Source organism: Andrographis paniculata, unplaced genomic scaffold (assembly GCF_009805555.1).
Source record: "Andrographis paniculata isolate CXL003 unplaced genomic scaffold, ASM980555v1 Contig76END, whole genome shotgun sequence".
Lineage (NCBI taxonomy): Eukaryota > Viridiplantae > Streptophyta > Magnoliopsida > Lamiales > Acanthaceae > Andrographis > Andrographis paniculata.
Window position 1 is genome coordinate 161,061 of NW_026137613.1, and position 141,647 is coordinate 302,707.

At 33.2% G+C, this 141,647-nt stretch overlaps 16 protein-coding genes across 29 annotated transcripts in view; 9 read left to right on the top strand and 7 right to left on the bottom strand.

Annotated features, from left to right (window-relative positions):
• Positions 1-10,306: 10,306 nt before the first annotated feature.
• On the top strand, positions 10,307-35,928 carry LOC127266442 (guanine nucleotide exchange factor SPIKE 1). Of its 2 annotated transcripts, XM_051296693.1 has the most exons (31): positions 10,307-10,420; positions 10,531-10,952; positions 11,191-11,353; positions 11,458-11,591; positions 11,667-11,779; positions 11,915-11,970; positions 12,080-12,177; positions 12,346-12,483; positions 12,848-13,159; positions 14,001-14,288; positions 14,414-14,581; positions 14,669-14,851; positions 15,004-15,047; positions 17,768-17,837; positions 19,002-19,163; positions 19,579-19,686; positions 19,827-19,864; positions 20,052-20,196; positions 23,283-23,409; positions 25,468-25,661; positions 26,615-26,745; positions 27,703-27,778; positions 27,930-28,040; positions 29,789-29,971; positions 30,824-30,967; positions 31,045-31,218; positions 31,310-31,657; positions 31,740-32,072; positions 32,151-32,336; positions 34,434-35,405; positions 35,518-35,928. In XM_051296693.1, the coding sequence occupies exons 2-31, from the start codon at positions 10,872-10,874 to the stop codon at positions 35,770-35,772; spliced, it is 5,535 nt and encodes a 1,844-aa protein (XP_051152650.1). In that variant the 5' UTR covers positions 10,307-10,420; positions 10,531-10,871; the 3' UTR covers positions 35,773-35,928. The 2 variants fall into 2 exon arrangements, with proteins under 2 accessions (XP_051152650.1, XP_051152651.1); XM_051296694.1 differs by lacking the exons at positions 10,307-10,420; positions 10,531-10,952; positions 11,191-11,353; positions 11,458-11,591 and having other exon boundaries at positions 11,690-11,779; positions 12,381-12,483.
• A 428-nt stretch (positions 35,929-36,356) lies between these two features.
• LOC127266434 (uncharacterized) lies at positions 36,357-37,464 on the top strand. The gene is made up of 3 exons (XM_051296680.1): positions 36,357-36,743; positions 36,997-37,160; positions 37,238-37,464. The coding sequence occupies exons 1-2, from the start codon at positions 36,653-36,655 to the stop codon at positions 37,119-37,121; spliced, it is 216 nt and encodes a 71-aa protein (XP_051152637.1). The 5' UTR covers positions 36,357-36,652; the 3' UTR covers positions 37,122-37,160; positions 37,238-37,464.
• A 774-nt stretch (positions 37,465-38,238) lies between these two features.
• Positions 38,239-47,222, top strand: LOC127266451 (pumilio homolog 24). Of its 2 annotated transcripts, none has more exons than XM_051296707.1 (17): positions 38,239-38,583; positions 39,116-39,169; positions 40,008-40,069; positions 40,199-40,280; positions 40,398-40,521; positions 40,659-40,742; positions 41,013-41,127; positions 41,469-41,619; positions 41,726-41,839; positions 41,987-42,067; positions 42,256-42,306; positions 42,410-42,460; positions 43,091-43,198; positions 43,307-43,453; positions 43,610-43,684; positions 46,568-46,815; positions 46,903-47,222. In XM_051296707.1, the coding sequence occupies exons 1-17, from the start codon at positions 38,323-38,325 to the stop codon at positions 47,030-47,032; spliced, it is 1,938 nt and encodes a 645-aa protein (XP_051152664.1). In that variant the 5' UTR covers positions 38,239-38,322; the 3' UTR covers positions 47,033-47,222. The 2 variants fall into 2 exon arrangements, with proteins under 2 accessions (XP_051152664.1, XP_051152665.1); XM_051296708.1 differs by having other exon boundaries at positions 38,240-38,583; positions 41,987-42,058.
• Positions 47,223-47,382: 160 nt separating this feature from the next.
• Positions 47,383-48,588, bottom strand: LOC127266453 (uncharacterized). 2 transcript variants are annotated; one of them, XM_051296713.1, is made up of 4 exons: positions 48,422-48,588; positions 48,255-48,306; positions 48,091-48,158; positions 47,383-47,888 (listed from the first exon to the last, which is right to left on the bottom strand). In XM_051296713.1, the coding sequence occupies exons 1-4, from the start codon at positions 48,581-48,583 to the stop codon at positions 47,436-47,438; spliced, it is 735 nt and encodes a 244-aa protein (XP_051152670.1). In that variant the 5' UTR covers positions 48,584-48,588; the 3' UTR covers positions 47,383-47,435. The 2 variants fall into 2 exon arrangements, with proteins under 2 accessions (XP_051152670.1, XP_051152671.1); XM_051296714.1 differs by having other exon boundaries at positions 47,724-47,869.
• Positions 48,553-52,701, bottom strand: LOC127266452 (uncharacterized). 4 transcript variants are annotated; one of them, XM_051296711.1, is made up of 9 exons: positions 52,321-52,701; positions 52,096-52,226; positions 51,469-51,546; positions 51,329-51,373; positions 51,157-51,191; positions 51,017-51,068; positions 50,561-50,657; positions 50,109-50,287; positions 48,553-49,437 (listed from the first exon to the last, which is right to left on the bottom strand). In XM_051296711.1, the coding sequence occupies exons 1-8, from the start codon at positions 52,634-52,636 to the stop codon at positions 50,133-50,135; spliced, it is 909 nt and encodes a 302-aa protein (XP_051152668.1). In that variant the 5' UTR covers positions 52,637-52,701; the 3' UTR covers positions 48,553-49,437; positions 50,109-50,132. The 4 variants fall into 4 exon arrangements, with proteins under 4 accessions (XP_051152668.1, XP_051152666.1, XP_051152667.1 ...); XM_051296709.1 differs by having other exon boundaries at positions 50,109-50,298; positions 52,321-52,694; XM_051296710.1 differs by having other exon boundaries at positions 50,109-50,298; positions 51,157-51,201; positions 52,321-52,688.
• A 611-nt stretch (positions 52,702-53,312) lies between these two features.
• LOC127266525 (phospholipase D zeta 1) lies at positions 53,313-65,983 on the bottom strand. Its single transcript, XM_051296786.1, has 20 exons — positions 65,564-65,983; positions 64,781-64,882; positions 64,452-64,567; positions 64,208-64,349; positions 63,538-63,705; positions 62,522-62,695; positions 61,413-61,655; positions 61,207-61,323; positions 59,849-59,988; positions 59,600-59,749; positions 58,912-59,068; positions 58,304-58,825; positions 57,005-57,115; positions 56,458-56,604; positions 56,182-56,379; positions 55,124-55,225; positions 54,259-54,390; positions 54,103-54,168; positions 53,899-53,960; positions 53,313-53,802 (listed from the first exon to the last, which is right to left on the bottom strand). Exons 1-20 carry the CDS (start codon positions 65,819-65,821, stop codon positions 53,553-53,555), a joined length of 3,357 nt encoding a protein of 1,118 aa, XP_051152743.1. The 5' UTR covers positions 65,822-65,983; the 3' UTR covers positions 53,313-53,552.
• Positions 65,984-68,775: 2,792 nt separating this feature from the next.
• On the top strand, positions 68,776-74,549 carry LOC127266611 (pentatricopeptide repeat-containing protein At4g21190). Its single transcript, XM_051296913.1, has 6 exons — positions 68,776-69,026; positions 70,930-71,017; positions 72,194-72,292; positions 72,431-72,574; positions 72,693-72,905; positions 73,967-74,549. The coding sequence occupies exons 2-6, from the start codon at positions 70,931-70,933 to the stop codon at positions 74,369-74,371; spliced, it is 948 nt and encodes a 315-aa protein (XP_051152870.1). The 5' UTR covers positions 68,776-69,026; position 70,930; the 3' UTR covers positions 74,372-74,549.
• Positions 74,550-75,013: 464 nt separating this feature from the next.
• Positions 75,014-77,561, top strand: LOC127266624 (multiple organellar RNA editing factor 3, mitochondrial). Its single transcript, XM_051296942.1, has 4 exons — positions 75,014-75,462; positions 76,879-76,976; positions 77,074-77,139; positions 77,254-77,561. Exons 1-4 carry the CDS (start codon positions 75,125-75,127, stop codon positions 77,457-77,459), a joined length of 708 nt encoding a protein of 235 aa, XP_051152899.1. The 5' UTR covers positions 75,014-75,124; the 3' UTR covers positions 77,460-77,561.
• Positions 77,562-78,340: 779 nt separating this feature from the next.
• On the top strand, positions 78,341-81,221 carry LOC127266557 (uncharacterized). 2 transcript variants are annotated; one of them, XM_051296832.1, is made up of 3 exons: positions 78,341-78,516; positions 78,749-80,160; positions 80,796-81,221. In XM_051296832.1, exons 2-3 carry the CDS (start codon positions 78,781-78,783, stop codon positions 80,967-80,969), a joined length of 1,554 nt encoding a protein of 517 aa, XP_051152789.1. In that variant the 5' UTR covers positions 78,341-78,516; positions 78,749-78,780; the 3' UTR covers positions 80,970-81,221. The 2 variants fall into 2 exon arrangements, with proteins under 2 accessions (XP_051152789.1, XP_051152788.1); XM_051296831.1 differs by having other exon boundaries at positions 78,342-78,516; positions 78,742-80,160.
• Positions 81,222-82,482: 1,261 nt separating this feature from the next.
• LOC127266572 (sucrose nonfermenting 4-like protein) lies at positions 82,483-90,778 on the bottom strand. Its single transcript, XM_051296854.1, has 13 exons — positions 90,280-90,778; positions 90,059-90,143; positions 88,572-88,760; positions 87,695-87,829; positions 87,542-87,601; positions 86,371-86,460; positions 84,928-85,062; positions 84,326-84,470; positions 84,029-84,202; positions 83,653-83,716; positions 83,491-83,560; positions 83,060-83,174; positions 82,483-82,962 (listed from the first exon to the last, which is right to left on the bottom strand). The coding sequence occupies exons 1-13, from the start codon at positions 90,381-90,383 to the stop codon at positions 82,868-82,870; spliced, it is 1,461 nt and encodes a 486-aa protein (XP_051152811.1). The 5' UTR covers positions 90,384-90,778; the 3' UTR covers positions 82,483-82,867.
• Positions 90,779-92,162: 1,384 nt separating this feature from the next.
• Positions 92,163-95,090, bottom strand: LOC127266615 (acyltransferase GLAUCE-like). The gene is made up of 3 exons (XM_051296925.1): positions 95,079-95,090; positions 93,972-94,400; positions 92,163-93,050 (listed from the first exon to the last, which is right to left on the bottom strand). The coding sequence occupies exons 1-3, from the start codon at positions 95,088-95,090 to the stop codon at positions 92,163-92,165; spliced, it is 1,329 nt and encodes a 442-aa protein (XP_051152882.1).
• Positions 95,091-103,749: 8,659 nt separating this feature from the next.
• Positions 103,750-107,577, top strand: LOC127266426 (uncharacterized). Its single transcript, XM_051296671.1, has 3 exons — positions 103,750-104,188; positions 105,703-105,827; positions 107,079-107,577. The coding sequence occupies exons 1-3, from the start codon at positions 104,032-104,034 to the stop codon at positions 107,364-107,366; spliced, it is 570 nt and encodes a 189-aa protein (XP_051152628.1). The 5' UTR covers positions 103,750-104,031; the 3' UTR covers positions 107,367-107,577.
• A 4,767-nt stretch (positions 107,578-112,344) lies between these two features.
• Positions 112,345-113,350, top strand: LOC127266539 (protein SRC2-like). The gene has a single exon (XM_051296807.1). It carries the CDS (start codon positions 112,436-112,438, stop codon positions 113,318-113,320), a length of 885 nt encoding a protein of 294 aa, XP_051152764.1. The 5' UTR covers positions 112,345-112,435; the 3' UTR covers positions 113,321-113,350.
• Positions 113,351-113,918: 568 nt separating this feature from the next.
• Positions 113,919-116,708, bottom strand: LOC127266609 (vesicle-associated membrane protein 724). The gene is made up of 5 exons (XM_051296910.1): positions 116,250-116,708; positions 114,815-114,956; positions 114,614-114,734; positions 114,453-114,515; positions 113,919-114,354 (listed from the first exon to the last, which is right to left on the bottom strand). The coding sequence occupies exons 1-5, from the start codon at positions 116,443-116,445 to the stop codon at positions 114,205-114,207; spliced, it is 672 nt and encodes a 223-aa protein (XP_051152867.1). The 5' UTR covers positions 116,446-116,708; the 3' UTR covers positions 113,919-114,204.
• A 179-nt stretch (positions 116,709-116,887) lies between these two features.
• LOC127266610 (vacuolar protein sorting-associated protein 52 A-like) lies at positions 116,888-122,172 on the top strand. 4 transcript variants are annotated; one of them, XR_007842170.1, is made up of 10 exons: positions 116,888-117,200; positions 117,287-117,357; positions 117,603-117,704; positions 117,968-118,049; positions 119,049-119,129; positions 119,470-119,586; positions 119,943-120,129; positions 120,349-120,415; positions 120,675-121,042; positions 122,109-122,172. XR_007842170.1 is itself a non-coding variant. In XM_051296911.1 (9 exons), the coding sequence occupies exons 3-7, from the start codon at positions 117,640-117,642 to the stop codon at positions 120,066-120,068; spliced, it is 471 nt and encodes a 156-aa protein (XP_051152868.1). In that variant the 5' UTR covers positions 116,891-117,200; positions 117,287-117,357; positions 117,603-117,639; the 3' UTR covers positions 120,069-120,129; positions 120,349-120,415; positions 120,675-121,276. The 4 variants fall into 4 exon arrangements, 1 of the variants encoding a protein (XP_051152868.1); XR_007842168.1 differs by lacking the exon at positions 122,109-122,172 and adding an exon at positions 121,715-121,919 and having other exon boundaries at positions 116,889-117,200; XR_007842169.1 differs by lacking the exon at positions 122,109-122,172 and having other exon boundaries at positions 116,896-117,200; positions 120,675-120,797; positions 120,901-121,275.
• Positions 122,173-132,615: 10,443 nt separating this feature from the next.
• The window catches only part of LOC127266567 (heat shock factor-binding protein-like), a 15,395-nt gene continuing 6,363 nt past the window's right edge, over positions 132,616-141,647 (bottom strand). Inside the window, exons 11-15 of one of the 4 annotated variants that reach the window (XR_007842163.1) lie at positions 141,344-141,446; positions 141,165-141,239; positions 140,527-140,622; positions 140,006-140,148; positions 132,616-133,047 (exon numbers count right to left, since the gene is read on the bottom strand). Coding sequence is in view for 2 of the 4 variants with exons in the window: in XM_051296846.1 (XP_051152803.1) it covers positions 140,092-140,148; positions 140,527-140,622; positions 141,165-141,239; positions 141,344-141,446 (331 nt within the window). In the remaining 2 variants the exon portion in view is untranslated. Of the gene's footprint in view, positions 133,048-139,739; positions 140,149-140,526; positions 140,623-141,164; positions 141,240-141,343; positions 141,447-141,647 lie in introns of those variants that run through there. The other 3 variants (XM_051296846.1, XM_051296845.1, XR_007842164.1) reach the window with 3 other exon arrangements.

Consider the following 141,647-nt stretch of genomic DNA (forward strand, 5'->3'; position numbering starts at 1 on the left):
TTGGCTGCAAGTGGGTATTCAGAATCAAAACTAACTCTGATGGATCTATCGAGCGCTACAAGGCACGTTTGGTAGCCAAAGGCTACACCCAGCAGTATGGTATCGACTATGAGGAGACATTTGCCCCGGTTGCTCGTCTCACCTCTGTCCGCTGTCTTATCGCCATCGCTGCCGCTCGTCGGTGGCCCCTACATCAGCTTGATGTCAAGAATGCGTTCTTGCATGGTGATTTATCCGAGGATATCTACATGTCTCCTCCTCCTGGTTTTCCTACCTCTTCCAAGGTATGCAAACTTCGCCGTGCCCTATATGGTTTGAAACAGGCACCTCGAGCTTGGTTTTCGAAATTTAGCTCTGCTCTACTCCAGCTTGGCTTTACTTCTAGTGATCATGATTCGGCTCTCTTCCTTCGACGTGGGTCAGCTGGAATTACTATTTTATTGCTTTATGTGGATGACATGATTATTACGGGAGATGATGCTTCAGGTATCTCCGAGTTGCAAGCTCATCTAAACCGCCACTTCGAGATGAAGAGTTTAGGGCCTCTTCGGTACTTCCTAGGACTTGAGATCTCCGACACCTCCGACGGATATTATCTCTCTCAAGCCAAGTATGCCTCCGACCTCCTATCTATTGCCGGTCTCACTGACTCCAAGACTGCTCCTACACCTCTTGATTCTGACTGTCGTCTTACTCCGATGGACGGCGTTCCCCTTGATGATCCGACTTTGTATCGTCAGCTAGTGGGAAGTCTCATCTACCTGACTGTCACTCGACCGGATATTGCTTATGCCGTCCATATCGTCAGTCAGTTTATGTTTGCTCCTCGGACGACTCATCATTCTGCTGTCCTACGGATTCTCCGGTACGTCAAAGGTACCCTGCTTCATGGACTTCATTATTCCGCTCGATCCTCCTTAGTTTTGACCGGGTATTCTGACGCTGATTGGGCGGGAGATCCCTCTGATCGCCGCTCGACCACCGGATTTTGCTTCTTCCTTGGCGAATCGCTTATTTCATGGCGCAGCAAGAAACAGACGGTTGTCTCCCGGTCCAGTGCAGAGTCTAAATATAGAGCCCTTGCCGATACCGCTGCTGAGCTTCTATGGCTTCGCTGGCTTTTGGCTGATCTTGGAGTGCCTCAGCCCTCTGCCACTATTATCCATTGCGACAGTCAGAGCGCCATGAAGATTTCGACAAATGATGTCTTCCACGAGCGTATGAAGCATATTGAGATCGACTGTCACCTTGTACGTCATCACGTTGCTCATGGAAGCATCTCCTTGTCTCCTATTTCCTCTGCTGATCAGACGGCCGACGGATTCACCAAACCTCACCTTCCCGGCCGTTTTCAGTCATTTTTGAACAAACTCAAGTTGGGCTCCACCGTTCCACCTTGAGTTTGAGGGGGGATGTTGATATATATATAGTATATATATATTTTATATATTGATATATATTCTACCTAATATATCTCTTGTATAAATATAATATTGCATCATAATTGTGTTTAATGAAAATAGAGTTTATTCCATAAATCGTAACAGATATGAATGAATAGTGTTGGTGTTGATGTTGGTGTTGGGTCTCGATTTTCTATTACAATTGGGTCTCTATCAAGAACTAGTTAGAAAATAAAGACATATTAAAGCATGCGCATGGGCCACCTAACCAGCTAATGAAATAATAATAATATTATTAATTGTTAAAATATATTGCGGAAACTAAGCAGCGTAAAACATACTCGATACACTAAATTTAAATATCGTAGTCTAATGAATATGGTCAAATACAAATCTAAATCTAACAAATTTAAAATTAAATATTGAAAAAACAATAATAATAATAATTGGAGATGTTGCTCTTTTGCTGTGTATCTTAATTTAATTGGGATACATAACTCATATATGTGATATATATTATCTATGTATCATATATTTATAAATTATTTTTTGTAATTTATATTAAATTTGTTTATCAATTTTGAAATATTTTTATAGTTCATAAAATTTTATATTCTATAAAATGATACTAATATTGAATATATTTTATTAATTTAAATTTTTAAAAATATAAATATATATTATTTGATTTTATTACATAAATCAATACTTCAAAAATTAATTTAATTTATTAGATAAAACATAATTATAAATTTTAACACAGTTATTAATGGGTGTGTATGTTCGGGGGTTTAGATTTTGAGTTGGGATTTGAATAGTAAAAATTTTGAATTTAAATAGTTGTATGATGTGATATAAATAGGTGTTGATATGATGTTTTGAATGTAAAATTGATTTTTAGTATAATATAAAAAATAAAAAATAGATGTTTGATTTGATGTTTTTTAGGGGAAAAAATGAGATGAATAGTGGAAATTAAATCCAATCCCCCAAACAAACACACCTTATAATTAGTATAAAAAATATATGTATACATTTAAGGGGGTGTATTCAATTGATATTTTAATGGATTTTTTTAGATTTTAAAAAGTTTATAAATTTATATGGATTTAGAAAATCCACAGAGTCCACATTGAGTTTGATAAATTTTAATAATTGATTTAGATGAATTTCTACGGATTTGATTGAATTCTTTATGGATTTATATGGATTCTGTAGGATTTTAAAATATTTTTTTTGTGAATATATATTAATTATATAAATTTATATCAACCAACAAATTTTATAAATATAATAAATAATTATTAATAAGATAATATTTAATATTAATAAATAATATATATGTATTTACTTTTTATGTAAAATGGTTATATTAAAATAAATAAATAAATAATTTATGAGTTTTGAAAAAAATATTAAAATAAATAAATAAATATAAATTAACGGTTCAACAAAAAATATATATTTAAATATTTATTTTATTGTTATTGTAATGATAATATAGTGTATTCGATAATTGAAAAGAAAAGATGACAATAATATAATAATATTTTTTAAAATTATATTTATAATATAAAAATATATTTTTTTAAAAAAAATCATAATAATTTGCTAATATATTTTAGTTTTAAATTGTTATTTCTATTAAAAATTATAATGATAGTAATAAATATTATCTTATTATTGATCATATATACAACAACAACAACAATAATAATAATAATAATAATAATAATAATAATAATAATAATTTTAAGAATCCATCAAAATCTGTGATGGTAAGGAGAGATTCTTTTCTATACAAAATTTTCACAAAAATCCATTAAAATCCATGGACTTTCAAAGTTTACGAATTGTTGAATATCTCAATATTTTAAAAGACTTTTAAAAATCTATATTGAATACATCGGGATTTTAAAAGACTTTTAAAAGTTTGGATTGAATACCTCTAGATTTTAAACGATTTTTAAAAGTCTTGATTGAATACACCCAAATTTTCAAAGTCCAACAAAATCTATATTAAATACACCCCCTAAATGTAGAAATAAAAATTCATTAAAAAAAAACGGAATGAGTTTTTTTTGTGGATATAAAAGAGAGATGAATATCTCCGCTCAAGTCGCAGAGAAATAATACGACGTGGAAGATAAAAAATAGTAAAAATACTAAATGAGAGTATCTCTATTGAGAATGCTCTTAAGTGTGTTTGTTTGCAAGATTTGAGTTGAGTTTTAGTATTTTAATTTTTTTTAAACGAATATTAGATTAAACATCTATTTTTTTATATTATATTAAAAATTAATTTTAGTGTCAAAAGATCATATTAAACAATTATTTTAATTTAAAATTTAAATTCAAATTCAAATTCAAAATTAAAATCTTACAAGCAAACACAACATAAGAATATATGATAAGAATAATATTTTATAACTCCCTATTTGTTATTGTGCAACGATAAATTTATTTTGAAATAAATAAATAGCAAACATCAATTATAGGCCAAAGAATATCAATCATCAATTATATTGTTAACATTTTCCCTGTTTCCTCTATCAACAAAGATATTGCCCAATGACGATCTTGAGGACAAAATATTGTAAATGTGATCATTTTACATTAGTATATTGATATTTTAACTATTTTGGGCCAAATATGATTTTTTTTTTTTTTTAATTTTCTTAAAAGACTATATATATATATAATATATATATATATATAGAGTTGGATGTCATCTTAAAATTAATAATTCTTTTTTTGATATGGACTTTTGTTTGTTCATTTTTATGTTTTTTTTCCTAAAAATCACTTCTCAAACCAAGAAACAACGGTTTATCCACCGATGATATTCTATTTGATATGCTTTTATTTTTTTGGATATAGAATTTGAGTTTGTTTATGTTCTTTCCAAATATAAGGCTTAATACTTACCAAAACAGGGACAAAAAGCACCAAGCACTCCATGGGAGTCCACAAGAAAACTCGAACCAAGTTAAAATCACCTATAGAAAGAAGATTTGGACTTATGTCACTTATGCCTTAACAAACAAATCAGGACAAAATATGAAAGAGATGGATAAATCCTATCTTACTAAGAATAATAGATTTATCATAACATAACCGAGTCTTTTTACCATAGTTTCTTATTACTTCTTACGAGTTTCATAAAATGAGAAAAATACTATTTTACATATTCATTTCGCTTGTGTCATATGTAATTATTTTGTTATTTTTGTCCGTCCAACTTAAATATATAAGTTTTATTTTATTTTTTTAAAGTAAAAGTATTTTTTGCTTTAATAAAAATAACTCTTATACTTTACATAATATTACAAATTATGTCATTAAAAAAGTAAATACGCTTAAAGGCAAAAGTATTATTTTTTTTTTATCTTTCTATTGTATTATTACTTATAAATACTAATTTACTAAAATCCAAGCTTAAAAAATAATGAATTTATATGACTCAATGAAAGAAGTACATATAATGTTGTCTTGTATATAACACTTTGGCTCTGTCTAAACAAAAAATATTTATAGAACTTTTGAAAAGAAAAATAAAAAATTAGAATATAACAAGGAATAGCTTCAAAAGTGTCAAAGCATTTGCATAAATAAAGCCTCTATCTCAGGGATTATTATTTTTGTGCTTCTTAATTATTATCCTATACAGCAGATAACAATTCAAAAAATTCTTTAGATATGGAATTTTTTTAGACTCATACTCTTTATAAAAAAATTTCGTCCAAAACATTAGATTAAACATATTTTTATTTAGTAAAATATTATATCAAACAACTATTCAAATTATAATATTTTATATTCAAAAAAAAATTTAAAAGTTTAATATTAAACAAAAAATATTATTTGTTTCTCGTAGAAATGAAGATTGTTTATGCGAGCTCGCAAAAATTATTTTGTATGAGTAACAAAACCTTTTGGTAGTTGTCATTATTTTGACGGGAAGCCATCTCTATATTTTTATTTTTGTCAAAATAGAATTATTTCTCAAACTTTCAATGATTGAATTTAAATTTATGCTTTGTTCAGACAATATTTTTAGTTGTCCGGCACTATTTTGATTTTTTAAAAAAATATTGTATCAAATATATTTTATTTACAAAAAATATTACAATAACTATTAGTATTTTTTTTTACTATTTTTTAAAATTTAAAAACTTTATTATTTTTTCAAATGTAAAATAACAAAATTTATCTAGCTACTCGTTTGAGCAAAGAAGATCAATAATCCAACATTCTATAAAAACATATGCAAAATAAAAAAATAAAAAAAAACCCAAAAATCCAAAATAACATACATTATGAGGGTTTGTTTGGTTGTAATTTGAAATTGATTTGAAATAGAATATTAATTTTATTTTTTGTTAAAATAATATTTTAACGTGATATTTTGTGGAAAAAAATAATATATTTCAATTAAAAATTATGTCAAATAAATAGTGTTGACTTTGGTTTAAAATGATAAAAGAACAAACTTTATATTATTATTATTATTATTCACATCATAATATATGAAAGTGAACTATTTCATTAACATATCCTGTTAGGGTTAATAAAAGGTAGAATATGAATGTAAAAAATAATGGTGTATTTATTTATTATTTTAATTTCAGATATATTTAAGTTTTGGTTTAAATAACATATATGTTATTTTATAAAATATATATATATTTTTATCAAAAAATTCAAAGACTAAATAATATTAATTTGTGTGAAATAATAATAATAAAACAAACAAAACCTATAGTAATCATACAATAAACAAATAACATGGATAAAATGGCTGGTGAGATTCATAGTCTATCAACCAAATTTGCAAATAATGCTACAAAATCTGATATTGATGAGCTTCTTAGTAAAAAAATAAACAATTTAAGACAACATATTAATATTTTTTGGGAAAATATATGTATGTATTTTTTTTTTTTGTTAAAAAAACACAATTTTTTATTATTATTCCTTAAATTTATACATTAATTAATTTACTTACAATTTCATTATTCCTATTTTAACAAATAATAAGAAAATTATTATTATTTTTCTATTTACCCTACTCATTTATTATTAACTTTTTAATAAAGCTTTTATAATTTTTTACTTTACTTTTTATCTACTTATTTTCACATTAAAATCTTATTTATCTATTTATTTTTAAAAAAAATTGTATCGGTGACATAATTAGTCGGATAGAAAGAATAGTAAAATATAGTAGTTTTGGGAATAAGACGTAGAATGTACTCAATGCAGAATAATTGTAGAATAAATAATATAATATGGGATTGAAGTGGAGGCCGTCCAACATCCCTCTAACAACACTAATCACATACAACCATAATCATAATGACAAGGGAAGTTAACAACAGATTTTTTTGGCGTACTTTGAGTTGTATTTATTTATTTATTTATTGTTTTATATTTTCTTCGCCTTCGTCCCATAATTACGTATTCGTTTACTTTTTGTACGTAGTTTTAAAAATATTAGTATTATATTGGGATACAATAGGAATAAAATAAAAATAATTAAAATAATCTTATTGGTATTATGTGATATAAATGTAATGACATTTGTGTAATATATTATAATTTGGAAGAGTATTTGTAATATTAAGTAGATAGTACAAAGACTACTAAATAAACATTTAATTTGATATCTTGAGTGACTTTTTTTTTTTTTATGCATTATATTAAATTAAAAAAAAATTGTTTATTTAATGTTTTAGTTTGTGATGTTATTTTTTTTATTAGGTATAATGATCGTTTTTATTATATAAAAAATAATATTATATTTTAAATTATTAATTTTTGTGAGAGTATAGTATATATATATAATTTAATTGAGCGAACAACGAATAATGTAATTTTTATGAAGAAAAAAATTGAATATATTTGTTGGATTTAAAATGACCATTTCAACTAAAAGTTCGAATTGAGAAACACAACCATTAATTATTTATTCGCAAACAATAATTTTCAACAATATTATTGTAGGGCAGCAGCTACGGTGCTGCTGAACAACAGAGTGTGTGCTAATAGATACCACAAAATATTACTACAAATAACACACCGTATATATTAATATAATACAAATACAATATATGAACAAATCGCACATCTTATAGTCTCACACATGCACAACAGTTTATTTTAGCACATGTCATATTCATATACAATACACTCGTAATTATGAGTAAATAATACATTCATTTATTACATACAAAATATGCTATGTATAATAAATACGTGTGCTATTTGTATATTTTATGTGTGTTGATTCAACATGATACTGATTTATCAAAATTAACACCGTAATTATTCTCATTATTGTAGATGAGAATTAAAATAGAAATAAACAAATACAATCTAAATATGATACTTCCTCTTCCATTAGTAAAATTCTCACCATTTTAATATGTTAGAAATCAAAACTTTCTATTTCATCTTTTAAGAAAAGTAATTTTCAACTAAATAACAAAATACATCTACTTTGTACTTTTCACATTACTTTTACTTTAATGTCAAAGATAAAATATACATTACATTACTTTATTTAGGGACGTCAATTTGTTTTTTTTTTTTTGTTGTGTTCATGTGGGATTGAGCTTTTAGTGTAACATAGACTGTCAACCCAGACCCGAAACCTTTGATCTGAACATGATACGAATTTTTTCTGGTCATATTTAGGTCAACCTAATTTAGTTTTAGGTCACCAGAAATTCGAACAAATCATATATGAAATAGACCTGAAAACTTGAAAAATGATAAATTTATCTAAAAGAATCATCTATAATTTAATCGTTGTATTATTTTATATTTAATATAATACTCTCTCCGTCCGCCAAATTAACTATATTTTTTTTTAGTCTATCCGCTAAATTTATCACATTACTAATTTTGACAAAGTTAACAAATTAACATTTTACTATTATCTTTCATTCCATATTTATTTACACTAATGCTACTATCTTTTATTATATTCTCTCATCATTTTTAAAAATATTTTTTACATTTCCAAAATAACCCCGACAACCTTTTTATTTTTCTCAATTTTTTCACTAAAATATTTATTTTTTTAATCTCCATATCGAAACCAAATGTTCTAAATTTACCGGAGAGGGAGTATAAAGATTATAAATTAAAATAATAATAAAAAATAATGTTAAGTCAACCCAAAATTCGAAACCCGACCTGATTTTTATATTTCGGGTTATCATGTCAACCCGAAATTCAACCTGACACAATTTTTTTTTTTCGAGTTTGCATTGACCCGATTTTCTGCAAATCCAAAACACTCAAATTCGAACCTGAAAAATTTCACTTTTTAATTTATATTACTTCCTTCGTCCCATATACCATGTTCACGTTGTCCTTGTACGTCCCACATTCCATATCACTTTTCTTTTTTGGAAAATGATTACACACTTTAATCTCATTTTAAACTTTTTAATTTTTTTATTTTAATTAAACTAATTAGTTATGTTAATCTTAATTTATAATTATTTATATTACATGATACTTATTTTCACTAATACATTCTTAATTATCTACTAATTACACATCTCCTAAAATACCGTGTCTACAGTGTAGCAAACACGATATATGGGACAGAGGGAGTATTCAATACTTAGTCGGCCTTTTGAGGTTTTGTAGTAAATTAAAAAAAATAACATTTTATTGGTCAGTGAAAATGTAATGAATTTTGACATTTTTGCCCTTTTTTTGTATAAAATAATTGTTTGTAATAATATATTTGTAATTTAAATTAAAGTTAAAGATATTTTGGTATTATTAAATAATTACTTTTACTAAAAAAAATGAGTATTTTTTAGTGAAACATCAAAAAATAGTAAAAATAATATTTTAGATAAAGACGAATAGAGTATTATATTAAATTAGAAGTTTGTTTATTTAATATTTTGATTTGAATTTTATTTTTAGTAAGATATAAAAATAATTCCATAGATAATATATAAAAAAAGATTCTTTTATAATAAGTATTAACTTTTGTAAAAAAAATAAAATATATACGCCAGGTTAGCATGATCTTTTTGTGTATTAGATTTTGAATATTAATTATTATATCAACAGTAGAAATCAAGAGATCAAGTCAAATACGTTTATTGGCAACGTTCGCGTGAGGGAAGGAATATTAAAAATCATGTAAAAAAAATTTAGACAAACAATCCTCTATTTAACTCAAAGGAGCATATTAGATCATCTCCAACCCACATGCAGTGGATTGTACCAAAAATGGGGAGGAGGGGCTCCAACACACCTCCAAATCCCCCCAAGTTTTTACTGTGTTTTTTATATTTTTGGTATTTTTTTTGGTGTATTGTGTAATTTTAATTTTTTTTAGTAGATATATAATTTTATATTTTAAAAAGTTGTATGTAATTTTATTTTTTTTTTGAAAAATAATATATAATTTTATTTTTTAAAAGTGATATAATTTTAGTTTTTGGAAAGTAATATATAATTTTATTTTTTAAATGTTAATTTTTATATATGTAATTTTTAAATAATTTATAAATTATATGTGTATGAATCTAATGTAAAAATAAATTAAAGTTGGGGTGTAATTTGTAAATATGAAAAATTATATAAAATAATATAAAAAAGAAATATATAAAAAATATACTTTTTAAATTGAAGTTTATGATTGAAGTAAAATTATTGAAGATCAACTGATAACTGCAAAAATGGAGTGGAGGTTGGAGATGGCCATACTACAAATCTAAACCTAGCACACCACTGCTGTCTGTTGGGTGGGGAAGTCTACTCTAGTCTAGTCTATAGTCTAGCCCATACACAACACAACGTAGGAAATTTACCTAAAATTTTTGTTCCGTACGGTGGCGTTTACAGAATTACTACTCGCAGCATACTTTACTCGCTAGTCGGCGATACTCATACTCATACTCATACAGTGATTGATACTGCTCTGCCACCACCCAACCCAACCCAACCCAACCCAACCGCACCCCACCAAACCCACCCAGGTTTTGCTCCTCCCTCTGCCGTCGTTCCGTCGTTACACCAGCTCAACACCTCTCCGCTTCAATCTCAAACTCATCATCCCTCATTCTTTCTTCTATATGTTGTTTTGCAGGTAAATCCCGCCCCCGCGAGCTCCACTCTACTTTCTCGTGGGAGCGCCGCGCCTCAATTTCGGGCAAGGAGCCAAGTGTTAATTGAAGAGATTTCGAGCCGGCATCCCCTGAAATTGCGGTTAAAGGGTGCCCCAGTCTCATTTAATGCCCGTTCCAGTGGACCCCCTTCCGATCTATTCTTGACGCAGCTTCACTTGCTATCAGGAATGCGGTCGTCTTTTCTCGTACCTGTTCGCCATTCCAGGCCTGCATCGAGGCGATCTGGAGAATGATAATGTCGGCGTCTCGTGATATCGTCTTCTCCACTTCATGTTTGTTTTGGTAGCTGACATTTGACTGTATGGAGACTGGGTTGGACAGCGGGCTTCGTTTCAAAAGGGTTCCACGGCAGTACTTGCCCAGCATTCATATGGATCCACTGGTGAGTTTGATATATGGTTTTCTTCGTGTATCCGCAATTCCCTGTGCAGATCTTGTAGTACGCCCGGAACATATTTCCGGCATTCATTAGTGTAAATCATTCCCATTGGATAATAAATATCCATCCGTAGTCGAATTCACATTCTTGTTCTACCGCGTTTATTATTAGTAGTTTCAACTCTACCCCTGGTTTCTTAACGTGCTTATTAAAATGGAGTCTGCATTTTCATCTCCACCAGCTTGACGAAAACTTGGAGCAGTGGCCACATCTAAGTGAACTTGTTCAGAGCTATGGGGCTGATTGGGTTAAATATGAATACAAGTATGGACACTACGAAAGCATTGGCCCGAGTACATTCCACAACCAGATATTTGAGGGGCCGGATACTGATTTGGAAACTGGTTAGTTGTCATGCAAGAGCGGTGCTTGCTATGGTTTATTAAGTAAAACATTATAATGTAGGTGTATGTTGATGCTCAATGATGCTTCTCTATTTCTTTTGCAGAAATTGAGTTGGCTAATGCCAAAAGAAATAAGGTGCAAGATACAGCTGGGACTGAAATGGAAAGTTCATCGAGCAATTATATTTCTGGAACAAATGATTATGGTTCATCAAATGTTGAGATTTCAAAGCATGGTGTACGGATTTATTTGTCGTGATCTCTTCTACTAATGTTTCTTAAACTACATTGACGTGCTGTAAATTCTTTGCAGCATTTTGGCGAATCACCCCTACTAGCATATGAACCTGTTTTTGATTGGGAAAATGAAAGATCAACTATATTTGGTCAAAGAATACCTGCCACCAACATATTTCAGTATAGCAGGTGTGTGTGTCCGTGTGTGCACATACCTTTTTGGTGCATCAGCATATGTTTTATCCTAGTCTTACCTCCTAACTTGTTTCTTTCATCTCCCCTTTTCTTTTTTTTTTTTTTTGGATATGTTGGTTGTTGCTGTAGTGGGCTAAAGATTGCTGTAAAAGTGTTATCATTGTCATTTCAAGCTGGACTTGTTGGTGAGATGACCTGTGCTTTCTAGAGTATCTTTTTAATTTTCTTTTATTACCTGTGGTTCTACCAGATACAATCTAACAGTGGAGCTGATGTACAAATTTTTTCTTGTAGAGCCATTTTATGGCACGATTTGTTTATATAATAGAGAGAGAAGGGAAAAACTTTCGGAAGATTTCAATTTCCACATTTTACCAGTTGAAATGCAAGATGTAAGCCTTTTGCATTCACCTTTTTTGTTTGGCAGAAATTTTTTTATGAATTGAATCTGTTGTCTCTGTGTCTTATCTTATGGCAGCAAGAAATGGATAACTTTAAACTGTACACTGACCTTTCCCAATAAATATAAGAATTTTCTTGTTTAATTTGTTTATTACCAGGGAAGTTCTTCTGTTGACGCTCGTGGTATTTTCAGTGTGGAAGTACCATCAGCTTCAATCTGTTTGCTAATCCAATTAGAAAAGCCTGCTACCGAAGAGGGTGGAGTAACTTCATCTGTTTATTCACGCAAAGAACCAGTAAGTAGAGTCTAATCTATTAGGTCATATTATTGATTTCACTTCTCTGTAAGTTGATTTATTACTTGATTCCAAAAGAGATTTGGATTAAACTTTCTAAGAACTTAGAAGATTAATTTAGTTTTTATTTGATTGTATGTGGCGGGGGAAATTGATTATCTGTCTTTTAATCTTTAAGATAATGATATTATTTGAGCTTCCTTTTAGTGCTTGATTGCTGTAGAGTTTCCTTGTAATTTGTGAGCAATATTGCTGGGACATAACACCTAAAATGTTTTACCATGAAATTAATTAGTTACTGAGCAATGTTTGTGGTTCACTTTTACCTTCTTTCCTCATTCCTTTTCCCTGATGGTAAATGCAGATTCATCTTACTGAGAGAGAGAAGCAGAAACTTCAAGTCTGGTCCCGGATCATGCCCTACAGGGAGTCATTTGCCTGGGCAATTGTCCCACTTTTTGATAGCGGTGTTGCTTCTTCTTCTGGGGGTTCTGCTTCTCCAAGCAGTCCACTTATTACGAGCATTTCGGCTGCAACCTCTCAAGAAGGGTCTGTTGAAACTGTTTCAAAGATCACATTGGATGGAAAGCCTGGCAGTTCCTTTGGCAACTCTGTTGTCGTTGAAGTATCTAATCTGAGCAAAATTAAAGAAGGCTATACTGAGGAGTCACTCCTGGTTATGTCTTATTCAAACCTTTTACTTTGATTTTAGCGATGGAAACACTTTACCTCTTTTTTTCTACTAATTATATGATGAATGCGGAGAATAAATCTTTATATCATGGAAGGGGCAATGAGTATATATAAACTTTAGTTTGTGGGAAAATGTTCTTATATTAATTGAGAAAGCTTGGCTTCTTTTTTGGGATGAAGCTAAAGGCTCAAAAGGCCTACTCATTCTCGTCACCTTGCAATTCATTGTTATTTCCGTAATACGGTTTTCATTTGCTTCGCTTTCCTCTAATTTGTCATATTTACATTCCTTTGAATTCCCTTTATCTGATGTTAAAACGGAACAACAGTTCGGCCGCTAATCGAACAAACTGTACTGTATCGAATTCTTTTGGTCATTCTTGGTTGTATCCTAAAATTTATATTTACTAATCAAACCAATATTGTATAACATATTAGTCTGAAGTCATCTTAATGGGTTTGATGATGGTGATAGAAATAACCTAGAAAGGGACTAATGTTGTTAGGCCTAAAAATATCAAAGTTTACTTATTCGCTATATTTCATCAAGAAGAACACTTTCAGATTTTTTACTTCCCCTTGAAAACTTTTGATTAACTTTACAATATCATGTTATATTTTCACAAGTAAAAGCTTCATTCATCTAGTCTTCTTGCTTCTGTTCCCTCATTTTGAATACGTGAAATTCTCTTGTCTGGGTGGTGGGGGAGGGTGGGTTTGACTGTTTGCATGTTCATCTCCGGTTGTCTAACATGCTTAATTTTTATGATCAAATATATTCACCATAGTTTGAGTCTCATGTACATGATTTTTCCTGTTGTTAGGATCCAAAACGAAAAATTCACAAACCAGTGAAGGGTACCTTGAGATTGGAGATTGAGAAGCTCCAAGTTGGCCCAGTTGATTCTGAAAAATCAGTGGAGAACAGAAGCATAAATGGTGATTTTTCAAGACATCCTGGCTATGGACCTCAAGCCACGTCAACTTATTCTGTCAATTATGGAACTGGTGGACAAAAAAATGCTTATTTGGATTCAAATTCCTCTGATAACAGAGAGCTTGATCGAAATGGATCAATATCTTATGGATTTACTGATAGTGCTTCGAATGATGTAAGTTGTAGCACACAGCTTTATTAGAGAACAGTTTGGATTTATTGAGTTGTTCATCACCATAGTTGAAGCTCGATGACTGATTGCTTCATTTTACTTTGTCCTTGATTTACTGGTATTTACAGTTCCAGGCTTTTGACTTTCGGATAACATCGAGGAATGAGCCGTTTTTGCAGCTATTCCACTCCCTTTATGTCTATCCTTTGAGTGTTAGCATGAGTAGAAAAAGAAACCTTTTCATACGAGTAGAATTGAGGAAGGATGATGGTGATGTTCGAAAACCCCCATTAGAGGTATATTTATACCTGATGCTGTTGTAGCAGTATTATTTATTGCAACAGTAGACCACTAGACCTTATATATGGCTGTTTTTCTATCAGGCAATGCATGCATCTGCACTTAAGAAGATGTATGCTCATACTCAAGTCGCTGTTGGAGCTAGGATTGCTTGTTACCATGATGAAATTAAAGTGTCATTGCCTTCTGTTTGGACTCCAACACACCATCTGTTGTTCACTTTCTTTCATATAGATCTTCAGACAAAAATTGAGGCCCCAAAGCCAGTAAGTGTTATTATTCAAGCATAATATACGATTTAATTATCTGTTTGTATGTTACTCATCTCTCTTTTGATATATTTTTCTGTTGAATATTCTTCCTATATAGTACTATTATTATATCTCTTTGTGGAAGTCATTTTGTTAGTTGATTGCAGGTTGTTATTGGATATGCTTCACTTCCTTTGTCCACTTATGCGCAGTATGTTTCTAACCATCATTTAGTTTCTTCATTCCTTTAATTTTAAGAATCTTTGTTCTCGTTGATTCTTTATCAGTATGTTCTCAGATTTGTTATATAATATTATGTATATATATTTTTTTGGTAGGGTGATTTGGGGGGGGGGGGGGGGGTTTGGTTGGAAGGGTGCATATATTGCAAGCTAAGAATGAGGAGCCACTTAGGGCTGCACAAATCTTAGAAAAACATGATAAATGTAGCTCATAGGATGAATCGCTAAAGCTAAGACAGCTCCTTGCCCCCTCGAGCACTGCATTTAGCAAAAAGGTCCGCAAGATTGTTCACTTCTAGGAGCATATTAGAAGGAGGTGAGGGGGCATATATAACTTATTTTACATCAGTTTCATTGTTAATTACCACATGTTGAACTTCAGCTTTAGGCTTTTTTTTTTTTTTTTTTTTTTTTTTATAGATTTGATTCAAAATCTGTTTGTCTTAACTTGCTAAGGGTAAATTCCATGTGGCCCAGGTCTTAATGTTCTTAATTAGTAAGAAGTGTACTAAATAATTTCTTGGAAAATCTTGAATAAAATTAAAAAAAGTAGTTGTGCATATTTTTTTGAACCTTAAAATGTATTAAAAAAACTCTAATTTATATCAAAAGGAAACTTAACTGCTGAATTTTTCCTAATTATAAGGAAACGTACTTGTAAATTTCTTAGAAGAGCTTCAATATAAAAAAAAATGTAGTTTTGCATATTTGGTTTTGAATCCTCAAAATATATTAAAAAAAAAACTCTTAATTCATACCAAATGGAAACCTAAATGCAAAATTGAAGATAGGAAATGTAGTTGCGGGAGCATTTAAGACCTTGATGCAGATATGCATAATTGCTTGGTTAGTAGCATTATGCTTCCGGAAACATGTGGCTGAAGACTAGTTCTTAAGTGGCCTTAGAATTTCTGATGACATCATCGAAGCGGTACTTTTGATGGATGTCCTACTCAACAAGTTCCATTTAAGCTTCCTCATTCTATCTTTTTGTTTCCGACCACCTGTCTGTCTTTACCTCTCGTCTTTACAATGGCATTTGATACTTAAAAGGGCTGACGGCAACTTTTTTGTCAAAGATCCTTGGATTAGGTTGTATCACAACCCTAGCTCCTTATCACTGACAAATGGGATCAATTTCGGAGAGCAGAAACAGATCAAAGAATTGTTTTAGTTTGTATCTGAATTAGTTTGTGCTCAAGAGGAAGGATTTTCCACATGACTATTAAATATTAATTGGGAATACGTGCACATGCTTTAGTTTTGGTATCTATGCCTAGATTGAATTCCTTGAGAAGATCATGTGCTTCAACACTAAAGTGTTCCCATCGAGTTGGTAGGGCCTTCAAGCGTTCCAGTGTGTTGGACATATCTTCCATTATTGGCATCCCTGGATTACCATGGAACTATATTATCAACACAGTAAGAAAGTTGGTCTTAGTGATCCGATTATGCCGAGTGGAAGGGCCGTCGCTCAACGGAAGTTAGATTAGAACTCAAATGGCGTTCTAGATCATCAATCAAACTGCATAATTATAAACATTGTAGGGTTTTGGATTAGCCTTGGGCAGGTACTTGACAGTAAAGTCTGATGTATGGAGAGTGCGCTTAGTTTACAAATACAAATAGCTGAAACAATAGCTACCAATATATAATTTTTTTAAGAGTAAATATGTGAATGATCCCATGGTACAAGGGAATGTGCATAGCTGTAATGCAAAGAACATGGCTGCGATTATTTGTACCAGTGCACTGACCCCAGGTTAGGAGATGCATGAAATATTAGAGACTGCAAGTTTGAAGGGTGAATTCCATAATTTTAAGCCCAGATAAGGGGTTTGGGTGACTTAGGAGAACATGGTAGAATCTTGTTAAAGATTTTTTCTAGATTGAGAGGTCAGCTTCATCTGGTATATTGAATTGAACTCAAAGAAATAAGTATTCCCTCCATGGGATCTGGTGCTGATTGGAGGCTCTATTCTTGAGTTGATGTTCATTGTGGAGGGAGTTTCCCAACTGCATGTCTTGGAGCCAAGTACGTATTTGCTTGTCGGGCTCCAAAACTAGGGTGATTGTAGTGTCTCTCCTTAAATCATGGGACTCTTTGTTGGAATAACCATCAACAATTGGAACTGAAGGTTCCAGAGTATTTATAACCCCAGTGCTCTTGATGTAGCTACATTGAACTGTGTTCGTGTACTATTTAAACTTCCAGATGGAGCTAAATCTTTCATAGAAACTAGAGTTGTTAACCAGCTGAGCTGAACTTTTCATGTTGGAGGTTGGCTTACTAAGGACTTGAGCCCCACTGGCGTCATTCGGCAGGAGACACATTTTTAATATTTTTTCAATATACCCACTATATTATGAATATTTAATTCAACATGTTTTGTTATTTTTATTGGTTTCGAAGTATGAATTTTTCAAGGTGTATATGTGAGACACAATACTACGAATTAATTTCGTTATTAATTTATTTATGTATATTTTTTCAATATATACACTATATCATGCCTGCGTTTTTACTTGCAATTCTATTAGCTATTAGCACCTTATCCTTCAAAATTCTACATTTATTTTAAGTGAAACCAAGATGAGTTTGAAATTTTCTTGTTTGTTTAATTGAAGTCAAATATGACAAGCTATGAACACTATGGATGATTGGTTTAATCTCCTCTTTGTTTTATAGGTTGAAATCAGAAATTTCATTGCCCCTTATGAAGGAGTTGGTTCCACACTATTTACAAGACAGTAGCAGGGTACGCTATTATCAAACTGGAATATTTTTACTAATGTCATTGGATTGAGTTTATATTTATTATATTCCTAGGCAATGGCACAGTTGGGGAATCTGTATAATTATGGGTTTCCTGAGTATGAGTTTTCTTGTTTGTTTTTTGTTGGTTTCAGTAAAAGTATATATGAACTGCAAAATGAATCGTGAGTGTCAGTCATGGACATATAGTGATTTTTTATTTTTTATTTTAATATAAAAGGATTAGAGTTACTTTTATTAAGAAAATAGTGATGCATATAACCTTGGGGTTATGGGAAATGGTAGAATGTATTATAGCCAAACAAATAACTATTCACTACCCTAGCGCCGTATTGCAAATAGCCCACTGCCTTGTTTGCACTATGAGGGATATGCTATAATGTAACGAAGGAGAACTTTTCAATAGCAGAGCTTGTTTATGTTGAAGTTTTAGTTTCCAAGGAGGCGAAGGACCTAGAATTCGAGCGCATTTGTCGAATCGCCTTCAACAATTATTCTGGGAAGTGAGCTTCTTAGAATTAAACATAAAACTAGATCCAGTTAAAACTTTCACCTCGGACAAACTGTATCAAGCAGAAAGCCAGAAATCACATGTAATGATAGAAAAGAATAAAATAAAAATAAATGTAGATCATGATTGCCATATAATCCTTTGATTTTGACAACATTTTGCACTCTTATGTTTATAGATCTTCTACTTGTGATTTGTAGAGTTATGATCATTACAACAATAGTATCACACAACCCTAATAAGCTAGAATTTTGTGTCACTTATGAGTAAGGTGTCCTCAAATGGCTGAGGACTAACTTGCTCGGAATAATATGACCTGCACTAGAGAAGCAATGAGTAGTTTTAGTTATCTGAATTTAATGCAGCATCAGACTGTTCGTAGGAGTTGGGCCCTTTAATGTGTTGTGCGGATGGTATCTTCATTCAAGGAATGTAACTGTGTGATTCTTGCTACAATGATGAAACATTAGTTGCACTTCTCGTTATTGCTAATTAGTTTGTTAATGACTTTGTCGCTTTGATGAATTACAATTTTGTGTCATCTTTTATGTCACTTTTGCTCTATGGTGAGCTATAGTGAATTTATTCATGTTAGTTTACTATCTCACTCCCCAGAGCTTGTTCCATAATTTGTAGGAGAGGGTGGATTACTTAGAGGATGGAAAAAATATATTCAGACTCCGGCTGCGTCTGTGCTCTTCTTTATACCCAATAAGTGAGAGGATCAGAGACTTTTTCCTTGAATATGATAGGCACATTCTCCGAACAAGTCCACCGTGGGGATCTGAGCTTCTTGAGGTTTTAATTTCTTTTTACTATTATGCATAACTTTATCTTGTTAAAAATTGATACCAGGGCAGCAAACAGCTACCTATCTTTGAAGTTTCCGTATTTTATTTTATCTTTTATATGCTGTGTTAAGGTGTTTATGTTCATCACTGCACCAAAAAGTGAGAAGACTAGAGATTTTCCTTGGGTGTTATAGCAACATTGGACAAAAACTCCACCTTTGGCATGTTTTTTCTTGTTTGTTGAGAAATTAATACTAATTAACCTCTAGCTACCTTTGAGATCTATCCTTGTGAAATTGAAAGATCTCTAGTACTATATGCTTCATGTTGCTTGCAGCTCTTCCTTCCTCTACTATTACTCTGTTGAGTTATCTCCCTCTCATGCAATTGTGTAACTGGAATTCTTCTGTTTTGTCTTCCAGGCCATCAACAGTCTGAAGAGTGTTGATTCAATAGCTTTGCTCCAGTTTCTTCATCCAGTTTTGAACATGCTTCTCCATCTCATAGGCAATGGTGGAGAGACTCTACAGGTCTGTAGGGTGGAACTAAACTTACTCACCCCACAATGTCACTATACTTCTTTTATTGATGCCTGTTTTGATTGGACTTCAAATTTTAAATTATATTTGGGTAGCATTATGTTTACTTGACATGTATTTACCTCATTCAGGTTGCAGCTTTCAGAGCTATGGTTAATATATTAACACGGTATGATTTGTAGATATTTTCTTAAGATGTTAATAATGTTTGTTTGACATTGGTCTTTGGTTTTAGTTCTTTGCTTTCTTGTATTCCTTTGTTTGGCAGAGATATAGTTCTTGTTCCATCAGTCTCGTAAATGTATAAGCTTGCATCCAGCAACAACCTTTTGTTAGCATAGTGTTCTGTTCCACAGGGTGCAGCAGGAATCAGTGGATGATGGTGAAAGAAATCTATTCCTGGTGAACTATGTAGATTTTTCTTTCGATGATTTTGGGGGTCGCCAACCACCTGTATACCCTGGTTTATTGACAGTCTGGGGAAGTTTGGCACGTAGCAAGGTAATGTTATTGCTGAGATGCTATATGTGTTTGTTCGAAGAAGTATGCATCAAAGTCATAATCCAAAATAATGTTGTTCATTCAAAACATCTCATCTAACAACTACTATTTCACCTCAGAATCATCAAAACAATGAAGCATAAACATGCGCACACACACACACAATCATAAGTAAACATGCCCTTAGATATTCAAATTTGAATGTCCTAGGCATGCAGAGTGAGGCCATAGCTCCAAAGCTGAATGCATTTTGGTGGGGATTGTATTGAGAGAGGTCACAAAAGGAAAGGTTTCTTTCAATTTGAGCTATAAGTTTCCAAGGTAGACTAATTCTAATTTTGAGAGATACAAACTCGAAGGAAAAGGTTTTTATTGCCTGAGGCTGTATTGAAAAGAAGGCGATTCTTTATATATGAATATGATCCAAGACCAACGAAGGAAAGTGTTTTTCCAATGGTGATTTTTCGGAGCGGATTGAAGCAATAATTTGTGTCCATAAGAATGAACAAGGCAACTTCACACTAAGTGAAATTGCAATCCTTTGGGTTTGAGGTCAAGGGGTTAGATTAGATTCTCTATAAGATGAGGCTTTGGCTGTTGGGGATGATGGGGGAAATCTTGGCACCAAGAGTAAGGGTGTCCAAAGTGGATTGTATTTGCATTCACTTTGATTTTCTTAGATTCCTGGCTGGAGGTGGGGCTTGCTGAGGTACCATTCCCAGTTGTTCCCATTTGATAGTTATTGGTGGAAAGAAACAAGTTTGACCTTGAGAAAGGAACTGGACCATAACATTCCTGAGAGGGATCTAACTACTCCAGCATTTTTAAAAGGTTTGAAGCATACCTGCTGCAAGTTGAGAGGTCATTGATTGAAAACTATCATATATATACGAGCTGAGTTGTTAATAAAGTTACATTATTCCTTGTCATTGCTTAAGAGTTGATTGTTCCCATTACACACTAAATATGAGTTATACAGTAATTTAGTTTTTGTAGAAAATATTTGAAATATATACCTTATGAAAAGCATAAAGCGATATTGGTAAAAGCTATATGAAGTGTAAAAATGTAAGGCTGTGTTCTTTTATGTTTATGTTTTTAGTTTTGATGTTTTTGAGGAGACAATAGTTGTTGGAATTTGGATGCGATGTTTTACTTAAAGAATAGGTGTGATGTTTTGATTGAATAGCTAAAAAACCGGAGATAAACACAAACGAACACGTTTTAAATCTGACCAATATGTTTTGTAATAAATTTTGTAATATCTTATTGTTAGAAATTTTGGGAGAAAATAATGAGATTGTTTTATTGATCATCAAGAAGCAATATAAATCTACTAAATCTGAATATTTAAAATATCTCAACATTCCCTTGTTCAAGTGGTATAACATAAACCAACTTGAGTTTAAGGAGAAATTTGAATATAAACGCAAAAAGAAAATATAAATAAAATTAGCAGTTGATTCTCCACCTACCGGAGCAAAAAACGAGATGACTCACCATCGGAGTCGAAAATGAGATATTCTCCACCGGAGCAAAAAATAAGATGACTCCACCGGAGCCGAAAACGAGAGGACTTCACCGGAGCCGAAAACGATAGGACTCCACTGGAGCCGAAAATGACATGACTCCACCGGAGCCGTCGAAAACGAGATGACTCCACCGGAGCCGAAAACGAGATGACTTTACTTGAGCCGAAAACCACATGACTCCACCGAAGCAAAAAATCACCTAACTTCACCAGAGGCGAAAACGAGATGACTCCACCAGAGCCGAAAACGAGATGACTCCACCAGAGCCGAAAACGAGATGACTCCACCGGAGCCTAAAACTTTAGACATGACTCAACTGAAGCTGAAAACGACATGACTCCACCGGAGCCGAAAACAGACAAATCGCAAATATCGGACAACAGCGGACAGATGGCAGATCATAGACAGATTTTCGGCAACAAATAAGCAACGAAAGATGGCAGATCGCATGCAGGCAACAGACAGACAACGACAGATGGCAGATCGCACGCAGCAATAGACAGACAATGGACATATGGCAGATTGTTTCAGATCGCTCGCAGGCAACTGACAAGCAGCGAAGATTTCAGATTGCACACAGACAACAGACAAACAGCAGGCAGATCGGAGATGAGACGAGACAGATTTGCAAAAAGACTTGCAAAGGCATGATCTCAAAATCACAAAACCTTCTCAAAATCACAAGACTTCCGGGTACAATTCAGGTTGAATGTACCCGGAGAAACACGGGTTGGTAGGCTATATCTACGACATGAAAAAGATAGGCTCTGGTGCCATGTTAGAAATTTTGGGGGAAAATAACGAGATTGTTTTATTGATCATCAAAATAAGGAACCTATATATAGGCAATACAAAACAGAATCCATATACTCAAATTTAAGTAAGCTAATCTATAATCAAATTTAGATATAAATCTACTAAATCTAAAACTGAATATCTCAAATATCTGAACACTTATAATTCTATGTGTGAATGCTGGTTTGTATTATGATTTTATATGATTTTATTATAAACTTATGTAATGATTGAAGATATATGATATAGATATCCAGAGAAGATGAGTGAAATTTATTTTTACAATTTGTAGATTTGTGAATTTCTTTGGTGCAAGTTCGATCTATGTTTTGGAAATATTTCCTATTACCATATTTTTTCTTTATAATTTGTGTTTGTTTGTATTTCTGCAACATGAATTTTCAGCAGAAATATAGGGTGGGGTGGGGTGGGGTTGGGTGGAGGAAATCACTAAACCACATATACGGGGATGGTTATCTCTACCCAATTATATCCATATGAAGGCGGGGATGATTATTTCGTTTCCACATCATTTCTATATGCTTGACATGGCTTTATATTCAAAGTGCGAGTGTGCATCTTTTCTTAGAGAATATTGCTGCCCTGGATACATCATACATACTAAACACCATATATATATTCTCTTATTTTGATTGTTTCATTGCGTATATTGTGGTACTTGTTATTGTATTCCGTTTTTAAAATTGAAACTGATGGTTGTTGCTTGTAATACTTGTACCACGTGATCTTGAAATACAGGCCAAAGGTTATCGTGTTGGCCCGGTTTATGATGATGTGTTGGCCATGGCATGGTTTTTCCTTGAACTTATTGTCAAATCAATGGCTTTGGAGCAGACACGGTTCTTCTATCACAATCTTCCTTCAGGTATCTCTTAATCTTATTTTTTTCTGCTTTTATTGATGGTTGATAAGTTGTTTTGAGTTTTTAGTTTGAATATTGTTAAGGTGTGGCTTTCTTTCTTGCTGACTTGTCCCATGCGTGTGTGTGCATATATAAAAATTATATTCAATAAGATAATGGTATAGGCCATATGGGTATTGGTTGTTGATTAACGGGCAAAAGTTTTAGGGGCTAATTTTTTTCATAATCAAAGATTGGTTTACTGTTTGGGGGTTAATTTTCTCACAATCAAAGATTAGAACAAACGTATCTATATCATGCTATAATATATTACTATTTTTAAGACCAGGTCTCATAGAAATCTCACTGGATACAGTTTTCAATGATTTTATTATTTTAAGAAGTCAATCAAAATGTTGAAGTGTTGAACTATGTAGCAAAACCACACCTTAGAAATACATCTTAAATCTTCTAGTCCAACGAGAAGGTCCCTAATGATAGGCTCTGCATCAGTTGGGCCTGGGTTTTCAGATGCAGAACTATTGTTATTTATTTTCTACTTTCCGAACTTTGAAGCGATCAAAGCCATGAGATCTTTCCAAAACCATGGGGTAAATGAGAAATTTCTTGAAGGTTGTTTACTTGAAAGGCGAGTGGGATGCCCGAAGTTGAAATTTACACCCTATACATATCTCCAACAACAAGATGCTCAATAGATAACCCGAACTGCTAAGAAGTCTTATGTTTAAATAGCCTGTTTCAGGCTCTCTGTATTTCCTTGAGAATGGCCTTGCAGAGGTCCTAGGTATCAGGATTCTTGCAGGTATTTGCAAGGTCCAACATTGAAGGCCCTTGGGATGACAATGCATCCTTCAATGGAAGATCACCTCAAACGCATTTCGAAATAAAACTATTTACTTGATGATGAACATTTATATTCTAGATACATGGTGTAGTATTATTCCAGAGTGGGTAATGTCAGGAGTTTGGTTGCCAACAAAAAGACTAGCATGTTAAAATTCCATTCAGGCTATGTTTCTAGACTAGTGCTGTGTATCATTTTCCCAGACAAAAAGCTGCCAATAAAGCATTATCTACCACATTCTAGAACCATTAATCCAAGAGCGAAAATCCTGAATAAAGCCTTCTTTCAAGCTTCCATTGCATATATTTGGCTACAAAGTTCAAAGGTTGGGAGATGGATGGCCAAGGGTCCTCCCGAAATCTTATCCTACTGCATTCACGATCCTAGAACCATGTTTTTGTTGTAGATCACTAGATTGGTCGAAGTATTTTGAGTACTTTCCCAAATTCCATTTGTATCATGTTTAAGGTTCTATAAAGGCCAGATGGTCCCTAGATCCATGCCATATTTACCAGAAAGTAACTTTTTCCTCGATGCCTTGACTTGAAAGCGCTATGCCCATTTCACGAAAAAGGCTTCCTTTGAATCCATAATTTTGATAAGGCCAATCCAAGCCAACTTTTATCTTGAGGCTAGTCCTAGCTTGTCAGACATACCTTCCTACCCAAATTTAATCTCGCCAAATGGAACTCCAGAATTGTCTTTTAAATGATGGCAGACTGTGCTCAGAATTTTTGATAGTGACGAAAAATGTAGAGAGTTTCTCTATTGACTACACAACTACACAAGGGTTTCCTGGCCACAAAATGGAAAAGTTGAGCTTCCCATCCACTTAGCCTGATATCCACACTATACAAAATCAATTGCCAGACTAGTCTTTGATTACTACTGGTGCAAAATCAATAGGGACCTTGCCCCCTCCTCATTCCTGAGCTCTTGGTTCTGTTCCTTATCAATTTTCCATTTCACTATTTCATTTTTTTATTTTTTTATTTAACAAAAAAGGTTGTATGAAGTTGACAAGCAATAAAAAAACCACTGAAGCTGATATCAGAGCTTTTACGGTGTGATGTGCCTTCACAGTTATTACTGGGTTGGATTATTGAACTCATTGGCATATTGTGGTATCCTGAGAACATTTGCATTATACACGTTTGAAGTCAGTTTGGCATCCATGATCTCCTGCACTGATGCTCTACATTTCAACTCTGTTGTAGGAGAAGATGTTCCTCCAATGCAGTTGAAAGAAGGTGTCTTCAGGTGTATAATGCAGTTATATGATTGCCTGCTAACAGAAGTTCATGATCGTTGCAAAAAAGGTTTGGGATTGGCCAAATATCTGAACAGTAGCTTGGCTTTCTTTTGTTATGATCTGCTGTCTATCATAGAACCTCGTCAAGTTTTTGAACTGGTATGCTTTCTACTTTACTTGAATTCCTCGATCTGTCTTTAAGTCTGCATGCCTGAGCTTTTATCCTTATGTTGCTAAGTGCATGCATATATATATATATATATATATATATTTTCAGTCAATACTTGAATTTAACTTGGTTAAGTAGTTTATACTTTCTAAAATTCTCAGTGGAAGGTCAGTAACTCTAAACCATGTTCCAAAGTATGATTGTGCTTGTTAAGAATATGATTTCTCTTAAACAAGGTTTAGTTGGTGTTTGCTGGATATTACTTTACTAACATAGCTGTTATATCTCTCATGACATTATTGTCCTAATGCTTGAGTTTCATTGTGTGGTCTGTTGAATATAGCATTGAAAAGTAATCTTGCGAATCAGTCCGTTGACTTTTGAAATTTTAGACTTCTAGTACTTTTGCACATACCTTAATATACATTTAAGTCAGACAAGGCAAACACATAGATTTATGTGGAACTTAAACTGATTTCCAGGCCGTAATTACTATCAGCAGGCATTCTCCATATCGTAATGTTGTTGAACTGCTCACTAATATTTACTGTGCTGTCTGATGACTTTTTAAATCCATATATACCGAAGGGTTTCTTCTAAGGGTGTGTTTGTTTGGGGGTTTGGATTTTGAGTTGGGATTTGAATAGTAAAAATTTTGAATTTGAGTAGTTGTATGATTTGATATAAATAGGTGTTGATGTGATGTTTTGAATGTAAAATTGATTTTTAGTATAATATAAAAAATAAAAAATAGGTATTTGATTTGATGTTTTTTGGGGGAAAAAATGGGATGAATAGTGAATTGAAAATCTAATCCCCCAAACAAACACACCCTAAATTTCTATTTCTCCATATCTGTGTGGTTCAGTTCCTAGTTTTAATAAAGTTCTCTCATTTCTATAGGGTTGTTATGAACTTAATTCAACTATTTGTTGATTTATAGGTGTCGTTGTACCTCGACAAATTCTCGGGGGTGTGTCAATCAGTGCTCCATGACTGCAAGCTTACATTTTTGCAAATATTATGTGATCATGATTTATTTGTGGAAATGCCTGGCAGAGATCCATCAGATAGGTAATTTTTGAAATTTTTAATGAAGTTACTTTGTTGTCTAGTTATTTTGAGGTCATGGCTATTATTTGTGTCATACGGAGATTGCCAACTTGATATAGGTTATATTCTATGGACAAAGGTCTCAATCATGGTTGGATCTCCTTGGAAACTTCTTTAAATCCCCTTCCAAATGTTTTCTAGCATCAATGAACCTGCAGTGTGTTTGATTACTTTTTACCCTGAAACTTTTATGGTACTCTGGTGGGCTCAAGGTGGAATATTACACGCCAACGTGAAATTGAGGCTAATTCATAACCATCTTTCAAAATATTTAACTAGAAAGTACATACTTTGCATTATTGAAAAGGCTCAAGGTGGAATATTACACGCCAACGTGAAATTGAGGCTAATTCATAACCATCTTTCAAAATATTTAACTAGAAAGTACATACATTGCATTATTGAAAATTCGAATTTAAAATAATTAAAGAATATGAATACATGCAGTCCACAAATAATGATCCAAATTACAACGAGTAATTCCATTTGGTTCCAGATTTCCCCTTAATAAAATTTCCATGCTTTGTTCTTGAATCATGCATTGGTATACTCTTCTTTCACAAAATCCTTTCATCGGTACCTATATTGATAGTAGAGAGTTTTGAACCAAAAAAAAACTTCATATCTTCTTGGGATGAATACAGTTTGTTGGGTTTTATAATTCCTCTCCATTCTCAGCTTTATTAGTTGCCAAAGTTTTTATTAGAAACATGGTTAGAATAATTTTATAGAAGATTTTAATTTAATTTATCTTTGTTACCAACAACACCCCTTTTTTTGTGCATATAGGATCATTTGTTTTTCATTATCGTACTTTATGTTTGACATGATAGTCGTCACCCCAGTGCGTATCTTTGAACTAATAATATTCAGCTGTTTGATAGGGCTTTTTTTTTTTTTTTTTTTTTGTAATCACAGAAATTACCTCTCTTCTGTTTTAATACAAGAGATTTTCCTCACTTGGGACCATGAAGATTTATCCATGCGGGGCAAGGTGAGATCTGAATTACTTATCTTCTGCAAATTGAAAAGTTAATGTTTCAGAATCTTTTTTTTTCCCTTGATATTATTGGTTGAAGCAATTCCTTATCTATTTTTTTTAGTAGTTTCTCAAATTTTTGTGACATCTAAATTTGACTATGTAGGCAGCTAGAATTTTGGTGGTTCTACTGTGCAAGCATGAATTTGATGTTCGATACCAAAAGTTGGAAGATAAGCTCTATATTGCCCAGCTATACTTTCCTCTTGTTGGCCAGGTGTGTAGCTAATTTCTATTATCCATGTTTCATACAAACTCTTTAACATTCTTTTACTATTGATATTCTGCTTACAACATCTAGTTACCAAGATAGATATTCTGTGTTGGTATGCATGACTATGTGCAGTAATAGTATGGCTTGTGATAATCCGCCCTCCGTCCACAAACTAATGTCCTACTTTCTTATTTGGGACGTTCAACAACTATTGTCCTATTTTATTTTTTAAACACAAATTTTACATTTTTACCCTCCATTCATTTATTACTTTTAATCTCTACCATACAATTAAGGGCAAATTTGTCAATTCATGACAAAAAGACAATCACTTAAAAAACTGTGCAAATATACTTTAGGACAATAGAAATTGGACGGAGGGAGTATAATTGTTATGCAACAAATCTTTCTGAAATAAAACTCATCACCTAGGCAAATATCATCAATGACCATACAATCCAACCATTGATAGAAGCTTTGTTTCCGAACATTTTCTTGGTTGACTTGCTTTTTGTGATTACTATTATTTAGAAAATTAGATGCTTCTGCAATGCGTTAAAGTTTGATTCATGAAAATGACTAGCTTCTTTTCAATAATTTTCTTAGCACAAGTTGCATAGCATCTATTTTGCATGAGTCTTGTGATATCAAACCTTTTTGATTGGTAGATGATGTTATAACAGCCAAGAACACAAATTCTTGACATCCTCTTTAAAGGAGGGAGAGGGTAATGCCAATATATGTTGGTGAGAGTAGAAATCTTTCCTTTTGCAATCTTTCTTGTGTTGTAGTTGTGTAAATTCAATTATTATGGTTGCCTATTTATAAAAACATATGGCTATCTTTTGTAAACCCCAATTAAAATGTTTTAGCAATTCTACGGACAGTGCAAGGTGGACATTTTAGAGAAACTATCCAAGCCCATGTTCAATAAAAAGGTGTGTGTGGCACTCACATTCATTGATGGAAATAAAGCTCCTAGTCCAGATGGCTAACATTTTTATGTTTTTTGGAATTCTCTAAAGATAAGCATCATGCAATTTGTTTAGGTATTCCTTCCAGAAATTTATCTTTTGTCAAGTTTTGGAAAAGTATCCAGCCATTCGAAAGAATCTCCCTATAGTTGTAAAAGGCACAAATTGGCTCAAGCCAAGCACTACCATTGCGCCATAACCTAGCAAGGTGTGCACCTCTGCACAATTTCTCAGGCATTGATACGAGGGCCTCTATTTTGTTGTTGCTGTTGAGGTTTTTCATTTTTAATGTATGTATAAATTATCATTCCAAAACGTACGATTGCGAGGACTTGAGGCTAATCCAGCAGGAGCATATGATGCTGAAATCAAGAATAGATGATTTTTGGATGTACAAGGGAAGTGTTTTTCTGCCTAAACTTGTATCAATCTAATTTAATCTAATCCAAACTAATCTTGACTAATCTGGGATGTGGTAGACGTGATCTTGATTTGTATCTTGGACCGGATCTTGGAAGAGTTGGTCATATCAGGTTGTTAGCAAAAAATATATGCATAGAATGAACATCATAAAGAAAAAGTGTAAAGAACTGTCATTTTATGCACTTGCTAGGTAGATTCTAATCATCCTATATATCTGTTCTTCTTACTTTTTTGGAGAAGTTATAATTTGCAATATTGTTGTTAGGTGCAAATCATACTAACCTTTGTATCATGTCACTTGGATTTTGCTTATATTGCTTCCACAATTGTTTATTCATTTCCGCACTTCTGTAGGTACTAGACGAAATGCCTGTCTTTTACAATTTGAGTTCAGCTGAGAAGCGTGAAGTCCTTATTGCTGTTTTGCAAATAATACGCAATTTGGATGATGCCACTCTTATCAAAGCTTGGCAGCAAAGCATTGCTCGTACCAGACTCTTTTTTAAACTTTTGGAAGAATGCTTAATTCATTTTGAGGTAATGTAGTTTTGTGCTCCTTTCTTCACAATAAGATTTGTTTCTTTGTCATACACATTGAACAGATAATGCCTGGACGAGGACTACTATTGTGTGAACTGTGAACAATAGCATTTCTTTCCCCTTGTTGTAGGAGAGACACCTTAATTCCTTGCCCCCTTCCCCTGCTGTGCATGCAGCAGAATCCTTGTGTTTGCTTCTAGCCACTTCTAGTGGCGCTTATGAGTTAACTTCCAGTCAAACACTTTATATAGAATGATAATAGTGCTTTGTAAAGTTTTGTCCAAAGAGATATAATCATTTATAGGGGTATCCCATCATATGTCAATAACTGCTCCTTTTGCAACAATACCTCCTGCAGAAGTATTCTGTTATTGAATACATATTAGTATCTGCACGTGAGTGCTGTGAACTTTTCTTGGTTGTAAATTTATTCTTGTATCTGACAACATTACATCTATTGTTGATTTTAAGCACTCAATGATGAGGGTTATATGTTTTATTTAGTCCTGCAAAAGCCACATCTAGAACATGGGATAGTTTGGGATTACAACAATTTGTGTAATGCATCTGACTTAATTTCCAGATATTTAAGTTTTCATTTAATGGGATATAGGATATTTTTCAAGGTAATTCCTGAAAAATCTCATTCTCTATTTAATGTTGAGAAACTACATTGAGGATTTACACAGTGGCTTTTATGTAGTGTGGGTTGTAAAATGCAAATGGGAACGTGCATAGAATGCTCCTGTTCTTGGCTTATTTTTTATATAGCTTCTGATGTTCTGAGAATCATATAATCTTGCTTTAGTATATCTAATTTTACCCCGTGTCTGTATGCATGCTTAACAGAACAAAAGGCCTGAGGATAGCATGCTTATGGGCAGTAGTTCTCGCAGTCCTTTGGGAGATAAAGCCTTTTCATCGAAGTACTCTGATATACTTTCACCTGCAATTAATCACTATCTCCTTGAGGCTGCACACCAAGAAGTTGGAGTATGTCTTTCCATCCAAATGTTTGTGTTATATCATGTTTTATGAAGGTTAAATTTGTAAACGAGTGATTATTGCAGCCTCAAGGGACTCCTGAAAATGGATACTTGTGGCAGAGAGTCAACTCCCAACTAAGTTCTCCTAGTCAGCCATATTCCTTGAGGGAAGCTCTTGCCCAAGCCCAATCTTCTAGGATTGGGTCCTCAATCCAAGCCTTGAGGGAATCTTTGCACCCAATATTGAGGCAGAAATTGGTAGGCGGTTGTTGCTGGAATGCATAGTTTGTTGTTACTTTTAAGAACATTGTTATATGTTGTGATATCTAATGCACCTGTGCTGTTTCAGGAACTTTGGGAGGAAAATCTGAGTGCTGCTGTCAGTCTTCAGATCTTAGAAATACTCGAGAAATTTTCTGGGGCTGTAGCATCCCATACCATTGCTACTGATTATGGCAAGCTTGATTGCATCACATCTATTTTTATGATTATATTCTCGCGCAACCAACCATTGGCTCTCTGGAAAGCTCTCTTCCCAGTGTTCAATAGCGTCTGTCTGCTACATGGAGCAACACTAGTAGCTAGGGAAAATGATCGCTTCCTAAAGCAAGTTGCCTTCCATCTTCTCCGACTTACAGTTTACCGCAATGAAAATATTAGGAAAAGGGCTGTTCTTGGACTTCAGATACTTGTTCGGGTGGGCTTGTAGTTTATCATTAGTTTTGGTAATCTTTAATCTTGTTTTACAGCCAAAGTGAACTGGTTTTCTGTTTTCGCAGAGTTCTTTTTCGTACTTCATGCAGACAGCTAGACTGCGGGTTGTCCTTATTATTACATTATCCGAGTTGATGTCTGATATACAAGTGACACACATGAAAGCTGATGGAACCCTTGAAGAAAGTGGTGAAGCTCATCGTCTTCGTAATTCGTTGGAGGAAATGGCTAATGAGTATAAAAGCCTTATTACAATAAAAGAGTGTGGTCTTCCAGAAAATGCTCTCTTTGTCAGTCGCGAAGACTTGTCAGAAAATTGTTGGTCATGGTCTGAAGTAAAAGCACTCTCTGACAGTCTTCTTTTGGCTCTCGACGCCAGCCTTGAACATGCACTTCTGGTATTTCCTGAAATATCTGTTTTTTGTGACTGAATACAGGGACTGCTGTTGTAACCACTGATTTTTATTTTCTTCTAGGCATCTATTATGACACTGGACAGATATGCTGCTGCGGAGAGCTTTTACAAACTCGCAATAGCATTTGCCCCTGTTCCAGATCTTCATATAATGTGGTTATTGCATTTATGTGATGCTCATCAGGAAATGCAGTCTTGGGCTGAAGCAGCACAATGTGCTGTTGCTGTTACTGGAGTAGTGATGCAGGTATCATGCTCTTTGAAATTTCTTTGGTGGTCTTTAGTATTTAGTCCTTTTAGTTTTGTGTTAATGTTAAATGATATAAGTGGCCATGCGTACCTTCATAAGAAAGGTTTTGATTCCTGACTATATTGTCTGACTATTTGCTTAAGAGTAAGCTAATGAGACACTTAAATGGACCATAAACAGACTAGGAAATGGTGAAGAGTGGGAAATTAGATTGAAGATCAGTACCATTATTCACGATAAAGCTCCTGTTATTCTTGACATTGATATTCATTGTTGCACCCTGACTAAAAACCTCTCTAGTTGTGCTCATGTCTAAGTTGTGCATCTATGTTGACCTTTTGTTGTATATCTGCGCATTTGGCAGTATTTTTGGGTTGGGGGGGGGGGGGGGGGGGTTGGGGGGTGGAATTAAGAATATCAAAATAAAATGGTGCCTTTTATAAGTTGCTTATGGTGCTAAATGTGCACCATCAAAGCCTTGTTAGAAAAATGGAGAGATCAGTTGTAAGTTTTCTCTTAACATTGAAGATATTGCCCCTTATGGTATGTACTGATTATGACATAATACTACACTATGAAATGAGCATAAACTACTGGAGCGGCCTATTAGCACATTGGAGTTTTGGCCTTCTCTCCTTTCTAGAATGCTGCCTTTCACACCTTGGACCTAATGCTTGGTCCGAAGGAGTCAAATATTGGAAGACGGTGATAGCTATTTGCCTGTCATGTCTTGAATCAAGTCAACTGTGCTGCAACTGCTTTGACCCTAAGCGTTACACTGGAATACCACCAACTTAGGATTAGGAAAACTTAGCTACCTAGTCCTACCTCCAGGGCAGATGATACTCCTTGGGATGACCAGCCTTTGAACACAAGCTGAAGTCACATCCGTGCTGAAATGATTATTCTGTGCAAAACAAGAGGGTGAGCTATTTAGTGAATCATGCTATAACAAAGAATCAGGAATAGAGGGTAAAATACGTTCCAATTACTTGTGATAAGATATTGTGAAGGCGGAAGTTCTGGTATCATTCAGCTATGCTGAGTTACACACACATGGGTTTGGATGAGAAATGATTATACTGTATTTAAGCACTCTAGTTAAAAAACCAAACCATAGACAAAAATAAGTTTAATAATTGAACAAATGATGATGATTATACTGTATTTAACACTGAATCATATTCAATTTAAGAAATGTATTGAATTGATCGCTGTGTATTAAAGTATTTACTTTGTTCAATGGACACATGTTCTCTATTGAGTGAATATGATGCTTAGTTGAGCAGGCACGACACTTTGTTGAGTCAGTTGGGGTGTGTTTGATTTGTATTTCAAACACAAACCACAACTATTTATCCTACAAGGTTTTCATTAAAATACATTATTTTTCTCTCATAAAACATCACATCAAAATATTATTTGAACAAAAATTCAAATAAAAACTCCAATTTCAAATCAAAACCAAACAAACCCTTGGATTTGGTTAGATGAGTGGTGATTATATATTATTCAACACTAAATTATATTTAGTTGAATAAATATGTTAGTTTAAAGCACAAATGCATTACTTTGTATATTAATGTAGGGTCCTTTACTTTGTTTAGTAAATAATTTTCTTTGTTCAGTAGACACCCTACTTTGTTGAGTGAGAACCACATGTTCAGTGTGTAATGGTTTATTAAGTGAATTGTGAACTTTTAAAAATTAAGGAGGATTATGCTTTATTCAACACTAAATCTTATTCATACTAACAAATGTATTAATTCTATGAACAATTCATTACTTTTTTATATTAGAGTACTTATTTTTTGAGTGGATAATTTAGGTTGTGCTTTAGATATATTTTGGAAGTGTTTTGAAGTTTTGGGTTGGTTTCGGAATTGTGGCATGTCAGAAAATTGATTTAATCTTATCATAAATCATTAAAAATATAGTCAGATTATAATTGAAAATGTTGTGTTGTTAATGCTAATCTTCATGATAAGTACTTTGCAATAATTGATTTGCATTTTTTATTCTTATAACTTTATGTGCAACATATGGCATATTATGGGACTAATTTGCACGGTTGTTTGACATGACATACTCTAGGCCCTTGTAAGTAGGAAAGATGGAGTATGGAGTACTGATCATGTTTCTGCATTACGCAAAATATGCCCCATGGTCAGCAGTGAGATCTCTTCCGAGGCTTCAGCAGCTGAGGTAGAAGGATATGGTGCCTCAAAACTTACAGTTGATTCAGCGGTTAAGTATCTGCAGCTTGCCAATAAGCTATTTTCTCAGGCTGAGCTCCATCATTTCTGTGCCAGTATACTAGAACTTGTTATTCCGGTGTATAAGAGCAGAAGGGCTTATGGTCAGCTGGCCAAGTGCCACACCATGCTAACAGATATATACGAGTCAATCCTTGAGCAGGAATCCAGTCCCATTCCTTTTGCAGATGCAACATATTACCGTGTAGGATTCTATGGCGAAAAGTTTGGGAAGCTCAATAGGAAGGAGTATGTATACAGAGAGCCTCGTGATGTAAGGTTGGGTGATATAATGGAGAAACTCAGTCACATATATGAATCGAGAATGGATGGTGCCACATTGCATGTTATTCCAGACTCTAGGCAGGTCAAAGCAGATGAGCTCCAACCAGATGTTTGCTACCTGCAGATAACTGCAGCCGATCCTGTTATGGAAGATGAGGACTTGGGAAGCAGGAGAGAGAGGATATTCTCACTCTCTACCGGGAGTGTCCATGCACGGGTTTTTGACCGCTTCTTGTTTGATACCCCCTTCACAAAAAATGGGAAGACACAGGGCGGGCTGGAAGACCAGTGGAAGCGGCGTACAGTACTGCAGACTGAGGGCTCTTTCCCTGCACTAGTAAACCGCCTGCAGGTCATAAAATCAGAATCTCTTGAGTTCTCCCCTGTCGAGAATGCAATTGGGATGATTGAAACCCGTACGGCAGCGCTAAGAAATGAACTGGAAGAACCGCGTAGCTCAGAAGGTGATCAACTCCCCCGTCTCCAGAGTCTGCAGAGGATACTCCAAGGCTCTGTTGCAGTACAAGTAAGAAGTTGGTATTTCTTTTTTTTTTGTTTCTTGTTGTGAGCAAGCACAAATATATTTATTTATTCGTCATTCCTCTGTTTCCATCTATGTACCGACTCCTGCTCTACAGGTAAACAGTGGAGTTCTGAGTGTCTGTACAGCATTTCTTTCCGGGGAACCTGCAACGAGGCTGCGATCGCAGGAGTTGCAGCAGCTGATCGCGGCACTTCTCGAGTTTATGGCTGTTTGCAAGCGCGCCATTCGGGTGCACTTTCGACTAATTGGGGAGGAAGATCAGGAATTTCATACCCAGCTTGTGAATGGGTTTCAGTCACTCACTGCTGAGTTGTCTCATTACATTCCCGCCATTCTTTCTGAACTTTGACATCTGTTGTTATATTTGTTTGTGTTCTGTTCTCTACTCTTTATTAGGAGGAGCTTGTGCGATGATGGTTTGTTGTTTGTAATTATTTGTGTTGACATTTGGTCGTGGGTTTGTTTGCGACCGACCTGTATCAATTGATTAATTAATTGGTAGTCAGTGCAGTGCAGTGCAAGGTTTTCAAAATCCCTCTTGTTTTCTTTCAATGGATTCATTTTGAATTTGAACAGCAGAATGAAACCAACCAACCATCCAAAATGGAATAATTTATAGTAATTCATTGGTTGTGGATTTTCTTGTGCCATAGTACAATTTATATAAACCATATGTTGTTGTTTTACAATGAAAAAAACGTGTTAAAATGCTTCAAGTTAAGTTTGGGTGGGTGGTCGCGTAATTGAAGATTTATTTATAACTGCATTTTGCTGAGTAGAGTCATGCAATATATTGATATTCAATACACGTTTGTTATTAACTAATGAGTGTATGTATATATACTCACTCTACTTTTCAATTACTACTTACTACTACTATATAATTAAAAAATAAATAAATAAATAAATTTGATTAGAAAAATTTATTCAAAATTAATAAATAAGTTTATGAAATTGCTCTAGTCTGTGCAACCATAGAGGAGGTGGTATCAAACAAATCAATCTATAAAACTCCCCAACCACTCGAAGAATTTGGCATTGACTGGAATTTCCCATCAGCCTTATTAACCCACTCAAATCCTTCCTTGCATTTGTAGGAATCAATTGGAAGGAAGGAAGGAAGGAGAAGCGGTGTTAGTTTACCATACGGAGGAGTGGAGGAGAGTGGCTGAGTAATTGCCATTGGTTTCCATCGTGGAAGAAGGGATTTCTGTAACTGTCCCGGAAGAATGAAGTTTTGGGACTGGTACTTGAAGATATCAATTTTTTCGGCCTTCATCGGAGGTTCCATGGAGCTTTTCATGATCAAATCTGGTTTCTGTACGTATCAGATCTTGCTTTCATTCCTCATTCTTTTCCTCCTCAGATTCTAAAAACTTGTTTTATGATTTCTTGTCGAATCAACTCAAAAGAGTTATAGCTAATCGATGGGCTTTCTAGTAATAAAAATCTGACAGTTTCCGAAGAACGAAATCAGTATGGATTTCATTTTAATGACTGGGAGAAATGTGCGAATCAGAAGGTAGGTCGAGGCTCAATTTTATCTGATTAGGGTTATATTTATATTGAGCAGATGAAAAAGTGACAGTTTTAGAGGCAGAGAAGAGGGCATGGGAGAGTACACCTGAAGCTCTGGCCATGCGGGAAGCTCTCAATCCATGGAGACACCGTGACGGTGGTGGTGGTGGTGAAGATTAGCAGCAGCAAGCGAAAACCATATCCATATGTGCCTATTCTGTAGGTGTTTCTTTTTGACGACATCTCCTAAATAGATGAATTGTTTTGTTGGGCTAATCAATCAATCAATCAATCAGTTTTGGCAGATTTCAAATTGAGGCGTAGCAAGCAGCATTTCTTACTATACTTTTCAAGAAATCCAAGGCTAGGCTAGGCTACATCTTTATATTATACTCTGACTCTGAATGTTGTGGACTCATGATTATAATGTTTAAGATTAGTTGGTGTTGTATTGGCAGAGGCAATGATGATTGTTGTATTTAAGTTTCTTTGTTTTATTCTGTGGCAATCTTTTCCTTGGATGCTTTCTTTCCCTTCATGTCTTAAGACCATTCATTAGATTAGATTAGATTAGATTAGATTAGAACCACCGACGCCGCCATGTGCTTCTGTTACTTAGAGCAACTTCTCCTACAAAAAAGGAGCTCCAATCCATCCTCAAATTCCTATATTTCATTTGATAAAACATCTCTGTCCATGAATCAAATCAAGGTCTAATAGCTGATTGTAGTTAGAAGAAGCATATTATATACTATTATGATGTTGATTGGGACTCTCACAAGTAGTCACAGGCTAACGAATATATCTCTCTCTCGGCTCTCACACTATTTCTTCCTTACACAAGCATGTGCACTACAAGTAAGTGGATTTCTTACATTCTCAATGCACTGCCATTATCTAACCCTCTACTCTACAGTACAATATTCAATCAATCTTATACATTTCTTTCACAAAAGGACCAAGCCTGGTGAAATCGCTGATGCAATGATAGATTTGTAACCAGTGAAGTTATAGGCTCGATAAGACAAGTCATTATATAGGATTTGAAAGAGTCGAAATTTAAATGTTATTAGGTTAGATCGAAAATTTACATTAAAAAAAATAAATAAAAATGCCAAGTATGCTATGTACGAACATAGTTCACAAGGAGAATTGGGCTGCTAACCAGCTGGGCTCATTTGATGGGCCACAATATTTGTTGTAATTTAGTATTTATGCACACTACTTGTTTGGGAACCCTGACCCGAACCTAAAACGCAAAACCTTAATCATATAAACCCTGAAACTTGGGCCCAACTATAAACCACGCCGCGCAGGCAGGCAGGCTCTTGCAACGATCACGACAACAAGGACTCCTCCTACTCCAGAGTTTCAGCCATCCATGGCGGCGAAGCCACACAGCAAGAGCATAGAGGCAAAGAAGAGAAAAAGAACCTCTAATCACAAGTCCGAGCAACAACCAGCAAACAACAAGAAACCTAAGTTAGCTTTCGATTCCAAGAAACACAAGCAAAGTTCAAGCAATGTTCAAAATAAGGTATCGAAGAAGCACTTCAAACCACCTGCCAATGACAAGCAGAGCCAAGGATTCAAGAAAGATGAAGGAGAAGATACTAAGAAACTACGCCGTCTACGAGCGAAGGTTGCTTTATTTCTTCCCCCGTTTTTGGTGGTTCATTGTGTTTCGGCTTTTTATCTGTGGAACTCGTGAATGCATGAATTCGAGTCTTTTGTAACCCTGAAAAGCTAAATTTAACTACTGGCAGTATTTGAGAATCGGAGAATTGAAATTTCCATGTCGATTGGATAAATCATGGGAAAATCGAGACTTTTCTGCCGCTACCATTACCATGTACTGTAGTGTGTTCGGGTCCTGTGGGAGCTGCTTAGTGCTTCTGACGCATATATGATTTTCAATATTCTAATCGCATTGGATCTAGAAACTGTGAATTGTTCTCTTACCTTTGCAATACTCCCGGAGAAAGTTGTGTCAATTACACTGTGGTTAGAAGCATAAGATATTCTGATTATAGATGTTCTTTCCGTTAGTTGAAATATTAATGCTTTAAATTCTGATGGGTTTGAAACTTGCATTTTAGAATGGTTCGATTTATTCTAGAAGTGATACTAAACCATGATTATGCCTCTACTCTCTCTAATGCCTTTGCATCCAGGAGCTAGCTGAAGCAAGAAAAAAGAAAAGGAAGAAGCATTTTTCTCTGGAACAGGTATATGCCTTACTAATTTTAACATAGCAACCTCAATTTTCAATTGCAACCAATTTCTCTCTTCCCAAGATTAATGGTTTGTTTAGATATATTTTGGATAATTTTAGAAACAGTAAAGTAAAATTTGAATGGAAAATAGGCATTGGATGTAATGTTTTGAATAGAAATTATGTTTTGATGTAATATTTTAAAAGAAAAATATGTGTAGTATGTGTTTATTTTTAGGGAGATGTTTTTAAAAGTCATGCTTTACTTCATCCCAACAAATTTGCCATCTTAATCATTGGGAGTCTCTGCTGTCTTCTTAATGTATGTTAATTATTTATAGGGGTTATATCCATGGTATAACTATAGGCACTGCCACAGTAAATTTGTGCCTGAGCAAGTGTGCTGTGATAGAGTCCTATATGTGTGCCTCTGCATTATGCATTCACATGTCCTTTCACCTTCTTTTTTTTCAATTGCATTTTGGGATTTCTTTATGGAAAAACATAGTGTGTGTTTAGATATGTTTTGGAGTATTGGATTGTTTTGAGAATAGTAAAAAGTTAATAAAAAAAAAGGTATTTGATGTGATCTAAAATAGGTGGTGGATGTGATTTTTTGTATAGAAGAAAGGTTTTTATTTAATATTTTAAATGAAAAATAGCTGTTATATGTGTTATATTTGAAATAAAGGATTTTTTTTATGAATAGTGCCAAAGCAAAGTTGAAAACATATGTAAATAGAACCTTAGATACTTGATCAAGTCCATGTTCTTTCACTTTTCTGGGATATTTTTTTGCTGCCTTTAGCAAAAAATAGATCCTGTTTTCTGAAATATATTTACCTCCTCAGGAACTTGCCTTGCTTTGGGAGAAGATGAGATGTCGAAATATTGCAAAAGAAGAGAGGTCAAGGTATGGAACCATTTGCCTCTGAACCCTTTTGTAGCTTGATCCAACATGTGCTTTATTTTTACATTTGTTCAATTGAAAATTACTTTTGAATCATTTATATGGTTAATGTTCTTTTGACCTATATGTAAGGTTGGTAAGTGAAGCACTGCAGAAGATGACAGGGAAGATGTCAGAAATTGCAAGCTCTCATGTTTCATCTCGTGTTCTTCAGGTTTTGAAACATCCACCTCCTCATGCACTAACCCACCGCCAAGAGCTTCTAACCTTTTGTACAAAATGAGCTTTACTCAGTTCTATTGAGGTGTTTGTGTATTTTCTTGAATTGCAGACTTGCGTTAAACATTGTACACAAGATGAAAGAAATGTTGTGTTCACGGAGCTTAGGCCACACTTAATTGCCCTTGCAAATAATACTTATGCAGTTCATCTTGTCATTAAAATGCTAGATAATGGTACGTCTTTCTGGAAAATTTTCTGAATTGTGATCTTTGACTTGGTTATTTTTCTGTTTCCTTACCACTTTCTATATAGACATTTAGCGTCACAATTATTTTTCCACTAACAGTTTTTTTATTCTCTTGTTTTTCAGCATCCAAAGAACAGATTGCTGAAGTTATCTCGTCTCTCCACGGTCATGTTGCTTCACTTCTTCGGCATATGGTTGGCTCATTAGGTACAGAAAAAGTGCAGTCTTTGATGTTCCTTGGATTGCTTTTCATAATTCTGAGTGTATGGTCTGTCATGTTCAGTCCACTCAAGATTTGCTTGAATCTGGTTCTAGTCTTCACGACTATTATTATTTAATGTTGGTTTGGTATAGTTTTATTCTTTTTGGTTCATGTGTATATTGTAGGCATCTGTAGTGATGGTTATTGTAATCACTTGACAGAACATTTTGCTTTCATTGTCATGATTGCTTGAATGATTTAGCGTGCTTTTGCAGTTATTGAACATGCTTACAATTTGGGTAATGCAACTCAGAAGCAAGCTCTCCTTATGGAACTGTATTCACCAGAACTGCAGTTATTCAAGGACTTGGTGACTATGAAGGAGAGCAGGTGATACTTTCATGTTCTTACTATTGTGGATTTGTACATGTGAATTGTGATGTGGAGACAGCACTTTGTTAAATGGCTAGTTTCTTACTTTAACTGAGTTTTTTGATGAGGTACTATAATGTGAAGGACATCTAATAATAAAATAACAATTTGGAATTTAGGAAGCATTCAAGTATAAATTCAGAGCTAAATTAGCAGCCTATGTTATTTTTTTTAAGATGGCTGCTTAGATAAAGATGCCCCAATTATCTGGATGTGATGTATCCCAAAATTGACTGGCCTGATAATTGTTAGAATTTTTTTTCTAGTTTCTGAATCACAATATTCCCTTCCTGTTACAGATTAGAGGATGTAATTACAAAGCTGCAGCTTCAGAAGTCATCAGTTTTGCGCCACATGTTTTCTGTGCTTCAGCCAATTCTAGAGAAAGGGATATTAGATCACTCAATTGTTCACAGAGCATTAATGGAATACCTTAGCATTGCGGATCAAGTACTTCTGCCAGCTGTTAATCTTTCAATTCTGTTCCATGCTGGAAATATTTTGAAGACAGTTGCTTGTTTTCAATACTGTGTATCTAATTCAAGCTTTTCAAAAGTCTTCTGCTGCAGATATAATTCAACAACTGTCCGGTCCACTTATTGTTCGAATGATACACACAAAGGATGGATCGAGGCTTGGTATGCTCTCAATCAGGCATGGGGGTGCAAAGGTTCAAAAATCTGAAAATCTTATAATTGTTAAAGATATTGTCATTTTGTGTGATTTGAGCTAAAGGGTTGAAGGGAGATAATGCATCAAGTTGTTTGCATGGACTAACTTGATCCTAAAAGTTTACTTGATTGTCATGTTTTTGTAGGAGCGGAAGAAGATTATCAAAGGAATGAAAGGCCATGTTAACAAAATATGCCATGACAAATTTGGGACTATGGTATCATTTGTATGCAGTTCTTCAATTTTCCATTTCTTGTGTTGTTTGGGGTCCTACAAATTATCTCAACAATATTTTGTGCTTTTGATCTCAAATATTCATTCTCTTCCATTCCATGGTGTATTGCAATTTGTTATTTCAACAATATTGCAATTTATTATTTAGTAATCAACATGGTACTTGAATCATTATTTCAGGTGCTTGTCTGCATTTTTTCAGTTGTTGATGACACCAAACTCATTTCCAAGGTTTGATATGTACATATATATGTGAGTGTGTCTGTGTGTGGATGATTTAGGAACTTCTTCATATTCCATTAGAGGACACCTGATTGTTGCTCCTTTATTGCAGACTATCCTTCGTGAGCTTGAAAGTAACTTGAAAGAGCTTCTTTTGGATCAGGTTAGATAGCAATGTGTTTTATTGATATTTAACCTATTGATGTCTGTATCCAATGTTCTTTCGAAGTTGAACTATGCTCGTGCTCTTAAATTTGTTGATAATTTATAATGTTTAGTCTTCATCCTAGTTGTTTACATTATTCATTGTTGCCAACTTATTGCAGTTGATTTCATGCAACAAAAAAGGGGTCTGTTTGTATTTTGGATTTGAAATATTTTGTGGAAAATATGTTTTGAATCTGATGTTTTAAATGCAACTAGTTGTTGGGACGTGCTGTTTTGAGTAAATTATGGGTTCAGCAAATAGAAAATAGGTTCTCGGTTTGATGTTTTTATTGGACAATAGGTTTTAGGTTTGATCATTTTATTAAAAAGTTGGTGGTAGATGTGAAGAAACAAAGAAACAAGTTTAATGGGGAAAAATATATTTGCATAGCATGAAACAAGTTTGAAGAAACAAAGAAACACCAAGATTTTTTGCAAGTTTATTATTTTTTATTTTGTTTATATTTTTTGTTTCAGCCTACACTTCCCTTTCGTGAAACTTTATGGCCTAGTATTTATTGTAGTTCTTCCAGATGTTCTAAACCTGCCTCTGAATTGATGATGTGTATAATAATTTACTTTTCAGAATGGAAGGCGCCCTTTTCTGCAACTTCTGCATCCTAATTGTCAGCGATATTTCAGCCCAGATGATCTAACTTCTTTAAGCATGTCCATTCCTTCTCTCAAAAGCAAGGCAATCCCACTGTCTTTTTCCTCTGTTGGTTTTATCTCGATAGATAAAACTGAATTGCTATTGCTATTATTAGTAATCAAACAATGCCTTCTCTAATCTTTATTCCAGGAGCAATCTGATAGTAGTGAAGTTTGTGAAGAAGATAAGAATGTTGAAGGTGATCATCCTGATATAAGTGCCCAGATAAATGAAGGTGGTAAAAAGGATTCTTCTAAGAGGAGGCATGAGTTACTGGTTGACAGTGGACTTGCTGAGGTTTGTGCTTCACATTGTTGTCGCCTATTATGAACCATGTTTCTCTGTACCTTAGTTCTATTTCTCCATTCTGTAGATTTGGCTTTGTGGATTTGATTTAATCTTCATTTTATTTTAACTTTAAACCTGATATCAATTCACATCTTATCTTTGCAGGAGCTTGTTGATGCATGTTGTGAAATGACAGAAAGCTTGCTAAGGTCTAAATATGGTAAAGAGATCATATATGAGGTACTTGTCCTTTTGCTTTTCATGTAATTATGTTTGGGACCCCAATATTTTGGAATGGCACTTCATTCATACACCATCTTCATAACAAACATTAATCCTGAATTTGAATAGGAAACAATTAGTCACCTAATGTCTTTAGTTTCTTCATTTATGTTAAATTCACCACCTTAGTGTATTTTGGGGGAAAGAAAGATACAACAGGAAAAGCTTTAGTTTAAAACCAGGATAGAAACACAAAGTACAACAAAGATTGACTAATAGAGTAGAGCCCTGAAAATTAAGAAAACCAAAGACTAGGAATAGGGCTTCCTGTAAAAAGCTGAACAAACCAAGCGAAGCGAAGTTTACAGCCAAACTGAAAGATCATGAGAGCCTCTTGCTTCTCATTTTGCAAAGAAGTCGGCAGTTCATTTGTTGAACAAGAGATGTGGTGAAATATGATGTTGGGACATCAGAAGAAGTAAAGTTGGAGTTTATTGAGGATGTTCGAGGAATAATGAACCGCAAAGGAAGAATAAGTGAAAGATAGTCTCAGTGTGAGTGCCAGAAATATGACAATAGACACAAAATGTCAAGAGACTGTGTATCCCTGAGATGCTACTAAACCTCTAACTGGGAGGTCACATCTTGAAAGCATCCACACAAAGGCGTAAATTCAATGCAGCGTGGTCTTACGCCAAATAATGAAGGAGCTTAGCAAGAATCTTGTAGAGGCTGCCAAAGGGATATGGGATGGTAATGAAGCTGCTAGAATAGAAGGCCTAAAAAAACTGCATGATGTTAGGATGGTGAAGATCCTAGAAAGTTTTGAAAAAGGTTCAATTGAATTTGTCGGATGTTGAATGACCATCTCACCTAAAAGCTCGAACTGTTAAGGAAACGCAGCCATTAATCATATATCCGCAAACGGGAGTCCCCAACACGCCCTCTCAGGTGCAAGTGGGGTTTGCGAAACTTGCACATGCATATGCCGCAATTGGGGACGGGCGGGTCTCGACCCCTTAGGTGCAAGTGGGGTCTGCAAAATTTGCACATGCATATGCCGCAAATGGGGATGGGCAGGACTCGAATTCGAGACCTAGTTTAGGCTCTGATACCATGTCGGATGCTGAATGACCGTCTCTCCTAAAAATTTAAACTGTTTGAGAAACGCAGCCATTAATTTATATCCGCATACGGAAGTCCCCAACAGAACAAGAGGATAATGCTAAGAAAACTTAAAAGTCCATAAGAGGCTGACATAGGTTCTTTGTGCGATAATCCAAAGCAACTGCATAAGGAACTAGAGGAGGTTTACCTTTGTTGGAGGAAGGATGGAAACATCCAATTTGGTTTTTGTGGTGGGCATAGCCAAAAGTTTATTCACGGCGGGGGAGGAAAGAACAAGTGCTTTGGGCTAATTGTGGCAATGGCCTGAAGCCTAAGTTTATTATTAAGTACCTTAGTTCTTTATTTTTTTATTTTTGATTATTTTGAATAAATTGTTACGTTGGTCGGGCCTAGGCCCATAGTCGTTTTGCTTTAGTATTTAAGTATTATTTTGAGACATTATTTGTATTCTGATTTTCTTCATCTTCACCTTTTTGGCTTGGTCGGGAAGAGTAATTCTTCCTTAGTTATCAATAAAGTTTAGTCCTTTAGTTCTCTTAAGTTCTCAATAAAGTTTAGTCCTTTAGTTCTCTTAAGTTCTTGAGTTATCAAATTGGTCCGACCTGCCAAAACGGTGAGATTGGAGGAAATCAGAATGCTAATAATGTTTCAAAATAATACTTAAATATTAAGGCAAAACGCCTACGGGCCTAGGCCCGACCAATCTAACAATTTATTCAAAATAATCAAATAAGAAAATAAAGAACTAAGGTATTTAAAATAAACTTAGGCTTCAGGCCATTGCCACAATTAGCCCAAAGTGCACTTGCTCTTTCCTTCCTCGTCGTGAATAAACTTTTGACTGAGTCCACTGCGTATCAGTTTCATTCAATGAGTTGAGAGTCTTGCCAGAAAAGACACTCAAGGAGTGAATTCTATTTGAAGCTTTCTGAGATGAGACAGGTATGTGATAGATTCTTGTGTTCAAGTCCACATCACCAGGTGATCTTGGATTTTTTTTTTTACTACACGGAGTTTCATGTTGCTTTCAAACAAGCCAAAGATTAGACTTACAAGAGATAATTTTGTTTCTGAGGGACTCTTCATCTAGATTGTTCATGAGAGAATTTTTTAGTGCCATCAATGAGTTCTTTAGGTGATCCATGTCAAATTGAAGGCCCCTAGACTTCTTACCAACCCAAGATCGAAAGATACTTTTCAGGTCTTTCAATTTGAACAGGAAAGGGACACCTTGAAGCAGGTGATCAATCAAGCCTGAATGTCTTGGGAAGACTGTAGGGATTCAGAGGCTCCAATTCTTCTGTTGCTCAAACATTTGCGCCTGGAGGTAGATTCATCGCATGGACTAACACTTGGTAGAGGATTCTGAGAGAACTTGAAGGATTTCAATATCTGAGCCTGAGCAAGGTCGTCTGATTTTGGTTGACCCACTTTAGTTATGCATCTTACATTAGCTTTCTTTTGTTTCTGAAAAATTTCACCTAAAATTATCATAATGTTTTGGGTTGGAAAAAAGAATGAAGTCAGCGAAAAGTTGCTGAATAATCCACAAATAGCAATAGTTACAAAGATCAATTCATATCCTGGAACTTCACCCTTCCTTAACCTAGCCAACAACACAGTTTGCCTTCTTGGGACATTTGTTGTGTTAGTGTTATTCTTTTTCCTTTTTACAGCTTTACTGGCAATGATGAGATTCTGAACCTAGTCTATTACAAATGCCAATGTAGATTATGGTGTCTTTGGATATTTAATTTGGAAAAATGAATGTAGATTGCTACGGGTGGTGCTGATGGGATACTCCATCCAACATTGGATGAAAAGCTCAGTGAGTTGTATAAATCTATAGCTTCTCTTGCTGCTCAGCCGAAGATGGATGAACCAGACGTAGAGCATATCCTTGAGCACTTCCATTCGAGCAGGGTAATCAGAAAACTGGTTTTAGACTGCCCTTCTTTTGCCTCTACTCTCTGGGAAAAGGCTTTGAAAGGAAAATGTGCAATCTGGGCCAAAGGTCACAGGTACCAGTATCCTACCAAACATTTTCCATGTTTAGCTTTTGTTCACTTTTGTGTGATATTCTAACACCAGAAGTATGTTATTTTCAGTTCAAAGGTCATCAATGCATTCTTGGAAACCTCAAACTCAAAAATTAAGGAGATGGCGAACGAAGAGTTGAAACCACTAGTAGAGAATGGGGATCTGAGTCCACCAAATGAGTCTGCTAAAAATGATTAAATCAGCTGAGGTGAGAAATGGTAAGAAACCACTAATCAGCTGAAAATGTTCCGGCCGCTGTAACCGGTCACCACTCTAATTCTCCTGTTCCATTTCTTCGGAAGAATATAAAAAGTTTTGTAGTTGTTACTCTCTATCCTTGGTAAAAACAAGCGACTTATTTCTGATTGCTGTAATATTTATTTAATCACCTCATTTGCCATCAAAATGCTGTTTGAATGTTAACAGGATTTGAGTCTGTAGGATTTTGCTATTTAATCACCTCATTGGCGGCCTATTTTCTGCATCAAAATGCTGTTTGAATGTTAACAGGATTCTAGTCTGTAGGATTTTGCGCCTGAATGTGGAAACTACTGCTTTATTAAATAGGCTGAATGAAAATCTTTTCCAGTGCAAATATCGATTAATGCTTTCTTGTACTTGTACATCTTTCTGGTCGAGGCTGGAAAACTGGGTAAGCTTTTTGAGCTGCAGCACTCCGCGTACATGATCTGCTTCCCATCCTGCTAGACCCTGCCATTAAATCCTGCATTTTAAAGTTTGCAACTCTGTAATGAGGATACCCTTTGTGGTGGTAGGCGGATGGATTGAAAACAGGTGTTTGTGTAGCTGTATTTGCTGCTGCTGCTGCATTTTGTGTCAAGCATTTTTGTATGATGATTGCCTCTTCTTTGAGCTTCTTTATTTGTTGGCGGAATCTTTGATATTGTATTATTCTTTTTGGGGGTGCTGCTGCTGGAGACGGTGCCGATGATGTATTATTATTGGTGGTGTTGCAGTTGTTGCAGGCAATAGTCTTTCGCCTTTCCGAGTCGAATGCTGCTCTTCTCACTTCATCTGATAAGCACAAATATGCCTGCCAATTTAATTGTCACCTCTTCTGCTTAGATAATAGTCTAACACTAGTCTGATTGAGATTCAATGATTGATTGTGATGCAGCTTGTTACATCATACAATGAAAATAATTACGTCTCAAGAGTAAGTAGCAAACAAAATCTTGTTTCAACTCATCACTAGTTTAATTATTATTTTAAGTGATGGGAAAAGAAATGGAAACCTGAGAAAGAAGCTTGAATGCAGTTTCAGCCTTGGAATGGTTGTTTTTATCAGGATGGACCTGTAATGCTGCATCAAATAGATGGATAGGTATGTATTTAGATATAAATACAATACAACACACACATGGATTGGATTAGTGTTACCAGCCAGCTAGGTACCTACCTAGTTTATGATACTGCTTCCTAATGGATTCGGAGTCTGCATTTTTGTCGACCTAGTTGAAGAAGTATATATAAGGCAGGCAGGGAGGAACACAACATCATCAACAACAACAACAACAACCAGAGAGAGAGAGAGAGATGGGCATTATTAATTGCGTACGTACTTACTTTGAGAAGACGATACCAGTTGATGAATGGTGGCTGATGCGAAGCACAATGTGCAGCAGATGCACATATTTGCTCTACAGCCAACTCTGACTCTGATTTTGATTTTGGTTTTGGTTTTTCTGCTGCTGCTGCTGCTGCTGCTTCCCCCTCGCTCGTCACCATATCGTCATATCATTATTAAGAAAATAAATAAACGATGAAATGAAATGGCCCTCAGAGATTCCTAGTATTATACTATACTATACTAAAGGATTGCCTCGTTCACTCATTCAATGACTGACCAGTGCTGGTAAATGTTAAATGTTATGTTAATGTGGGTGGAGTGGGTGGATGGGTAGGCAGGCAGGCAGGCAGTTAAGGAAGATAACAGAACAGAACAGAGCAGCGGGTGGGTTGGGTACTTGGGGTTGGGTTTTAATGCTGCTGCTGTTGCTACTGCCTTCAATTCAATTCCACTCCACTTACTATTATTTATTTATTTACCAATGGGGAGAGAGTACTATTGGAACTGTTACATACATATATGTTTAATTAATGCTATCTAAATACGTGTGTGTGTGTGTGTATCTATCTATGTAGCTCTACTGTAAATAGGGTTTGGATCTTCCAATACATTAAGAATTCAAAATAAAAATACAATCCAATCCAATCCAAGATCAGTACGTCTGTCACAATACGGTTTGATGTATAGGACAGTCATACTTTCCCATTTAATCATCTATTTTTCATTTCTTGGGAGCTCTACTCATAATGCTTCAATATTCATTAAACTCATTTCCAAGTCTGGATTTTTAACTCTATTCCTCAATCTAATCATTTGGTTAGCCAATCCAATATGTTATTCTTACAACTTACATACATAGTCTAAAAAGATACATAATTCTCGCAATGTATTATGTTAGTAACGAATAATATGTCACAACTTACTGTTGTACATTAGATTTTGTATCATTCCAGTTGATGCTTAACCATCACAACGTACAATCAGGCGCGAGTTTCTTCCAAGATGAAATCTCCTATAAAAAATTGTCAAAGTCACTCAGCTTCCTCTGAGAACAATGAATTGATCAGATTCACAAATAATGATTACAGAGATGACCGGAAGAGCGTGTCTGAATATATTTTTTACTTACAATTTCATGGTGTTTAAAGAAACAAAATTTTAATTGACATGTCATCAACAGAGGCAGACTATATTGCTCCAAACGAAGCTATTCGAGAAACAACTAGGTTTAGTAGAATTTTGAAGAATTTGCACAAAAAAATTGATCAATTCCCATAACAAAAAATCCATTGTCTCGTTAAGAACAAAAGCTAAGACATCACTTTATCCGTACAAAGGCCCTAGGGGGAAAAAACCGTTCTAGAGCATGTTAAAACTACAACACAATTTGCCGAGGTACTCACAAAGGCAATTACAAAAGAGAAGCTTCAATGATTCAGAAAAATAATTGAAGTTACAAATTAAGTTGAGGTATTAATGTTAAAAATGATTTGTAATTTTCAAAGACAGACTCATTCCCAAGATAAAGAGGAATTCTGAGGAAATGAATGTTCAAGAATGGATTTTTTTACTATTTTCAATGTATTTAATATGTTTTTAACTAGTACCAAAAAAAAAAAAAAAAACTCCTATAAATACCCACGTAGATAACCGAACAAGCAACAACATTTATTTCTAACATACCTCTCAACTACAATTTGATTTTGATCAACCACCATAGCGTTCCTTGAGCTGTTGAGGAGGCTCCTCTTCCATAATGCCTGAGCCTGCAGCAGCCAGGTACTCACGGATGCTGGTTTTACGATCGCCAAGGAATGTATGATCCAGGAAGTTGTCGAAGGCTGCCTCACCGAGGTTCTTTGCTGCCAATACACTACAGTGATGGTTCATTCGACAAATCAAATTGTATGGTATGGTTGGATGACCGATTTGGAATGGAAGAATATTCAATCAGAAGACCAAGTGATGACCGATTTGGAATGGAAGAATATTCAATCAGAAGACCAAGTGATGACCAATTTGGATGGATGGATGGATGGATGCAATGGTATAATTGCTAGTTAACCAATAATAACTGCACAGGCAGGTCGAAGAACCATACCATACATAAATAAATACTTGTAAACTATACTCACCAGTGGCGCAGGTAAACACGGCATGGTAAAATATCATCCAACCAGATCTTCTTAATACCATATCGTCCATATCGTTCAAAAAACATCTCTTCACTTCCTGCCGGAAGATGCATGTCCAGGGAAACTCTTAATGAATGAGCAATCGAAGACGGTACAACAACACTAAAAGAATGAAGTACTTTAGCAAGAAAAAAGGAAAATAAAGCAAGACCGGCATGAATCAACAATGCCAGAAAGACATTCTTATTGTTTAACTTCTAGCATTAAAATATTATTTGCATATTACATGATGTTATCATCGAAATAGAGCCTGGGGAGAAATCAAATCTATCAAAAAGGCAAACATATCACATATGTGTATAAAGAAAATTAATTGTTGACTTATCTACGGACTGTTTGATACTAACACTAAAATACAAAAATAAAAGCTAATATCGTGACAAAATGGATGTTCACCTTTGCATCTGTCATGGAAGTATTCTTCATCACTATAACGTGTGCATAGTACCTGCATCACCGCAAGGAACAAGACTTAGTCAAACAACCACGAATTTAACTCAAACAGATAGAAAAAGGAAATGCTGATTCATGCTCACCGCTGGAGTAGTGTAAAGCAGCCCATTAAATGTTTCTGGTGTCACCTACAAATACAAGTATCATCTTACAATCTTGACAAGAAAGAAGAAAAAAAAAAAAAAAAACAATTGTGACAAGTATGGATCACATAAGACACACATACACACAAGTTATAAAGATGTTTTAACTTACAGCTAAAAAGCGGAATTCGTGCTCCCGTTCAATAAAAGCTGGTATCTGAGTTGGAAAATAGCAAAATCACAAGTCAGCATCACTTTCTCAAGTGCAGCAATGCATGCACTTTATGAGCAGAGCAACTAATAGTTTTATACCTCTGATCTCCGTATCTCAAATGTTGTCACTACAAGATTTTCACCTTCACATGGCTCCACGCTCAAGCTAGAGATCTCCTGCTTGGCAATGGTACATATCACATCAGATCAGAACAACCGGTACCACTGCTAAATTTACGAAAGGATCAAGTTTAGATCTCCTGCTAGGCAATTAGACGTATCATCAGGAATCATAGCATAAAGGTGCTAAGCTCACAGAAGAAATGTCTTGTCTCAATTCTATCCACATACATGTTACATAACAATCCATGTACTCTGATTCTGTACATTAAAATCTACCCAAAAGTCATTCCTCAGCCAAAATTTAGCCTTAAATATGTGCAATCATATACATTATTAGCAATCAAGTACAGTGCATTTGCAATGTTATGGATAACAAATTCGGATCAAAAGTTTACATGTAAAGGGAAAGTATTTACCCAAAACCGAGATTTTGGAGCGTGTGAAGGTTTTATATACAAAAAAAAAAATCAATCACGGAGGTAGGACGATTCAAACAAGTAGTTAGACTTGGACAAAACAAATGTTTGTTTCCTCGTCTAGTTTCTACACAATTACACACAAAGCTTCTGCAGACTGCCAGAGATATATTATAAAAGGTTGGACCTTGGTTTCAGGCTTAGCTATGCCGCGTTGAAAGAAGACAGGAGCAACGTGAGCAAAAACTCTTCGAAATCCCATCAACATCGCGACTCTAAAGTTGATCAAATCCGGAAACGTACTCCGCGCACTCCTTTCTGCAAAATCACCACACAACATTTTACCATCTAAGTAGAGAACACATCCGAAAACGGACTAAACCTAAAATTCCGTATCAGTAAAGGCAGGAACCAGAGAGAAGAGAGCCGAAGCCGCAGACTGAAACGAGTCCGTCGGGGGAAACAATTTGCTCAAAATCGACCTCATCCTTGAGCTCGAAAGGCAACACTTTCGGCGGGAGAGAATCTCCGGCGGCCATAACAGAGCAATGGCTGAGGAGCCGCGTGGAAGGCGCTAGTATTGAGAGGCGAGGACACGTGAGGGGCACGTGAGGAAGGAGCGAGAGAGAAGCAGAAGCACGTGGAAGAAATGGAGAATGAGCAAGTGTCTGAGTAAGACGCATTAAGCTGCTGCTGTTGCCTTTGCTACTCGCGTTGGAAGAAATCATTTGTTTTTGATTTTCTGCTCTTCAGTTCTGTGTGAACTTCTCGCTCTCTCTCTATATATAGCTTATATAAATAAGAAATCGAGCTTATATAATAATGTGTTAACCTGCCGTTGCCGTTAGTCTATTATAATGTAACTCGTCTGTCGGGCTTAGTTAGTATGGCTGCGACTTCCGCGATATTAAAAAGAAAAAAAAATCGAGTTTTAACGAGCTCAAACAAACAATTTGTTTGTTTTACAACTCTGAGGATCTGTAATTTTATGAAATTGCGTCCAAATTCTTTATTTTTCTAAAACTGAGGAGATTTGGAGCAATTTCGTAAAATCACTAGTAAATTTTGTACAATTTAGCCTAATTATTAAGTAATGAAGATATGTATTAACAAAAATAATTATAGATAAAAATTAAGATAATTAAATAGTTTAATTAAAATTAAAAAATTTTAAAATTTAAATTTTAAAATATGATTGCACTGTATAATCAATTTTTCAAAAAAGAAAAAAAAAATTTATATGGAACGAAAGAAAATAAAAAATAAAAACAAATTATATAAGATCGAGGGAGTATTTAATAGTAATTTAGAATATTTAGACATAAACAAACAATATACCAGTAATACTCAATCAGTTACAATATGGAGTATATAAACATAGCAGTGATTAAGATTTCGCACGTGTTGGAAAAATAAGTTGAAGAATATTTATACTCCAGAGACAGCTAGTAATACCACTGCCTCTGCTTCTAATGGAGCATAGTTTCAATGGTCTGTACGTATCCTTTCGTGTGGTATGTATGTATGGTACATAACATAATGAGGAGAGGTTAATATACAACAGTGAAAAATAGGGAACTATATATCTGGCTCAGTGACCCAGCCATGAATTGATCGAAACCATTATACTTGTACACACATAACTCAGTGAAATACCTGCGCTGATGCATAGTACTCACTCTCGTTGAACACGGGCCTTAAGTCTTCCTTCGACATGAAGTCCAAAGGGAACGAAACCAGGTGCCCTTTGATGGATTCGAGTCTTTCCATTGGATCCATCTCTATCACTTTACCATCTTGGTAGGTCTCCAGCTTGTTAGGGGCTATCCCTAAATCAGTAGTTGAGTGCCCAAACTTTTCTCTCCAAGAGCTCATGCATTGTCGAAGTGAAATCCTGCATATATATATGTATATATAGATTGAGCGGGGATTATGTAAAAGGGACTTGCATGTAAAATGGCAGCAATTGTGCTGGCTTAGTTAGGCGTACCTTGTGTGTATCAGGTCGTTTGGGATACAAGCAAAGACATCTTGATAAATCGCCGTATTTGTCTGTCAGAGATAAAATGAACCTCGATTAGTAAATGATGAATGCAGAAATTGATATCAGTTCGACTATAATGGCTGAGTATCAGTAATGTGGAAACATGTTTTTTTTTCCTTATTATTCATTTACATTTTGAAAACTATTTACCTTTGCAGTTGATACCCACAAATCCTTGTAGGTTGCATCAATCACGGGATCTTTTATTTGATTAATCTGTAATAGCAAAACAAACTCGTCAAATCATGGCTTTTAAAAATACTATGCAACGGCTTCCTATATTTATGTAGCTGTGAAGAACTAGACCTCTTTGGCGTGAAGACCAAGGTGCTCGGACCACAGTGAAAGACGAAGACTCAATGAGAACTTCCCTGCTTTCCAAGGCTTGCCACCAATGGATGAATCTACAAATTCTCTGTCCTCGATTAGTACTCCAATCTGCAAATACCAATCCAATTTAAAAAATATTTTCATTCTTTGTCATTATTGTACTAGGTACTTTTCCTTGCTTAAAATGAATGGATCAATTTATTACCAATTCTCATTAAAACATATGTCCACATGTTTGAGCACAAAATTGGAGGACGAATGAAGTAAAAATAATAGTAATAGTGGCAGAGAATTTAGTTGAATACATTAATTAATGCAACACTCAAATAACCAATGAAATGCGGGCAGGGCCAGTTGCATATGACACAACCTTGTGGACCAAACGAAATTTGTTGGAGGCGTTGGATGACTGGATCCAACAGTCAGGCTGCTACTGAGAGAGTAATCCTAAACCCAATTTTGAGCTCAGAGTACAAGTGAAAATGAACTAAACTACCCACCACTAGTATTCAAGATAATGCCAGGCAACAAATAGCAAGTAAAATTTTTCAATAGAGGATCTAATATATATCTTATACTTGAAGCAAACAGATCACCAAAATGATTAAAAATTGTGCAAACATGCAGTAACACCCTAAAACGATTGCAGATGGTAACTCCACTCTGAGTGGATCATGCCTCAGGTAACTAGCAACCCTGACTACAATAAGAGAGCTATAATATGCATGCATTGTGAATAATTTGTAAATTTGGAGAACGTGTTCTGTAATGCCAACAAAAAAGAAAAAAAAAAAAGAAAAAATAATAATAAAATAAAATCTTATCAATAATAAGACATTACCTCAGAGTCTCTAGATCCGAGCAAACTTCTGTCATTAATATTTGCAGAGCCAACCAATGTAGTCCGGTCATCAATTATCATGATTTTGCTATGAACATACACCTTAGGAAAGACAAGCATAAAAAAATCATCAGGCTTAATAGCAAGAAGTCCTTTCAAAAAATAGGCAAAGCAACTTTATTGGCACAGGTGTAACAGTAACTGCAGAGTGCAAAATATATCATGCCAACTGGATAAGTGAAACATCAAATCAAACACATATTTGTATTTTATCAAATACATCTAGGTCAAATTTTTACTATTCCTAACCCCACATCCACACACAGCCTTAGGTTTTGGCATGCCCCTTGGAATTATCAATCCCTCCCTTCGGAGACTTATTTTGGTCGTATCTATGTGGTTTCCAACTCTAAATCTGGATGTATCAAAGATTTTGGGTATTGAAAAGAAGATACTTGGACGTGGGATATCAAGCTATGCCGCCCTCTTTTGACTAGGAAAGAGAATTCGAAGAACTAATATCCAGCCCCTCTCAATTAGCCTCAAATCCAGATAGACTGAGGTGGAAGACAATGTCCAGCGATTCCTTTTCCAGTCAATCCTAGCATTGGATTGAGACTAATAGATTTTCATCATGGGCTCTGAATCTATTTGTGTGGGGGAAAGTTCCTCCTCATAGAGAGAACACATTTGCCTGGAAGTTGGTTAAAGGAAATCTCCTTATCATAGTTAGCCACCATGTAGAAGTTTATTATATTCGCAAAAGAAAATCAAGTTATATAAAACAATAAATAATATATATATATTTAGTTTTAAATGGGCCTAAACTAATAATAAAGAACGAGCCTAATCTAGCAGAAGGCTTGTAATCTATTTCTTTAGTCTCACCATCCTAACATATAAGTTTTCTGAGACATGCATTAAAGTCTTGAAAAATTGAAAGTGAAAAACTCAAGTTTCTGCAAAGGCAGCATAAACAGAAGGCTATACAATTCAAAGATCGGATATCCTTGATCAAAGAAGACATACATCTTTTTATAAAAGAAAAGCTGATGTACCTGACTAGTGGCGATAGGACCACCGTCAAAAAGTCTGCCATAAGCTCTCAGTCCATAAAAGGATATATAATCATGCATTTTAGGGCCAGCAAGATCATAAAGATTGTGCAATATGGAACTGTGCCCTCTGCATATTGTTCGATACTGCCAATGCATTATAGCTCTCACAGATGCAGCACCAGAATCATCCACACCCCCCTATACAATTGACATGACAAAAAATATGAGAGAAACCTGATTCAGAGAATAGGCACTGCCCAAAAATAAAAACAGTACCTGAAAACCAGGTAGGAGAGGTATAACAATAATGACCCTGAAACACTTCTTCTCATTGTATGCTCGCATAATGCGCCTGTATAATGCTTCCAAAACACGATTTTGAATAATTTCATCACCCGATAAACCAGAGATGAAGAATTGATTCTGGAAGAAATTCAACAATATCACTTCAGAAAACGATCTCATTACATGAATTTATGTAATGCTGAATCATGACAAATGAAAAGGAATTATATATCTCATGCTAACCCCATCTGTTGCTCCATTCTGTGCTTAATAGACATATCAACTTATCATGTATCTTTCTTAACCATTCATAATATGGACACAACATAGATCATTTTACTTTATCGATCGCCCTATATGGTCTCAATCTCACTTTCCACAATTAGACATATATAAATTAAAATTACTTTTGGACATGTCAGAAGTCTATACTGCCGGTTCAGCTGAAATTTTCTCATCATTGTTATTTGTATAACATTATTTAGAAGGAAAAAAATAACAATAAATAAACAATAATTGAAGAAGAACAATTACAAACCTCAATATAGACATAATGTTCTGCCCTTTCAATAAGTGAACAGTACGCATTATGAATACTTTCTTCAATCTGGCTTGTACCTGCTGACCACTGGCTAGCGCTCCTTATAATCTGAGAACCACAGGTCATCCATATTGCTACCAGAGTTAATTAATTATTGGATTTGAATCGCCTCTTTAGAAGAAAAAAATAATTATGGAGAACCAAACGAAGATCAGAAACACTACAAATCTCATACGCAGATGCAATTCAAAAAGTTTCATCTCAATAATTTGAAATAAGATAAGCTTAGATATAGGTGTCCAAGGTTGGGCCAAAGCAATTAAAACACACTTTCTACTATCATTTATACACATTGTGTATTGGTCACTCAGCAAACCATGTGATTCTTTTCAAGTATTCTATAAGGAGTTTTTCAGTCATTTACAGAAACAAAGGCTCTGTTTCATGAAGTTTGATTTCAATTTTTTACTATGCCATTCTTACGATTCTCTATAAAAATATATTATTTATTCTCATAATCCAAACCACTATTTAAACCAAAATATAAAATCAAACCTCGAGAAAACAAACCCAAAAGAAATATAGGTTATATTTTTTTAGTAAGTTCTTTTGCTTCATTACTATACTATTCCCACGCTCCTCAAGAAAAATACCCTCTTACCTCTCATAAACCATCACATCAAACCAGTATGCAAAAACAAAATACGAACACAAACATAAACCAAACACATCCATAGAAATCATTGTGAGATAACTTGAACAGCTGCAATGATAGCACAGATAAATACACGAGAGAGTCAAGACAGCGACATTTACAAAATATTAAACTAATGAGTTTCTTCTGTTTAGCTTTGTGTGTATGGTATAGAAATGTGTTTAAGAGTCCTGAACCCACTTCTGAAATTAAAATTGAAATAAATTTACAAATTAGTTAAAATATAATAAAAACGAGCTAAAGGTGGGTTGGAATTGAAGAAAAAAAGTCTCTTATAATATATGGGTCAAGACTCAATCTACCAACCCATTTCTGACATGGTTGCCGCCCCTATCCCTATGAAATATACATGCCGAATATTCTTTCGAAAATATAAGCTTTTTGTGGCAAAGTTAGTGTACAAAAATCTTCTCTTACCATTATTGCTCATTAGATGTAAACTACTTAATGATTGTGTAAAACAAAAAAAGAGATTTTGAAACCTTAAAATAAATTACACAGGCAAATATATCACTGATCAGATTTAAAGAGGAGGTTAGCAATTTGTCGCATAAAAATGTAAACAAAGATAATGAAAACACCTGACAACGAGTTGATACACGAGGTCCAACTTGTCCAGTTTCATCAGCAGAAATGACTTGATCAGCTAGTTCCTGTGGCTCCCACCACTCTTTTTCTGAAACCTCTGGTCCAGGATGCAATATATGGGCACTCTGGGGATCAAAGCTGTCATGACCATCCACAAAATCCCTCATGGGCATACCGGTGTTTAATGGTTCAATTTTGCATTTACGGAAAGAGAACGGACTCCTGCTAGGCTTGCTTGGCAGATCATGAAGATCATCCAATGTGTTAAACCCATATAACATTGGTTCTATCTTCCCTGCATCTGGCCCATCAACCTCTTGTGGCATAAGCAGTGGGACATCTTGAAGTGAAGATGGGTTGGAAAATGAATCATTTCTTTTGATGCCTTCATGATCAACATGGTTATTCTTATTGCTGAAGTTTATCTCTTCACTTCTTCCCATGTAATGAGGAATAACCATGTGATGCTGAGGCATAAGTAGAGGGATTGTGTTTTCATTTGGAGCTTTATTTCTCTGCAAGATCATAAGACAAAAGTAAATGACAAACAACTTTAAAATAACTTACGCTTGAAGCATTAAAAAGAAAACTCAAAATCAACCTTCGCATAGTTCCATCTTTGCACAAAATGCCTGGCTACATCACGGCAGGCTGAGCCCCAAAGGGCACAATGAACATCATGCCAAGGCATGCGTGGATATTTCAATCTATCTAACTCATCCTTCATTGTGTCCTCCCAGGAATTTGGTTCTGATTCCCTGCAATAGTATATCATATCAAATATTTTGCATTATTGTGTAATGAAAAATAAAAAATAAAAAAATCAGTTCCAAAAATAAATTAGAGAGAAATGGCAAACAAAGAGTCAAATATATGATTGCTATCGTACAACAGAAACAATAAGAATCTCAAGTTTGGAACAGCAGGAAGCAGTTAAGTTTCTATCTTTTTATTTTTTACTTATTTATTTTTCTAGTGAGAATAATTTTATTTAACAAGGAAAAAGAAGCATTACATACCATTGGAAGGTCTAGAGAGAGAAACATAGAAACCAGGAAACGATAAATCAACAATAAAGATAACAGATGCTAAACTTTCTATTTAAATAATATTTCCATCTAAAGAAAATTAAGGCAACTATTTAGAGGCTAGTTGCAGTGAAACTGATCTGCTCCAGCTAACTAGAGAGACTGTCTAATGATAAACAATCAAGACCTAACCACTGCTGCACAAAAGTAGAAACAATAGAAATTGCTTATCATCACCAGCAAAAGTAGGTTTGAAGATACCTTGGGTTGTAATAATCTTTTCCCGGCCATATTTTTGGCGGATAATCACACAATTTATGTTTCCCAGAATCATAACGGCCAAAGCACATATCGAGTCCACCAATGAAACATATTTGGTGATCCACAATAACAATTTTTTCGTGGTGGGACCTATGCACCAGAATATGCAACAAGGTTTAAAAGGTTTCAATAGCAAACGTTAAAAGAAGGTAAGTACGTACAGAATTTTACTTGATATAGTAAGCATACCATAAATAGACACCAGAAGAAAAATGGTCAGGATACCGAAGTACTCTGATATTCTCATGAATGCTCAGAAGTTTTCTCTTGCTATAAACACTGTTAATTTTGAGAGCTAAGGCAACCTCTTTGTAGAGAAGAATGTATACCTGCATAATTAAAATTGAGTATGAAATAAAATAGAAAAAGATAATAGGCATATAGACATTTAAGTAAAAAAAAAGAAGTGCGAAGATGTGTAGAGGATAGCATGCAGAATCTCCGAAGATTGAGAATACTAAGTTCCATGCCCGTTGCCTCTAAGGCGTATTCCCATACTTTCTAGGGTAAAAGAACAAACCAGTAACTTTGCCATAATGCCTCATGTGAAAGAACTTTGGTTCTATTTACAAATAAAATCTCGCAGAAACTGCAGGTGTATTTGTTCAGGGGTTTGAGTTTTGAATAGTAAAAAGTTTTGATAATGAATAGTTGTTAAGGTGTTGATGTGATATTTTGAACAACAAAATTAATTTTTAGTATAATATAAAAAAAAAATAAAAAATAAGAGTTTGATTTAATCTTTTCGGGATGAAAAAAATAGTGAATAGTGAAAATCTTGAAGGGTGTGTTTATTTGAGGGATTGGATTTAATATACACTATTCATTCCATTTTTTCCCCCCAAAAACATCAAATCAAACACCTATTTTTCATTTTTTATATTATACTAAAAATCAATTTTACATTCAAAACATCACATCAACACCTATTTATATCACATCATACAACTATTTAAATTCAAAATTTTTACTATTCAAATCCCAACTCAATATCCAAACCCTCAAACAAACACACCCGAAAAAAATCCCCAAACAAACACAGCTGCAGTAGACCTCTCAGTGCAGCAATCAGCACCTCCCCAAAAATATTGAAACATAAAATCTCAGATGAGTGGCTTTAACAAACTTTATTTTCAAGTTTGACAACATTAATCAGCATCTCTCTTCCTCCAGATATTTAAAGAATTATGTTTTACTCCACTAGTTCCCTGACATATCACCTGACAAATCAAAATATTATCCTTTCTTACCAATACAAAGCATAATTTAATAAATCTTCAATTATATGATAGATCATTCCACACCATGAAAAGTTTTATAAGAACAAGACCAACCATACACCTGTGATGCATTCTGATTGTTTATTTACAAAAACCACTTTGTGTGCAGTCAGAAGTTCATGCATATGACACCAGTAAATCTGGCTATTGCTAATGCATACAAAATACAATTCAATGTATGTAAAACTAGCAAAATCACAAGTATTTTCCTAGCCATTCAGGATGCACTTCTGAGAATTTTATAGAATATTAGATAAATCACACTACCTGTACACCTTGCTTGGCTTTAGACTCCAACAAAAAATCAAGCCGAGATGATGTATTTGCATGAAATGGACGCCGCAAGTATAGTTCAGGGCACAGCCACCACCCACATATGAATATCTGCATTAAAGCATATTACAATTTGCAGCAAAAACCCATTTATCCTACTCCAAGAAAAATTCATAGACGCAGACGAGAGTAAACTCCACCTCTGATTTTGCTTCCTCAATGGCCAAAGCAATTGCTTCAAAAGCAGCACAACCATCCACAAACCATTGAGCCTGACTCCCATCTTCGGTCAAACCACGGGGAGGAGCAAAAGAACCGAAACGATGGGGATAACACCACCCTTCAGGTGGTCTAAGACCAGCATCATTGATTGCAGCTACCCAATCTTTTAATTTGGCATTCGTTTTGGTTCTAAGTTTTATGCTTCTAGTGCCACAAGTCACCTGGCATGCATCAAAATCTTAAATACGGTACCATGCAAATTGCAGCAAAGTAAAACTCTCAGTTCAGTTAGATTGGATAAGTGCAATACTATAGCAAGCTCTCACTTATTTTTTGCATGAATACTTAGAATATATACCACTCTTAATATGCTCGTAGTGCCATGAGTCACCTGGCATATGCATTTAAATCTTAGAAGATAGTACCATGCGACTTTTAGCAAACTATAACACAGTTAATTATATGGTAAATAACAGTTATACTCAAGCAAGCTCCCACTTAGTTTTTGCATCAATACTTCGAACATATATTACCTTATAAAATGGAGATTAAAAAGGATAATTCTTTCCAACTTAGGTTGTAAGAAAAATGCTAGTTCTTTCCAACTTAGATGAAAAACAGAAGCTACTTCCTTCCCATATAGTCCTTAGAATTCAGTCTTTTTTATATCGTGAAAACTCACAACTTGACTTACCCAAAGCAATGTCCGCAATGCCATATTTAGACACATGATTGGATCAGATTAAGGGGTGGCAAGGCACAGGTGCTATTAGCTGTAAAGTTAACAAACCCTCTCCCTTAAATAGAGAAGATCTATATCACATATTATTGCCTAAACAAGTTGTTGCCAACAATCTGTAATTCTGTATATGTAAGTTACAGGATAAGCTTTTGTTCAGACCGGTGCTTAACTATCCATAGCACAACTGCTCAAACATGCAAGAATCTCCCAATTGATTGTCCACTGAAGACTAGTGACTATTGGGTTATGATGTTAAAAAGAGTGGTACTAGATTATCACACCACCACCTGTGGAGGAAAGAGAAAACTTCAAGAAAGCTAATGAATGATATATCTCACACCTTACCCTGAAATAATGGCGCAATGGATTATGATCGATAACTTCCTTGGCCAGTGACACTCTGCCCTCTCCATTACCATCTGAAGCAGGTAGAACGTCAAAAACAATAATGTCTAAAGGCTTGGGATCATAAGGGTCCTTAAGAAAGGCCAAAAATCCAGGTTTCAATACAGCCCAAACCTGCAGATGATCCAACTCTATTGTCAACAGTTTCAAGAATCATAAGTTCCAGAGTATGTGGTTGCAATACTTTTAAGCATCAAAACAAAAGCAGCACCAGAGATAGTAGAAAGAAAATGAGCATAGGAAATCAGATCATAAATCAAAACAAGCTGAAAAGATAAAAGAGTAATAAATAGAAAGGGAAGGGTGTAAACCATCATATATCAGTTTTCTTCTACTTTCAGAATTTTGTATTTATTTATTTTGTAAAAATCTTAAATCAGTCTTAAATCTTGATTTATCATAATCAAATAAATAGCCCAGTGGGCTACATGCAGGAAGATCCTATAATATCCAGGTACCACATGCTAGCAACTATACTTCATTTCAAATTCAATTTAAGACTTTGAACAACCATTACTAGTACTTTGCACAGAAAGAATACCTTCTGAGTCCACTTTCCCTGAAAACTCTACATTCAAACTTTTAAGATCATAAAATTTCTTTAGGATGGATGATCAGACAGTGCATACCGGTGGATTTGAACAATAAAAGTACATGATTATATTTAGTTTCAGCAAAAATAGCATTTGGAAAATCAATGAGTCCAAAAGAATTAAAAAAATAAATAAAATCCAAGTATAGGTACACTGGATGGGGAAAAAATGGCTTCAGTTGATAACCAAAGAAGGGTAACGTTTCAACAGCATGCAAAGCATTTAATCAAACTTCATTAAGATTTAAGAAAATGACATACCACCTTATAACTCAACTAACCATAGCAACATAAACATTTGGATTTTGTACAACATGAAGCTATTCTATTAAGCCATGCAGTGATCACCACAAAAATATCAAACCTTTTGCCAATTATCCCTGCAGCACCAACAGCACAGGCATGAACAACAATTTTGGTCGCCATCATTCTCCAAGTTTGGTAAATGCCTCACCGATACATATTCTTCTTTCAGCTTAGGACCATATTCTGGAGCAAAAGATAATCTTGAAACTTCCAAAAACCTGCACACCTACAACATACATAAAGCTTACCACAAATGTTCTAGTAATGTGCCAGTAAAACAGACCATTTGGATTAAGGAAAATTACTTGCATACATGTGTCCTGTAAGCAACAACTATAGTACAAACTGTTTGAGGAGTAGTTATTGGATAATAACCAATCAGGATTATCAAATCACAGGGCAAACAACAGCCAATTAAGATTTTGAATGCTTAACAAACTGCTAGAGACACTCCCTTGAATGAATTTCACATGGTACACTTTTTAAGGATCTAGATTGGCTTTGCAGTCAACTTTCTTGGGTTGAAAAAGCAGTTTTTTGGACTATAAAGTAAGGTATCTCCTCTACCAACAGAATTCTCACTACAATCGCCCCATGCCACCATTCTAGTCTGCCACAACCAATGACAGCAGAAATCTCAACACAAGACCCAATGGTGATACCTGATCATAAATATTCTCACTATAGATAATAATACATCTACGAATTATGTTAACATTTAGCTTTACCTCTCTGGAATTCACAATATCTATATTGCTTAGAAAATGATTCAAGTATCCCTGCATTGCTCCTTTTGCTCGGTCAGACATTGAATGCTGCCTTCCAAGTGCTGGCCGAATAATTGGAAGGGCAGCAATTGATGGAACATCTCTGAACAAAAAACTACCTGTAAGATATATAACTATTACAATAGCAACCAACACATCTTATTCCAGTAAGATCTGAACAAGTCATTGCTTGACTAACAAGCACCTGTTTCTGGAACATCCATCAGTGCGTGAGGGAACAACCTCATCATCAGGTTCTTCATCATCCTGCATAACTGTTGTGTGATCTCCAATTCCTATGTTTTGAAGCCATTCTTTAACCTTCACAAAATTGAATCGAGTATAAATTAACCTATATAAAGATTTAAGACAAATAAAACTGTGATGGTAGCCAATACTAGCCACTCCTCAGTGCTACAATAAGAAGAAAACAGTTGATTTTCTCATGTAATATGCACAGCCAATATTGAAAACATGCACCACTAGACCACCAAGCTAATGCAATTGCAAGTTTGATAAGATAAATTTAGCTACCTGCTCCTGCTTTTCATGTATCTCCTCGATAAATTTCCGCTTCTTCAGAGCAAAGTGTAGATAGAATACATGCGAAGCTTTCTTCACCAATTGCCACTTGAACTAACACAAGGAGGAGAAACTTTCATCAATTTGGGCAAGTGAGTCTAACCTCAGTTAATAAAAGCCTCACAAATACCAACCAAAACAAAGTAACCATATACTTCTATATATGTTTGAACCTCAAACTTCAGGGAATAAACAGCCAGCTGCAATAATTTAATAAACACCCAAAAATGTTTCAAGAAAGACAAACCCGGTATTTGCTTAGTGCTCTTTGTTTTGTTTTTAAACAGTACTTGCGTTAAACATAATTCTTTGAATATTATTTATGCAGTTTGATTTAGCACTAAGGTTTTGTTTATAGAGCATCTTCATCAATTCCAAATTTTCGGATAGAACGAACACAAGAAAATCACAATATGAAAAATAAATAAATAAATAAAATCAATGGTTCAATCCACATATTCAAGAATTTGACCTCGCAAACATGCGGATGCCATTAAATCTCCAGCAAGGTCAACAAAACCATCACAATAACCCAAAATCCTTACTCTTGTAGGGGATTCGGAAAACAACGGACTACGAGATACCCACTCTGGGATCAGAAAATAATAATCCAACTTTACCATTTTCGCTCAAAACATCCTATAAGGATGAAACATCGCCCACAAAAAAATCGGAAAATCGTACTAACAAAATGCATCAGGAGCACCCCTACCAGCACAATTAACAACTGCATACCTCTTTGTATTGGAGCTCAATCGTGTATGTCAGTTGCATTGGACTAATATCGCTAGCGTCGGGTCGCGATACATGAATTATGGTAGCTTGCGGCAGCTCATCAAAAATCCGAGCCGTCTCGCCACTAAGAAAATTCGGGTTATGAAACGAGAAAAACGAGGAAGTCAAGGACGGCAATCCCGACGGCGGCGGCGCCTCCTTCTGCATTTGAGCGTACTTGGGGCCGTCTCTGCCCATCAACTGCTCTGCGGACGCCATTTGGTAAATACGAAGTATGCCGAAATCAGAAATCGAAGACTGCAGCAAAGGCGAATTCAGAGATCCATCGGAGGTTTCCGGAAGAAAGAAAACCTTTGAAATTAGAAGAGGAAAGCAAATTAAAAAGGAGAGACGACACGACACGACACGACACGAGAGATGTCCAGTCCAGTTGTGATTCGTGAATTTTAATTATAATTTTTCTATTTTTTTATTTTATTCATCACAATATTGAAACTTCGATAGTGTGCAATCTCCGGTCAATCCATCCACCAGATTCGTACCCGGGTTTATACGGATCGGGTTTGGATGGTCCGAGTAGTATCCGGGTTTGGAGGGCAATGACTTGATGCCGCTCTTTTTTTTATTCTAACGGATTACTGTTTATTTTTAAAAAATTATCGCACCAAATGCTTTTTTTTTTTCACAAAATATTATTTAACACTATTTATTTTTTAAAAAATATCACATTAAATATTTTTTTTTTTTCACTTGTTCTTTAGAAATTTAAGCTCCATTTATACAGTCCATGCTTCCCATTTTAAATATGTCATTTAAAATTTTGTAGTAAATTAAATATTAGAATTTTATGAATGAGTGAAACTATATGCAATAATTTTTGAATTTTTGTCCTTTGAAGTAATTGTATATTTTATAATTTAAGTAAATTGAAAATCTTTTGATATTAGTATACGATTTTATTTACTACTAAAATATAATGTAAATGTTTTAAGATGGAATGGAAATTGAGACGGAAGGGATACAAGTTTTGTAATTTTAAGATTTTATAAAAACAATAAAATCAATATATTAGGAAAAATATAATTAGTAATTTAATAAAAATAATTATAAATTTAAATTAATATAATTAATTAATTTAATTAAAAATTTTAAAAATTTATAAATTAAAATTAAAATAACATATTATAAAAATATATTAGTAAAAATAATTATATAAATTAAGATTAAGATAACGACGGATATAATTAGTAAATAATTAAAAATATATTAGTAAAAATAATTATTTTATAATAAAAATAATTATTTAAAAAATAAAAAAAATAAATTGAACAAACAAAAATGAAAATACGGACATTATAAATGAGACGGACAAGGGATATTATTTTCTTAGCACTTATTTTCAATAAAAATATAGTGAAACTCGTTTAAATTGATTTTTGTTTTAAAAAAAATATATTGTATATTGTTAAAACAAAAAATATGTATTATTTGATTTGATATTGTAAAAAAAATAATAAAAAAATGTGATCAATAGTAAAATTTTGAAAAAGAAATTATAAAACAAACAAATTCTAACGTTATAATTTTGAAATTGATTTAAATAATATATTGATTTGATTTTTTTATTTACATACTATTTTAAGTATAATATTTTGTAAAAAAATAGTGGGTGTGTTTATTTGAGTGAGTTTGGTTTTTTATTTTGAATTTGAATTTTAAACAGTAAAATTTTGAACTAAAATAATTGTTTGCGATGCTTTAAATATAAAAAAAAAAAAAAAAAATTATTATTTTTATGTTTTAAAATAAAAAATGAAAAGTCAAATCCCACAAACCGGTTTCAATTAACTTAAAAATAAGCAAACTACATAAATAAAATAGAAGACACAAAATAGAAGTTTGATTTTGTGTTTGAATTAATCAGTATCTAAGCAGTTTTGCAATATAATATAGTCCAAAGTGCTTTAAAAATATTAAAATTAATCAAAAGAATATGTTGTTAATATAATAGTATTAAACTATAAAATTTTGTAATTTATTTTTAAAATTTATTAATGATTTTTTAAAATTTTAAATTAAAATATAAAAAGATATATTTTTAAAATTTGATTATTTGTATTATAAAATTCCAATTTAAAAATAATATATCAATTAAAAATAAAATTATAATATAACATTAAATTATTTGTATTTTACTATTTATTTTAAAATTATATAAACTATATTTAATAATTTTAGTATAATTAAAAATTTATATATTTCTAGTTAAATTTAGTATCTTAATTTTTAATTTTAATTTAAATATAATATATAAATTAAAAATAATAATATAATTATATTATTATTTTTTATTATATTATTATTTTTTATTAAAATATAATATATAATTAATTATTTTTATATTATATTATAGTATTATATGTATTATTATTATTATTATTATTGAGGATAAAATGAAACATCAATTCTAACTTCATATACTTTTTAACTTAAAAAATTGGATAAACTATTTTTTTAGTCTCGTAACTGGACATCTTTATTATTTTAGTCCTGTAAGTAAAGCATGTCGCAAACTAGTCTCAATAAGTGAAAAATTTTCGTTGTTTTAGTCCTCCGGCGCCGGAGACGACACCTGGCGGACACGTGAATTTATTTTTTTTTTATTTTTTAAATTTTTTTTAATTGGACCAAATAAAAAAATACAAATAAAATTTAAAATAAATTAAAAATAAGTTTTAAAAAAATTTTAGAAAATGAAATAAAAAATTCACGTGTTCGCCAAGTGTCGCTGATCTGTCGGGACAGCTGGCGGACACGTCACCTTCGGCGAGCCATGTGGGCGTCTCCGGCGTCGGAGGACTAAAACAACAAAAAATTTTCACGAGACTAGTTTGCGACAGACTCCACTTACGGAACTGAAATAACAGGGGACTGAAATAATAAGGGGTTCAGATACATGAGTAAAATAATAGTTTACCCTAAAAAAATTGCTATTGTTTTTTAACATGAAACAATGCAAATACTATTATATTCCCTCGTTCTAGTTAAAATAAATTAGTTAAACGGAAAATGAAAATAAATTAGTAATAAAATTAATTTTATATAATTATTTATAGTTTATTATACAATTATTTTAATTACAAATATTTATTACTCAAAGATTCGAAACTCAAAATCTATACTCCAAATAAAAAAAAATAAAAATAAAAATCTAAACTCAAAACAAACACACCCTAACCTAATCCAAAATCCCACGTTTGAACCCCGCCGTCGACGTGAGTGGTCGTCCAACACTGGCTTTGCCTCCATCATCCTCGTACTTGTCCTCGTCGTCTGCCGACATCATCTGTCTTCCTCGACCTGGTTTTCCGCTGTATTCGACTTGGTCTTCTTCTTCTCTGGTTCCCGGCTTCGTCGCCGCCGCCTTGACGTCTTCTTCTTCTGCAGCTTCGCTGGAGGCTTTGTAAGTTTAATTCTTGCAGTAATTTTGATATATTTGTTGTTTTCAATGTTAAGCTCATTTTTATTGTTATGGATATTTAGGGTTAGAGTTGTTTGCCATTATCAATTTTAGTGCATATTATTTGTTGTGTTGTTATGGTTAGCATTTTTGTATACGGTTTTATGCAGCTATTTCAATTTTAATTCATGGGCAATTGCTAGTTCTTTGTTGTTATATTGATTCAACCTATATTCATTCGGTGGTTTCATCTGATATAAGAAATACCCTTTGATGCCTGTGGATTTATCTCATTATGATTTTAAGGAATTATATTAAATGTAAGGACCTGTGTGTGTTACTTGTAGGGTGTGTTTGTTTGGGGGTTTGGATTTTGAGTTGGGATTTGAATAGTAAAAATTTTGAATTTGAATAGTTGTATGATGTGATATAAATAGGTGTTGATGTGATGTTTTGAATGTAAAATTGATTTTTAGTATAATAAAAAAATTAAAAATAGGTGTTTGATTTGATGTTTTTGGGGGGAAAAAATTAGATGAATAGTAGAAATCTTATTAAATCCCCCAAACAAACACACCCGTAGAGTATAAAATTCATATATAATTATAATCATGTTAACTGGTTGCCTGGCTGGTACTTCATTCAAAAAGTACTTTGTTATCCGAGCTGCAGAGTTGATCTAATTTTAAAGATGTAGATCATAAATAGACCTCTGCTCTTACAATTTTCCAAGAACATTTATTGACTTATATAGTTTGTGAAGAGGGAGTGGATAATTTCCTTTCTTGTTTATATTCTACAGCTGGGTTATGAGCTTTAGGGAGAGATTTCAACATGAGTGATCTGCTTGCCAACTGGATAGTTGTTCAACATATTAGTTTGAGATAATTTACCTGATTATACAACATAGTTGACTGTTGAAGCATGGTTAATTGTAATAATTTTGCCATTGTTAATTTTGTGAGATCTCACATATTTGTTGTTATTTCACTTTCAATTAATATTTTCAATCTGTGGTGATTTATACCTGAATTTGGTGTATTTGAGTAGATGGACCTATAATCTTGGTGTGCACGTTGTTTTCACTTTTGAGTTACTTTGAGTTGTTATCTTTTTTAGCAACTCCAACTTTATTTCATATTGTATGAGAAAATATTGCTCTTTTTATAATTTTTTTAAATATTACTAAAAACCCGTTGATTCAACAACCTGACCTATAGTTCGCTATGTAAATTTTAATTCACTACCATTGTGTTGCTGCCAAATTGTTTTGACCTCTAGCTCTACTATAGAATTGCAACACTTCAGTGTAAGCAGTATCTTTAGTCCAAAAACTCCTAAGCCCGTTCAGTATGTAAAGAAAGAAACTTGTCTTAGTCTAGAAGAATCTTTAAATCCTCAAATTTTAGGTATGTTCCCTCCATTTCCTTTTCAATATTGTTCAATTAGGTGTCATTTTGTGCAAAACTTATTTGATTAAGGTCTGTATAATCAATATTTGATTGGATTTACTTTTGGTGGAATTTCCGTATGTCCATCCTATATTGGAGATTATTCTGCTAGCTTTGGAATTGGTGAGTTTTACTTTACAAGGTTTCAAATTTGATACTACAGCTTGTGAATTTGTATGTGGTTGAATTGTGATTGTTCATTATTTATATTGATTGGATTGTTATGTTTGGGATTTTATTGGCTTTAGATGTATGATTTGGTATCTTGTATCGTCTTGCTTTGCTATTATACCTTTTCATTTTCATCGTTCAATTTGAGGATTTTATTTTTTTTATTTCACTTTCTAAAGGGGATGTCATCTTTCTTCTGGAAGTTACGGTTATTATCATTCAATTTATAATGTATGGACAAACTATCTTATGATGTTGAGGTTATTTTAAATATTTCATTTCAGGATGTTTGGCTTGAGTCACTCTCTGGCAACTATTACTGGACCGTTGTATTCTGTTAAACTAGGGAAGAATCATTTCCCCCTTTTGGTGGTAAGCTTTTTCATTAATGGCTTCCTGTTTACTTCAAGTGATTAGGTACCATGTGTTTATCTTTACTTTATTGTTTCTTTTCTCTCTCTCTTTCTTTTTCTTCTTTGTTTTTCATTTTACTTTGTTGAATGTGTTTATTATGTGTGTGATTTAAACAGTGATATATATAATTTTGGTATAAATAAGAGGGATTGTTTGGTTTATGGTGTAGGGTGAAAGCTTTATGTGTATGAATATATCAGAATTTGAATAGGGAGCAATGATTGCATAACTATTGGATTTTTTACACGGTTGTAAGCAAGAGAAAATGTTCATTTGTGATAGTCAAACTTGGTGGATTCGGTGTTTTAAGCAGACATTTGAGATGTAAAACTACATTGAAATACAGGTACCGTTGGATTATTTGAGAACATGTCTGTCATTTTTCTATATTTAGAATTAGATATTTTACTCCAACTTTAAGTTTGTCATGCATAAGTAGATATGATCGAATTGGATAAAATAATTTATTAATGCATTCTTTAAAATTCTGATTTATAAATGGGTAATTATACTACCTTTTGCATAATCACATTGGCTATTCACATTATTAGTTTTTTTTATTATTATTTATTTTTAATATGGTTAGGTGTTTTCATTTCTTGCCACACATGGATCATGCTTCCATCTCGTCTCTTTCTGTATGCGAAAAATGCACCATTGATCTCCCAATGTTGTGAGAATGTGAGGATAATGATCAATATACTTTTGTTATACTCGTGTTTTCTCTTTCTTTTTATTGAAAAACCAAGCTAAGGCATATTTAGTTACATGCATTCATCTTCTATGCATCTTTCTTAGATAGTCGATGTTCAAGTGGAAGCTTGAAGGGATTTCGTAAACAATCAATTATTATAGAATCAAATAGAAATTTTGCTAGTTTCTAGGACCACATAAAATCACCGGAAGATGAGGTGTTGGAATGTTTAGCTTCTGGAATAAAAGAAAGTTGAATCATAATAACACTTCTATTTTCAAGATATTGTCTTATGTTATTATTATGGATGGCTGCATCGAGAGACAATAAGTGGGAGAGGTGATGCCGCTGTTATTTAACATGCATCTGACGCTAATTACTGCAGTGTCTTTAATGAAATATGGACCCTGGGAACTTACCCTGTTAACATAATTTTCCAGGAATGTGCTGCCAAAGGCCCTCGTCCAAGATATCCTCGGGTATGGAAAACCAAGAAGAAAATAGGGACTATTTCGAAGTCCCTCAAGCTTGTTGAATGCGTAAGGGTTTCTGGTCACTATGCTTTATTGTCAGGCTTACAGTAGCATTGGATCAGCCCCCACATTATATTGTGAATACTCCATTTTTTGTAAATTGAATCAATACCTTGAACAATGACTAGTGTTGGATCATTATAGATCAAGGGATTATCTAATGTCAAAGAGGAAGTTTATGGCGCTCTTGATTCCTTTATTGCCTGGGAATTAGAATTCCCCTTGATTACAGTAAAGAAAGCTTTGAAAACCCTAGAGAATGAAAAGGAGTGGAAAAGAATAATTCAGGTATGCGCTCTCACTGTTCCTACTTTCTAGCATTTTGTTTTTCATTATTTTTCAGCTTGAATATTAAATCAGATATTTTTTTTCCTATTTTTTTGGTGGGTGGGGATGGGGGAACAAGGTAACGAAATGGATGCTAAGCAAAGGCCAAGGAAGAACAATGGGAAGCTATTACACTTTGCTGAATGCTTTGGCGGAGGATGGAAGGCTTGAGGAGGCTGAAGAGCTTTGGAAGACATTATTTTCCCAAAACCTGGAAAGTATGCCACGAATGTTCTTTCAGAGGATGATTTCTATCTATTATACCCGTGAGATGCATGAGAAGATGTTTGAGGTATTCCTTTTACTCATCCCTTTTGCAAATGTAGTTTCATATATGGTAGCATATTCTTGTTCTTATTGGTGTTAGACTTTGCCATATTCAGTCACATGCCCCATTTTCGTGATCAATGAGGTGATGTAGTATATACCTTGTTATGAGTACTTAATATGCACAGAATCTGTCCATGTTTTTCATTTTCATATAATAAAGACTGTTAGTCATTTTTCCTGCTGTTGCAAATAAAAGTTGTCACCGACTCATGTTGCCACTAGCTAATATCTCCTATTTTGGCATGTTATAATCTTTACACAGTGGGAAACTAAAGAAATGTAAGGGCAATTTCAACTTAATTGTACTTCATTTTCTGAAAAAGTGATCATTTTTTATTTTAATTGCATTACATAGCCAAAATTAACCTTTCTCTTAAAAAATTAAAGTTGCATAAAAAAGTATTTGTTTTGGAACTTTTAGGGCTGTTCGGTTTGACAAAAATTAATCATAAACATATGCACTTGTAGAAACTTATTTTTCAGCTACCATCTGAAATCATTTTTGTCCTCTGATTTAGATTTGAATGGCCCATCTTGAACTATGTGAAATATATGCTGAATAATTTGTGACTTGTTAAATTAGAAGTATCTCCAGTTGAACCATAATTTTTATATATCTAAAATTTGAAATATATTAGATACCCTTCTCACCAATCTTATCATTCAATTTTTGATTCATTTAACAATCAAGATATCATTTGTCAGCGTTGAACTCCAGCCGCTCTGATGAAATTTATCCTCATAATTCTAGCTGCCTCACAATTGAAAGTGAAAGGGAAAAACTAATTAGCCAGTGATATTTCTTGTCTATCTTATTTGTTCGGAAATTAATTGATTGAACTAAAATTACTGATAAGGAAACAGGTGTTTTGTTGAAATTAGCTTTAATTTGTGGGACTGAGACTGATAATAAATTTGTGCATTTCTCGTTATAATTTTGCCTGCCACCTCTTTGCGGGAGCTGTCTTTGACAATGTATGTTCCAAATTCACTTGAAAAATTTGTTGTTCATATAAATTGCAGATATTTGCTGACATGGAAGAGCTTGGCATACGACCATCTATGGCAATCGTATCAATGGTTGGGGACGTTTTCAAGAAACTTGAGATGCTGGATAAATATGAAAAACTGCATAGGAAATACCCTCCTCCGAAATGGGAATTCCGCTACATCAAAGGTAAGCGTATCCGCGTAAGAACAAAGTATCACGAGAAAGCTCAAGCTTCCATTGACAATGAGGTAAGTAGTGATCCCGACATTGAAGATGATGACACCAATGGTTTTGCATTTGAGGGTGAAGAAAAAGCTAAGATTGGCGGCTTTGTTGGGGAAGACGATTCATTTGAACTCGACGCTAGTGAAGAAAAATCTAAGATTGGAGGCTTTGTTGGGGAAGATGATTTATTTGTGCCTGAAACTACTGCTTGACTTGTCCTAAAGTCTATTTGGACTACACTGCACTTGTATATTCTATTCGCATATAGTGTGTAGCAAGGTGATCTTGTAGGATATGTGTTTTAAGTTAAATTATGTGATATTCTCCACGTTTCCCAAGAAATTACTCGCTGTTGTAAAGAAATTAGGTGTACTTATTTTTTTAATAAAAGATCATGGGCTTTATAAAAACAAAAAAGATGTTACTTCCTACTCTCACATAATAATTTGTTTTTATTTTTTATTTAACAATATGATTATCCATTTCAATTATATTTTAAATTTTTTTAATTTTAATTAAATTATATATTTATTTAATTTTAATTTATAATTATTTTTTAAAATAATAAATATTTTTACTAATATACTATGGAGCGAGTATAGGATTCTAAATATAATAAATTAATACTCTTTTCACTTTTTTTTTTTTTTTTATCAATCATTCAAATTTATTCTCGTTTTTTTTAAGTAAAAAATACCATTTTTTTTTAAATAAAATTAAAAATTTCTATTTTTACGTATATTTTTTCTTAAAATTTGTGCCCAGTCAAATGAGTACACAATTTGATAACGGAGGGAGTATAAAATTTCAAATCTTAAAAAATATAAATAAATAGATTTGGCTTTACTTTGGCGGTTCCGGTCGGTTCGGAAACCGGATAACAGCCGGTCTGGACCGACAGTTCGGGATCGGCAAGCCTAGACTAGTTTTCACAAGAATCTCGTCTGAAGTTGCCCTATTCAGCCATGGCTGCGCCGCTCTTTGCCGCCCGCCGCACGTTGGCCACCGTCCTTTCCCGCCGAGCGCGCCTCGCCGTACCTCTCCTTTTTAACAGCTCAACAGGGCAAGGTGGAGTGGGTAGGTTCACAGTACAAATACGATTCCGGACATCAAGTTCGGGCTATTCGCCGTTGAATGATCCGTCTCCGAACTGGAGCAACCGCCCTCCGAAGGAGACGATTCTACTCGATGGCTGCGATTATGAGCACTGGCTTATAGTCATGGAGTTCCCTTCGGACCCTAAGCCGTCCGAGGAAGAAATGATTAACTCGTATGTTAAAACCCTAGCAACCGTAGTTGGAAGGTAAGACAGAAACAACTCATCTCCTATTATTTTCGTGTGATTATCGAGTCTCTACTGGTTGCCTGTGATTCGTGTTTCAATATTTAAGATAAAGTTCCATTTTCTTCCTCCATGACATTCGTTCTTGCTGTATTCCTTATTATAGTTGGAAGATAGAACGGAACAAACACCTTAATTCATAACATCTTCATGGAATGATTGATCCTCTGTTATTCGATTGCAATTCATGTTTTAACGTTTGAGTTGGCCTCAAATTTTCGTTGTCTGCAGTTCTAGCTAATCATTGAGTCCAAAGAAAAAACGATTTATCTTCCATGTGTTATGCTTATTCCTAATTTCTGTGATATGCATTATATTAGATAAGATGTATAATGCACATAAACTTGCCCATGGATTGTCTACTGAGATCACTCATTCCGCTAGGTTGAATCTTTTAAGTGATAATCAAGTCATACCTTTCTTTTGCCTGCTCATCTAAGTAGCATTGTTCTGCAGCAGCATTTGGCAGAGGCTTTAGTGGTAGGTTATTGGGAGGTTCGATGGTGTAGCCTAGGATGAGAGGGCAAAGGTTGATGTTGCTCGATTGTGTATGAGTGCAGATGAGATAATGCTAATTTTACATATAACATTCTTAGAAATTGCTCGGTAACCATTTTCATATTGTGTCTCTGAGTTGACAGAATCTTCTTATTCTATACTTTCCTTAGTTTAATATGACCTCTCTGATGCTGGTTGTGGCTACTTGATCATTTATTGATGGCCATATTTGCTGATGTCTGTGAGTTAAAAATGGTAAACATAACATAATCTAACTCACAATCTCTTTTATTTATTTATTTATCCTTCAGAAAGTTTTATTCTTTTATGTTCTCTAATATCCATGCTTAGCTTATTTCCATGAAATGAATGATTAATACTTTGTATTTCATATAGAAAAGTTAATTGTATATGTTGTTATTGATTATATAACTAATTTCCTTATATTTTATTTCTATGATTTTATTGTTTACATGTGTGTGTGTTTAGGTGAAAGAATTGTGGTTGTGATGATTTGAATAGAAAATGGGTATTGGATTCAATATTTTTTTAAGGAAAATTAGGAGATTGAATAGCTAATTATGAAGAAAGAAATTGAAAGTGCACAATGGTGAGATTGAATATGGGACCCATGGCTCCAAGTTTGTTTCATTCTATGACACTGTATGTCATGTGCCATAACGACTACAAGTGTAATGATCAAGCAAAATGAATATTAGTTTGAGTTGGCTTTTGTTTGATGTCTAGGATTCTTGCCTATTAGTTACTTGCCTAAAGGCATGAATGTCTGAAGCATGCTTTAAATGAGCATTGAGAGACATTACTACATTACAATTTTTAAGAGGTCTTTTTTCTTTTTGTTGCTGGATATGCATGCAGTGAAGATGAAGCAAAGAAAAAGATTTATTCAGTTTGCACGACAACATACACTGGCTTTGGAGCTTTAATTTCGGAAGAGCTCTCTTACAAAGTCAAAGGTATCTCTTCTCTTGCACACTCATGTATTGTATTGTATACTGTTTCTTTAGTTAGTCTGTTCTGATTGCCTTTGCACTGTGATGTGATTATCAACAGGCTTACCCGGTGTCCTCTGGGTGCTACCCGATTCATATCTTGATGTCCCAAATAAGGACTACGGGGGTTGGTTTATGAAATCCCACCTGCCTAACTAGCTACTTTATTATAATTGTTTTGTGAACCCACCCCACCCCGCCCATTTCTTACTTTCCATTCCCAACATTAATGTGTGTGCAGGTGATCTGTTTGTCGATGGTAAAGTGATACATCGGCCCCAATACAGATTCAGTGACAGGCAGAATAATAATAATAATAGCAGGAGCAGGCCTCGCCCCCGGTATGACAGGCGCCGCGAGGCAATGCCAGTCCAGACTCAGACTCAGACTCAGAGGAGAGAGCCTGAGCCAGGCCCCGAGCCTGCAAAGCAGCCAAAGGCAACATAACGTAGCATCAGATTTCTTTTTTATCTTTTATTTTTATTTTCTCTCCTGTCTTCATAGTATCGGATTCGAGGCATGAAGTATATAATGAATGTTCTTTTACTACCGGTGATACTAATGTTTATGGTCTTTCATATTTGCTGACAGTTTTTTTATGGCGACGTCAAAATTGGGACTGTTCAATAGAAAAAGGAAGTCAAAATGTTCATTTTTAAAAGAACGATTTTTCTACGTCGATTCATATATCGAAGCAAGTAAAAATAATCAAATTAAAAAAAAAAAAAAAAAAAAAAACATCACATAAATTTTGATTGCTTGTTACACTAAATTTGATTAGTGTTAGTAATTTAATTTTTATTAGCTATAGTGGAATAATCTTTTATATAATGATTAACTCCACCGTAATGTTAACACTTCCTAGCTATTTGATTTATTATTATTATTATTATTATTATTATGTAATATGCATAACCTAGTTTTCAATTGATTTATTAATTACTAAATTTAATTCATTAAGTTACCCTGTTATATTTAATTGCAAATTTAACTATTACTATAAAAATAAAAAATAATATTTAAAAATATAATAAAAAATATTAATCAATAACTTTATATCTTAAACTAGTATAGAAAACATATTCATATAATTGACATAACCATTATAAAAAATATATTCTCTTTTCATCAACCAATTTTATGTTAATTTTTTTTTAAAAAAAATTTTATTTTTTCATCGGCAAAATTAAAATTACAAAGAAAGTGGACATATTAAATATAAAAATAGTATTAATTAATATTTTTATAAAATATATTGAGCTAAAATTTATGATTATCTGACTCGTTTAACTTAAACGAACCGAACGAAACTCGAAATCCAAATCCTGTCTGTCGATGGTATTCCTCAACAAAAACCAAAACCAATTCATATATCCATCCCCTGCCCGATCCGATTGACTGTTCGAAAAGCTTGACGAGAAAAAAACAACACGAGATTCATTCATTCATTCCCGTCTCGCCGCTCCCTCCGATCGCTCACCCCTGCCCTAATTAGAGCCTAGAGGTTAGCATTTCTTCCTTCCTCTCATCTCAATCTATCTCTGCCTGCATTGTTTATGATTTGATTTCTCCGACAGCTCCAATTTCTTCAAGATTTGGCGGTTTTTTTAATTCTTCATTTCTTCTAATTTCGTGTTTTCATCTTTGTTCAATTCGATCTGCATTTTTTTATTCTTCCGCTATTCAAACCCTTCGATTCCCTGTTAATTTTTCTTAAAATCTCGATAAGAATCAAGGCATCTGTTCGGAAACCATCCGACGAATCATCATGAATTCGAGCTACGGAAAATCGAGCAGCAAAACGGGCTCGATTAACGCCTTCGATTTCGATCTCGGGTTGGGCGGTGGCCGCGGTGGAAAACCCTTGAATGATCAGAAAGCCCAAACGGCGTCGTATTCATCCGCACCTTCATGGACCCCTTCCCAGCCCAACAAGCCGGCGTGGACGCATAAGCCGGCCACTCCGGCTCCGGCTCCGGCTCCGTCCTCCGGGCCCGGATCCCTCTCCGGCCCGACGTCGATGGTAGGAGACATTTTCGGGAAGAGCTGGAATTCATCTGCCCCTTCCAATACGGGTATTGGGATTGTCAACAGTAACAACCCCAATCTGTTCGGCGATTTGCTCGGCTCAGCCATGGGCCAGAGCAAGAGCACCAGCAACGTTCCATTGAAAAGCTCTGCTCCGGCGACAGCTCCGCATAGGTTTTCTATGGGATCAATGGGCAATTCATTGCCAAAAACCGGGAGCTCTGCCCAAACATGGGGGACGAACGTTAGTAATGTAGGTGGAAGTGTGAATTCTAGTGGCAAGGGTAATAATATTAATTCGAGTTCGAGCTCGAGCATTGGTGGAGGGAATGTTAACTTAGGGGGGAATAGTAATCGCAGCCCGAATCTTGGCGGCCCTTTGATGAAAAGTATGGCCGGAGGTGGAATTGGAGGTGGTGGAATGGGGTCAAATAAGGACCCTTTTGGATCATTGGTCGATTTCACGTCTAAACCCGTTGGTGGGTCGAGTAAACAAAGGGACCAGAGTGGTTTAGGGAATGATTCATTTGGAGCATTCCAAAGCAACACAAATGGTTCAAGTTCAACATCTTCCTTGGATAATGATCCATTCAGCAGTTTTGGGTTTTCTGGCAGTCAAACCAACAATTCGAAAGCAAGTGGCAGTTCAGCTTCAGCATTTTCTTCTGGTGTATCTCCGGATATGATTGGTGACTTTGGTTTTCAAAGTAGTCAGCCAAGCAATCCAACTCAGCCTCCAATGCAGTCCTCGGGTGGGAATGATTTTGATGCTTTGTTTTCATCTTCTGGCGGGGCTGGGGGATTTACGGACCAGAAGTTTACAGAGGGGGATGATTGGGGAATAAATTCAGAGTTCGATGATTCATCAGTGGGTGGGACAACAGAGCTGGATGGCCTTCCTCCTCCTCCCAGTGGAGTTTCTGCTCCCATTGCACAGAGTAAAGGTGTTGACAATTATAAGAAGGGCCAATTTGCGGATGCCATCACATGGTTGTCTTGGGCTGTTATTCTTCTAGAGAAGGCTGGAGACATGGATGGAACGATGGAGGTCTTAATCTGCCGGGCTTCCTGTTACAAGGAAGTTGGGGAGTATAAGAAAGCTGTGGCTGACTGTACAAAGGTAAGGTTTTTTTTTTTTTTTTTTTCATTTTCTTTACTCATAATTTCTTTGCTTGGTACACAGGAAATGCTAAAAATATACCTTCTGATTCATTGTTGTTCCAATATTTTTGATTCATAATTGTGGCTACAACTTAAGACTAGTGTTGAAGCTCTTACAGAATATATATATATATGTGTGTGTGCGGGCGCGCGTATGTGTGCAAAAGATGGAAGCTTTGCAAATGTTGCAAGACTTGGTGTTTCCCGAATGAACATATGTGATCAATCCATTGAAGCTTTATATCTTTTATGTTGTTTCCAGTTCCTGGAGAATGCGTAGATCATGTTAAAAACTGTGCTTATTGTATAAGCAGCTTTATGAGATAAGGGCTGTTTTGACTGCAAATTTTCTAGTGAAATGAGTAGAAAACAATGATGGAAGTGATGTGGATTTTTGGTTGGACATGGAAAAATTCTTCACAGGGTAAAACAAAAAAGGTTTAATAGAAAATGTAGCTTCGAAATGTTTACATTCTTGAATTTCCCTTACATATACTGTGAAGAGAAATAGTAGGTGACTTGATAATGGACACTGCATTTGTTGTATGCAATGTTGGTCCAAATTCGACTGCCACTGAACTGGAACTTTTGCAGGTGCTGGAACAGGATGGCAAGAATGTTTCGGTCCTAGTGCAGCGTGCACTTCTGTACGAGAGCATGGAGAAATACAAGCTCGGGGCTGAGGATCTGAGGACTGTAATGAAAATTGATCCTGGGAATAGAGTTGCAAGAAGCACAGTACATCGGTTGGCAAAAATGGCTGAATAGAAAAGAAGCCATTCTTTCAAGCTCGTGAAATATTCACAGTGAGTCCTCTTTGTGATTTATACTACACTCACATCACATATGATATGATATGATGGTTGAGAGGTGCAATTGTTGTTGGCATATTGTTGTGATTGCTCTTTCAGTTTGGAAAATATTTGATCTGTTTGTTTGTTGCCTTGGCAATACATCGACGGACAGACACATGATATCTTCTTCATAATGGACAAATATTAAAGTTGTACTTGTGCCTCATTGGTTCGAATTGGTGATGTGATATTTCATAATGTTTGGTTTTATTATGGATTGTTTTTGGAATAGTAAATATTTGAATTGAATCGAAATAGTTGATTTGATGCGATAAAAATAAATGTCAAACGAAAATAGATGGTACTTATTTGTAAGGTAGTAGAGGTATGTATGTGTTTGTTCTTTGTCAAGAGAACACTCTAGTTTTGTTATAGTATATGTTATTTGTTGGGTTAGGAGAAGTTTGAGCTACTCATTAAGTAACCAAGGACTCGCCCTGACCTCTACTAACATAATTTTATTTTATTTTATTTCTCAAAATATGGAATAAAAAATCTAATATTTTCATCCATAGTTTTTGTTTTGCTTTGGCAGGTTTCGACTTAGGTTGTGGTTATAACAATTTCAAAAACCTTTGGTTGTCGGTAACTGGTTATAACAATTACAGACAGTACAATTCAAAACCGCACATTTTCTTATTAATTAATTTTGGTTTTAACATATTCAGACTCACACACAGTTTTGGTTTCAATTTTTATTTTAGCAGTCTATTACTTCAATTTTTTCTTATTTCAAAAATTTAATTTTGATTTTGAGTTTCTAGTGGGTATGTATGTTTGGGGGATTTTGTAGGATTTCTACTATTCCCACAAAATTTTTTCTCCAAAAATATCAAATCAAAACATTTATTTTTCATTTTTTATATTATACTAAAAATCAATTTTACATTCAAAACATCACATCAATTCTTATTTATATCACATCATACAACTATTCAAATTCAAAATTTTTACTATTCAAATCCCAACCTAAAATCCAAACCCTCAAACAAACACACCCTATCTAACAACATGGGCTTTTTTTTCTCTCTCTCTCTTTCTTTTTTTATTTTTATTTTTTTATTTTTATTTTTATAAATTCAAATCAATATTGCTTAAAATACTATTTAAAAAATTAAACCAACAACTCATTTAAATAAATTTACAATCAAACAAACCCATAATATATATTTCATTATCCATGGGCATAATTTTTTTGCGTTGTTATTTATTTTGTCTTATGTAGTCTTAGGTTAAATAATTCATTTAAAAAAAAAACACTAAAATTCTGTTTCCATTTCTTTTTACTATTTCTATAAAAATATATTGTCTCTCACAAACAACATGTAAAAAAAAAAAAAAAACCAAAATAAAATTCAAGAACACAGCCTCATATTTAACAATTTCAGATATTTAACAATCAATATTAAATTATAAAATAATATAATGTGCTAAATAATACAGGACAATAAGAAAAGTATTCATGAGATATTGAACCAATGAATTATACATTGAAAAAAAAAAAAAGGACAAAATGACTTCCCCAATATTCTTCTATAGCAGCAGAAGAACAGAGTAATGAAAACATTTTTTTGCATCTCTTTCTACAAAAGATAGACAGACAGACAGACAATTAGGCAACAATAAAGACAGACAACAGAAGACAAGAGAGTTCTCTATCTTTAAACCAACACCATACATTAGCAATCCTCATCTTCTTCACCCAGTGTTCTTTTTCTAACTTTTCTTTTTCAAACTCAAAACCAGGCAGTCATCTAATGGACAGACAACACTAAAGATCTGATGGAGAGGCTTGAGCATCGAACCGTCCGTTTAAATGTCCACAAGAAAACGAAAAACATCGCCCAATGAAATGATACCTTCTACATGCTTGCTTCCTGCTTCGACAATAATAATCCGTCTTACACCTGACGTGGAGTCGACAAAGCAAAATTATTGATCTGTTGTTATAGTGCACAGGGGGGAGAAGACGAGCAATAATTCAAAACTGGGGAGAAGACTAACCTGGCTGAGATAATCGCTCCAACACCTTATGGAGTGGATCAGATCGCAGGCACATGAAACATCTTTGGTTGTTGTAGCCGTATGCTGAGAAGGGATCGTCTCTGTACTGCAACGCCTAAGTTGAGGCCATGCCAGTTATCGAATGGGTCAGATCATAACAAAGTGAAATAAACTAAAGATGTATAATATCTTTCCAATGTTATACTTTCCACGTCACATTGGTTTTCCGATAAAACCCACAGTTCTATTGTTCGATGACCATGGTCAACACATCACAAAATCGAAGCAACAGAGAAAAGGATAAAAAAGATTTCATATTCATCTGCTCCTGGCTTCCGTGTATATATACAAGTAATGCCAACACATGAAAGAGACAAAAACAACAACCATAAAACATAAACAAAAACAGAGCAAAACAAAAAAAATGTTACCTGATGAATAGTTGTTCCTTCGATATTAATATGAGAATAAACTTTGTCTTTTGCCAAAGAAGTTATATCACTATTCAAAAGATGAAAAGTTATTAATTGCCCCAAAAATGATATAGAATAATTAGCATAGAACTAGGATGGATAATAGAAAATACGACAAACCTTCTAGAATATACATCCAATAAAGAGTCGTTGTCGTCTACAATCGGAATAGAACTAACTTGTTCTGCACAATGTCAAAAAGTGTGAAGATAACATTAACACAAAACTGTGAAGGCAAACATATTTGTCCGAATCCAACAAGCACTATATTGGAATTAATGATATTAATTTCTGCAACACAATCACTTTTCTCCCACATTTGAGTGCTGCCCCACAAATATTATTGCCAGAAAATGTTATGCTTATGCAACAACAAAGTTCAGTGACATGTTCAATATTCTTTCAGAATGCAGGCAAATAAGACCAAAGCGGTGAGCTCAAATATTGATAAACCCTCTCCATAAAGTGCTCTAATCTTTAGAGTATAGTCAGATACCTTGAATTAACAAATTTAATGCTGCACTTAGTGAAGCATTTGGTCTCAACAATGCCAATGGCTTACGATTTGGTTCTCCTATCTTTGGTACCCAAGTGCCCAATGGCAGGGAACAAATGGGCGACTGGAGTACTGGCAATGAGCTAGGCGAATGCTTGAAAAATCGGCATATGCCTGTAAATCAACCAAATATTTATTTTTGTATACAATATGGACAACTTTTGCTCAATACTCGAAGAGATGTGTCATATATTCAGCTATTTAATAGTAAAAAAAGATTAAATGCAATTTGCTCACATTTCAGAATTCCGGAGAGTGAAGCAAGATGCAACAGGTTTGGGTTTGAGGCATCTGCTGAAGGAGAGTGAATAATGGGAACTGTTGCTACACTATTTTGCAGAATCTTCAAAGCAACCTCCTTCAAACTGTCATCGGGTCCAGCCTGAAAATTGTCATTGTGTTGTCAAAGCTGACTGTTGAATATTAAGTCCAAATTATTGTAAAATGAAAGATTCAGCTCCCATTAGAACTTAACAGTCTTTCAAAAGGTTCTGAATATGTCAAGCAGACCTTCTCCAGAACATATATACAAAACATAATTGAAGTTAACAAAAAACCATTCAAATCATCATATAAAATTGTATGAAAACAAGCAGAAGAGCCCTGCAATGGTTTCCAGGATATGAAAAGTTTCAATCATCGAAAAAATGCAAGTAACTATTATTTTTTTCCATCCTGATCTCCAAATACAAAGACCATTAACAGAGTAAAAGGTACGTGGGTTATAAAAATCATTCATTCTATACAACAAATTATAAATGACTGAACTGCAAAGTACATTTATTAATCCGACGTGGATCATTGACATCAAGAAAAAAAAAAAAAAAAGAACAACTTACTTGTACAAGTTGTCTTGAAGCAGCACCTCCTTGACCAGCAATCTGATTATTCAGGTACGACTTTGCTTGTTTCCAAGCAGATATAGTATGTGTATCCAACTCTTCCTCGGTCAAATTGGACCCATTGCTGCGAAGCTGTCGCAAATATTAGAACATTAAGAAACACATTTTAATACTTTTCACAGCAAATGCAATCAAAAGTAGAACCTTGACACTAACAACGAAAGCATAGCTTCCAATAAGGCTCTATTTCTAATGTTTTCAACTTTGTTTTTGCATTATTCAGAAGAAAAAAAAAAAGCTTTTATTTGAAAACATCACGCCAAATATCTATTTTTAGTTTAAAAGATAATAATATAAGTATATATTTTTTATTCAAAACATAACATTTACTACCTATTGTCCATACCAAATATTTGTGCACTTTTGAGAATTTTTTCAGTTTCTTTAGTATGCAATAAAGGTAGGCTATTTCCTCTCACAACATCATATCCAACACTATTTAAACTATAAAGCAAAATCAAAACTCAAGAAAACACACCCCAAAACTTTCTCAAAACATAACTAAACAAAAACAAGATTTGCAAGTTGGAAAATGGCATTTTCATTTTTATTTTATTTTTCAACCCAACACAATCTTAATTTCAAAGTAATGTAAATAACTGAGGTAACAAAATCCAAAATTGCTGGTGTGACTTATAACAGTGTTAAATACCCACCCCATTGAATCTTTAAACTGACAAGGAGATACATCACTTTACATTAAAGAGAGCAGTAAATATCTAACTCTCTAGTACACTAACAACCACGATAACACCAAAATTTTAGGTGATGTCAAGTTTTTCCATCTCCTAGAAACCCTTCCATATAAAGATAAGGTGAGAATATGTATAAGTGTATACGAACCAAAAAGTATTGCTGCTCAAGGTTACAACTGTTCTTATTCGTGTCTAGCAGCATGTTAAGAACCCCCAACAACCTTTTCATTCAAATATCAAGTTAATGCCCATCTAATTAAATTGCTCGACTTTCAGACACTTCCATAAAATATATAACCAATTCTATAGCTAAAAGTGCCAGTCAGATAAAATTTAGAGTTGTCCATTACTTCAATCTAAGAATTAACCATATTTTGTCGGTACACTACATTAGTGGAGGTGAAAAAATACCAAATAAAAAATTACATGTTTGTATCCATTTCAAACCTAACATCTTATAATACCAAATGCCAAAACCCAAAATGATCACTTCCGTAAAAGGTCATCTCCCCTTCCTAATCTGGAATCTAAGAACCAAATCAAAAAATTAGAGTTAATAGAATAATTAATTAGGAAATGGAAGAGATAGAAGAGAGGAGTTAGTTGCAGAAAAGAGATGAACTGTTATAAATGAAGAGAGAGTATATTGTGCAAAATAATGTCACCGCTCACTCCATTCAACTACCTCTCGCATAATCAAAATAAAATCCAGAGCACTGAGAACTCCGACAAACTTCCCTTTTGAGAAGTCCCATAAGGGTGCCATTGGGATTCCCTGAAAAAATATTATAAATTTATACAATCAATTATTAGAAAATCAGTGTATGGGTAAAGGAAGATCAGAAAAAATGGGCAGACAATAGATATTTCCTACACATCATCTAGCCAGAGGTAGGTTAGTTGGTGTACATCAGACAAACCTCATGGACACCTCAGAAAACTATAGATAAATATAAAATCTTAGCACATGCTTATTTATAGTAAGGGCATTTAGTGTATCAACAGACTGATGTGTGCCTATGTTAACATATTGGCCTTATGGATAACAAGACAAAATATAAATTAGTATTTAACAGAAAATGCCGGTATCTGGTGCAGTATTAACTTTCTTCTTCAGTTCGATATGGAAACTTTATTTAACTTCATTTATGTATACCTATATTTTCAATTCATTTACTTCAGTTATTAGAAGTATTAAATTAAGATACCTTGTTATGTATTATAAAAAAATATACATATTACATATTGTGATAGTAGATGCCAATGGGTGTGTTTGTTTTGTGTTTCGGGTGCTTTAGTTTGTGTAGTTTTAAGGTGAAATAGTGGTTGCATATAATGTTTTGTACAGAAATGGAAATGTTTTTATTGGAACGGTGAGATTGCACAGTGAAAAAAATCGAGAAAGGCTCAAAAGGAACAGAGCCATTATTATATCATTAAGGATTTAGTTTATTACATTATAAATTGATTTGTGCCAAAAAAAAAGGACAAATTAGTTCATTACAAACCTAATGAAATGCACTGTTTACTTATGTTTTCAATTTTATTTTGGCACTATTCATTAAAATTTCTCTCTATAAAAAATATCACATCCAAGACCTATTTGCATCACACAAGCATCGACTGTCTTTCTACATTTTATGATTTCGAAAACTCTCCAAACTCCAAAAAACTTCCAAAACATATCTAAACACACTCCAACATCACAGACACAAGCTTGGATACAATTCTACCAAATGAAAGAAGAGGAGAATGCAAGTATTTGCAACATTACATTTAAGAATGCTTCGAATTTATAGTGCATAAATTAAAAGGTTAACAAGTGGGTTAAAAATTAATTTTACTGGAAAAGCTACCTGTTCATACAGAATATGGAATGCTTGTTTGACAGGCAATTCAACATCCAAAGCAATGACCTGAAAACCAACACAAGTAATCAGTCAAACTAAACTTGGATGATGGATTAAAAATCAATGTGAAGAAAACATAAGATTTATTATAATGCAGACCTTCCCAGATTCAGGGAGCAACTCATAAGCCAGGTGTGTTGACAGGAATACAGTTATGCGATGACGTGACATCTCTAAATCTGCATCGGATATCTTTGGAAAGGGTTCAGGAGATGTCCCATCTGACAGTCGAACCTGTGGTGGAGATGAACAATCAATACAGCACTTCTACAAAAACTCCAAATAATGTCCTATGTATAACTCCAAAGATGTATTACTTTTTTCTTTTTAAGATGTGCATAGAATCATATTAAATCATTGAAATGAGATACCGTGGGTTATATAAATTAAAGCTAAAACATGTGCAGATTATGGATGCTCTAGTATAAAAAAGGTTGACAAACACATTCATGATAACTAGTATTTAGTTGCAAGGAGTCAAAACCTTATCGATTAAATTAGGCCTACTTCTCTATTTAAATTAAAAAATTGTCACATAAAGATGACTGGAGCAACTAATAAGCTAAATTATGAATACTGACAAACTAGTGATTTCTTAAATTTACAGGACACGTACAAGGGGGAGAGATACATTACATGTATCTTTTAACATAACAAGAAACATTCATGTAGATAATTTTAGCCAAACCATCATTCAACCTAAAATGCTTCAGTACTAAATTTTCCATATTCGTATGGTATTATGATTGCATCTCTGTACTGATATCCAATCATTATAAATCTTGAAGCTACACAAATTTTAACTTTAGTCAAAGAAATTTCCAGAAAAAAACAAAAATAACTATTATCCTAATATGTATCGGTTTTTGGCAAAGTTATCCAAGAATGATTCAAATATATATATATATATATATATACACACATATAATTTTGAAAAAAGAAATTTAAGGGAAAAAGGAATCAAGTAACAATATACCACATTCTGAAAGGCCTCATCAACTTCCATGCTCGAAACAGGGCCAGAAGGAGGCAATTGGGGGCTTAGCAGTTGCGGAATATAATCAGATTCCCTACTTAAGAGGATAGTGTTCACTGTCCCAAAGTTACTATTGATGAAAGGTTGACGCTCATCATGTCTCCATTCGCCATCAACAACAAATTTGTACTGTCATTAGGAAAGGTTAATGGTAAATTTAAATAACACATAAGTCTGAGAATTCGTTTTCAATTAAAACCCACATAAATATCTTTAGTCATAATTCACATATATTGCAAAACTCATCATTTACAAATTAAGATTACAATCCATGATTCCTTCACCCTTCTGCTAGGATTTGAATAAGTTACTTAATGTAATGATGTTCCTCAGAAATGATATGATTTAACACCTCCTCCCACAATAAAGAGCACTATTTAACCATTAGAAATTGGCTGGAAATCATATGCATATATATGCTTTAACATACTTTCAACCACCCAAGGCAAGTTCTCATGACATTGAAAATCACAAAAGTGCAATATTTATAGTGCAACTCATTCCATGGAACTCTTGTGTGATCAAACATATATGGCTTAAGCTAGCTTGTTAAGGTGAACATGTGACCATCTAAAATTGCCAACAGCTCCATAAATTGAATAATTGCTTGGAGGCTAGAATGACAAAAAATATTTCACCATCCTAATGATCAAGCATAATCTTAACAATTCCCTTAAAACCTCTAATAATTACTGTTGCCAAAGACCTTAATGCAAGAACTTAGTTTTCCAGTGGCCTCATGTGACAAATATGTGATTCTACTTTCAGCTAAACACACAAGATACTTACTAATTCTAGCCCATAATTGAGAGTTCATGGCAGTTTATTATTAGTCAAGTCCTAAAAAAATATGTAATTTTCATTTTTTAAACATTGGTATACAGGCATTGAACAAAAGCCACATTTTAGTATAACAGCAACTAGTTTTCAAGTTTCAAGAAAAAAAAAGGAACACTTTTCCTTCTCCAAAGTAACTAAATTCAGTTTTTCATACTGACAGTAAATCAGAACACAACAAGGTGCTCGTATATCAAAAGAAATCAATATTCAACCAACATCACGGCATAATGCCAGTGAAGGCCAAAGCTATCCAGAGAGAGCTTCAAGTCAAGAAAACTAGTACAGTAGAAGCTAAAGTATCATGATGCAAGGATTAAAGTGGATGCCCTGCATTATCTGCAGAATTCACCAGGTACACACAAAATGACATTCCGAATGAATGGTGATAACACAATAGATAAAGCAGCATCCATCAGAAAGGACTAATTAATGTATTATCAATTGCCATCTAAAATTATTGAGTTAAATTCCATTTAAAATTAAGATCAGCCATAAACGCGTACATGAATTTGCATTCTCTTTAATAGCAGTAAACTTGAAAATCACAAGAACATGTAGACAGGCAGCTTGGAGACACAAACACCAACCTGGTGATAACCTGGCGTCAAGCTACAAATTGTCTGAAAAACTGTTGGGCAACCTTCAACAGGAGTCATTGGCCATTGCGTCCACCTTTTACCAGCAGTATTAAATGACAAAATCAATCATAAAAATTACACCCAAATAAACCAAAATTATAATAGTTACACACAACACAACATGATGAAGAAGGGTAATTGGATGAATCAATAAATCAATCAATCCTCACCCTGTAAACGAACCACTGATATACACATGCCTCCCACCGTACGGCCACACAAATTGCGTGGGTATCAAACCTTCGCGCGAATAATTCATGCCAGGATGATACATTCACCCCTTCCACAATCAATTTCAAATTGCCCCGAAAGAGGGCTTCCCGGAATGAAATCCCAGCTCGCAATCACCGAAATTGAACGATAATGGCAAAAACCCAGCAGCAACCCATTCAGCTTAGCGCCACGATTCCAATGCGAAAATCCCCATTTCCCAGCCCAATATCACAATTTGATCCAAACAGCCCCAACTCCTTCCTTCCCTATAAAAGCCCTACATGCAGAAACAAACTAACACGCAACGAATTCACCAACAATCAATAGACCAAAACCCTAAAGCGACAAGAACGAGGCACCCAAATGCAAGGCAGGGAGGGAGCATCAAAATGGAAGCTTTCTTGATTGAATCAAAAAAAAAAGAAGAGGAAAACTCGGTGAGATTCGACTGTGTTTATTTTAAATAAATAAAGATCAATGGAGTAATAGCAATAATAATAACAATAATATTACTATAACTTTTTGTGGGAAAATTTTGGCCCTCTTGCTGGTAATAATACTTACCATTTGTAATTTTTTAATAATAAATAAAACTAAAAAGTACTTTCTCCGTCATGATTAAAATGAATAAAATTTTTTAATTAAAAAAAAAATTATATATTATAAATATTAAAATATAATTAAATATTATAATTATATTTTAATTAAGTGGAACGGGAGAATCTCTCTTTCATATTATCTGTTTATTATTTTTTTATTTTAATTCGTTCACTTTATTTTTTATTTTATTTTTTAGAAATAATTATATATTTTGATTGTATTTTAAATTTATATATCTTTTTTTATATATTTTCAGTTTATAATCAATAATTTTTTAATTTTAGATAAATTAATTAATTAATTATTTTAATTTTAATTTATAATTATTTATATCATATAATAATTATTTTTAATAATATATTTTTTAATTATTTATGAATTATATATTTTTATATATATTATAGTTGAATAAAAAGAAAGTGACACGAATGAAATATATATTTACGAAAAAAAAATTATCATGTTTCTTTTATCAAGTTTATTAAAATTTTACTATTTTAATTTTATATTTTTCGAAAAAAATATATATTTTCTTCGCACAAACTATTTATCAAATATTATTTTAATATCAAATTTAATAAAAAAATATACAGTGAAATGAGAATTCCCTATTCGTTTTCCACGTCAGCATTTCCTTTTTGGTTAATATGTAATAATTAATTTTCCTCTCTAGTTACTTAAATTTTAGTAAATTTTTAAAATGAAAAATTAATTATTTAATATATTTGAAGTTCTAGGGTAGATTAAAATATAATACTCTGTACATCATCAAATTTATACTCATATGATTAAATACAAGTTTTAAAAAATAAATAATTTTTTTTTCTTTTATAATAAAAAGTACAATAGTAACATTTTTATTTAAAAAAAAATAAAATATTTTTTATGACAATAAAAAAAATATATATAAATTTGAATATAAGATAATATACTAATATTTTATTAGTAATTAAACTATGTAAGATTATTTTGTTATTTTGGTTATTTATACTTTATGTATGCATATATAATTATATTTTTGTAATTTACATAAAAATTAAAAATATACTAATATTAATGTATAATTATTTTTAATATAATAAAAAATGAATAACTTTGAAAGGATAAAGAAAAATAATAAAATATATTGTATAAATTTATATATATTACTCTTTTCGCCATTGTCCAAGCTAATTAAACCTTCTCAAATCTTACATAACATGGAAATTCAATTCGATAATTTTAATTAGTACAAGAGATGTCACATTTGATAAACACAAGAGGAGAAATTGTCCATTTTGTCCTTGTCCAGGCCCAACCAGACATTAATACCGGAATTCCCATCGTCCAAGAAGAGGACAAACTCGTCATTTCCACTCACAATAGGCCCTGCATGCTGTGGCCATCCAAACCCTAAGTCAACCTCACCAAAAGTCAACTTCCACCATGCTGAAACATAGAATGCTCCTCCATTCCCTGTTGCAGGAATCCCTTTATGAACCTCTAACCAGTCTATCACTGACCTTATGTACTCATTCGTCACTCTCTCCACCCCTTCCCTCACTCTCTCCACCCCGAACCATAACGGCCGTCCGATCAAATCTCGAGCCCTTGCACGTGCGAACGCCGTGATCACCGCATTTCCGGCGAAGGCCTCCGGCAAAGGCGGCGTGATCTTGTCGCGGATGTCCACCGCGAAGAGGACGGTCGATTCTTGATCGAGGTTGTCGAAGTACGCGCGCGTCCTCGCCCGCCAAATGTGCGCAAGGATTGCCTCAAATGTCGAGCACTTGGCTAGGGTTTTGTTTTTGAGCTTTGCTAGGGTTTCGTTGGAGAAGGCGAAGAGTTTGTGGACGTAGTTGTTGGAGAAGATGAGAGGGGACGGAGACATTCGTTTTTGCGAGGTGAAGGATGAGGGTTGGGATAGAGTTTTCGAAAGTTCTAGGTATTCGTTGTGTGGGAAATGGATTTGAGGCGGGGTTCGTGCTTTTAGGGGGGTTCGGTCATTGTCAACCCACACCGTCTTTAGGCCTTCGCCTCGACATATTGAGGCGAGGTTGTGGAACATTTCGCTTGCCGATTTTCCGTCTAAAATCGCGTGGTTTGTCATAAACCCTAATGCGAATGCGCCGCATTCGAATCTTGTCACCTGTGGATGGAACAACATTCTCTTGTCAGATAGACAAACAACATATGAAGTATAAATCATTTTATATTAATATAATACAAAGATACTCTATAAACTGATATTAAATGATAATAGTTTATATACTATATCCGTCCATCTTAAAAGTTTAAAAAATAAGAATAGTTTACTATAATGAGTAGTTATAAGTAGTATAAAGACAATGTTGTCTTTATTTTTTGGTGTAAAAGTAATGATGTGATGGCAAAATAGAGATATTTGTAGAAAAATATAGGATTCATAGTTACTAAAAAAATGATTACTTTTAATTAGACAATTGAAAATAAAAATATATATACTTTGTGAGTTGACGGAGGAAGTATTATATACTACTATTGACCTGAGTATAAGTGATATGTTTATACAAACACACCCTAAAGTATGAGTTTGAGTTTTTTACTTGCACTTTACATTGTTTAAAGTATGAACTGTCAATATATTGTTTCAATTAATACGAGGTGCATTGTATGAACATGATTTTTGAATATAAATAAGGTAAAATTGTTCATATTTTCTATTAGGTTTTAAAATTCAGCGTAAAATTCTCATATATTTTATAAATTGTATAATATCTTTTATACTTTAAAAAACGTTGCATGAAACCCTACCGCCGCCATGAAACCTCCCTTATGTGATGAGAAGATAATTTCCTATCTATAGTTTTTTGCAATATTTTTTAAAGTATAAGAGGGCACCATGCAATTTTTAAAAATAAAATAGAGATTTACCCTGAGTTACGAAACTACAGAGGAATTTCATAACATTTTTTAAAGTATAAAGGGGCGCCATGCAATTTATAAAGTAAAAAGAGAATTTACGTGAGTTTCGAAACTATAAGAGAATTATGGACAATTTTACCTATAAACAATGACAACATTTCATCACCTGAATAGTGAAGATGGGAGTGTCCTCAAAGCTTTTATACAACCCGGGGCGATGAACGAACCGCGAAAAATCCGCATTCGGGTTGGAAAGATCGCCGAGATCATCGAGTGAAACCCTAGTTCGGGCACTAACAAACAAGACACCGGAATTATTACACACGAGCTCGAGCCTTTGGGCATCGCCGCTCCACCTAAGCCTCCCGGCCATGAAGTAGTATGGAACAAGCAGCACTCGCTCAACGGCTGTCCGAACCATGGCTGCCACGTCAGCAGTTCCGGCAGCGGCGTAGAAGAAGAGTGTCTCGACGGGGAAAGTGACGGCCTGGTCGATGTTGGAGAGGAAGATTGTCTCTGTGGGGATGGGATTGGCTGGTGAGAACAATGAAATTGGCTCTTCTTTCATCATGTCTTCGTCTGTTAAAGAGATCATCTTTGCTATTTTTTGTTATGAGAGTGTAGTTAGAAATCAAGGATTCTTACTACAATGTGTATATATATATATATATATAGAGAGAGAGAGAGAGGAGGTTAGGTTTTATTGCAAGAATGTCGCACATAACAATTTAGGTCATGCATTAATGATCCATATATATATACTAAAGATTGTTTTTCTAACAATTGAGGTCATGCATTAATGAACTATATATATACTAAACAATTTAGGATTGGTTCACTTTGTGTTTTTGGAAAAATGTATTTATTTTGTGAGAAATGTTAGGGTGCTATTTGGAAAATCAGTACTATGCTGATTCTTCAAATCAGCACAAGTACAATATAGAAATAACACATATTTTTATTATATACAATATGTGTTGCTAGTTCATTTATAACGTGTGTGCAGTATGAGAGTATGTTATGTGCTGAAATCAAGTACGGTATGTACTGCGTGAGACTATATCATGTGTTGTTAGGTTATGTGTTGTATTTGTATTATATTAAAGTATATTGTGTGTTGTTTAGGATAACACTGTGTGTTGTCTTTTAGTATATGGTGTGCTATTCAGCACTGTAGCTGCTGCCATTTTTTTGTGTTAAATATGAAGAAAAAAAAAAAAACTCTCTTCCTCTCGTATAATTTGTCCACTTTTTCTATTTCGGTCAGTTTCACATAATTTATCATTTATTTTTTTAAAAAAAATATAATTATACATTTCAATTACATTTTAAAAATTCATAATTTATAATTTTTTATTTTAATCAAACTATTTAGTTATTTTAATGTTAATCTATAATTATTTTTATTATATCATAATCATTTTTATTAATAAATTTTTTAATTACTTCTTAATTACGAGAAAGTATTTTATATACATATAGTGTTAATGTATAAATATTCTATATTCTTAATAATATTTACGAAAAAACTGTTATATCTGAAAATAAAGTTAAGAAACCCTAATATCTTCATAAACTTTTTCTATAATGAACAAATTAAAACACAATACTAACTTAAGTGAAATAATATATATTTAATGAATTAAATAAATGCTATTAATTTTATGTTGAATTGATATATAGGGAAAAATATATATCAATGTATATATCAACATTAATTTTTATTTAAAATATTATATTTACAATTATTTATATATCAATCGTGCAGAAAAAAAAAAATTGGGCAAATGAATGACGTAATTCTCTATATTTTACATTAAAAAAATATTTATTTAAATTATTTCACAAAACAAACACACCGTTAATTTATTTTTTTATGTTGATTAATGTCGTTAGTTTAGATGATCTTATATATGTTATTATATTTAATGGTATGCTACTGAATTACAGAGCTTTCTATAAAATATTTAAATTTGACTGTAGATTAAAATTAGGAAATGACATATATGATCTTTGAGAAAACTTAGTAAAATAAGGAACGGATGAATATATAATGTCGGAAAGATATAATAATATAAGTTTGAAGATTATTAATTAATTATGGCACAGTTGGGTTTCATGGGACCTAAACTCTAGGCATTGGATTGGCATTTCTTTAATTTCTCGAATTATTTGCACTTGTATGTTTTGTGCATGCATATCAATTTTTTATTATTATTATTATTATTATTATTATTATTATTATTATTATTATTATTATTATTATTATTATCACTACAAAAAAAATAATATATTTGTAACGGAATTCCGTTCCTAATGTTTACATAGCTAAAGTAATTCTATTCCTAATTCCGTCTCTAATGTCATTAGTAACGGAAAAAGTAGATTTAGAGACAAAAAAGTTTTGTTACAAAAATGATTTTTTCTTGTAGTGTATTATTATTATTACGTAATAATTCATTCCAAGTTTATGCTAATTATATTTGAACTCCACAAGTATGATCTTTCTGCAATTTTTATGTCAAGAATGTGTTTAAATACTTTCAAATCTTTTATTTCAATTTACTACTCTAACTACCTCTTCAAAAATGTTATTTTGGCATTCTATTTATGCTCTAACACCGAATCAAATTGAGTGACACTAGAGAGAAAATGATTCACTTTTTGCACTTTGTTTAGACAAAGACTTTTGGGGGATTTTGGAATTTTGATAATCTTAAAATAGTAAAAAGCTAGTAAATAACATAATATGAAAAAATATATTTGACGTAATAACTTTAAAAACCATGTAATACCCAGGCAGGAACCTCGGTCCCGGGCTTTGACCTGGTACCGGGAGTGCCACACACAAATATGTATATACATACATGCGTGTGTATGTATGGCACTCCGGGTACGGGGACTGAGGATCCCCTGCATGTAATACCTAATCTAAAATTAGTGTTAAATAACAGACATGGTTGACAGTTATCTCTTAATGGTGTGTTTGTTTGGGGGTTTGGATTTTCAGTTGGAATTTGAATAGTAAAAATTTTGAATTTGAATACTTGTATGATGTGATATAAATAAGTGTTGATGTGATGTTTTGAATGTAAAATTGATTTCTAGTATAATATAAAAAAATAAAAAATAAGTATTTGATTTGATATTTTTGAAAAAAAAAAAAGAATGAATATTGTATTTAAAATCCAATCCCCCAAACAAACACATCCTAAGTAGACTTTGGCCAATAGTACGTAGACATGCTTTCTTTAATAAGCAAGCTAATATCTAACATAATGTATGGTAAAATGAAAACAATAAATATTACTCCACCTATCTCAATACAATAGTCTTGTTTATCAGTTTTGTTCGTCCAAAAATAATAGTCTTATTTTCATAAATAATCATATCACCATAAAACTACCCCTACTTTTTCATTTTTATTACACAATTGCCACTACTTTTTTATACTAATACACTCACAAGGGCAAAAAAGTATTTTGTCTATATTTTTTACCAACTACCAGTATAATATCAATATTTCTTAAATTCTGTGTCCAACCCAATTAAGACTATAGTTCTCGGACAGAATGAGTATTTATAATGCAAATAAAAAGTTAGCATAAAAAAAAAAAAAAAAAAAAAAAAAAACAATTCACCTTGCTACCAAGCCCCAAAGTCTTTTCAATAATAAGGATAATAATCTTCTATCATCTAGATAAATTCTTCTACATATGTATTGGACCCATATAAATATATATACGGTGGTAGTTACTATGCTAAATTGCTAATGATAATTAGCTTGTATCGTGATAACAATATATGAAATATAATCCGACAACATAAAATATATATTAGCATACATAAATTGATAGTATATAATACTGATAGAATTTTTGACATTTTTTGTTGGCTTACTCCAACTTATTTCTCGATAATAATAAAATATTGGCGGTAGTCCGACTCACTGGTCCAACCAAATTCTAATTCCTAATCTACCCCTTTGTTAGTCAAAAGTAAATTTTGTTTTGTAGTTTTTCAACTTCAATTGTGAGATATAAAGAGAAATTGAGATGTAAATTTTGTGAGAATTCTTGACTAGAATTTGAAATCCTTTTTTGTTGGTTATATCCCGTGGGTGTCAAGGCTTTAAATGTCGGCCAAACTCTATTTTGAAATGATGGAATGTACAAACCAAAATTATTTTAATTTCTAAAAATTTTTATTTATGTTTTAGCTTTCACTTTTAATTTTAATTTTAATTTCAGTTTCAACTCGATATTATTGATTTAGATTTATTTAATTTTTTTACTTTTTGCTACATAACTAGAATATTTATATTTATGAATTATTATTAAAAACAACCAACCGATCTTATAATAAATTCAAAACATATATTATATAATTAATTTCTAAGATAAAATATATAAAATTAACATACATACTAACAAACTACGGAGGGGATTTCTGTTCATAAAGTCTTCACATCCTTCTATTTCATCTAATAAAAGAATGACGATTGACGAGAACTAATTTATTTATTTATCCGAAAGTGTTGACCGGTATAGACGACTGGCAGATAAGGGCAACAATCCAACAACGAAGTGGACATTGGGGACTATATGAAAATCGGGCAGGCGATAATTGTGGAAGGAACCGAGAAAATGAATCACGTATGGTTAAAATTATATTAATTTATTTACATTATTATTCAAAATATTAATTAAACAAAAGATTTAAAATAAAATTAAACAAAAGCCCATTTTAAAATTGAGAGAAATATAAATCTTCGGTTCTAAAATTGTAGAAATGAGAATTGAACCCGATAACATATAAATAAATCAAAACTTCTACAATTAAGTCATTCTTTAAATTTTGTTACATTTTTATTAGTTAATATACATATAAAAACAATTTAATTTTAAAAATTAATTTTAATAAATCAAATCGGTTAGGCACCGTCGGCTCGGTTCATAGACGTACTGGCCCAAAAACAATCCCAAAATTTTCAAATCTATTTTGAAAGCTTAAACACAATTTCTTTTTGCTATGTGCTATATAGTATTTCTCAAAAAAGTAATATATTACTTATTTTTATTATTTTATATTAATTATATAATTTTTTATATTTTACAATATATATATATATATTATGAGAAAACGAGAAAGAAAGCAAATAAAGAACACAGAGGTTTTACGTGGTTTGATGACGGTATGTCAACCTACGTCCACGGGCAGGAACCGGAGAGATTTTATTATACTGATTCAGAAATTTACAATATGTCATCCGACTAAGAACCATAGTTGTCTATTTATAAGCACCCCAAAACACCCTAAACCCTAAGTTCATTTGTTATTAATTAGGATAAGCCCAAAAGGAACCCTGCCAATTGAAACAGCTCTTTCGCTTTGGTTTAGGGTCGGGTAGACCGCTAAATCCAAGTCACGTTTCAACAATCTCCACCTTGACTTGAAGTTTCTCCAGCCGCCAAAGGTTCGTCAGTATCTCTCAGTCGTCTCCTTCCTGCCAGATGCCCCAAGAGGGCTTTACCTCCTGCGAATATTCACCAAGTTCAAGCAGTGCTCAAACTTCTCCGTCGATAGCGCCTTTGTCAACATATCAGCTAGATTGTGTTATGTAGCTATTTTCTGAATAGAAAACTTGTCTTCCTCCAGAACATCACGGATAAAATTCAACCTTACATCAATATGTTTGGTTCTCTCATGATACACTGGGTTTTTAGCCAAACTCAAAGCACTTTGACTATCACCGAATAACACCGGTTTCTCCACCTTCAGACCCAAACTCTGCACCAGACCATGTAACCAGATACCCTCTTTAATACCTTCAGTCATTGACATGTATTCCGCCTCAGTCGTCGACAGTGCAACCGTAGGTTGTAAAGTAGACTTCCAACTGACTGCACATCCAAACAGAGTGAAGATAAAACAAGTTAGTGATCTTCGTTTCACCAAGTCACATCCGTAATCAGAGTCTGCATAGCCAACAAGACCATCACCATGGCCTTTATCATCATATACCAGACAAATATCAGACGCTCTTTTCAAATATTGCAAGATCCACTTTACAGCTCCCCAGTGAGCTTTACCCGGATTAGCCATAAACCTGCTCACCACACTAACCGCATAAGCGAGATCCGGTCTCGTACATACCATCGCATACATAAGACTTCCAACTGCACTTGAATATGGAACCGTCTTCATGTAATTAACCTCTTCATCTGTAGCCGGTATAGTGCTTCGATCAAGTTTAAAGTGTGCCACCAAAGGGGTACTTACCGGTTTGGACTGATCAACAGAGAATGCCTGCAAAACTTTCTCAATATACTTTTCTTGAGAAACCCATAGCCGTCTTGCTTCTCTATCACGCCAGATCTCCATACCAAGTATTTTCTTTGCCGCACCCAAATCCTTCATCTCAAACTCACCCTTTAGTAGAGCCTTCAAGTCATTAATTACAGCGATGTTTTTAGCTGCAATTAACATATCATCCACATACAACAGCAGATACACAAAGGAATCAGTAGAAACTTTCTTCGAGTAAACACAGTTATCAAACTGATTACGAGTATAACCATTAGACACCATGAATGAGTCAAATCTCTTGTACCATTGCCTCGGAGACTGCTTCAAGCCATACAGAGATTTCTTTAACAAGCATACCTGGTCCCCTTTAGAACCGTAGAACCCCTCCGGTTGAGACATGTAAATCTGTTCTTCTAGATTACCATGAAGGAATGTTGTTTTTACATCAAGCTGCTCCAGCTCCAGATCAAAAGCACCCACCATTTCCAAAAGAACCCGAATGGTTTTGTGTTTCACCACATGAGAAAAGACTTCATGGTAATCGATTCATTCCTTCTGTGAAAACCCTTTTGCCACCAGTCTCGCCTTGAACCTAGCAGGTTCAACACCAGGAATTCCCTCATTTCTTTTAAAGATCCACTTGCATCCCACTGGCTTCACCCCTTTTGGTAGTGCAACAAGATCCCAAGTCTTGTTCTTTTCAAGAGACTGCATCTCTTCATTCATTGCCATAATCCAGGTTTTTGCATATTTACTCGCCACAGCTTCTTTATATGTCTTTGGCTCATCAGAGCCAAGATCATCACCAACCGCTAGTGCATAAACAATAGAATTCATGTCAAACGTATTAACACATCTTGCAAACCTAGCTGGTTTCTGAATATTTCTCTTTCCCTTTCTTGCTGCTATGGAATCTTCAACCCCAGTACCAACGTCATCAGCTTCCCCTTCAACCGGTTTCCCTTGAGGTTTTGACTGATCTGGTTGATCGGATTGATCAATAGTATTATCCTGCTGCTCTTCCTCTAACACAACTCTGTCAGGAGTCTCAAACTCCACCCTCTGGTTAGCACCACAATGTTTTGTACCTGCAATACTTTCGCAACCTCTACTCTGATCAAGCATAGCAGATTCATCAAAGGTTACATCTCTGCTAATAAGAAATTTACCAGGATTTTTACATTCTGTACACCACAGTCGATAACCTTTTACTCCTGTTGCATACCCTAGAAATATGCATTTTACCGCCCTCGGCTCCAGCTTACCATCATTCACATAAGCGTATGCAGGGCATCCAAATATTCTTATATTAGAGTAATCAAAGGGTTTACCCGACCATACCTCTTGAGGAGTCTTTAAGTCAATTGCAGTTGATGGAGATCTATTAACCAAATAGCTAGCAGTGTTTACTACTTCAGCCCAGAATTGCTTAGACAAGCCAGCAAATATGCGCATACACCTAGCACGCGCCATGAGGGTTTGGTTTATTCGCTCTGCAACTCCATTTTGCTGTGGTGTGTGTCGTACAGTGCGGTGCCTCACTATACCTTCTTTCTTGCAGAAATCATCAAATGGAGCGTTGCAGAACTCCAACCCATTATCAGTTCTTAGAGTCTTGACCTGTTTACTCGTCCATTTTTCAACCATGGTCTTCCACTCCTTGAACTTCCCAAACACCTCATCTTTAGTCTTTAGAAAGTACAACTAGACTTTTCTCGAATAATCATCTATGAAAGTGACAAAGTAAGAACACTCGCCCTGCGATTTCACCGGAGAAGGACACCATAGATTTGAATGAACATACTTCAGAATTTCTTTTGAAGTGTGATGACCGGTACTAAACCTCACCCTGCGTTGCTTCCTTTTTACACAAGCCTCACAGAATTGAATTTTACGTATCACATCCCCACCAAATAAACCCTGCTTGCTCAACACAGACAACCCTAGCTCACTCATGTGACCTAATCGCCGGTGCCACAAATTTGTCCTGTCATCATGTTTATCCAAGGACTGGGATACCGCCGCCGTTCCTATCACTGAACTGCCCTGTAGAAAATAAATTCCATGCTGCAGTTTTCCCTTCATCATTACCAGCGCACCTTTCAGGACTTTCACCCACTCACCTTCACCATGATATTTTAAACCATTCTTGGCTAAGGTGCCAAGAGAAATCAAATTCTTTCTGAGTTCAGGAACATACCAACAGTCAAATTTCCTGACAGTACCGTCATGCAATTTTATCTGCACTACCCCGCTCCCTTTTATGGCTAAAACCCCATCATCACCTAACTTCACCGTTCCATTCCACTCCTTAAAAAAAGTGAGTAGATCACGAGAGAACGTCATATGGTGAGAAGCACCGGTATCCATAATCCAGGAATCAGCAGTACTAGCACTACACGCTGTCAGAACTTCACCAAAGTCTCCATCATCAGATCTGTCTTGTACCACAGCAGCACTGCTGCCACTGTTACTAGAATCAACTTTTGTATTTCCCTTCTTTTGTGGACAATCCCTTTTTACGTGCCCTTTCTCCTTGCAAAGATAACACTTAACTTTGCTAGAGGATTTTGATTTTGAATGCGACCTCTCATTCCCGCTACCCCTCTCCTGTGGTCTTCCCTTACCTGCAAACAGACCTGAACCCGAACCCTCTTCCAGAGAAACCTTTCTTTTCAAACTTTGGACATAAGGGCATCTTTCACATCATTAACAGAAATTGTAGTTCTACCATATAGCATAGTATCTACAAAATTCTCATATGAACCAGGTAGTGAACACAATAAAATTAGGGCTTGATCTTCATCATCTACTTTAACCTCAATTCCTTGAAGATCAAGAATGATACGGTTAAAGGTATCAAGATGATCCTTTACTTGAGTACTTTCAGACATCCGGAGGGTGTAAAGACGTTGCTTCTGATATAGCCTGTTCGTGAGAGAGTTGTTTTGGTACTTCTCACACAGTTTATTCCATGACCCAAAAGCCGTTGTCTGATCTACAACCTCCCGTAACACCTCATCAGTAACTGACAGCAAGATCGCGGAATGAGCCCTTGCCAAAATCTCCTTATTTACCTCCTCCTTTGTGTCTTTAGGAAACTTGTCTTCTCCCTCCAACGCAGCCGCACATCCTTGTTGAACCAGAAGTGCCGTCATCTTGACCTTCCAGAGCGTGAAGTCATTCGACCCATTAAACTTCTCCAGATCAAACTTATACGGGGACATCTTCAATCAATGAGATATGGCTCTGATACCACTTGTTATAAGAAAACGAGAAAGAAAACAAATAAAGAACACAGGGGTTTTACGTGGTTTGGTGACGGTATGTCAACCTACGTCCACGGGAAGGAACCGGAGAGATTTTATTATACTGATTCAGAGATTTACAATATGTCATCCGACTAAGAACCATAGTTGTCTATTTATAAGCACCCTAAAACACCCTAAACCCTAAGTCCATTTGTTATTAATTAGGATAAGCCCAAAAGCAACCCTGCCAATTGAAACAGCTCTTTCGCTTTAGTTTAGGGTCTGATAGACAGCTAAATCAAATCACGTTTCAACAATATATATTTTGTCTGAAATAATTTCACAAAACAAAAAACATAATGCAAATTTGACTTCAAGCAGTAACCAAACACAGAGCCTAACGAATCGAATACGAATAGAGCAGAGCAGTCCACGTTGAGCCAAAACATCATTGGCATTTGGCACTGTCACCGTTCGAAGTCGAAACAACGCGTCCAACTTCCAGCTCCATCTACCTCAAGAATTTCTTCGATCTCCTCATAATTTCGACACTGCATAACCACTTTTCCATTCGTGTACTGGAATCGAATTTTTACGACTTTGCTTTTGGGGATACGCCAGGAAATCAGGGGGGAACCAGAGGCTTTGAATTCAATTTGAGGAATAATGGGTCAGGCATTGCGTCGAGCAACTGGAAGGATGGGCGGCTCTAGAGTTGACGCTGCCGTGCAATCAGATAAACTTGCTGGCCGGAGACCGCCACCGCCGCAGACGGTTGTCCCCGCTGAGAAACTTCCCGGTGAAGGTGCCCCTTCTGGCTCTGGTAATGCGTCTTCTCGCACGCGGTTGTGTTCTCTAATACGTGAAAAAGATATCTGTTGGCTTTTGAAATAATTTTTTTAGCGGCGCGAATTTAGGGTTTGAGATTTTAGAAATAAAAATTTGAAAATTGGGACTCCTAAGCTTGAGTAAGATCATAATTCGAATTTTTCTCTGGATTTAGAACAAGTAAATTTCTTGCACATGACAATGGAATTAAAAATCCAGAATGATTGTTGGTGGAATGTTAGGGTTATATGTTGTTCATGATCAGGCTATGGCATTTAGAGCTTTATGTAAAATAAAGGAGATTCTCTTTATAGTTAACTTGTAAAGGATTTGAAAATGTTAGGTTTGAGTTCAATTCGTCTAACCAATTGGATATGTTGATCAATTATTTATTGAACACAAAATATTATATGTTGTGTTTGATTTGTTAAAGAAAAATAGAAACTCTCAGTATCAAATTTGTGCTTATGTTCAATTTGTTAAAAACAAATAGTTTGTTAGCGAATGAGTTCAGATAGTTGGACAAGACATCTTTATTGTGAACTATGCTTAGATTTTCAATTCAAAGTTGAAATATGTGTTAACTACAGTCTGCATAATTCATATGCTATTTCTTCAATAAAGTATAACCTCACAATTTTTGTAATTGTCAATAAGTCCATGTTGCCGCTATTTGCAAGGGTATTTACATTGCTTCAAGTTCATTTGTTTCCTTGGTTAAGAAAAATACTTGTTTCAGTTTAGTTTCTTTTTTGTTTTGAGAGAATCTTTATGAAACCGAACGTATCAATATTAACTGTTCATTGAGCAGATAATCATTGTTTGTGTTTGATTTGTTAAGAAAAATAAATTGGCAGCATATGTATTTGTGTTAGTGGTCGATTTGTTTAAAACAGACAGTTTGTTCACAAATTAGTTTAAGACGTTTGCCTAAAATCAACTCGTTTTATACTGAGGGTTCATGTAATTTGCAAGGGTAGTTATATCAGTGCACGCCCATTTGTTTACTTGGTGAAGCAAAACACTTTTTTCAGTTCAGTTTATTTTTTGAAAGAACGTTTGTGATAAAGACAACAAATCAGCACAACTGAGGGTGTGTTTGTTTTGTGAAATAGTTTAAAGGGTTATTTTTTTATTTGAGGTATAGAGAATTGTGTAGGTAATATAAAAATAATGAATGTGAGTAATGTATTAATCTTTTTGGGAAAACGTGTGTAAAAAAAAAAAAACACAAAAAGAACACACCCTAAAGCTTTACAAGCCTATTTATGCGATTATAGGTAAATGCTAAAACTATGTTTAGTTGTTTCTTGTTATGGAGAAGCTTTGGTGTTATATATATAATTTATGTATGCCTCTGTATGGATTTGCAAGACATAATTTTGCTGAGTTTTGTCTTTCTGAAAAGAGCTAATGTCGTCTATGCATCCTCAAGTTGTGGAAATTTAGATTTTGTTTCTTCCTAAAAATTCTCAATAGTAATATATGTTTTTGTTCAACTTTTTAAAGAGAGTGCATCAAGAGTAAACTTGGACAATGTGCTTGAGAATCGAGATCCACAGTTTGATGCTATGCTTAACCAAATGTCTGGCAGAATACAGTCAAAGCCAGGAGGGCCTCTTGAAATGGGTGAGGTAATGGTATCATTTATCAAGCTTTTACCTCTTTTTTTTAATAATGTCATAAACTTAAATGGAATTAAAAACTACAAGCTTTATACTCTTTGCAGCATAAATATAACATCTATAAATTGATCTCATGTTATTCAAAAAAGCTTACAAAGCATTATTTATGCATTATATTTTTGTTTAGTTGATCCAGGAGGCAGCATGAATGGAAAATGTTTTACAAATATTGTTGTAGCTGTTAAATGGACTCTGTAATATAGTTGTTATCCCTTTGCGGATATTGAATGACTATCTAAGGGATACATGTAGTTGTTTTGATAACAGCCTTCTTCTAGAAGTAACCTAGTAACATCTAAAAAGCATTATGTGTGTGTTGGTTGACAAAAATCTTTTTGTATCTGTTAAATGAAATTTGAAATGTGGTGACCCCTTTGCCTTTAACGAATGATTACCTAATGAGTACCTTGAGTTATTTTCTTTAAAACCCACTTCCGGGGGAAAAAAAATTAAAATCGTAAGGCCTAAATAGATTCAATTGTTTTTTGTTATAGTTTTGACTTTTGATATCTAAGTTACACTTCTTTCTGTCTGATGAATACCAATGGCTGTATTTAATTCGATTATTTATATAATTATAAGATACGAAATCTACTATAGGAATAATAATGAAGTTGTAAAATTAATTTTGATCATTAACTTTGATTTTTTATAATTTCTATGTGCAACAGAAGAATAATTTAGGTGAAATTATGTTTGATAGATTAGGTGATTGTGTATGTGATTTTGGGTGGAGAGTAATAACAACTAAACAAAGTATCAAGTTTCTATAGAAGTAATATCATGAGAGTGGGAGTGTGTGAGCCTCAGAGAAAGTTTCTGGGTATAGACATTCAACAAAAGTTAATCTTTGGGGCGATAGATATTTTTTTATCAATCACAACTGTCTTAATAGCCTTGGAAACCCTTTATTTGCTGCAGCTAATATTTTTGAAGTATTATTAAATGGGACAGCAGAGCATGTAGAGTATTAGATTGGTTTTTCTGATTAATTAATTCATTTTACATCAGGACTGCTATTTATATTGCTTGCTGGAAAAGTGTAGCTGGGCTTTATTCTAACAAACACAAAAGATAATATTTAACAAAACTATTCAATCGAATCCAGTTATTCAAAATTATTGCCTTTGGCGAATTGATTCCTTCTCCTTATTGCCATTGCAATTCTCTATTCGATATCTTAGTGGTCTGTTTTTACAGGGCTTTGTGGTGAACAAGTACAAAAGGCCGTTGCCTAAACTGAGGAACACGACTGTGGATTCCGTGAGGTTCGAGGACAGGCCAGCTCCCCCCGGCACCCTGAATGTGGCACAGATCCGCCAAGTCATCCTCCTGTACCAGGGCAAGTCCGACGACCATGATGGCCCGATGAATGTTGCCCAGATCGCGCAACTATTCAGCGTCGATGCTGCACAAGTTGAGAAAATTCTCCAGTTTGTCTCTCTGCCACCAGAGGATGACACTAAAAGGAAAAAGGCTGAAGAATGATACTACATCAGCTGAGAGAGGTTTATTTTATTTTATTTTTCTTATTCATTTGTTAGTTTTTACATTTTTTTTTTTTTTTTAATCTAATTTTTATGGATGAGGATCTGATATATTGGAGCAATGTTTTTGGGTGAAAATGTCTGAGAAAACAATGAATGAATGTTGTATTGATTATTGAATAAAAGATCATAAAGCAGGCTGATTGTTAAGATGAGGAATTAATTAGTCAGTGAGCTAACAAGGGTTTCTTTTAGTTTTATTTTTAAATTATAATTAATCTCTCTAATATAATATATATATATATATATTCTTTTAACAGAATATGTATAATTTAAGTTACAAGTTCTAATAAAAATCAAACAAATTTGGGTCTCGAGTCAAGTCTATTGTATTGTATGCCGTTGGGTACGATATCGTTTTCCTCTCGAAGTCAATTAGCCAGTCAATTACGTAATATTGTTTATTATTATTATCATTATTATTATTTTTATTTTTATTCGAATTATTATTATTATTATTAGAGAAAATATCATTTTTATTCTCTATAAAAAAAAAAAACTTATCAATTTTAATTCTATTGTAAACATTTTCAATTAATTTTGGTCTCACCATTAAAAAATTAACCGAAATTGGTGACGTTGTCGTAACGGGGTTAACGTGGCACTTGACTTGAAAAATACACGGTTATGTACAATTATACACGGCTGACGTATCAATTTTGATTGAAATTATTTATTATTTGACCATAACTGATTCAAATGATTTATAATGAAATTAAAATTGATAATTTTTTATATTGAGACCAAAATTGATCAATTTTAATTATATTGGACCAAAATTAATTTTTTCAGTTATTATATTGGGTTGGGCAGGCAGACTGGCTACACTTTATAAATCAATTCTTAACCTTTTGGAGTTATGGTTCAGTTAAAAAAGTACATTGAAAACCTTTATTGGAGGAGTGGAAACACCATTTTGCATTAGTAGTGGAGTTTTGCAGTTTTGTAGTTCTAAGGTTTCTGGTCCCATTTTCATGTGAGATGTCAATAAAAATAAAAACTTTACAATATAATATTATTAGAGCTTTTACCTCATTCTTTAATTCAATTTAATACTTTAGAAATTAAGAGCACCTAGAACAGTAACTTAATTTTGTTAATCAATTTAAATTTTTTTCTGATATTTAAAGCACTTCACCAAATTTATTTGTATAATATAGCTAGAGGCCTATTTACTAACAACTTGAGTGTTTGGAGAAAGGGTGTTTTGGGGAGGGATCTTCAACATCACTCATTCCTGCCTCACTCTCAGTATCATCACATACCCATGCATAAAGTCTAACTTTATAGATACACATCCATGTATCTATACATGGGTGTGTGTGAGGCAGGGAGAAGATATGTCGAGGGTCCCCTCTCGATGTTTTGTACTTGCACAAAAAAAATTCACATAAAAATATAAGATATTTCGTACATTTATAATAAAATATAATTAAATATTTTGCAATTTACCCCAAACATAAATTTAAATATATTTATAATGTATAGCTAAGTTACATTTACAAAAAGTAAAATAATAATAATAATAATAAATATCTTGTGGTTAAATGACAAAAAATGATACTCTTTCTCGCAAAAAGAATACAATTTGTTTTTTGCAGATATGTTTTTTAATATTGTTATTATATTGATTTATAGTGAAAAAGATAAATATCGGTCTATTAGATTGTGTAATATAAAAGCAATGACGTTATATTGATTTATAGTTAGAAAATTGTATCTTTATTCTGGGACTGTTATTATAAAATAATAAACGAATCTAAAGTTTTATTAATGAAATCGAGTAAAAACAAAAGTATTGCACTAGTTTTGGTTAGGCTCAGCCCCTAATCAACTCGAACCGTAAATCGACACACAAAAAACACCTAACTAGCGACTACACACTTATAACCGGCCCAAAACTTACACAACTCACACATATCGAACCCTCTTAAGAACATACAAGACGAAACAAAACAAATACAAACGCCTAAATGTTGAACGAACCCTTTGCGACTACAGACAACAAAACAGGGGGTAAAAAATGCGCCACAGGAATTCCACAAGTTACAGGAGGAAGACGCCGCCGTGAACTGCCAGAAAAAGTCGTGGGAGATGATGAATAGAGAGGTCAAGAGAGAGAGACTAGAGAGTGGGTGAGTTAGAGCGAGAGAGTGTGAAAGAAGGAAAAATGAGAGCTGCGCCTAATCTTTCCTCTCTATATAGGTGGGATCAAAAGGAATGGACGGCCAAGATCAAAGACTTAGAATGGATGATTCAGATCGCGTCTAGCAAAGGGATGCGAATCCTAAGTGGGTCACGGACGCGGGTCAGATAAGTGATTACGGGTTGCAGCAAAGAGTGTGTAAGCGGTTCAGGCTAAGCGGGGTCACGGGCACGGATTGACGGGCAGTGGCGGACCTATTAAGGGGTTGCCCCACCCCAACTCCACTTTTACTCTATTTTATTAAATTTTTTATTTTTAAAAAGATAATATATATATAATCTATAGAAAATATTTAAAATAAATAAAAATATAATAAAAACATCAGAGTGTTGATTTTTTTTTTTAATAAGAAAGTACATTAGTTTTTTTTTTAAAATATAATATATCAATATTTACTAATAAAAAATATTATTTTTTTTATTTAGACTATATTTGATGTAATAATTAATATTTAATATTAGTATGCAAAAAATAAATATAAAATTATTATGTGGATGATAGTAGTATTATTTTAAAAATAAAAAATTATTTTGTAAATTTAAAAATTTTGCCCCCCTCTGTTAATATTTTAATTCCGCCACTGTCGACGGGTGTGGGTCGCAGCCCGGGCCAAGGTTTAAGTAGACTGCATAATTAAAGTGTGTGTCTTATTTTGGATGAATGTAATTGGATCAAAAAATCCAACAGGAGAACGAAAATAAAGAATATTATGCTTCTTGTGAGATAGAGAGAGTATAATGAATACCATTATGATGTTTGAATAATAAACTTTTAATATTATATGGACAATGCGAATCTTGAATATAATATAATACGTAAAATAAAGTTTTGATTTGTTTACTTTTAGAAAATGAAATTACAAAGTACAAACATTTTGAGTCTAAATTTTCTCAAAAGGGATCGTCGGACCCGCGGGTTATAGGATAAAAGTTTCGCCATCATGTTACATCTTAATTTTTATTAGTTAACATATATATAACTACATTAAATTTTAAATATTAATTTTGAAAAATGTTATATCAGTCATATTACAGCACCTAATAAATTTAAAAATAATAATGAATAAATAAAAATCTAGAACCATTCCTATGCAAAAGCAGGAATTGTTCTTATTCTCTTTCTTCAACGTGGAGGAGTTAGACTGTATTATGTATTTTTTTAATATAAATATTATATTCAATATATTAAATAAAATTGATTATATAAAATGCTTCCTCCCGTTCAAATCAAGAAATGTTTAAATTTTTTTAATTTTTTTTTTATTTTTGTCTTTAATTTAATTTATGAAGTAATTGTATATGTAATACTTTTTTCGTCTCATATCTATATATTCATTTGTTTATTTATGGAGTTTTAGAAATGCTAGTATTACATTGAGATAAAGTAGAAATAAAGGTAAAATGACTAAATTAACCTTATTAAAAAATAAATTGATACTTTGTTACGAGACGAACCAAAATAAAAAAAATAAATAGATGGCTAAGGAACGAATGAAATAATATTTTTGTAATTTAAATAAAATTAATGATATTTTTATGATTAATCTTTTTTTAAAAAAAAAATATACATTGAAATATAGATGAAAATAGTAAAAAAAATATTTTGAATAGATAACAAATAGGGTAAGTACAATTTTATTCTACAATTTATATTATGAAGTAAATATTTTTACGTGTAAAGTTATGATTATAATATATAAAAAATGATTAAATTATATTTATAAATTATTTATATAAAAATTAATTTATTAAATGTAAAAATTATAATAATTCCTCATTTCTGTAAGAATGATATTACTTTTAAATTTTTTTTTGTTCATTTCAAAATAAAAATACTATATTTATATTTTAATTGTTGAAATGTGACTTGGATTTAGCAGTCTACCTAATCCGAAATCAAAGCGAAAATGTTGTTTCAATTAGGAGGGTTACTTTTGTACTTATTCTAATTAATAAAAAATAAATTTAGAGTTTAAGGTGTTTCGGGGTGTTTATAAATAGATACCTATAGTTCCTAGCCGTACGACATAATTGTAACTCTCTGAATCAGTATAATAAAATTTCTTCGGTTCCTGCCCGTAGACGTAGGTTGACACCCCGTCACCAATCACGTAAAATTTTTGTGTTCTTTATTTGTTTTTTTTTTTTTTTCTCGTTTTCTCATAACACTAACTTAGTTATTGTACTAATTATTACACAGGTACCATTACTTCTATATTACACCTGTATTTTTGTCTTTTTTATTATAAATTAATATAATATTACCTCTGTCCCGCTCTAAGAATTTCATTTACTTTTTTTCACGTTGATCTTTGAATATTAATTATAATATCAAAATATAGTACAAATTAAAAAAAAATTGTAAAAATACTTTCATTAATGTTTATAATGCTAATAAAAAAAATTATATTAAGTATAATGACGTAAAAGTTAAATTTGACCGAGAATATTAATATTAAAAAATCTAGTTATAAAAAAGCAAACAAAATAATACTGATTTTGTTGTGGGAGGGAGGTATAGAAATATAGAATGAGTTCCAGTGAATTTGTAACTGCCAGATGCTTTGGATGTATAGTTGTATTCTGGTATAATTCATTAACATTACATCAATGCAATGTTAACGGTCAACTACGATATTCCATCAGTCAACGCTCCATTTGAAAAACTCAACACAAACAGCATTATTCATTAATGAATTAATTAATTTAATTGCATTATGGAGTACTCCTATATTATAGTCATCATTATGAATACGAATATTCCACCAGTCTCTCTCTGTCTGTGCCTGTCTTCTCTACCCAAAAATGGCCGACGCGGCGGTGGCGGAGACGGCTCTGGAAATCACTCTCCGATGCGCCACCGGTTTGAAGAAAGTTAACCTCGTTTCAAAAATGGAGGTCTACGCACTTGTTTCCATCTCCACCGGAGATAATAATTCAGTCAACACATCCGTTAAAACGCCGCCCGATCGCGACGGCGGCTCCAACCCCACCTGGGATTTTCCGATCAAATTCGCCGTGGACGAGGCGGCGCTGCGGCAGGATCGACTCACGCTTGATTTCAAGCTCGTTTGCGAGCGAGCTTTGGGCGATAAGAACGTCGGCGAAGTCCACGTCTCCGTTAAAGAGCTTCTCGAATCCGGGGGCAATGGCGGAAGAAGGTTTGTCACTTACCAAGTCACCAAACCTTCCGGCAGGCCTAAAGGTCACCTCACCTTTTCTTATAAATTTTTCTCTAAGACTGCAAAATCCGATTCGTCGGCGCCGGCGGAGACTAAATCCAGTTTGTATCCGGCGATAGAAATGGATCTCAAATCGATCTATCCACCGTTGGGGAAGCTCTATGAGGAAATTCCGGCGCCGGAATCACAATCCGATTCGGTGTATCCTCCGGCGCCGGCGGAATTAATTTCCAATGGGATGTATCCATCGGCGGTGCAGATTTATGGGGAACTGAATTTCCGTTCATTGTTTCCGGCGGTGGAGCATCGGCGGATTCTGTCACAGTCAGGCGTTAGGGCGGCGGATATTGCTGGAGATGATACGCCGCCAGGGCTAGGAGGAGGAGCGCCGTACGTGTACCCTCCGCCGGCGGCCGGAGGAATAGAAGAATACCGATACGTGGTATATCCTCCTCCTCGGAATCACAGATTTGGTGTTGAATTAGTCGCCGGAGTTCATTATTATTAATAGTAACATTTGGCGTGTCTTTGTTTCCTATTTTGTTTTCTAGTTCAAGTATAAGTTTAACTTTGAATTTTAATTTAATTTGTTGTAATATATATAAATATAAGTAAATAAGTAACAGAACATAGAGGGGTTTTATTTTTATTTTTTATATAATTTTTTGAAAATAAAAATACCACGTAAATCATAAAAGTAACTTTTTTTTTTTAATGTTAATAAAAAATAAATTATACTCCTAGTTTATGCAATAATCACATATATATATATATATATATAGATTGTTATTTTGATCTGTTTAATGACAAACTATTTAGGTTTGCTTGTTTTGTAAAAAAGAAAAAAAATTACATATCTCCAAAAAAATATTAATATATTAAACATCTTATTATTTTTATATTAGTTATATAATTCTTTATATATCACCTAATAATAAAAAAAATCTTCAAATCATTTCATATTGTAAATTTAACTATATTATATATTATAAATACTCTCAAACTTATATTTATTTATTTACATCAATATTACCACATCAAAATAAATATAAGGAAAAAAAAAAAATCTTTACATATAATACAACCAACTAATCTCCCTTCAAGAAACAAAATATATTATTGTAACTGGTATATAGAATAAAGATGTGTTTAAAAAGCCAATCAATCAAACCATGTTTTTGTACATTAAAAAATAATGTTTTCCTATCTATCTTACAATACAGAACCTTTAAAAATAGTAATAACAATGTACTAGTAATAAATAAGCAAACAGCAGATATAGGAGAAGCTAAGAGAAGTAAAATCACATAGGAATTTGCAGGTAAGTAGGAGAAAGTATGGCTGCCCTTCAAATTATCTGAATCGAGTTGAGATCGAAGTTAGCGGAAGGTTCTAGTTGGTGCAGTCGAAGCCATGGCAAACCGACAGCCATATCACAAGGATGAGGAGGAGGAGGATTCCGAGCACCACCAATTTTATCTTCATATTCTGATACCACATTTTTCGCCGTATCTGTGTCCCCTTTTTCCTGAATTCTTGCGCCTTAACGGACAATGATAAAAGCATCAACTAACGAAAAACAAACAAATAAATGAAGCTGAAGAGGATATAGCCGTAGGGGTGTTATTTTAATCACTTACGGACTCACGGAGGTCTGTAGCCTTGTCATTGAGAATGGTTAAGTTTTCGCCTCTTTCTATGGTCTGGAAAGTGTGTGTGTAAGATGAAAAAATTGTAAGAAATTATAAACTCAAGAAGTCGAGTAAAGTTGTTTTTTTTTATGATAATTCATGTGCCGTACCTTGTCTATGTTCTCCAGCATAATGCTTTTGACTTCGGAGACTTGGGCCTTGACCTTAAGTAGTTTTTCGATTTCATCTGCATGATCAATTATGTACTGCATGTGTTCTTTCATCAGTGGCCTGTAATGAAATGAATTCGTTAAAGCCGTTTAAATGCCACAAAATTAGTAATGGATTTTGGTTCCCGGAAATTGAGGTACCCGAATTCTTTGTTGAGGCTCTTGGCAATAGCTGTGTCTGCTTTGCCACCACCGTATCTTTTCTTGAAATCGGCTTTGATCCGTTCCAAGAATGCGATTGAGATCTGCTTCCCCACGGATTCTTTGGCAACGACACAATAAGCTGTGGGATTCGAGAAAATGGTGTTAAATGAGGAGGCGAGAGCGACAGTAGGAAGAAACATTATGGTACTATTGCAAGATTCCTAAGAAGGGTTGGATTTAATCGATAACATATCATTATTAATCCCTGTTTGCTGACCAAATTATGTAACATACAGCTAAATCCTAGAAAGACAACTGATAGAGCATTAAACAGAAAATGGAGTAGCACTGACGGATGAAAAGAAAATCAAACGACTTATGTTCTGTTCCAACTACAACACAATTCAGTTTTTTTTAATACTCCAAAACACAACTAAACAAGGTGTGTCCAACATATACGAACCCACTGTGGATCAAAGCTCATTATGTTGTTGATGATCATAACTTGCTAGTTATTTGTTTATGGCTATACAAGCTTTCATCTCACAACACGAGCTCGGGACATCAACTTTCACAAAAGTAATTGAGCTCAGATTGGCTGCTTGATCGACTACGAACTCTAATTAAATCGAATACCTTGGAAAATGGAGTAAACAATCTCTATATCTACTCTATATTGCAATGACATCATTCAAGTACTGATGCTTCTTAAGGCTTCCAAAGTTCCAAGGGGACATTAGAAACTACCCTATCAGAAAAAATGATAAAAATCGAGGTTATAATAAAACCTATCACACCACATGACCACTGAAATCCTAATATTAAGGGTCTTAGAGTCCTTATTCCTTCAAAAAAAACATTTTTGATATGGACAGTTCAAACCTACAATTTAGCATAACACTATATCAGTCAAAACTACATATCTTCAACTACACATTTCTTATTGAAAAGTCCTAAGCAATAGCTAGAAGAGGTTATTAATTCAGAATATAGTAGCACCATAATTAAGTTCACAAGGATACAGATTTATGATCAGTTCATTTCATTGTTAAGAGCCCAAAATATGAACATTCCAACCGAGAAGAAAGCATGATTTATCCAGTTTGAATGTGAATGGGAATTCTCACTTTTCTGAGGCTAAAACAACTTTCTCACTAAAGATCCAAAACCCTAATTCTTACCCAGCCATAAGGAAGCAATAAAAAGCAAATCCAAAGCAGAGTGAAAAGGGGAAATCGAATGAATATATGGAATTGATTAAGTGAAGTGAACACTCGACTAACTGAACTGCAGGAATCGTATAAGAACAGAAGCAATAAAGGTTCGCAGATCCAATAAAAATCAACTCCAATTTCCACTCAAAATCGACATTAACGAAGATCGATAAACAACTCCAAGTATGGGAAATTGAAAAGTAGATACGATACGATACCATAGCCGTCCTCGAGCAGGAAATTGAAAATGTGGTGATCGCATTTGTAAGTGAACTTGTTGTTGGCGGAAGGAAGGCGGTGCAGGCACTGGGCGGCAATGGCGGGGAAGTTGCCGGTGAATTCGGTGTACTCGGCGAGGACTACGGTGCCACGTGCGACGAAGCTGTATATGAAGGACTCTTGGGCGGCGGCCATGGGGAATGGCCGAGGGGTGCCGTGCAGAGATGGAGAAGAAAAGCGATCCGAATCAAAAGGGGCTGTTTGGGAGCTCAGTGGGACTACTGGAGAGTGGAGCACTTTTAATCAGCAGTGGGGTGGGGTGGGGTGGGGTGGGGTAGGGTAGGGAGTGGCTGCCCTGTCTGCCCGCCGGTCCGCTGCACCACCCACCGAACCTCTTTCTCATTTTCATACTCGACCTCTTTCTCCCTCTAGTCTTTCTCTATCATTGATCTTAGCCAAAAGCCCGACAAAGATATTACTCCACTTAGACTTGTCCGAAATGGGGCCGTTTATATATGATTTGCAAAAGATATTAAGAATTAGTTGTGAATTCTAAAATATAAATTAACTTGGGATTTTATTTTTATTTTTATTTTTATTTTTTTATGCTAGAGGTGGTTGAGGCGGAGAGGTAAATTTGAAGGTTTTTAAATTTCAAGAGATACCTCCTTCGTTCTACTAACACTTATAAAAATCAATTACAATCGAAGTCCCCAACTCTCCGTCTCCTTCAACCTCATCACCCTCTTCCGTCGCAAGGAGTGCACGCCGATAGATATCGACGATTCGTTTCAGATCCCTCCCCGCCGTCGTGTAGTGTTTAGCCCCGTGCTTCGTCTGTTTCGGCATCGATCGCACGCTAGTGGAGGCGATCTGGAGAAAGCATGGTTGGTGACGATGTCTCATTGGAAGGATTGGAGCAAGAGCTCGAAGATTGCAAAGCTGACGAGGTTGGTTTGTAAGCTGTAATCTACTGCATTTTTCTATTTCATCATTTGAATGATTCATTATATTCACTTTCCTCTCTGCCTTGAAGGAACGAAATCGCGAGACTATACGAAGGATGTGGAGAACAATTTACGGCAATCTGAACTCGAATCCATTGAGGTTCTGATCCGGCACTCAGTCTCACTATCTTCCTTGAATTTCTGTTCCGTTGTAGATTTTCTTTTATGGCTATGTCATAGGTCCAGAGGAGAAATGCTTTGGAAAGTTCAATTTTGTTGCCTGTCAATTGTCCCTTATAGTGATGGTTTCTGGAACATTTAGGATCTGCTTGGACAGGAATGTGTTTCTAGTGTTTGAGCTTGGCCTACCTATCATGATATTTGCTATCTGTTATTTGATGCCAGGATTACATTAAAGAAAGTGACAATTTAGTTTCTCTTCATGATCAAATTCATGATTGTGACATCATCCTATCGCAAATGGAAAAGGTTCTCAGTGGATTTCAGGTATGGGATGCCATATTCCATTATTGTTTAGCTGTTCATAAGAAGACTTAGCTGGGTGTCATGAAATATTTCACAAACTATCAACCAGAGCTAAAGAATATAAACTATGAATCAAATGTTATAATACCCCAGTGGAGATGTGCAATCTGTGTGTGTTAAGCTGTTAAGTCACAGTTTTCTTGGCTTTAGTAAATTACTTATTGTGAGTTGCTATACTATTCTCTATGAATTTCACAACTATTTTCTTTGTATTGGTTTGGTAGGCTGAAATTGGTTCAATGCTCAGATATTAAGTTTCTTCAAGAGAAATCTATGGACATGGGGCTTAAGCTCAAGAATCGAAAGGTAAAATCCTTATCTCCTCTGAATTATGAAAGATAATGTAATTATCAGACAAATAAATATACTAGTGGTTCAGCTATCTGCTCTTTCACAGTTTGATGTGCATTGATTGTAAGTGGCTATATTTGGAAATCTAAGGACGAGGAAGTGAGATTTCACATGGACATATAGAAAAGCTATTAATGTCCCCCCTTATGATGAAAACAGTTTTCTGGTACTACTGAATGAAAATTCATTTCCCCTAAACTCCTTTGGTTTATAAAACATTTTAACTATTGATGCATGGTCATGCACTCCCAGTTTAACGAATGGTCTTGAACTAAATATTATGTTAAATACTTTAAGGATCTCTCCTTTTGCTTAATACCGAACCACGAATCTATAGTTGTTTACACATATATTGCTTGTTAGAAAGTGTTTAGAAATATCGCACCTCGTTGTTTTTGCTTGCCATTAATCATGGTAATCTTTCTTGTTGAATGTGCTACATGAATGTATAATTCTGAATAAAACACATTAAATTAAAACATTTGAAGTGTATTCCATGTTGAATGTATCTTAAATTCCATCTTATGAGGCTTCATCTTGAATGAAAATCAGTGCACTTGTCTTTTTGTGTTTTATGGTCTGTCTGCATATAAAGTGAAGCTAAAAAGTGTACAAAATATAAAAGAGCAACTCTAAATCAATCAGTTGGTGTTGTTAGGGAAACATCCATAAGCAATTGAGGACAATGACAGAAAGTAATTCTAAAGAAGGAAACTGGGATTTCTAGAAAGTTTCAAAGACCCTTAGACCGTGCTGTGCCAAATTTTGTGGTGCCGGAGCTACTATTAACCATACTTTTGTCGAAATTCATGATCCCTGTGCTTCTATCATCACGCATTTAATTATTTCAGATGTTTGCAACAACCATTTGGATTTTGGACATTTAAATCTTACGTTTATGTTATATCACTACTTCAGATACCATGATAATAAGATGCTTATTTGCTTTGTCAGGCAGCTGAATCAAAATTGACAAAATTTGTTGAGGACATCATTGTCCCACCAAGGATGATAGATGTTATCGTTGATGGAGAGGTACTAATGTCTCTTGTTTCTTCAAAATTTACCATCTCTGTAGAAGCCCTCCAAACAAACACACTATAAAATATAAGATAAGTCAAAGTCAATTCATCTAAAGAAATAAAATTTTACAAACCCTTTGAACACCCAAGTATAATAATATTCTCTCTTGATTTGTAAATTTGTTTGTTGGATGAATGAAAGTCACCAGTATGACAACGGTTACATGATAAGTAAATAGTTGTGTTACAGAAAGTATACTTTAAATACATTTTCTCTTTTGTTTGCTTGTCTCTCTTCAAATATTTTCATTTGTTATGCCTTGTGGTTAACTTTGTGGCAATTTATTTTGCAGACCTCGTTTGATGCTGAGATCAAGAAAATGAAAATAAAAAACTGCTACTTTCCCCTGTTTGTATCCTCAAATGTCCTACAGAAGGAGAAAGACCATATAGAGGGGTTTGCGCCCGAGGTAAATACTTTGATTTTGGCTCCTGTTCGTGAACTAGGACTTTTCTTATTCTGATGTATACTTTGAAGTTTGTTGAAAAAGAGTAGCATTGATGTGAAGTTTATATTTATCAAAACAATTTTAGTGAGATTTTTCATTCTCTTCTTTGACTCATGTTTATTATTTTTGTGCTTGTTTTTGCAACCACTTGACTGGCACTTCAGTTGATGATGTTGCAATCAATTAATACTAACTTTTATCATGACTTCTGGTGCTATTCAGCAGGCAACTGAAAGACATTTTATAGTCTTGTATGCTGATCTTGTGGGCTTGACAGGCATGTCATCAATGTCTAACTGTTAGTTCTTCCTTTCAAGGTTGCATGGGTAACAAATCTGGAGAATATGACATGGAGAATCCTATTGCAATCCGTCCAACTAGTGAAACTGTTATGTATCCATATTTTTCCAAATGGATTAGGGGGCACCCAGACTTGCCTCTGAGGCTTAATCAGTGGTGTAATGTTGTGAGATGGGAGTTCAGCAACCCCACCCCATTTATCAGGTACTTAATAGTCTAAAGTCATCTTGAAAAGTTCTTTGCTCTTAATTTCTGGACTCTATATAATGCTTCTCCAGGTTGGTCAAGCAGATACATATATATAAAATATTCATGAAATTATTCTTAATGGTTCATCTTTTCGAAATGGGTATTTGGTGGAAAGAAAGAAAGTCTACTGAGAGCCTTGTTCTACTTTGTAGTTGATGTCTAGTGATTATGCAGGAGTCGTGAATTTCTTTGGCAAGAAGGACATACTGCTTTTGCAACCAAGGAAGAGGCAGACATTGAGGTATATTCTTGCTAGCCTATTTATACCCGTTGTATACATGATCATGCCTTTCTTTCTTTCTTTCTTTCCTTTTTTTTGGGTTGTGTATGTATGTTTGAAAGCATTGCCATAGTACTCAGAATCTGCAATTCAGGATTAAGTTATGAAGCTTTCTACTGTTTTTATATATGACTGCACTGTTACATCTAGAAATATTTCACTAACAAAGGTGGTGTAGTTCATTGTCGTACTAACAATCTTTTTGTCCAATTCTTTTCAGGTCCGTGACATTTTGGAACTCTATAGACGCATATATGAAGAGTTCTTGGCTGTTCCAGTTATTAAGGGGAAAAAAAGTGAGCATGAGAAGTTTGCTGGGGGACTCTATACAACAACCGTTGAGGTTACAATACTATTAGATTATACAATATTACTCTTCTGGGACAGTCTGTGCAAACTATCCCTGAAGGGATCCTTTCTTTGTATATAAAATTGCTATATGGCAGGCTTGTTCCAAACACCGGGCGTGGTGTGCAAGGTGCAACTTCACATTGTTTGGGTCAGAATTTTGCTAAAATGTTTGAGATAAATTTTGAGAATAAGAAAGGAGAAAGAGCTATGGTCTGACAGAATTCATGGGCGTATACGGTGATTACTGTCTTTATTGTTATTACTCTTTCTAGGTGCTCAGATATCCATGCAAAGTAATGTCGTGTGGTTGAAATCAAATACTTTCTGTTTCACCGTTCTCTGATTCAGATTTACTTTGTGTTCCAAAATATGAATTTTACCTGTCCATTTACTCTCCCCAAAACATGGATCCTATGTTTCTTTGGAAAAGGTACTGAAAGGTTAGAAATATTGACCTGGTTTTCTGTGGATATTTATTTAATTATGCATCTGCTTTCACTTTTAAGTTAAAATTTATGTGATGGAATAGATATTGAAATCTGGGTTCATGTTGTGATGAATGTCGTGGCCTGCTTGCTCTTTTCTGGTCGCATTATTGATAATATTACTTTAAACAATAATACCAATGTTGTGCTTCCTCAAAATTTTTAACTGTAACTTTCTCAACACATCCACTATTTTTTTGTGTTATATTATATATTCCTCTTCTCCATTAACTTTTGTTTTATTTGGATTTTCATTACCCGTTTGTGATAATATCTTATGCATGTCCTAGTTCGAGTACTATTAAATAATGGAATTTGTGGAGTGTTATGTAGAATGAATGGAGAAATTTATAAATGACACATATTTTATGTATGAGGTAATACCCTACCCTAATTTATATATGTTTTTTCTTGTTATCTACAGCCGAACCCGTTTTTTTACAGAGCGGTTGACAACTTTAGAAATCTGGCTTGATTATGGATCTGAACATAGAAGCTATCAGAACAGTTGCCAATTGTACTTGAGATAGCAACATTCTAGTCAAATTTTATTTAAAACGTTTAAAATAGTTGTCATTACGTGCTTAATAATTTTCTCACGGACATTTGTTTCTTCCCCTGAATTACGTTGGCACGTTAAAGATGGTATGAACATATTGTTTACGAGCTGGTACTAAGTAGTTTTAGTTTAGAGAATTTGATAAATTGTATTTCGTAATAATAATGCTTTGAACAATTTTATAATGACAGTTATACGAAATACCAGTGTAACGTGATTTGTTTTTTTTTTTTGTTTTTTTTAAATCTCTTACTTCTAGGAGGTATATCTAAAAGCATTGTGAAAGGATTTTAGCATAAAGGTGGATTTAAAGGAAAATGCTTCAGTATATCGATGGATTCAAATTTTAAGGTATCTTGCTTCCATTATTTGAGAAAGTTGACATCATATTTGACATCAAATTTCATTATGCTATTACTCCCTCCGCAACGCCAAAAATTAGTGCATTTTTTGCGAAGGAGGGAGTAATATTTTTTGGGCTGGCTCTGGCCGTTTTAAAACTCAAGCCCGATAGGTCTAACCTGATTTTGGATTGGGCTTGAAAATCGAAACCCAGGCATGGCCCGGTTTCAAATTATACCGGGCGCCAGCCCACTCTCTCGCGTGTGTATCTAAAAATATTTAAAATAGATATTAGAATATATGCATAGGAAACAACAAAATAATATTAAAATCACTTACTTTGAGATTGAAGTCGAGATCGAAGGATCTTTTCGCATCCTTTTGTCAACATATGCGTTACCTACAAATTAAATACACTAAACAAAAAGTTAGTATGAAATATAGAGATAAAAATAATACATTTAAGCCCCGATACGTAAACATGATTTTATTATTACATAAAAGATGCTAAAATAAATGCAATGCATAAATGTAAAAGAAAAAAAAAGACAGAATACTACTTGTTATAGATTCGGTCTTGCTGCCACTCTTTAGCATATGGATCTAAAAATATTTAAAATAGATATTAAAATATATGCATAGGAAACAACAAAACAATATCAAAATCATTTACCTTGGGTTTGAAGTTGAAATCGAAGGATCTTTCCGGATCCTCTAGTCTCCACATATGCTTTACCTACAAATTAAATACACTAAACAAAATGTTTGTATGAAATTTAGAAAGAAAAATTATTGCATGCAAGTCCCGAGACGTAAATATGGTTCTATTACTAATATAAGATGCTAAAATAAATACAATACATAAATGTAAAAGAAAAATGTCGAAATACTCCCTATTATAGCTTCGGTCGTCCAGCCATTCTCTCGCGTGTGCATCTAAAAATATTTAAAATATATATTAGAATATGTGCATAGGAAACAACAAAATAATATTAAAATAACTTTCCTTGGGTTGGAAGTCGAGATCGTAGGATCGTTTTGTATCCTTTAGTCTACACATATGCTTTACCTACAGATTCAATACACTAAACAAAAATTTAGTATGAACTTTAGATAGAAAATTAATGCAGGTAAGTTCCGTGACATAAATATGACTATATTACTATATGCAAGATGCTAAAATAAATGAATGCATAAATGTAAAAGAAAAAAGTCAAAAATATTTCATAATAAAGATGGTATGAACAAATTATTTGTGAGTTGGTACTAAGTAGTCTTAGTTTAGAGAATTTGATAAGTTGTATTTTGTGATAATAATGCTTTGAGAATTTCATAATAACAGTTATAGGAAAGACCAATGTAAGCATGATTTTTAATTTTTTTACTTAATCTATTACTTCTAGGAGTTATATGTGGAAGCTTGGGAAATGGTTTCTCTAGTGCAACACCATTGCAATTCGATACAAAGGTATTATTAGAAAAGGTTTCAACATATCAACGGATTTAAAGAAAAAAGCTTCAGCATAAGGTGTGTTGCTTCCATAATTTGAGAAAGTTGACCTCATATTTAGCAAAAAAAAAAATGTGTCAATTTTAGGCTGATGTTACTCATTCCGACACACAAAAAATTAGTGCATTTTTTGCGAGAAAGAAAGAGTAATATTTTTTTGGTTTGTCTCGGGTTGTTTTAAAATTGAAGCCCGATAGGCCCGGCCTGATTCTGGATTGGGCTTGAAAACCCAAACCAACGCATGGCCCGGTTTCTAAGTATACCGGGCCAGACCAGCCCACAATTTTAATATTAAGTTTTAATTAAATTTTGTGTTTTTTAATTAGAAGATAAGTTATATTAGTCTAAGTTGATATAATTAGGAAAAAATATGTTTATTGATAATTAAGAATTTAAAAAAAAAAATAATTCATGTAAGTCCCGCGACGTAAAAATAAATCTAACTCTATATGCAAGATGCTAAAATAAATACAATGCATAAATGTAAAAGGATATGGACAAATTACTCCCTCTTATGTATTCGGTCGTCTGATCATCCGGCCGCTCCCTCTCGTATGCATCTAAAAAGATTTAAAATAAATAATAGTATATATGTATAGGAAACAACAAAATAATATTAAAATCACTTACCTTGGATTTGAAATCGAGATCGAAGGATCTTTGCGGATCCCCTCGTCTCCACAAAAGCTTTACCTACAAATTAAAAACACTTAAAAATAAGTTAGTATAAAATATAGAAACAAAACCAATGCATGCATGTCCCGGGACGTAAAAATAAATCTAACTCTATATGCAAGATGCTAAAATAAATACAATGCATAAATATAAAAGGATAGGGACGAATTACTCCCTCTTATGTAATCGGTCGTCCGATCTTCCGGCCGCTCCCTCTCGTATGCATCTAAAAAGTTTTAAAATAAATATTAGTATACATGTATAGGAAACAACAAAATAATATAAAAATCACTTACCTTGGATTTGAAATCGAGATCGAAGGATCTTTGCGGATCCCCTCATCTCCACATAAGCTTTACCTACAAATTAAAAACACTTAAAAATAAGTTAATATAAAATATAGAAACAAAATTAATGCATGTATGTCCCGGGACGTAACAAAAAATCTAACTCTATATGCTAGATGCTAAAATAAATACAATGCATAAATGTAAAATGATAGGGACGAATTACTCCCTCTTATGTACTCGGTCGTCCGATCATCCGGCCGCTCCCTCTCCTATGCATCTAAAAAAATTTAAAATAGATATTAGTATATATGTATAGGAAACAACAAAATAATATTAAAATCACTTACTTTGGATTTGAAATCGAGATCGAAGGATCTTTGCGGATCCCCTCGTCTCCACATAAGCTTTACCTACAAATTAAAAACACTTAAAAATAAGTTAGTATAAAATATAGAAACAAAACTAATGCATGAATGTCTCGGGACGTAACAATAAATCTAACTCTATATGCTAGATGCTAAAATAAATACAATGCATAAATGTAAAAGGATAGGGACGAATTACTCCATCTTATGTATTCGGTCGTCCGATTATCCGGCCGCTCCCTCTCATATGATTCTAAAAAGATTTAAAATAAATACTAGTATACATTTATAGGAAACAATAAAATAATATTAAAATCACTTACCTTGGGTTTGAAATCGAGATCGAAGGATCTTTGCGGATCCCCTCGTCTCCACATAAGCTTTACCTACAAATTGAAAACACCTAAAAATAAGTTAGTATAAAATATAGAAAAAAAACTAATGTATGCATGTCCCGGGACGTAAAATAAATTTAACTTTATATGCAAGATGCTAAAATAAATACAATGCATAAATGTAAAAGGATAGGGACGAATTACTCTCTCTTATGTATTCGGTCGTCCGATAATCCGGCCGCTCCCTCTCGTATGCATCTAAAAAGATTTAAAATAGATATTACTATATATGTATAGGAAACAACAAAATAATATTAAAATCACTAACCTTGGATTTGAAATCGAGATCGAAGGATCTTTGCGGATCCCCTCGCCTCCACATAAGCTTTACCTACAAATTAAAAACACTTAAAAATAAGTTAGTATAAAATATAGAAACACAATTAATGCATGCATGTCCCAGGACGCAAAAATAAATCTAACTCTATATGCTAGATGCTAAAATAAATACAATGCATAAATGTAAAAGGATGCGGACGAATTACTCCCTCTTATGGACTCGGTCGTCCGATCATCCGGCCGCTCCCTCTCCTATGCATCTAAAAAGATTTAAAATAGATATTAGTATATAAGTATAGGAAACAACAAAATAATATTAAAATCACTTACCTTGGATTTGAAATCGAGATCGATGGATCTTTGCGGATCCCCTCGTCTCCACATAAGCTTTACCTACAAATTGAAAACACCTAAAAATAAGTTAGTATAAAATATAGAAACAAAACTAATGCATGCATGTCCCGGGACGTAAAAATAAATTTAACCTTATATGCAAGATGCTAAAATAAATACAATGCATAAATGTAAAAGGATAGGGACGAATTACTCCCTCTTATGTATTCGGTCGTCCGATCATCCGGCCGCTCCCTCTCGTATGCATCTAAAAAGATTTAAAATAAATAATAGTATATATGTATAGGAAACAACAAAATAATATTAAAATCACTTACCTTGGATTTGAAATCGAGATCGAAGGATCTTTGCGGATCCCCTCGTCTCCACAAAAGCTTTACCTACAAATTGAAAACACTTAAAAATAAGTTAGTATAAAATATAGAAACAAAACCAATGCATGCATGTCCCGGGACGTAAAAATAAATCTAACTCTATATGCAAGATGCTCAAATAAATACAATGCATAAATATAAAAGGGCATGGACGAATTACTCCATGTTATGTAATCGGTCATCCGATCTTCCGGCCGCTCCCTCTCGTATGCATCTAAAAAGTTTTAAAATAAATATTAGTATACATGTATAGGAAACAACAAAATAATATAAAAATCACTTACCTTGGATTTGAAATCGAGATCGAAGGATTTTTGCGGATCCCCTAATCTCCACATAAGCTTTACCTACAAATTAAAAACACTTAAAAATAAGTTAATATAAAATATAGAAACAAAATTAATGCATGTATGTCCCGGGACGTAAAAATAAATCTAACTCTATACGGTAGATGCTAGATGCTAAAATAAATACAATGCATAAATGTAAAATGATAGGGACGAATTACTCCCTCTTATGTATTCGGTCGCCGATCATCCGGCCGCTCCCTCTTGTATGCATCTAAAAAGATTTAAAATAGATATTAGTATATATGTATAGGAACAACAAAATAATATTAAAATCACTTACCTTGGGTTTGAAATCGAGATCGAAGGATCATTGCGGATCCCCTCGTCTCCACATAAGCTTTACCTACAAATTGAAAACATTTAAAAATAAGTTAGTATAAAATATAGAAACAAAACTAATGCATGCATGTCCCGGGACGCAAAAATAAATCTAACTCTATGTGCAAGATGCTAAAATAAATACAATGCATAAATGTAAAAGAATGGGGACGAATTACTCCCTCTTATGTATTCGGTCGTCCGATCATCCGGCCGCTCCCTCTTGTATGCATGTAAAAAGATTTAAAATAGATATTAGTATATATGTATAGGAAACAACAAAATAATATTAAAATCACTTACCTTGGATTTTAAATCGAGATCGAAGGATCTTTGCGGATCCCCTCGTCTCCACATAAGCTTTACCTGCAAATTGAAAACACTTAAAAATAAGTTAGTATAAAATATAGAAACAAAACTAATGCATGCTTGTCCCGGGACGGACGTAAAAATAAATCTAACCCTTTATTCAATGTGATAAAATAAATGCAATTCATAAATGTAAAAGAAAAAGAAATAAGTACTCCCGATTATGTTCGGTTGTTCGATCATGCGGCCGCTCCCTCTCGTATGCATCTAAAAAGATTTAAAATAAATATTAGTATACATGTATAGGAAACAATAAAATAATATTAAAATCACTTACCTTGGGTTTGAAATCGATATCGAAGGATCTTTGTGGATCCCCTCGTCTCCACATAAGCTTTACCTACAAATTAAAAACACTTAAAAATAAGTTAGTATAAAATATAGAAACAAAACTAATGCATGCATGTCCCGGGACGTAACAATAAATCTAACTCTATATGCTAGATGCTAAAATAAATACAATGCATAAATGTAAAAGGATAGGGACGAATTATTCCCTCTTATGTATTCAGTCGTCCGATCATCCGGCCACTCCCTCTTGTATGCATCTAAAAATATTTAAAATAAATTTTAGTATACATGTATAGGAAACAATAAAATAATATTAAAATCACTTACCTTGGGTTTGAAATCGAGATCGAATGATCTTTGCGGATCCCCTCGTCTCTACATAAGCTTTACCTACAAATTAAAAACACTTAAAAATAAGTTAGTATAAAATATAGAAACAAAACTAATGCATGAATGTCCCGGGACGTAACAATAAATCTAACTCTATATGCTAGATGCTAAAATAAATACAATGCATAAATGTAAAAGGATAGGGACGAATTACTCCCTCTTATGTATTCGGTCGCCGATCATCCGGCCGCTCCCTCTCGTATGCATCTAAAAAGATTTAAAATAAATATTAGTATACATGTGTAGGAAACAATAAAATAATATTAAAAAATCACTTAACTTGGGTTTGAAATCGAGATCGAAGGATCTTTGCGGATCCCATCGTCTCCACATAAACTTTACCTACAAATTAAAAACACTTAAAAATAAGTTAGTATAAAATATAGAAACAAAACTAATGCATGCATGTCCCGGGACGTAACAATAAATCTAACTCTATATGCTAGATGCTAAAATAAATACAATGCATAAATGTAAAAGTATAGGGACGAATTACTCCCTCTTATGTATTCGGTCGTCCGATCATCCGGCCGCTCCCTCTCGTAAGCATCTAAAAAGATTTAAAATAAATATTAGTATGTATATGCATAGGAAGGAAAAGACAAAATAATATTAAAATCACTTACCCTTGTTTGAAATCGAGATTGACGGATCTTTGCACTTCCTCTAATCTCCCGATAAGCTTTACCTACAAACTAAAAAACACTAAAAAATGTGTTAGTATAAAATATAGAAACAAAATTAATGCATGCATGTCCCGGGACGGACGTAAAAATAAATATAACCCTATATGCAATGTGATAAAATAAATGCAATTCATAAATGTAAAAGAAAAAGAAAGTACTCCCGATTATGTTCGGTTGTTCGATCATGCGGCCGCTCCCTCTCGTATGCATCTAAAAAGATTTAAAATAAATATTAGTATACATGTATAGGAAACAATAAAATAATATTAAAATCACTTACCTTGGGTTTGAAATCGAGATCAAAGGATCTTTGCGGATCCCCTCGTCTCCACATAAACTTTACCTACAAATTAAAAACACTTAAAAATAAGTTAGTATAAAATATAGAAACAAAACTAATGCATGCATGTCCCGGGACGTAACAATAAATCTAACTCTATATGCTAGATGCTAAAATAAATACAATGCATAAATGTAAAAGGATAGGGACGAATTACTCCCTCTTATGTATTCGGTCGTCCGATCATCCGGCCGCTCCCTCTCGTAAGCATCTAAAAAGATTTAAAATAAATATTAGTATGTATATGCATAGGAAGGAAAAGACAAAATAATATTAAAATCACTTACCTTTGTTTGAAATCGAGATCGACGGATCTTTGCGCTTCCTCTAATCTCCCGATAAGCTTTACCTACAAACTAAAAAACACTAAAAAATGTGTTAGTATAAAATATAGAAACAAAATTAATGCATACATGTCCCGGGACGGACGTAAAAATAAATCTAACCCTATATGCAATGTGATAAAATAAATGCAATTCATAAATGTAAAAGAAAAAGAAAGAAGTACTCCCGATTATGTTCGGTTGTCCGATCATGCGGCCGCTCCCTCTCGTATGCATCTAAAAAGATTTAAAATAGATATTAGTATGTATATGCATAGGAAGGAAAAGACAAAATAATATTAAAATCACTTACCTTGGTTTGAAATTGAGATCGACGGATCTTTGCGTTTCCTCTAATCTCCCGATAAGCTTTACTTACAAAGTGAAAAATACTAAAAAATGTGTTAGTATAAAATATAGAAACAAAATTAATGCATGCATGTCCCGGGACGTAAAAATAATTCTAACCCTGTATGCAATGTGATAAAATAAATGCAATGCATAAATGTAAAAGAAAAAGAAAGAACTACTTCCTATTATGTTCGGTAGTCCGATCATGCGGCCGCTCCGTTCCAAATCAGAATCTCTAGTCGAGGAGGAAATGCCATCGCCATCGCCATCGGTGCTGCTGTCCGTTAGGATCATCCCACCATTTTTATTGACGTGTTTCAGCAGCTTCTTGGACAGTCTCTTCTTTGGGAAGACATGTACATATGGGGTAGAAAGGTCTCTTGTATCTCCTACAAAATAAGCACACAACATCATCGATCCAGAATAACTAACGAATCACATGCTTAAGTGAAGCACCAAATACTAGTCAAATCCAAAACACACATTATTAGGTATACGGAAAAGTTTCAAGATTGGATTCTAAAATTTTTCAAGAAAAGTGCATACTATAATTTCTTGAATGATTAGCACAAGACAAAAAAAAATCCTCAAAACATCAGCATCACTACAGTTTGAGAAAATCATGTGTTCTAACATGTGTTCTAACTGCTAGCCTGTGAGTGCCAACTCAATCAATTCGATTCAACCATAATCATACACAGCAAACACCAGTCGAAAACAACACTCAGATGCTTGAGCATCACCCAAGACTTAAAAAGAAACATATAGAAATAACCATACCATACCTGACATCCCTTCTTGCCCCTGATCCCTCGCCGGACAGCATAAGCCTCTTCGAAACCATTTTTTACCAACAGCTCAGCATAAGCCTCTTCAAGCCCCTGCCCCTACCCTGCTCGTACCCCATTGCAAGTGTCAGCTTGATCCCCGAAATTCTCCAGAACCCTCTTCACAAAACCTTCTTCATCCCCTTCTCGGAATTCCCCCTGCCTCTGCCGCTGGCCCTGCCCCTGCCCTGCTCGTACCCCATTGCATTTGCAATTGCATTGCAGCCCCAAAAACTTATAATAATGTATACAAAATCAAAATTGAGAATATTTATAATGTATCTTTAACGGCTACTTACATAATATAAAATTTACCATATATAATTTCACATGTGTATATTAAAATTAAAACAATTTCTTTTTTTAATATTATGTGTATATTAAATTTAAAAAATCAAAATCAAAATCATTATGCTCAACGGCTACTTACCTAATATAAAACTTACCATATATAATTTCACATGTGTATATTAAAATTAAAATAATTTTTTTTTAATATTATGTGTATATTAAATTTAAAAAATCAAAATCAAAATCATTATGCTTAACGACTACTTACCTAATATAAAACTTACCATATATAATTTCACATGTGTATATTAAAATTAAAATAATTTCTTTTTTTTAATATTATGTGTATATTAAATTTAAAAAATCAAAATCAAAATTATTATGCTTAACGGCTACTTACCTAATATAAAACTTACCATATATAATTTCACATGTGTATATTAAAATTAAAATAATTTCTTTTTTTAATATTATGTGTATATTAAATTTAAAAAATCAAAATCAAAATCATTATGATTAAAATTAAAATAATTTCTTTTTTAAATATTATGTATATATTAAAATTAAAATCAAAATCAAAATCATTATGCTTAACGGCTACTTACCTAATATAAAACTTACCATATATAATTTCACATGTGTATATTAAAATTAAAATAATTTCTTTTTTTAATATTATGTGTATATTAAATTTAAAAAATCAAAATCAAAATCATTATGATTAAAATTAAAATAATTTCTTTTTTAAATATTATGTGTATATTAAAATTAAAATCAAAATCAAAATCATTATGCTTAACGGCTCCTTACCTAATTTAAAAACTTACCAAAAATATATTACCCTCCTATCTAATCTAATAAAAATTAAAATAATTTCTGTTTTTAATATTATATGTATATATTTTTATATTTAAATTATATTTTATTGCTTCTATAAAAATATAATATTTTATTTGAATATACTACTACAATTACATATATTTATTTATAATCATTAATTTTATTATATTACTAATGATATTTTAAATAAATTGATAATTTAAAATTTATTTTACTAGTGTATTAATTTTGTATTTTTAGTTTAAAGTAGTGTAAAAAAAAAAAATATCCCTTCCGTCCCAACTAATTTGTCTATTTTAGCTGGGGCACGAAGTTTTAGTTATGATGTAATTAGTAAGTAATTAAGAAATATATTAGTAAAAATAATTATGGTATAATAAAAATAATTATAGATTACAGTGACTTAATAGTTAATTAAAACAAAAAAATTATAAATTATTAATTTTAAAATATGATTAAAGTGTATAATTATATTTCCAAAAAATAAAAAAAGATAATTTATATAGGACGGATGGATATAGAAAAAATGGATAAATTAAGTGGGACGGATGGAGTAATATTTTATGTTAAACTATTATATTTTTTAGTGTATAAATTATATATTATATATTTTGTACAAAACTATATATATATTATATTTTTTTAATATAAATTGAAAACCGTATTAAAAATTAAGTGGCAATGGATTGGAGATCAACCTGGGTCACCTGCATGCCAACAGAACCAATAGAATAAAGCTTTGCAAATACGAAAGAGAAATGTTTTTCTAATTACAATCACCATTACCATTGTATTTATTTATTAGATTTATTCTTATATGTGTAGACCCAGATAGAGTGTCTTCCTTCTCGCCGAACTCTAATTTACTCGGTGTCACGGTGACTTCCACGCTGTCCGTTGCGTGCACTGTCACCTCATACACGGCATTCGCCTCCTTCCTGACATTTCTTACGCTTCGTTTATACTTTACAACGCTTTTAAAGCCGGAGAAGGCAACCAAGAACGACGGGTATCGATGTCGTAGATCAGGCCGGGATTCGTTGCTCGGTTTGGATCGACGTGGCCCAAGAACGGATTGGACACGTCCCTGGTGACGAGGTCCGTTAAATTATTCCCGTTGTTATCGACGTTGTACGCCGTGGTCATCAATGCTGACTTGATCGGCCGCCGGTGACCACTCAGGGTGGGCCTGTTTCAGCAGCGCCGCCAAGCCGCTGACGTGAGGGCACGACATCGACCTGCCGGAGATGATGTTGAATTAACATAAAATTATTAGAAAAATAAACACTTAATTATCAGAAAAAATTGGGAATAAAATTTGGTAGGTTTCGGAACAACTAATTAAGTACGTCATTTATTAATGCAATTATTATAATGGTCTGCTATTGGTAGTAGCATCAATTGTAGTAGCCTTTGAATACTAATATATATGTTTACATTTATATTTATTGAATTTTTGGTAAATATTTACATCAAATCAAATAATTATTCTAATTAATTTTTTTTTATCTAATTGCATAATTTACAATCAATATAATAATATTTTTTTAAAATAAAACATTAAATTTAAATAAAATAAAAAAATATTTCAACTTTTATTTCAATATTTCATCAAATAAAAATAGTTAAACTAACATTTTATTACATATATTATATTAACCAATCACACTACTTAACTATATAAACCATTTTTTCTTAAACTCCGCGCGAAAAGGAAATGCGACTAATTTCGCAGGATGAAGGGAGTATGAGAATAAAAATTAATTAAAAATTAAAATAAGTATCTTTGTTGTAGGTATAAAATAAAATAGAATATCATCAACATTGATGTGGTGTAGAGAGAAAGTGAAGTGGATGGTGAAAAAAAAAAAAATAGAGATGCCAAAAAAATGTGTATCTTTATTGCTAATGGTCTAAAAGCATACTCTTAAGAGAATGAGTTCTTGAAGAAGAATCGAAGCTGAAGGGAATTCCTGCAGAGGGTGCTCCAAAGTTTTTTCTTAGATTTTACAAAATTTTATACCATATAAAGAGAGGAGAGAATCAATTCATTACAGTAAATTCTAGGATATTTTAGCAAAAATTAATAGTATGGTACCAAAACTCGTATAATTTTTGATCTTGTAAACTTATAATTTTGTAACGATGGATTGTAAATGATTGTATTGCTTGCGATATTCGAAATTCAATTTTATATTTCGGTTTTATTTCCTTTAGCTTTATAGCTATTAATATAGTTTCATAAATATTTAGAGTTTGTTCTATAATAATTTTAAACTAAAATAACACTAATTATTTTATATAATTTTTAATAAAAATTTACTATTTATTTTAAAAAATATGTCATATCAAAATAATATTTAAACAATAATTAAAATCAAATACATTTTATTTCAAATCAATTTTAATAAACAATCAAATAAATTCTTGTTTAATTTAATACATATAATACTAATATTTTTAAAACTCCTGCAAAAATCAAACGGATAGATAGATATGAGAGTGGAGTATCTAATTAGAGTGTGTTCGTTTATGAGTTTTTTCAAAAATTTATTATTCATCAATTTTATTTTTTAAAAAAAATATCAAATCAAATACGTATTTTTTATTTTTTATATTATGATAAAAATTATTTTTATATTCAAAATATCACATCGGACACTTAGTTATACAATATTATTCAACTATTATTATTCAAAACTTCTACTATTAAAATCTCAACTCAAAATTCAAACTTCCAAACAAACACACCCTCAAACAAAAATACAAAAAAAAAAAAAAAACACCACAAAACACAAAACAAACATACCTTGAGTATTATAAAAAGTTTTATTAAAAATTGATAAAATATGATAAAATAAATAAGTAAAAATAGCAAAAAATTAATTAATGTTTATTAAAATATGAATAATAAAATTTTAAATAAATAAAACTATTTATTATGAAGAGATTAGATATAAATTTAAATTAATATGGTAACGACAAACACATCCTTGAACTTACTGTGATCATATATGGCAATAACTGACGGACACAGGAAACATGAGACACTTTTATGGTGCATTATTTTTACTTATTTATTTATTTATTTATTATTATTATTATTATTATTAAGATTTGTTTTGCTTGTTTTGAATTTAAAATTATCATTATCTATTTTATATGATTTTGAATAAAAATCTACTTTATCCCATAAAAAAGAGTATTATTTATTTTGTATACATAAGTTTTTAAGATTAGTATTATATTAATTATAGTAAAAAAATAAAAATATTATTTTAATTATAAGAATAATTAAAAATAGCGAAAATATAATTTTATTTTTTTATTTTAATAAAAAATAATTATGTAATAATAAAATTGAGATATTGTAAAAAAATTATTTTTGAAATAGTTATTTTATACCAAATAAAAATATTTATATTTTTTTAGTAGATAGAAAAAAAAAATTATTTTGGGAGTTGCAGCGGTTGTGCGCTTTTGGTCCGGGTTGTACGCATTAAACTTACTTATGTTTGGTTGGATTTTTTATTCAAAATTTAAATAGTTAAAATTTTGAAATAGTAAAATATAATATAAATAAATATTGATATGATATTTTAAAAATAAAATATATTTTTAATATATTATAAAAACAAATGATAAGTATGTTTGTTTATATTTTGAAGGAAAAAAAAAAGGAGTAATAAAAATTTTCAAAAATTTCTTTAAAAAAAAAAAAAAAAAAAAAAAACTTTGTTATTGATTATACTTGACTGCAACCAAACACGCCCCAAAACCTATTTATCTATTTAAATGAGTAATTTATTTCCTCGTCAGTGTTGGTAGGATTACATCAAATGAGCTTTGAAAAGCAGTGTCAAGAATCTACTAAAAACCAAAATTAATACAGACAATGCATGTTGTCCTTTTCTTCTATTCTTTTATTTTTATATTGATAATAGTATTGTTTTCTTTTCTTAAAAAATTAAAAGATTTATATATTTTTAAAATTTACATAGAGGGTACTTTTATTTTTTTATTATTTATTTATTTCTTTAATTGTTTTTCTAGGTGAAACAAAAAATAAATGTAAAGTTTTATACAAAAAATAAACATAATTTTAGAATAACGAGCAATAAAAGATTTTAAAACTTATAAGGATCCAAGTAATTTTTCAATATTTATAAAATAGTTTATAAAAATAATAAAATCTTAATAAAATTATATCACATAAAATCAAATTTAAATTAAGACAAATAAAAATTGTAGGACAGATATTTTCCCAATTAAACAAATTAGTTATAAGTTTATGGCGTTCAAAATCCAATATTTTGGTTTGGGGTGTTTTCTTTTTTTTTTTTAACATTTTTTTTAAAAAAAATTAGTTTACTATATAAATTTATAATACCCTCCTTCTCATTTCGTCCAACTCAAAGTACATTTTATTTTTATTGACATTTTCGTCTCTCTCACTTAAAAGTATCAGTTTTTTATTTAAAAAATAATTATTATATACTAATGTCAAAATAGGTTAATTGTTACTTAAATTACAAATATACTACCATCTCTGTTCGGCTCTAAAACTCTCATTTACTTTTTTTTTTCACGTAAAGTTGTTATTTGAATATTAATTATTATATCAAAACGTAGTACAAATTATGCAAAAAACTTCAATATGTGTCTAATAATACGATATTTTGGTGGTTTCAATATGACATTCATCACTTTATCTCCCGTGAGAGCATCCGTTATAGTCATTACCTTTACCTCATTATTTTTTTTTTAATTTTCAAATTATTTCATTTATGATATATCTTTGTTTGATTTTTAAATTTTATTTTTCAATATATTGAGGTAATTGATAACGAGAATGAATAGTTTATTATGTTCCTTTGATATATAATATTCTTTTATATGAATTCAAAATATCATTTAATTTATTTTATAATAACCGAATAATACTATAAAATATAATGGTGGGATCCACAAATTATTTATATACAGCAAAAAGGGGAAATTTGAAATAATTCCACGTTATTTCATTCTAAATCTCACACCAATATATATATATATATATATAATTTGTTTGTGTGATGAATGAATCAATGATTAATCTTGTTATTGGATATGGAATTTGGGGTTTAAGAATGATTGAGAATAGATTGTTAATGAAAAATACACGGAACATTGGCCGCTGGAAATTTTATTTTATAAATTATTTAAGGCTCATTTCATATAATTAATTTTTATTTATTTAATCCTATTTGTTTCTTTATAAAAAAGTATTACATTAATTTTTTTTTCATAAAATATTAAATTAAATACATTTGTTTTTTGAAAAAAAAAAAATCAATTTTGGTCTCAATAAAACCAAAATTTATCAATTTTGGTCATGATATAAGAAACGCATCAATCTTAGTCAAATTATAAATAATTTCAATCAATTTTGGTCTCATTATAAAAAATTTCAATCAATTTTGGTTCCACCGTTAAAAATCTAACGGAAATTGCTTACATAGACGTAACAGAGTTGATGTGGCAGCTGACCTGGAAACTACAGTCATAGTTGAATTTTACGTAAAATCCTTAAAACTCACTGTTGAAATTGCTTAAAATTTCTATATTTTCATAGTTGCATCAAATTTGTTCCTAGTTTATATAAATTGTGCGTGTAATTCTTCAATTGTCTTTATATAATGGTGTTTTTTTTTTAGCCGCGGTCAAATTGCAAATAAATACTAAATTTTCTATTTCTAAATTGGATATTTAGTAGGAAGAAATAGAAACAGGTAAATGAAAATGTAAAAATAAAGGCAGATAAATGAAAATTGATGGATGGACAGACGTAGCTAAATTAGTCTTGAGCCTTATCAAATAAGAAGATAACTCAAAATTGATTAATCCAACAAAGACACGGGAAATTGATAGAGTTGCTGGTCCCCAATATGATGAGATGACATATTTTGGTTGTAACAAATTTAGTGGAGGCATGGATAAATAGTGAAACAAAAAGATTCTATTATTGATTGAATTTGTTAGATGATTATATATGCGAGTGAGAAAATATAATAAGAGTTAAATATTCTAGTTGTGTTGATAGAGAAAAAAAAAGAGATTATTGAACATTGAGTGAGTGAAAATATGAGATAACTTTTAGGTTGAGGGAAACAATCAAGAAATGTGTGTTGATTTCTTGAAGTGTGTACTTACATTATATCAAAATATTATTGTGCTTCAATGGTTTTTTCAGTGAATCTTATATAGGTTGGAACCCTAAATGGCTAGTTACAGTCGAATTGGATTATCAATTATTTTGTAATTTTCGTCCTTGTGATCACCAATATGTATTCGCTTTCAGATTGTTGACTGTGTCCAACGAACAACCAATTAACTTGTATTGTGAGAATTTACAATTCTTTTGTCTTGGAGTTGTTCTGCTGTAGTGATTTAATCCAATGTAATATAAATTTGAAGTCAACAACTTTAAATTACAAATATATTTACATTTATATTAATTTCTAACCAACAGTAGATTTTTTAAAAACCAACTATGTATAAATATATTTAGTATTCTAAATATCCCTTCATTTTAGTAAATAATTAATAAATAATTAAAAAATATATTGGTAAAAATAATTATTTTGTAATATAAAATTAAGATAATTAAATAGTTTAATTAAAATTAAAATATATAATTTTTATTTTTAAAAAATAAATAAATTATGTGAAATGAACGAAACAAAAGATATGTGAAATAAAGTAAAAAAATATTTTATATGAAATGAATAGAGTATTTAATATTGATAATTGATATGAAAATAAAATTTTATTTAATATATTTGGTCAGAATAATTAAATATTTAGATTGTATTCTTTTTTTCTATTTAAATATATATATTTTTTATTGTTATCGAAAAATATTTTGATTTTAGTTTTTAGTAAAAATTTGCTTTACGTAATTTATTATTATTATTATAAATGATATCAAGTATAATTATTATACTATAATTTTATTAAAATTCATAGCTCAATATTCGAGTATGATTGATAGATGGAGTAATATTTTTAAAGTATTTTTTTTATATATAAAACATAATAATTATTTATGTTAGCTTATTAAAAATATAATTTGATATAAAAAAATTTAAAAACTATAATATTTAACACATGTAACCATTGAATGAGCAAGATTTCATTCATAGTAAAATCAACGAGAAAAGTGTTTCACTGTATAGCCAAATTCTCTCCAAGTATTTCCTCCAAGAGGGAGGCATACCCTATCATGCCATTTTTTATTTGTTTACTAGTTTGTTTATTTTTTATTTAAAATTAATGTAAATTTTTATTTAAATAGTATTTTTATGTAATAATTTTAATGAAAAAAAAAATAGGTGATCCAAGCCTCGTACTAGTGGAGTTCACGGCACATCCGCAGGTCACGAGAGCGAGCCACCACCACAACCAATGCCAATGCCACCCAATCACGCACGGATTTGTTTTTGAATATCCTCCAAAAGGCTTCATACTAGTGGAGTTCACTCGGGAAATTTTCTTCACAACTTCCGATGTGGGACTTGAGTTTGCACCCAACACCAATCCCACCGGAGTTTCGGATCATTTTTACTTTTGTAAAATTTTATTATATTCATAGTTAATATTATTTTTTAAAAATAAAATTAATCGATTTTTTATATCTATATATAGGATCTACAATTTGTTTTTGTTGGGGACCCTAAAAAATTCCAAGAAATAACTATATAAACAAATCAACAAGCAATAATTTATATATCTTCATGTGCCTTTTTCATTGATGTAGACCGACAGAATAATTTTGATTAAGATCAGAGAATACAAACATCTTTTCTTCAGGGATAGTCAGTGATGAGAATAGATTTTCTTTAATAATTTTTTTAAAAAAAATTTACTATTTAAACTCTACATATGTCGAAAAAAAAAAAAAATTATTTTAAGATCAAACCTAAACTAAACCTTTCCAAACTCTTACTAAAGAAACTTACCCTAAGATTTATCGAAATTCAACACGATGTACCTATTATATATCATCTAAAATTGATGTATCTATAATAGTTGATGACACTACAATAGTTAATATTTCATCAGCTATGTATCTATATGCAAATTTCACAATAATATCCTATATTCAACTATCAAACCTCACATGAATTCAAAACAACATTAAAGATTTTTACTAACCTTCATCCTCTTAAATGTTGCCCTTAGAGACCAACATTCCCCGACGCCATTTAGACAAGGCCTACATCCGATAATGCATGAAGAAACTATGCGCAATTGTAAAATACTTTTGTATGTCCTTTCTTCGCCCGAATTTGAGAAACCTACAAAGTCGTGAAAATATAGGAACATATAGAGTCAAGAATTTAACAGCACTAGAATTTAACAACACATTAACTTATTTATGATTTACTGTTTTTTAATATGAGAATTGGACTTTATTATATAAGGGTACTTGAATTAAATTTTCAATAATCCCTTGAATTTGATCATAATCATTGATAAATTATTAAAGCCTAATTATTTAGATTTATATGAAGTTGTGTGGTTCAACACAAACAAATTCGTCAGTAATAACATAGAAGATTCAAGATTGGTTAAATATTTATTCTAATTTTTCATGGGATCAGCAGCAATGCATGAATACCTTTGAAGTCACTAGATCAAAGAACATAAACTAGAACTGAAATTGAAACTTGTACCTTCAGACTCGAAATTTCACTGAGATCGCCGACATGAGTGCCACCACAAGGGCATCCTGGGTTCTTGCCCAATTGAACGATCCTAGGAGAGCTCTCCTGTAAAAACAGGACATAATTGACCCTCAGAAATTCTATTACACCCCGGAGGAACATAGAGTAAGCCAAATACAATGCCTGTTAAAAATGACATGAAATGGAATTTTGACTACTTAGCAATATAGTTGAAAACTAACTGGTAAAGTAGTATTATTGAATCTCCAAAAGCAATGTAACCCGATAGAAAAAAAAAAAAAAGAAACTATTTAATACAGTACAGTAGACGACTCTCAAAAGTGAAGGTACACCTTGTTAATATGACAAATAGCATGTTGTACAAAGAGGTGAGATTAATAATATATACATATGAAGACTTCATTGCAGCAATTAAAATTTGATCAATGTCAAAATAATATCCCTTTGTAACAATTAAAACTTAGATGAATAATTTTCAACAATTTCACCATTCTATAGTGCAAAAGATTTTCATACAAGGGTTGCTGTATGTGGCCTAAAGCATTTTCATTTTGAAAGAGGATATGGAAATTAGAAAACCTGCAGCTCCCGGGGGTAACAATAATCATCGATATCTGTAGTCTAACCTTGGGTATGTAATCTGGGAGGGATCCACCGCAGAGTTCCGAAGCTTGATTGTACGGTAAAATGGACACAGAGACCTTTATGGTGTATGAAAATGTTAAGACATTGATGCTACATAACTAAGGACTACAAATAAAAAAGGAACTGAACAAATAGAAGTTTATTCAAAATGCATACACACATTTCCTCCTTCCGAGATCAAACGGTTTGCTTCTAATTCAATCTCCTTTTGCTTCTCTTGCAGTTCATTCGGTGGAACAGTACCTTTGTATTCCACAAATGGTCTGAAAGTTTGTAAAGGGCAATCCAATTAAATTTTACATAATATGCATCAAAGAGCCTAAAACTGTCTAAAAATCAAACAGAATAGAATACGGAATGAACTGTGAAGGAAGAACTATCAAACTTCATTCCAGAGACAGAACTAAAGCAAACAATCAATGGGCCAAGCAAGCAACTAAGTAAAACACTAAAATCAATATTCT

Bases quoted from the DNA above. Each gene is read 5' to 3' on its own strand.
- LOC127266611 (XM_051296913.1), top strand. From the start codon at position 70,931: ATGTTTGGCTTGAGTCACTCTCTGGCAACTATTACTGGACCGTTGTAT. The intron at 72,575-72,692 runs GTATGCGCTCTC...TGGGGGAACAAG, and splicing joins AGTGGAAAAGAATAATTCAG to GTAACGAAATGGATGCTAAG. The intron at 72,906-73,966 runs GTATTCCTTTTA...TATAAATTGCAG, and splicing joins TGCATGAGAAGATGTTTGAG to ATATTTGCTGACATGGAAGA.
- LOC127266615 (XM_051296925.1), bottom strand. The intron at 93,051-93,971 runs GTGATGAAATGT...TTCCATCCACAG, and splicing joins CTCCCATCTTCACTATTCAG to GTGACAAGATTCGAATGCGG.
- LOC127266426 (XM_051296671.1), top strand. From the start codon at position 104,032: ATGGGTCAGGCATTGCGTCGAGCAACTGGAAGGATGGGCGGCTCTAGA. The intron at 104,189-105,702 runs GTAATGCGTCTT...AACTTTTTAAAG, and splicing joins AGGTGCCCCTTCTGGCTCTG to AGAGTGCATCAAGAGTAAAC. The intron at 105,828-107,078 runs GTAATGGTATCA...CTGTTTTTACAG, and splicing joins GGCCTCTTGAAATGGGTGAG to GGCTTTGTGGTGAACAAGTA.
- LOC127266525 (XM_051296786.1), bottom strand. From the start codon at position 65,821: ATGGCGTCCGCAGAGCAGTTGATGGGCAGAGACGGCCCCAAGTACGCT. The intron at 61,656-62,521 runs GTAAGGTGTGAG...GATGCATGCCAG, and splicing joins CATTGCGCCATTATTTCAGG to GTGACTTGTGGCACTAGAAG. The intron at 53,961-54,102 runs GTAAATAGTTTT...TATCTCTGACAG, and splicing joins TGTGGGTATCAACTGCAAAG to ACAAATACGGCGATTTATCA.
- LOC127266434 (XM_051296680.1), top strand. From the start codon at position 36,653: ATGAAGTTTTGGGACTGGTACTTGAAGATATCAATTTTTTCGGCCTTC. The intron at 36,744-36,996 runs GTACGTATCAGA...TATATTGAGCAG, and splicing joins CATGATCAAATCTGGTTTCT to ATGAAAAAGTGACAGTTTTA.
- LOC127266610 (XM_051296911.1), top strand. From the start codon at position 117,640: ATGATCAAATTCATGATTGTGACATCATCCTATCGCAAATGGAAAAGG. The intron at 117,705-117,967 runs GTATGGGATGCC...TTGGTTTGGTAG, and splicing joins AGGTTCTCAGTGGATTTCAG to GCTGAAATTGGTTCAATGCT. The intron at 118,050-119,048 runs GTAAAATCCTTA...TTGCTTTGTCAG, and splicing joins TTAAGCTCAAGAATCGAAAG to GCAGCTGAATCAAAATTGAC.
- LOC127266451 (XM_051296707.1), top strand. From the start codon at position 38,323: ATGGCGGCGAAGCCACACAGCAAGAGCATAGAGGCAAAGAAGAGAAAA. The intron at 41,620-41,725 runs GTACTTCTGCCA...GCTTTTCAAAAG, and splicing joins ACCTTAGCATTGCGGATCAA to TCTTCTGCTGCAGATATAAT. The intron at 43,454-43,609 runs GTTTGTGCTTCA...TTATCTTTGCAG, and splicing joins TTGACAGTGGACTTGCTGAG to GAGCTTGTTGATGCATGTTG.
- LOC127266557 (XM_051296832.1), top strand. From the start codon at position 78,781: ATGAATTCGAGCTACGGAAAATCGAGCAGCAAAACGGGCTCGATTAAC. The intron at 80,161-80,795 runs GTAAGGTTTTTT...GAACTTTTGCAG, and splicing joins CTGTGGCTGACTGTACAAAG to GTGCTGGAACAGGATGGCAA.
- LOC127266572 (XM_051296854.1), bottom strand. From the start codon at position 90,383: ATGTATCATCCTGGCATGAATTATTCGCGCGAAGGTTTGATACCCACG. The intron at 86,461-87,541 runs GTAGCTTTTCCA...ATATTTTTTCAG, and splicing joins TCCATATTCTGTATGAACAG to GGAATCCCAATGGCACCCTT. The intron at 83,561-83,652 runs GTTTGTCGTATT...TCTTTTGAATAG, and splicing joins TTGGATGTATATTCTAGAAG to TGATATAACTTCTTTGGCAA.
- LOC127266609 (XM_051296910.1), bottom strand. From the start codon at position 116,445: ATGGCCGCCGCCCAAGAGTCCTTCATATACAGCTTCGTCGCACGTGGC. The intron at 114,735-114,814 runs GTACCTCAATTT...ATTTCATTACAG, and splicing joins AGCCTCAACAAAGAATTCGG to GCCACTGATGAAAGAACACA. The intron at 114,516-114,613 runs GTACGGCACATG...CACACTTTCCAG, and splicing joins TGCTGGAGAACATAGACAAG to ACCATAGAAAGAGGCGAAAA.
- LOC127266539 (XM_051296807.1), top strand. From the start codon at position 112,436: ATGGCCGACGCGGCGGTGGCGGAGACGGCTCTGGAAATCACTCTCCGA.
- LOC127266452 (XM_051296709.1), bottom strand. From the start codon at position 52,636: ATGATTTCTTCCAACGCGAGTAGCAAAGGCAACAGCAGCAGCTTAATG. The intron at 50,299-50,560 runs GTGAGTATAGTT...CCATCACTGTAG, and splicing joins CGTGTTTACCTGCGCCACTG to TGTATTGGCAGCAAAGAACC. The intron at 49,438-50,108 runs GTATGTTAGAAA...AATTTTTTATAG, and splicing joins AATCAAATTGTAGTTGAGAG to GAGATTTCATCTTGGAAGAA.
- LOC127266624 (XM_051296942.1), top strand. From the start codon at position 75,125: ATGGCTGCGCCGCTCTTTGCCGCCCGCCGCACGTTGGCCACCGTCCTT. The intron at 75,463-76,878 runs GTAAGACAGAAA...ATATGCATGCAG, and splicing joins CTAGCAACCGTAGTTGGAAG to TGAAGATGAAGCAAAGAAAA. The intron at 77,140-77,253 runs GTTGGTTTATGA...ATGTGTGTGCAG, and splicing joins CCCAAATAAGGACTACGGGG to GTGATCTGTTTGTCGATGGT.
- LOC127266453 (XM_051296713.1), bottom strand. From the start codon at position 48,583: ATGGTGACGAGCGAGGGGGAAGCAGCAGCAGCAGCAGCAGCAGAAAAA. The intron at 48,307-48,421 runs GTAAGTACGTAC...TTCTTCAACTAG, and splicing joins ACTGGTATCGTCTTCTCAAA to GTCGACAAAAATGCAGACTC. The intron at 48,159-48,254 runs GTAGGTACCTAG...TATTTGATGCAG, and splicing joins GAAGCAGTATCATAAACTAG to CATTACAGGTCCATCCTGAT.
- LOC127266442 (XM_051296693.1), top strand. From the start codon at position 10,872: ATGGAGACTGGGTTGGACAGCGGGCTTCGTTTCAAAAGGGTTCCACGG. The intron at 15,048-17,767 runs GTATGTTTCTAA...TTTGTTTTATAG, and splicing joins CCTTTGTCCACTTATGCGCA to GTTGAAATCAGAAATTTCAT. The intron at 27,779-27,929 runs GTGAGATCTGAA...TTGACTATGTAG, and splicing joins ATTTATCCATGCGGGGCAAG to GCAGCTAGAATTTTGGTGGT.